General features: G+C 40.1%; 2 protein-coding genes across 6 annotated transcripts; one reads left to right on the top strand and one right to left on the bottom strand.

Annotated features, from left to right (window-relative positions):
- Positions 1–41,565: 41,565 nt before the first annotated feature.
- On the top strand, positions 41,566–42,843 carry GPR151 (G protein-coupled receptor 151). Its single transcript, XM_037508217.1, has one exon. The coding sequence runs from the start codon at positions 41,566–41,568 to the stop codon at positions 42,832–42,834; it is 1,269 nt and encodes a 422-aa protein (XP_037364114.1). The 3' UTR covers positions 42,835–42,843.
- A 2,913-nt stretch (positions 42,844–45,756) lies between these two features.
- TCERG1 (transcription elongation regulator 1) lies at positions 45,757–107,918 on the bottom strand. Of its 5 annotated transcripts, XR_008551416.1 has the most exons (24): positions 107,835–107,918; positions 101,671–101,896; positions 99,528–99,680; positions 97,489–97,870; positions 93,113–93,355; positions 89,013–89,075; positions 87,715–87,915; positions 86,869–86,981; positions 85,932–86,020; positions 73,239–73,399; positions 72,086–72,142; positions 71,870–71,936; positions 70,797–70,847; positions 69,269–69,404; positions 68,374–68,463; positions 62,389–62,507; positions 57,949–58,099; positions 53,618–53,782; positions 52,731–52,913; positions 50,686–50,865; positions 49,922–50,005; positions 47,971–48,071; positions 47,093–47,186; positions 46,781–46,816 (listed from the first exon to the last, which is right to left on the bottom strand). XR_008551416.1 is itself a non-coding variant. In XM_037509003.1 (23 exons), exons 1-23 carry the CDS (start codon positions 107,891–107,893, stop codon positions 46,615–46,617), a joined length of 3,276 nt encoding a protein of 1,091 aa, XP_037364900.1. In that variant the 5' UTR covers positions 107,894–107,918; the 3' UTR covers positions 45,757–46,614. The 5 variants fall into 5 exon arrangements, 4 of the variants coding, with proteins under 4 accessions (XP_037364900.1, XP_037364902.1, XP_037364901.1 ...); XM_037509003.1 differs by lacking the exon at positions 47,093–47,186 and having other exon boundaries at positions 45,757–46,816; XM_037509005.1 differs by lacking the exons at positions 47,093–47,186; positions 89,013–89,075 and having other exon boundaries at positions 45,757–46,816.
- Positions 107,919–144,179: the final 36,261 nt, after the last annotated feature.

Genomic DNA, 144,179 nt, shown 5'->3' on the forward strand with positions numbered 1-144,179 from the left:
CATTTATGAGACTTGCAGACAATGACTATGCCCCAGAAGCTAACTAGAGTGAGGCAGCCCTACCTGCATGGACTGTGTCCAGCAGCTAGACAACAAGGGGGAATGAAAATAGTTGTAGTGATGTTTGTGCTTTAAATAAATAAATAATCTCACATGTTGTGTAAACAGAGAATACCCTGGAAGGGCATTAAAAAAAAAATCCTACATCTAGGAAAGAAAACTGGGATCCTGGGGGCCCCCCAAAATTTACTTTTTCTAAATATCAGTTTGTAAATTTACTAAATATTTTTTTACATTTTAACTTGGATTAATTTTTCCAAATTTTTGAAGGTAATTAACTCTAGCTCTTGAGTCAGGCCCTCATCCTGGAGGAAGCAGCCTCAGTCTACCCCAACCCCTGGTGGTCTCCCCTTCTCCAAGCTTTCAGGCCTCTTTTGCACCCCGTTCTCCCCCCACCCCACCCAATGCTCTGACCAACTGCCTGTGGATTACACAGCCAGCCACACCAGATGACAAATCATAAATGCAAAACCCAAAATGGCAGTGCCTTGTGGGAAATTGCTACACAGAGGCCCACACATTTTGAAGTGGGGTTTCTGGAAAGCTGAAAAGTCTTTGGATTAATTACCCCTGATTAAAACTGGTGAGTCCCACCCTTCCCCCAAGTTTACTATTTGACAGATGCTCTGAGACTTTATGATGCACAAAATAAATGGGGCTTCTACAGTTCCTCCACCCCCTTCCTGGGCTGCCAGCTGCCAGGGCACGGGGGTGCCCCTCTCCCCTGCTCCACCTATTGACTCAGAACATAACCCTGGGGTAAAGAGTGTTACTGAGCTTGGGAAAAGTAGAAGCAGAGGAGTTCAAGCTTGAAATCTGAAAAGGAAAGATCTTTCTGCTGTGGCCATGGTAGGGTAATGAGAGTAATGAGTCTGGGAGCACCGACCTCATTCCTGCTGCCACCGTGTGATGGACAAACCTCCAAAGGAGGTTGTCCTGGCCTGGGAGGAAATGACACCCAACCGGCCAGGTCATCTTTACCTGAAAAGCTTGTCCCTTTAGCTTTCAAACTCTTCTGTGAGTTGTCTTCATATTTAAAGAAGGGAATGCCCTAATTTATCCCATTTCCATAACCTTTTGTCTTAGTTTTCAACTCTGCCCAAACAGTCTCCTTCCTCCCTGGGGAAACCGAGTACTCTCTGCTGAGTCAGAAGACAGAGCCCTCCAGGCCTGAGTGAGGGGTGCAGGGTGGGTGCAGGGTGAAGTCCTGTTCATCTAGGGCCTCTTGACAAGCATCCACCAATTAAGCCACAGGGACAAATGGGGCCACCTCATGTGTAACATCCCTGGAACCCCAAGGGATTCTTTTTCCTCAAATAGCCCTGCTCTTCAGAGCTCAATGAAAATCATCATGTCCCAGCCAAGTGGAGGCATAAAGTCAGGAGGATCCCGGTCAGGGGGAAGGAAATGAGCAGAAAATACAACCTTCAACTGCTCGCTAATCGCCTCTTGCCTCCAGCGCTTAGTCAGCAGAGGCTGCAGGTTGGGGCCGTCTCTGTTCCAATCTCCATTTCAAATGTGGCTTCCTTTAGCTAAATGAGGCATCCAAGAGTACACACTCTACAGGATGTTGGTAAGGTCTGTGGACAAGCCAGCGGGAGCTGCCTGATGACCAGGGCCCGCAGCTTCAGGGCCTGTGCACTTCCTCACTGCAGGACCAGGCCCACCCGCACTGTGCAGACAGCACAGGAATCCACATGAAGGGGTCTGAGATGCAGGGCTTCTTGGCTATTAGACCAAAGTCTTGCTTTGAGCAAATCCTTTCATGGCTAGTGTACCTCAAAACAGTCTCTGAGAAATGTGCAGCCCCAAGAAATCCCTCTAAGGTTCTCAAACATTTCTGTGCTGTTGCAGTCAAGTATTGGGGGACATGTTCTCTTAAGTGCTCCCTACCTGCCTGATTTGCTCTCCAACTGAAGGTGGCAAAACACCATTTGGTGTTTTCTTTTAAACTGGTGCAATTATTCAAGTCAATAAAAACAATAAGAAGAATAGTGCCCTAGGAAGTAGGTTTCCCATTTTACAGATCTGGTCTGGACACTGGGCCTTCCATATGCTAAGCAGCTTGCTCCAGCTCACACAACAATGGAAGCAGAAGCAAGACCCTGAGCCTAGAGCCGCCAAGGGGCCCCTCCCACAGAACTGGCCCATATGCCATGAAACAGCCCCTGAGAAGTCCAGCGGGGGAGGAAGCGGGGTACGGAGCAATGGAGTTGCTCTTCCTAGGAGCATCACAATGGACATTGGCATAAGCATGGCTTCGAGAAGTCTTTTCACATCCCCAGTTGAAACTGGCCCAGGTCTGGACAGGCCATAGGATCTCAACAAAAAGACTGGATCAGGAAGATGTGGCATATATACACAATGAAATATTGTTCCACAATCAAAAAAGATAAACTCACGCCATTTCACAGCAACATGGATGGAGCTAGAAAGAATTATGCTCAGTGAAATAAGCCAGAAGAAAAAAAGAAAAATACTGGATGGTTTCACCTATAGCAGGAATATAAGGGAATAAAATAAGACATCAGTGTAAAAAAAAATAATAATAATACAAAAACAGGCAATTATAAATCACAGACATCCTGCAGGGGAGGAGGAGGGAGAGGGATCAGAGGGAGGGAGGGAGGAGCACAGGACTGAGGTGATGGTGCACGGGTGCATTGGGGAAGGAAACTCTATGGGGACTACACCTGAAGCAGTGGGGGAAGCAAATATTGTTTACAAATGAACAATGATGTAAAAAATTTAAAAAAATTTAAAAAAAGATTTCAACAAAAAAACTTTAAATCAGGACACCCTCTGCTCAAAAGGATTCAGCCCTTAGAACAGAGCACACACAGAGGGGAGAAAGCAAGGACAACCATGGTAGTTACACAAGCAGCAAAACATCATCTAGTTTATACTGCTGGTGTTCTTATTATTGTTTCTATTTTTTAAGTTTTTTTTTTTTAAAGATTTATTCATGCGTATAAGAACTGAGTTACAGGCCAGATGTGCAGGAGGGTGAGAGGATTCACTAGAGACAGAGCGGGAAACAGAACAGGCAGATTGATGAAATACACTACTGAGGAGAGGAGCGGGCGCGACAGGAGAGGTCTGCTGCGCCATGTGGGACCCTCACTGGCTGGCCGGGATCGAACCAGCGCTGCAGAGGCTGCGGACAGCTTCACAGTGCGACACTCAACCACCTGCACCACCAGAGGAGGCCCTTATAATTGTTTTCATTAACTTGAATAAAGAAAACTTGTACCAGTTAAAATGAAACACAAAATGGCATCATTGCCACATTCACCTGGAGAGGGAATCAGACGGATGGGGACAGAGGGGGCATATGGGAGAAAGGCTAGGTCCCACAGAGACACAATCTGTGAGAAAACCCCCAACACGGGAAAAAGCTGATATGTTTCATGAGGCAAAACTATCATTTCCCCCCTAGATTTTGGTAAATCCCAAAACTAAAACCTAGTAGGGGGCAGGGGGAGGAGAAGAGGGATTAGGGTCAGGAAAAGGGGGTGGGAATTGAATGGGGAATATAACCAAATGAAAATGCATACATTATGCAAACATGAAAAATGATGTAAGAATTATATAAAATAATTCATAAAAAAATATTTAACATGCCCAATGGGCAATGTTGGAGCAAAATTATATTTAAAAATACTTAAAATAAAATTTAAAAAAAACTAAAACCTGCAGGGCACCTGGGGAGCCACCCTCTCGTTCTCCCACCCACATTCACCCCACCAGCAGATCCTCTCAGTACACAGAGGAGCTGTACCCAGCAATTCCCAGAGCTTCCACAAGAGACCCTGACCCAACCGTCTCAGCAACGTCTCCCCACTGCTCTCACCCTGGCCCAAACCTCCTTCACCTCTCGCCTTAACACCACTCCCATCCTCCCCACAACCTACAGCACACACAGCACGGGAGCGACCTCCCACCACCTGGGAGAATCAAAACACCCACTTATCTCCTTGAAGTCCTGAAAAGGCAACGGTGTGCCTCAAGATGGCCTTCAAGTTCTTGGCCTGCCAGCCTCTCTGGTCTTCTCACACTTTCCTGTCAGGCTTTCCTGTCAGGCTGTCCTTTCTGTTTCTAAAGTGACAGCATCTCCCTCCCATATTTGCTGCTTCCCTTGCCCAGAACACCTCACAGAACCAGTTCCTTCCTTGACGCCAGAACTTCTTATCACCCTAAGGTGCTCCTTGACCGTATGCCCACTCCACCCCTGCCCACCTCCCTGCTTTCTCTCCTTCAAGCTCCCACGAAATCTGGAATGTCCTCAAGCCATTGTTGCCTCATCTTCTGTGTTCCAAAGGGGTGTGGACCTTTCATCCCTCCCTCCACTGCCCCCAGCCATGCTGGGTGCTCAGCTGCATCTCCCAAGGAAAAGAGGGATAGGCAGCCCCTGTGGTGGTGTTTCTTTGAGAGAATGAAACAAGGAGGTGGCGTTTAGCAGTTAGGGGGAGGTGAGGGATGGGGAGCAGACCCCTTCCCAGACCAGGACTCCAAGAAAAGCCACCTGTGGCACAGAACCCTCCAGAAACACTGAAGCTTCATCCTGGGAGCCCTCAAAAACTCTGGAGAATGGTTTGGTGGGCCTCTCACAAAGCGTGGCCTACAGAAACAGCTGCTCCATGAAGGTGAGGGACTCAGTCATAGAGTCAGGTTATCCCATGTAATCTTCAAAAGCACCAATTGAAATTGGCATGGCCCCAAACTCACAAAACAAGGAGGCAGAGGTTTGGGAAGGATGAGGTCCCACCTGGTGACAGAGTCCCTGTACCCCCACATTCTCTGTCAAGCGCTTTGTGTCTGCAGGTTTGAGCTCTATTTACCTTGGGGCATCTGCTGCCTTTTTAGACACCCATTTTTGGCATCATCTAGGGCTGGAGAAATGCTTCATTCAGGAGACAACAGAGAGGAAAATGCACTTTTCCGACCTGTCAAACTCTTGGTGATGTCAGAATTCAGGAGCACTGTGTAGAGATGACTAGGAGCACTGAGCTTATTCAGCCCTTCTCTGCCTCCAGGAGCTAGGGTCTCTGCCCAGTGGGGCCAGGCTGGAGAGAAGACTTTCTAAAAGAAGGTCTGTGTCTGTGCATCCCGACAGAGAGGACTCACTTAATTCCAGAGCTTCAGTGACTGTGTCAGGGTTGGAATTTATAACCTTTAGTTTTCCTGGCTTCTCTTAATGTGATTCCCCCCTGCAATGATATCTCTGAGTGATGAATAATTGACATAATATTCAACACGTATGAAGATCGATGTGATCGCGGGGCTATCAATCTCTCCATTTTAATGCTTCCTTTGCCCACATCCCTGACGGGCCCAGAGATGGATGGGGGAGGGGAGGTCCTGCAGAGCCTGGGGGTGAAGGTGATAGAACAGCCTCAAATTACAGCGTTCCCAGGATTGTTTGGGGGTAGGGAAAAGAAGTTGGACCCAGCAACACCTTGTTAAGACTCCCTGGGGAGCCACTAGTCAGGCCAAGAAGCAGACCCCAGTGATAAATGGGCTTCCCGAGCCTTTATTTCTCAGTGTCTCTTCTCACTCAGAGATGACTGGGAAAGAATGCAAATGTAGAAACACACAGATACACATACACAGAGAGAGACACACATATACATGCATGCACACACGGATACAGAGACAGAGATGCATGTACATATGGGTGCACACACAGAAAGCTAGACCCTCACCAATGCAGATATACACATATACAAACACACACACACACACACACAACACCTGAACTTGGCAAAAGTCTGCTTAGTTTTCAGAAGTCTTGCTAGGCTACTTGCTCTCTGTTTAATTTTTTTTTAAGATTTATTTATTTATGCATACAAAAGCTAGGGTACAGGCCAAAAGGGGGGGGGGTGAGAGGGCTCACCAGAGACAGAGTGGGGAACAGAACAGGCAGACTGACTGAAATACACTGCTGAGGGGCGCAGCGGGTGAGACAGGAGAGGTCTGATGTGCCATGTGGGTAGCTCCCTGGTCAGGGATCCAACTCATGCTGTAGTGGCTGCTGACAGCTTCATAGTGCTGAGACTTAACCCCTTGCGCCACCAGGGAGGCCCTGCTCTCTAATTTTTTTTAATAAATAAATAAATAAATGACAACACAGTGGTTTTGTGTGTAAGAATGATAGGGAAAATCTTCCAAACACTGGGAATATTCCACAGGAAAATGTAATTTTTCTAATGAATCTTTTGTGAACATGAATAAATCCTTCAAAACCCTCAAAACTAGGATTTAAGGGACATTCCTAACACTCCTTTTTATTCTCACATACCATAATGCCAACCCAGGGACAAGCAACAATATAATTTTAGGACTTTCCCAACTTGCTTTTATGAAAGGGATCCAATTAATTATTTAACAGTGATGATGCCAAAGCTTCTTAGCAGTGAAAAGAACAGGGTGTGTGGATATAAGATGTTATGATTACTACAATAATCATCCTGTTCTATAAACTTGATTTGACATTTCTAATAGCCCCCAAAAAGTTATTTTTCCAAAGGGCCAACAGCACTCCAAATACACATTTCTAACTACACAGTTTTACCACTTGGCAATTCATGGTCATGAACTTCTCATAGTTTCCAGGTGATTAGATCATTATCTTTTAAAATAATGATGAATGCAATGTAGTCACCTGATGTAATTCCAAAATATTAAGCACCTTAGTCATTAGGGCAGAACTGACATAAAACATATACAACATATTATATCTACATATACATAATTATATGATATATATACAGCAAATTTGCTTAGTTTTGTATAGAACATCCCCTAAAGTTCACATAAGAAACTGTAACACTGGGGGCCTCCCTGGTGGCTCAAGGGGTTAAGCACCGCACTATGAAGCAAATTGCAGCCTCTGCAGCATGAGTTCGATCCCCGGCTGGCCAGGGAACAACCCACATGGCTCAGAAGACCTCTCCTGTCCCGCCCGCTGCTCCCCTCAGCACTGTGTTTCAGGCCTTCTGCCTGTTCTGCTCCCCACTCTGGTTCTGGCAAATCCTCTCACCCTCCCGCATCTCTGGCCTGTATCCCAGTTCTTGTATGCATAAATAAATAAAATCTTAAAAAAATATTAAAAAAAAGAAACTACAACACTGATTGCTTGCAGAGAAGACATCAGAATAAGAGGAGACACTTCACTGTTAATTTTTAAAACACTTGAATTTGAAACCAAATAACTGTATAATTTTCAAAATATTTTCAAGGCAAATTAAACTCATCATTTTAATTTTTTGTAGCTGAACTATATGCCATGGCATATAGCTTCTTTCTAAAGTCAATCAGAAAAAGTTCCTGTTTATGGAATATTATACCAGTCTCTTAGATCTTACTCCAACACATTTAGAAAATTCTACTGCCTTTAGTTGCAACGTGTGGCAATTTGTATATATAATTTTGTCTCAGAGTTGTGTGGTAATATGATCTTTTTGAAGACATTTTAACCAACAATAAGATATCATCATTTAATTTAAATTTACCTTAAATAGAGCTACTAAACAAATTTCTCAGGTAAGGTGACAGAAAACAAATTCCTTCTATAAACTCAAAGTCTGAATTTGAACAAACTTCACACTGTCACCACACACTCCTCTGGCATATTTCTTTTGCTATTAACTCTAAAAGACATTTCAACTTCAGAAATGTTAAAGATAGAAGGGAAAAAAACACAAACAACCACACAAATGGCTCAGTTTTAACAGACAATACCAAATGTGAACAAGCACACAGAGCAAATGGAATCCTCATATACTGCTAGCAGGGATGTAAAATGTACAACCATTTTCAGAGTTTGACTGTGTCCAACAAAGTGAAATAGCACCTACCCGATGGCCCAGAAATGTCACTCCTAAGAGAAGTGAGTGCATTATATCCACAAAAAGATATGTGCATGACTGTCCACAGTATCATTAGTCATAATAGCCAAAGACACATGATCCAGGAGAATGGATGAACTGTGGAAAATCCAGACGAGAGAATACTATGCAACAATTAAAAAAACTATTACAATTTGTATGATTATCAAAGACATCATATTGAATGAAGAAGTCAGTCACCAAGGGCTGTATACCATACAATTCCATTTATGAAATTCATAGCTAGGCAAAATAATCTCCAAAGAAATCATAATATCTATGAATGCCAGAGTGGCTACCTCTGGTGGTAAGGAGGGGTTAATTGCAAAGTGGGAAAGGGGAAGATTCTGAGATGATGGGAAAGTTCTGCATCTTAATCTGGGTGGTGATTACATAGGGGTGTGTGTCTATATATATGTATGTGTGTGTGTGTGTGTGTGTGAGAAGTTCATCAATTGCTTATTTAGGATTTGCGCATTTTACTGTATGTAAGTTATTCCTCAATAAAGTACTGTCAACAAATTAACAATATGAAAAATTCCATTTACAACTGAGAGTGTTTTGTATAGTCTTGATCATAAATAACTAATATCCCAAAAATGATTGCAAGAGACAGATCTACAAAGTGAATAAGCAGTAAAGCAATGAAACAAGGGCTCGATGTATGCAAATTCCATCTCCAAATTTACTACTTTGACTCAGGTAATTTACTTTCTTTTTGTTTCAAGAAGCAGCTTGGCCTAGATTGGTGAGTTCGCTGGGCAATCAAAGATTAAAATCTGATTCAAATGATGGACCCAAACTCAGAAAAAAGAATATACATGTCCCATTTTGCATAGGATACCTGATGACATGGGACGGCACAAGTCATTTGAAAATCCAAGTAGGTAGCTCTGAAGAAACAGTTTCTCAAACTCTTTGAAGTTCCAAGATTCCTTGTTAAATTATAAAATCTTCTAAACCAAGCCAATGGCCTAAAATCCAAACAGTTCAGTGAAGTATGAAATATTATTTTAATCAAAAAAATTCACATTTAGGGCCTCCCTGGTGGCACAGGGGTAAAAATCTCACCATTATCAAGCTATCTCCAGCCCTGCAGCAGGAATTCAATCCCCGACCACGGAGCTGACCCAAATGGCCCAGCAGACATCTCCTTTCTCACCCGCTGCTCCCCTCAGCAGTGTATTTCAGGGGATCTGATGCCTGTTCTGCTCCCCACTCTGTCTCTGGTGAATCCTCTCACCCCCTGCATCTCTGGCCTACACCCCAGTTCTTGTATGCATAAATAAATAAAATCTTAAAAAAAATAGCTTTTATGCTTAACTCATATTTAACTGATGTGGAATCAGTAACAGATATATAATATTACATCTATATATACATATACAATTATATATAAATATAAATATATATATAAGCTAGGTTTTCCTGCTTAAATATTTTATATAGAAAGAGATCTATGACCTTGAAATGTAGAGTGCATTCTCCTATTTTAGGCTTTTGAATCTTTAGACCTTTGAATTTCAAGAAATTCACCCAACTCACCCAAAACTGGAAACCTGCATGCTTCAGGGAGGGGTTTTTGTTGATTTGTTGGTTTTTTGCCCTTTGTCTGTAGGAAAAAAAAAAAAAGAATGATACCCTAACTTATTATTATAACTTTATGAAGGAGGAAAGATAACAAAGTAAGAAGAAGATAATCTCAGGATTTTCTTTTAAAAAATCTTTTAAAACAATAAATTCAACTTAGGCCTCCCTGGTGGCGCAACGGATTAAGCACCCCACTATGAAGCAATCTGCAGCCTCTGCAGCACAATTTCGATCCCCGGCCAGCCAGGGAGAGACCCACATGGCGAGGCAGACCTCTGCTGTTTCACCCGCTGCTCCCCTCAGCAGTGTATTTCAGTCAGTCTGCCTGTTCTGTTCCCTACTCTGTCTCTGGTGAATTCTCTCACCCCCTTGTCTCTGACCTGTACCCCAGCTCTTGTATGCATAAATAAATAAATCTTTAAAAAATAAAATAAAATAAATTCAACTTAATGAATAACTCAAGCCTTTATCTTGACTTTTCAAACTGCTGAGAAAGGAAAACACACAGCAAAGCAGCTTTAGTGCAGACTCTCAATGTCGGTCTCCTTGAAATCTCAACCCCATTTTATTTTGCCTCCGCCAACCTCACATATGTAGAAGACAAAGAGCTCAAGAAATTTTTTGTTATTTATTCCACAAAATAATAAGATCTTTTCTTGAGCTCCAGTTAGAGTCTGAGTAGATCAAGGGGTTCCTGCTTCTTCCCGCCTCCTGCAGCTGTTCAGAAGACCCACTGGAGAGCACAAAAGTGCTTGCTGAATGATTAAGGAGCCCTCCAGGACTTAACAAAGGAAAGAGAATTAACAAGTGTGTCCATCATAATGATCTGGAGATAGAGGTGAGCTACTCAGAGGGACGTGGGACTGGGTATCCAACCCCCACGCTGGGGCTGGTGCCCCTCACCAAGCGCTTTCCATGGCACATAGGAGATCAATAAATGTGCTCGGGGGAGGAAATAACAGCGCTGCGAATCAAATTCTTGTTTGTAACCAGTAAGTCCAGAGTTGACTGTTCCAGCGTGCTGCTTATTTCTGTACCGCCTGCGAAGGTAGACTGACTCTTAGGTTTTTCATTAGTGAAGAGGAACCAAAAAACAATCCCTAAACACATGAGAAATATCTGAAATTCAAATCTGAGGTCATAAATAAAGTTTCACTGGGACACAGCCACACTTGTTTATGAACTGTCTGTGCTGCTTCATGCTACAGCGGCAGCATCAGAGTGACCACACGGCCCAAAAACCTCCAACATGGGGGCCTCCCTGGTGGTGCAAAGGGTTAAGTGTCAGCACTATGAAGTTATCCACAGCCACTGCAGCCCAAGTTCAATCCCCAGCCAGGAAGCTGACCCACATGGCGCAGCAGACCTCTCCTGTCGTACCCGCTGCTCCCCTCAGCAGTGTATTCCAGTCAATCTGCCTGTTCTGCTCCCCACTCTGTCTCTGGTGAATCCTCTTTACATCTCTGGACTGTACCCCAGTTCTTGTATGCATAAATAAATCTTAAAAAAAAAAAAAAAAAAAACCTCCAACATTTACCATCAGGTCCTTTCTAGAAAAGGCTTCTGATCCCTGCTTTTGACTGTAAGCAGCTGAAGGACAGAGACCATGCTCTTATGTCAACATTTTATTGATTTTGCTGCCTTGCATCTACTACCTTCCTTTCAAGGCCACCCCAACTCCTTTGGGAGTGCCCCTATCACTCTCAATCTGTTCTCTGGGGAAGTGAGGGGTAGCTCTGGAAGGCCAGTCAACAAACCAGCTGATCCAAAGAATAATCTCCAATGCCCTGGACCACCTGACACTGGGGTGTGGGCTCTTAGGCAGTCCCAAGCAAACCCAGGGGCTTTTAACTGGGGCTCTCACTTTTCCCAGGATGTGACCCTTAGGACACATAAAATTGAAATCACTGCTATCTTGCCATCCTGAGAGAGAGCCCATCTTCAAATGTGGCTAAACAGAGCAAAGGAAACAGAGACAGATAGGAATGGAGAGGGGTTGCCGGAAGAGAGATACCAGGCGTTGGCTCTATGATTTGGGCCAAACCCACTCTTCATGTCTAGAAAACATAGGTTTTGGGGTTTTTTTTAAGTCTTAACCAATACAGTCCCATCCACACTTACATCCCCAGCAGCACCAGCTCCACAGCATGAATGCCAAGGGCTCTATAAATGCCTGTGAATTAGAACGACAGTTTGAAGAAATTGGAGCTAGGAATCGGAAGCCCTGTAGTACTTCAAATGCACAGAGAGGAGTAAACACAAAGACTAGATAAGCCTCAAAGGCAAAACAATTTGAAAAATAAATAAACAGCAATATCAAGGACCACTGCCAACTTGTGTTCTAAGCTATCACATATTGTTGAAAATTTGTATCTTGAGACAACTTATTTAAAACTCCGTGAAACAAACCAAAATGGGTGCACAGGATGTCATCTGTCAAATGTCATCTAGGTGGTAAGTGGAAGAGATTTGAAAGTAGGTCCATCCAACTTCAAAGCGCTTACCGATGAATCCTTTGGCTATTGAAGATATTCTATCTCAGAAACAGGTTCCGTGTGATAAAACAAATAGGGTTCAAGTCCCAGTTATTCCTCCCTAGTGACCATCAGGAACTGACTTCTCTGAATCCCAATTTACTCTCCTATAAAATGGGGTTAATACTGCCTGCATCCAACAGCTTCCATGAGGACCCCCTCCTCTTGGTAGGAACATGAATTGGTACAGCCATTGTGGAAAGTGGTATGGAGATTTTCCTCAAAAAATTTAAATAGAAACTTTCCATTGTAACAGGGTGGTCCCCAGGAAAGGGGGAGGTTCCCTGCCCCACCCAAGGGAGGGTGGAGCTGAGCAGGAAGAAGAGAAGCAGCAGAAGAGACTGAGGAAGGAAGCAGGATGGAGCCAGGAGACCTGGAGGAGGCGCGTGGAGCCTAGAGACACGTGAAGAAACTGCGCTTGTCTTTTGGTCGTGGACTGGGTGACACAGATGTGGGTGAGACCCGTGGGGAGGTGACAATGGCAGCTTTTATCTTGATGTTGATTTTGCTCTTTTCCTTCTGGGCTTGTCTGGTTGTTTCTGACCCTTTTCTGTGGGTCCCCACAGAAAGATGCTTTAGACTTGTAGCAGGCTTTGGGGCCTTGCTCTGGGCCATTCCCATATGGATGGACTTTTACCCACGAGGGGATGGGTAACTTTGGGTGCTTCATTTAGAAACTAGACTCTTTGCCTTACCTGTATTGTTTCCTAGTTTTATTAAAGTTCCTTCCCATTAAAGTCTCATATGTTTTGTGTTAATGCGGCGGATGGCAGAACCCATTTAGAATAGGCAGGTTTGCAGGGCTTGGGCTGCCCCTCTCCCTGTTCTATAACACTATGACCCCCACTTCTGAATATTTACCCAAAAAATATACTATGTTCATTGCAGCACTATTTACAGTAGCCAAGAATAGAAACAACCAAAATGCCCATCAACAGTTGAGTGGAATAGAAAGAAGTGGTCTGTGTACACAATGAACTACTACTCAGCCATAAAAAAGATAAACTCCCATCATTTTTAATATGGATGGAACTAAAGGGTATTTTACTTAGTGAAATAAATCAGATAAATATCTTATGATTCCATGCATATGTAGCTTAGAGAGAAATCAAACTTGTGAACTAAATAAGACAAAATAAACTTTTAGACTATAAGACCAAACTATTGGTTATACTCTATTTATCCATTTCAATGAACAATTCTCTTTCTCTGAAAGATCAGAGTAACTTCAGGTCCATGGTTTCTGAGGTGCTACTTCACCCATAATTTTAGCTCTAAGCCACTGACGAATGTGACTTACACCTATGGGTAAAACAATTGTAGCGTAGAGGCTAGAATTGGACTTTTAGTGGTGAACATAATGTATTCTGTATGTTGATTTTTAATGTTGCACACCTGAAGCATATGTGATAGTGCAATGTTATTTCAATATAAAAAATTTTTTAAAAGTTGCTCTGAGGATTAAATGACCAAATCACATAAAGCTTCTAGAACAGTGACTAACATATCCCAGGAGCAGGCAAGTGCTGGTCTGAGGCTCCTGCGCCTTGGCTGGGTGAGCGTGGTGCTGTTTTCTGGAAGGCTCTGCTCCATCTCAGCCCCTCATGACCACAATTTGGCAAAACTCCCTCCAAAGGTAAATGCACGCGCCCCGCTGCCCTGTGGGAGCCACAGCAGGCACCAGACTTCCCTGGCTCCTGGTAATGAACTGTGCTCTCAAACAGCCTGCCTTGCCAGGCGCCCGGGCTGAAGCCCATTAGCATACACAGCCCCATTTACTGATAAATGTATGTCATTTGTTTCCTGGTCTCACTGCTTTGTGGCTGCTTCCTGTCTTGGGGCTCAAGTGATGAAGTTTTATGCAGTGCTGGTCTTTTCTTTTGATTGGGACTTCAGATTTCAAAGAAAAAAAAGAGTTTAATCTCAATAATTTTCTCATGGGTTGGAATCTTTGGGGGCACTGAAAAGGGGTTAGAGAGAGGAGGAAATCAAGTATTGAGCTGGGTAAGGGAGAAAGGAAGATAGTTCTTATTAAATGAGGAAACAGTCATGTGTCTTTTCTGAAGAAAAAGCCATTTATTTTCTTGTCTTTCTCAGACACTATAACTGCATCTGAAAGATCAGGCAAGCAGAGTGAAAAGTCCTTTACTGGACAAATGGACACAGCCAGAGGCAGGAGTAGAGGTCAGGATCCGAAGTCTGTGACAGTGAGCCCAGCCCTGCAACACACCTGGATGTGACCTGGGTCAAGTTACTTAGTTTATAGGAATTTCAGGCTCCTGTCGATAATAGCACCCACTTAGCAGATGTGACAGGATACTTGGTTGCAATTGCAATCAAGAGTTCAAATATAAGAATTTACTGGAGTCAACAGAGTGTAGGTGTGCGGGATGGACAATGAGCAGGAGCCCGGGAGCCTGGCCAGGCACCACTTTCTCGCCTTGTCTCTGCCCTTGAGGCTCCTGACAGGTCATGTTCGCAGGACCCACCAAGAGCATCTGAGTGGCTGACGTGTCTTCTGGAGGCAAGGAGAGGGGAGGGGGCACTGTCTGGATGCACCCCGCCCCCCAGACAAGGGCATACTAGGGCAACTCTCCGCCAAAAGAGAAATGCTACAAAATGAGGTTTCTGTGAATAAATGAGATGACACACAGAAAACCCTTAGCAGCCTACTAGAACGTAGCAGATGGTCAATAAATGGCAGCTATTATTATTGCTATAATTAGCGTTGTTTTTAGCAACTATTGCTCTGGCCACCAGGAGAGGCAACCAGATGATAAAAATAGACTCATGAGGGTTGTGGGGAGAGGGTGTAAACACCCAGCATTCCGGTTGCAGGTGTCTAAGGCACCTGAGCTAGCAAGCTGGACACAAGCTGGACACACTGCCGCCCTGGGGTGACGGGGTGCTGTTAAGCCAGGCCCTCCCATCAGAAGGTTCATCAACTGTGCACAAGAAGGGGGTCCTCTCATTTTAAGGACTTGCCCCCATCCCTATGTGGAGGAGAGACAGATCCGAGGCCCTCCTGAGCAGACGTACAATTTAAAAGGGACACGGTATGTTTCACAATGTTTGCCTCAAAAATATGGCTGAAGTCTAAATATTAGCCCAGTGTAGCTATGCAGAAAATGAAGTCTGACATGGCAATCAATTCTTTGCCTCTCTCTGCTGTGCATGATGGAATTTAAAATAACAACAGAATTCTCACTACGGGTTCAAGTCATGTTAGTGGCTTAGAGTTAAAATTAAAAGTGAAGTAGTACCTTGGAAACCATGGCCCTGAAGTTATTCTGACCTCAAGAATTGTTCTTTTTAAAATGTGTGATTAGAGTGGCTTCTGGCAGCCCTGCACTGACCATGTGTTGCTTGCTCCTTCCACACAGCCAAGGTACATGGTGGTGTGCAAATGATGAACCTGAGACTGGGAAGGCTCAGAAGGCCAGCAACAAGCGTGCACAATGTGCATGCACACACACGCACACACACACATGTACGTACAAAGCCAATTCTCTATTGGGTAAAATTAAAAAAAAAAAAAAACTATTGGGTTTAACGTTACCGCAATCTAGAATATATAATTATTTCCAGAGACCCCACCCCATCTCCCAACATGCCAAACATTTCACCATTCCTAACATAGTCAAGCTGCAATCCCACCTATGGTAGTGATGATGCTAAATTAACTAATTTAATTAAAAGCTGATATACTGGGTAGTCACTCATTGCTCCAAATGATATTTATTCAAAGCCTGATATATACTAACTGTACAGAGCTCCAGGGATGCAATGAAGAGCAGAGGCAGTAAATGAATGATAACCTTCAGTTAAAATAATGGACTACAGGGATTATTATGTGTCAGTATATGTTCTTCCAGCTGTGTGGAGATTTCTGGACCTACTAAACATAGAGCTTCCATATGATCCAGCAATTCCACTCCTAGGTATTTACCCAAAGGACACAAACATCCATTCCAAAGAGCACCTGCACCCCTATGTTTATAGCAGCACTGTTTACAATAGCTAAGCTTTGGAAACAGCCCAAATGCCCAAAAATAGATGACTGGATCAAGAAGATGTGGTCCATATACACCATGGAATATTACTCAGCATTCAAAAAAGATAAACACATGCAATTTGCAGCAACATGGATGGCGCTGGAAGGGATCATGCTCAGCGAAATAAGCCAAAAAGAAAAAGAAAAATACCGGATGGTCTCACTCATAGCAGGAATCTAGAAAACTTAAATAAGGGACCAGGAAAATGAATAACTATAAGAAAGTGAAAATCAAAATCAACAAAAAACTATGAATCAGAGACACTTTTTGGGGATGGGGGGTGGGAGGGGAGGGATTGGGGTCAGAATGGGGGGTTGCAATTGTATAGGGAATATAAAAATAAAATTTATTATTTAAAAAAATATATATGTTCTTCCTTGGCTAAAAACAATTGATATTACACACACACACACCCCACTCTGGAAGTAATGATGATAATGGTTCAGGGACTATGGGAAATCTCTCTCCTCTCAATATTATAAAACTAAAACTGCTCTTTAAAAAATTGCCTTTTATGTATATGAAATATTTTTATTTTGATATTCATTTTCTCACATCATTGTTAATTTTTGGACTGTATTTGCTTTCTTTCCTCTGGTGTAGTCCCTGTATTTCTCCCACCACGTTATTGCCTACGATCCACCACCATAGTCCCTTGTGCCCCTCCCTGTTTTGACTCCTCATCTTCTCCCTCCCCTGCTGTTTGCTTCAGATCTATGGTCAGCTTGCAAGTTATATATTTTTCCTACTACTTTGTTTGGTTTCTCTATATTGTGCATGTAAGTGAGACCAGACCATTTCCTTCTGATTTATTTCACTTAGCATCATCCCTTCCAGTTCCACCCATGTTGCCACAAATAGCATGAGTTTATCCTTTTTGATAGCTCAGTAGTATTCCATTGTGTATCTATACCACAGTCTCTTGATCCATTCATCTGTTTTGGGACATTTAGATGTTTCCATATCTTAGATACTGTAAACAGTGCTGCAACAAACATAGGAGTGCAGGCTTCCTTTCAAATTAGTGTTTTTGTGTCCTCTGGGTAGATTCCTAGGAGTGGAATCACTGAGTCATATGGCAGACCCATTCTTAGTGTTTTGAGGATCCTCCACTCAGCTTTCCATAGTGGCTGAAGTAGTTTGCACCCCCACCAGAGTGTAAGAGGGTTCCTTCTTCTCCACATACTCACCAGCACTTGTTGTTTCTGGTTTTTTTGAATTTGTGCCACTTTCATTGTGGTTTTGATTTACATTTCCCTCATAATAAGTGATGCTGAACATTTTTCCTATACCTATTGGCCATTTGGATTTCTTCTTTGGAAAAGTGTCTTTTTAGTCCACAAAAAAAAAAAAAAAAAAAAAAAACCCGAAATCTCAAAAGGGGAAAGAGAGGGATCTCACTGACTCTTCAGGGGGAGTAGAAACTGGGTTGGTGGAAAAGTCAGAAATAGGGAAGAGAGCTGAGATTTGAGGGAAATGAGAAAAAGTTCGTTTAGTATGTTAGTAAGGATATGTCTAAGAGCAATTTAATAAAATTCAGCAAGGCTTACTAACCTGGGGATCAGCCTCAGGTCGGTGTTACTAGGTCAACCTTCTTTTTTTTTGAGTTTTCTTTGCTTAAAAGCAAAAAAAAAAAAAAACACACACACACACACAAGCCTAGGCTACTATGGATGGATCTGAAAATCCTCTTCACTGGAGAGATTACAGAATCATGGCAAGCAGACAGCAAGTTCAGTAAGTCTGCAAATGGACCTGATTGAGGTTTTTCAAACTTTAGTCATTCATAAACTCCTGTTAATGAGTATAAAAGAGACTGTGATAGACTTTTCAGCAATTAACCAAGGTTTTGTCCCTGGAAGATTAAGAGAGAATTGAAAGGGAGTAACCCTGTGTTAGCTAAATGCCGCCTATGTTGGGTCTGTGAGCCATCAAAAAAAAAAAAAGAATCTACTGGACTGTGTGTGTCTCCTGCCTCGGGAAACAACACATACCTGCTTACAGGAGTCAAGCACAAAAAAGTCACTACGCTAAAGCTTTATGCTCAAAACAACTCTATTAGATAGAAATTAGCATCTCTAGTGTAGACCATCTCCAGACAAGCAAAATGACACACAGAGAAGTTAAGACCTTTCTCTTGGCTGGGCTGGGTTTCAAATCCAGTCGACCAAACTCCAGAGGCCATCCTATGATGGTAATGGAAACAGAATGATCAGCATTCTCCATGCCTCCCCCGGGCCCTCTGCGTCAGGACAACCGAGGGACCCTCCTGGCAGACGTCAAGCATTCACTCTGCAAACATTGTGCCAGACTGTTCCAGGCACTTTGACAAGGGCCCTGGTAATCCTTAGACACACTGAAGTCTGAGCACCTCTGGACTGTGGCAAAGGGGATCTGCCTACAAAGAAGAGAAAAGACCCCAAAGCAAAATGGATCCTACATGAAAATCAATTTTCTATTTTCACGCCCCTTAAAAGTGCTGTGTTACTTGCATAGTTTCAAGTCACACTAAAGTTTTGGATCATGAAAGCAACCTCTAAACCTCACAAAAAATAAAACCCAACTCTTTCACCTGAAAAGTAAGGAAAAGTGAAGCACAGGATGGTTAAGAATTTTACTTAAGGTGAAATAGTTTCAATAAGAAAATTTCATGAACCAAAAGAAATAATTGAAAACCAAACTAATCAGCTTTGACCTCAGAAAACAAGTCTACTCACCAGCCATGAGTATTACCCACAGAGAAAACACACCCTAAGAAACCTTTAACCCTGAAGGTACAATTGATAGCCCTAAAGCTACAGATATGGTTTTATTTTATTATATACTATATAGTCTTTTATTATTGTCTATATACATACATGTACACACACGATATATTCTTTTAACATTTGAGTTCACTAGAATTTAGGAGATTTCACATGAAAATTCATATATTTGTTTTCTCCTTAAAAATTAGAAGAGCTAACTGTTTGGAGTCCATATTCCCAGCTGAGAACTGGCTCCTCTGAGAAGCAGTTGCCAAGCCCCTGGCCCTGCCCTACCTCCCACGGTAGGCTCTGCAGTTTACTACAATCCCCACCACTCCTTATTGTCTCCTAGAATTTCAGACTCACAGTCAATGATGATTTATCACCATACTTGAAATAGTCTTTCTTACTCGAAAGAAAGATTTCTCATAACTACATGTCAATCAAAAGTAAAGAAACAAATATAGTCCAATGAAGCTATGTGAGTTCTCAGACCTTCCCATTTCATTCATTTTTATTGCCTGCCTGGCCCCTGGGAACATTCTGCCACTCTCACCTTAAGAGGAGGATCCAGCAGCATTTCAGTCCTAACAGGCTTGCAGCACATGGCCTGTCTCCAGTTGAAGGGCGCCCCCACCTGGTCACCTGCACAACAGCACCCTGGAGTGCTCGCTATTTGTACAGCCTGGCAAGCACTGCCGGTTCCAGGGCTTCTCTGTACAGGATACCACGGCGCTGTGTGTTTGAGGTAATTAGTTTGGCTCTAAAATTAGCAGTTAAATAAATGCTAATGAACAGCTGTTCCCAATAAACAGGATAAATTGAAATTAATAATTGCCATATTCATTTAACAAATGAATTACCCACTTTTTAAATACACTGACATAACACATGTGTGATCTCCTGCCAAGGCGGGCCAGCCTAAGAAAATTTATTTAGTGACAAAATAGGGCAAGCTGGGAGCTGGGCAGGGCAGATGCTGAGCCACCCACTCAGATGATACCAGAAATCGTGTAATTGCTTCCCTCGCTTCCACTTTAAAGGATAAAAATAGCTGATTGGCTACGCCCCAAACCCCAGGGAAAAGGGAGTGCAGAAATTTCATTTTATTGAGGGTGGGGTAAAGTTGGGCCAAGTGTTTCCTAAAAGGATTTGGCCTGATGACACCCTCACCGACCCCACCCCATTCTCTTCATATAGGTACCTGCCATGCATTCCTGGATTTAAAGTTTGAAACTGTGTGGCATCCAAGGGGGGAGGAAACTGCTGCAGAAGTTGAGTTCTAGGACCATGGAAAGGGCATGAACTTTGGAGGGACAGACCCAAGTCCTGACTATGCCAATGACCTCGGTTTCCCCATCTGTACAAAGGAACAGTTCTGCATGGGATTATGGCAAGATGGTAGGTCAAGTTCACAATCTTTGCCACATTAACAGCTGCCTATTACATAATACATGATCATTCACAAGTCAAAAAGGAAAAAGCAGGTCCCAAGGAAGCAGCTTAGAAGTAAACAAGCCGTGAGGCCTCCCTGGTGGCACAAGGGGTTAAGCACAGCACTGTGAAGCTGTCTGCAACCACTGAAACATGAGTTTGATCTCCGACCAGGGAGCTACCCACATGGCACAGCAGACCACTCCTGTCTCGCGTGCTGCTCCCAACAGCAGTGTATTTCAGTCAGTCTGCCTGTTCTGCTCCCCACTCTGTCTCTGGTGAGTCTTCTCACCTCCCTCTGGCCTGTACCCCAGTTCTTGTATGCGTAAACAAATAAATCTTTAAAAAAAAAAAGGAAACAAGTCTGGACCCACCAGAGTCCCCTCCTCCATCATTCATTCTGCAAACACTGTGCCAGACTGTTCCAGGCAACATGGACAGACAAGGGGTCTGCTTGGTGGAGCCCACGCTCGGTGTCCTTGTGGGGAAGACATAACAGATACATTTGTGATGTGAGAACTTCCAGGTGACTGCAAGGGAGACTGCAGGACAACAGGGGATTGGCCGGGAAACCAGAAGGGGAACATTGAGGGACACCTCCCTGAGGACTTGGAGCCGCCACCAAGAGTACATGAAACCTGCCATGAGCACAGCATTCTCGAGAAAGAGTGAATGTGAACACATAAAGGGAGAACAGGTTCTGGTATGTTCCAACAAGAAAATCAGTATACTCAGAGGATAGTACTTTATCTGATTCTCATTTTTAAAAGATCATCCTGTGTCCTGAGCGGGACAAAGGTAGGAGGAGGGGGATAAGGTAGGAGGCACTTGCAGATGGCAGCTTCAGCTAGAGTTCTCCATAAATCACCCCAACCCACCTCTCCCCCCAGAGGGGTCCCCTACTGCACACTGTTCATTACGAAACACACAGCATCCTTGCCAGGGGTATTGTGGCGGGTACCAGGGCCACACATACTCTCTCTCCAGCTCAGAGTTGGGCCTTGAAAACAATGACTGGGTTGTACATGAGATCTTCTTAGCCTCTGTGTTTGCTCTTCTATTCCTCTCTCTACACCCACAGCTAATATACATCTCACTATACAAGTCTCTGTCTTTGTAAAGGGTCTCAGTAATGCTTTGTGTCTATAACATTAACTACCACTAGCACATGCTGTACTGCATCATGAACAGAGACTTCAATCAGCCTGATCCCAGTCCCAGCTCTACCAATTCCTGTGTGTGCAACCCTGGCCGAGTTAACTGCCATCAGTCTCCCCACCTGTGGAAGTGGGGTGGCTCACACCTAGCTATTGAGGTCAACGCTAGTAATGGGAAGATCTTTGGACATAGTGTGTCCAGCATGAAATAGGTGCTCAGAAATGATCAATGCTTAGTAGCTGACATGAGCTACAGGTCCTCGGTTTCCAAAGATCTCTGACACAGACCCTGCTCTGCTCATGACCACAATGTGGCGCTAGAGCAGTAGACATCTAAAGTAGATGCACTGAAAGTAGACATCTAAAGTGGAAAATTACTGGGCCTCCCCGGTGAGCACTGGGTTGCGAAGCTGCCCACAGCCTCTGCAGTGCAGGTTTGCAGCACCAGTTTGATCCCCGGCTGCCGCATAAGGATCCCACACAGCGCGCATACCTCTCTGCCGCCCGCTGCTCCCCTCAGCAGTGTACTTCAGTCCTTCTGCCTGCTCTGCTCCCTGCTCTGGCTCTGGTGAATTCTCTCACCCTCCCGCACTTCTGACTGTACCCAGTGCATGTGTAAACAAACAAAACAAAAACAAACAAACAAACAAATAAATAAATAATACATGCCTCTTAAAAAAAAAAAAAAACTAACTTCTGGCAGCAAGCTCTTGAGTCTCAGCAAGCATTTCTTTGGAGCCATAAGGTGTTGGGAACTTCACAGGAGCATAACATGAAGTTCAGGCAAAGTTAGGTGAGACAGAACTCTCTTGTACACTGATGATGGGGGCTAAAACAGCATCACCAGATTTGAGTCAAATTTGGACAGATATGATACATTTGAATATGAATAAGCTTCAATTACCAATTTCACTTCTTAGTACCTGTTCTGGATGTGATACCTCTATGGACTGAATGCGTGTGTCCCCCCAAATTCACACCACGGAATCCTAATGCCTGCTGTGATGGTGTCAGGTGGTGGAGCCTTAGGGAAGTAATAAAGTCACCAGGGTGGAGCCCATTAGGATCAGTGCTCTTGTAAGAGATCCCATAGCACTCCCCAGCCCCTTCTTCTGGGAGGAGACAGTAGGAAGTCAGCAGCCTACAAGCTGGGACAGAGCCCTCTTCAATCAGAACCTGAATGCGCTGGTACCCTGATCAGACTTTCAGTTTCCAGAACTGTAAGAAAACAATGTCTGTTGTTTATAAGCCACCCAGTCTATGATACTTTGCTATAACAGCCCAAATAGAGTAAGTCAACACCCAAGTGTGCCCAAGGATTTGCTGTGCAAGGGTGTTTGTTACAATACCATTTGTAATAGTAAAAAGGTAGAAGTAACCTAAATGACTACTCATGGAGAAATAGCTAAACAAATTACAATATTTGCACAGTGTGAAATACTATGCAACCATGAGTGAAATGTGGCAGAATTATATATACTAGCCCACTAAAATGGAAAAATAACATTGCAAAATTACATGTGTGGTGTAATACATAAAAACAATGCTATGTAATTTTATACAGAGAATGGTAGGTTCCTTCTCTCCTGCTATTTAATAATGGAACCATGATTTTATTTGTTTCAACAATGAATTCAGCTGAAAGACTACAGCTCCCAGCATCTCTTGCAGCTAGCCATAGCATTCTGACTACATCCTGGGCAATGATACATAATAATAAGTGAATGCAAACAATACCTTCCTTTCTTCTATGACTGGCCTGAAGTGATAACACATGGCAGAATTTTGGCCACCATACTGGATCAGGAGGTGACCTGGAAGATAAAAACAATGACAAAGAAAGGCAGGCTAGTACCTGGATCCCTGACAACATCAAAGGGCCACCAAGCCAGCCCTAGACCTCTGCGTCCAGACTTTCCTATGTGGAAAGAAACTTCTGACTTACTTAAATTATTTTCACTTGAGGTTTGACTATCACATGCATGCAAGTCTAATCCCAAGTGATAGACTGAATAGCCAACAGTCTGCAAAGACACAAAACTAATTTCAGTTTGTGTCTCTGGGGAAATGAAGTGAGGTGTGCCATTACAGAGAGCAGGCCAAGGAAAACACCAGCTCTCACTTTCGTATTTAATTTTTAGAAGAATCCATGCATATATTTGTACATCTAAAAATTGACATTCAAATTAAGGAGAGATTTTCAATTATCTCCTTGTAGATATTTTCATTGGAATAGTAATAACTGAATGTAAGGGTTTTAAAGAAAGCATTATACTTATAACAATTATTACGAATGATGTTCATGAAGTTGTAACTTAAGGTTTAGACAAAAAGTCCAAAATTCCAAATATGTTTCATGAGGTAGTGACTTTATGACGCAGGGCTAAGAATGTGTCATTCTTTACTTAGCTTAAAATTTTTATCTGGAAAAAAAAGGGGGGCATTGCATACTTTCTACAAAAATCACAAGATGAAGAGGAGAAGAGCCATGTTAGAGAGTGTCATGCAGCTGTGGGCAGGGATCTGGCCTCAGCCACCTCAAAACTGCTCTTGACTATGTTGGCTGCTGCAACCACATGACAGCTGGCCCTTTCATGGGCCACACCCACAGGAAACTGTCCCCTGGACTGTCACTGGGTGCTGCCATTAGAGAGGCTAAGCCCTGGACTTCCTGGCCAGGACACGGCCGCAGGCAGTAAGCAAGGTGCCTCCAGACAAAAAGATCCCCAGCTGAGATATTTACAGGACTTTGTAGTCATTGAGTCATTAGTTCGCAAAGGTGAAAGGAACTATTACTTTCCCTGTCAGAGAACTCTTTTCTCTTTTGACCATCACTGTTTCTACATCAGGAGGGAGGCGTGCAGACATGACTGAGATGACGCTGCATCATATTCTCTTGTGTGGTGAGTGACGTCATAGAGTTCCACTCAGCGTCCACCCAGGGCACAGACGAAAGCCTGGCTCTCGCTGATGCTGGTCTTCGGGAATCTTCCCAGACAACAGAGGCATGGGAAGCTCGTTAGCCAGTTGGAGGAAGATATGGAGTGTTGTAATTAAGATTTGAAGCCCACATTCCACTCATTCACCAGCTTCAGATTAGCAAGACCAGCAAGAAGCCCCAGATGTATTGACATTGGGGCCAAAATGGAGGGCAGCCTTTCCTGATTTCATGATGCCTGCTCCCAGATTTGGCAAAACCCCAACTCTGAATAGCCCCATCATCAACTTCCTCTATGCTGCACCTGTAACATCTGGCCTGGGCAGGATGACATCATTATAAATCAACACCCTCAACCCCAAATAAGCATCCAGCCAGACCCAGTATTTCTGCTGCATCAGAAGAACATCTTCCTTTGTGCTCTCTCCTCAAACCTTCCACCCTCGACCCCCTGCTACATGATGGCTTCACTCAGTTAACAGGAGCCAGACAGGAGCTCCCACATCTTGTACCTCCAAAAGGGGAACAAATGGGTGTCTGCACCTGCCTGCCCTTTCTGCCCTCTTACCACAGCCAATCTCCCATCCGGGATCACACCCTGAGACTCCTCACCTGTTAAAGTGCTTGCCACCCCTTGGGCGACCACTTCATCTCTGGCAGAATCAAGCTTTCCTTTGCCTCTGACCACCCTCCAACACACGGCTGCTCTTAGGAAGATGGACATGCCTATTAATAGGACATTTGATCTCCTCACGAATACCAGGGAAGGTTTCCCAGGGCAACAGTGCCTGAACAAGTAGTACCTGAGAAATGTGTTAGCTTGGGAAAGAATAACATTCCATGGAGTGGGCCGGGACCCTCTGCGTTCATGGGTCATATGGAAAACCAGTGGTACCTAGAAAGTCTGTCTGTTAGGCTCACTCATGTATTTTTACTTGCAAAAACAAATTCCATAGGAGGAAAATCTTTCAAATACTTTTTTTTTTTAAGATTTATTTTATTTATTTATACAAGCACTGGGTACAGTCAGAAGCACAGGAGGGTGAGAGAATTCACCAGAGCAGAGCAGGGAGCAGAGCAGGCAGAAGGACCGAAGCACACTGCTGAGGGGAGCAGCGGGCGGCAGGAGAGGTCTGCGCGCCATGTGGGACCCTCCTCCGGTGGCCGGGGAGCAACCGGGGATCGAACCGGTGCCGCAGAGGCTGCGGGCAGCTTCGCAACCCAGCTCTCAACCGCTGCGCCACTGGGGAGGCCCCAGATACTTTCTTAACCAAGAAATCCACATCTGGTTGTTGCTTAGTCCATTCAGAATGCTATGGCAAAACACTGCAGATGGGAAGCTTTTAACAATAGAAATGGATTTCTCAAAGGTGTGGAAGTCTGAGAGCAGGGTACAAGCAAGGCCAGGCAAAGGTCCTTCTTCAGGGTGACAAACTTCTTGTTCTTTCTTCACATGTTAAAGGGGCGAGGGAGCTCTGTGTGGTCTCCTTTATTTGGGCACTAATTATAAGGGCACTAATTCCACTCATGAGGGCCTAGCCCTCCCCAAAAGTTCCACTTCCTAATACCATCACCTTGGGGGTTAGAATTTCAATACATAAATGTGGAGGTGACACAAACATTTGGATCATAGCAGTAGCCAAGAGCCACATGTGGCTATTTTAATTAAAATTAAATAAAATGAACTATTCAGTTCATCAAATGCACTAGCCACATTGCATATCTGACAGCCCAAATACAGAACATTTCCATTCTCATAAAAAGTGCTATTGGATATTACCGAGCTAAATCACTGGGAGCAGGAGGGTGGATGAGATTCACAATAATTTGGTGCTTGATTTTATTTTGAAATATTTTGTTGGATTAATTACAAATCAATCTGTAAGCTAATGATCTTGGGGTTAATCTCTCAAATTTGGTGATCAATGTCCTTCAACAGCATGTTAAATTCTATTTTCTGTACAAATAGCTCCACAATCTTGAAAGGTAACTCCTTAAATGTGACCACTGAATATTACTGGAAAGATCTTTGCTCTTATGAAATGAACACTTAGCAATTCAGCTTTATATTGATAAGTGGTTCCAATGTAACTCAAATTTTAGTTTCTAGTTTGTCAACAGTCTATCATTTTCCCTTATATTTCTAAGTAAAGGATAAAGAATAAGTTTAGCTCAAAAATCTGTGTCAACATCACTTTTACTCAACATTTCCCATCACATGTTGCCTGTGGTTTCTACTGTCACTTTAACCAAGGCTCTGGGGGTTTTAAACTGTTTTATTTCAAAGCTCTGAGATAAAGAAACCAGAGTAAATACATGGCCATGCAGCTGGAGTAAAGGCGGGGGGGGGGGGGGAGGGAGATAGTTAAAGTAAATCAAATGAGACAGGCATAAGCCGAGCTATAGAGAGTTCTAGCTTTAACCTAATGAGCAAGAAGCAGCCATGGAAGGATTTTAACAGAAAAGAGCAAAGAAGACATATAGATGGCCAAGAAGCACATGAAAATATGCTCACATAACTAATCATCAGGGAAGTGAAGCCAAAGCCACAGTGAGATACTACCTTATACCTATTAAGATGGTTACTATCAAAAAGATGAGAAATAACAAGTGTTGGAGAAGATAGAAAAAGACACTGTTGGGGCCTCCCTGGTGGCGCAGGCAGTTGAGCACCATGCTGTGAAGCTGTCCACAGCCTCTGCAGTGCCGGTTCCATCCCCGCCGGCCTTGGAGCAACCCACATGGCGCAGCAGACCTCTCCTGTCTCGCCTGCAGCTCCCCTCAGTAGCGCATTTCGTCAGTCTGCCTGTTCTGTTCCCCGCACTGTCTCTGGTGAATCCTCTCACCCTCCCATGCATCTGGCCTGTACCCCAGTTCTTGTATAAATAAAATAAATCTTAAAAAAAAAAGAAAGAAAGAAAAAGACACTGTTGTTGGGTATGTAAATTGGTGCAGCCACTATGAAAAAACAGTATGGATTTTCCTCATCAAATCAAAAGTAGAAGAAAACAAAACAGTAGAAGAAAACAAAATATTTTCCTGAAGAAAACAAAAACAGTAACTCAAAAAAGTATCTGCACCCTGTATTCATTGCAGTATCACTTACAATAGGCAGGATATGGAAACAACCTAAGTGTCCACTGATGGTTAAAAAAAAAAATGTGTCCTATGTATATATAATGGGATATTATTCAGCCATTAAAAAAGAAAAAGTGAAATCCTGCCATTTGCAATATCATGGATGGAACTCCGGGGCATTTGCTAAATGAAATAAGTCAGACAGAAAGACAAAAACCACATGTCTATATGAAATCTTAAACAAAAGACAGAAAAACCCTCAAAGATGTAGAGAAGAGGGCCTCCCCAGTGGCACAGTGGTTGAACCCTGGGCTGCGAAGCTGCCCGCAGCCTCTGCAGAGCCGGTTCAATCCCCGGCCACCGGTGAGGGTCCCACATGGCGCGCAGACCTCTCCTGCCGCCCGCTGCTCCCCTCAGCAGTGTACTTCTGTCCTTCTGCCTGTTCTGCTCCCCGCTCTGGCTCTGGTGAATTCGCTCACCCTCCCGCATTCCTGACTGTAACCAGTGCTTGTATAAATAAATAAATCTTTAAAAAAAAAAAAAAAAAAAAGATGTAGAGAAGATATTTGGTGGTTGCCAGAGGTGGTTGCATGGGGGTAGGAAAAATGGGTCAAAGAGGTCAAAAGGTATAAAATAATTTATAGAGTGATAATTTATATACTCCCACATGTAAAATACATAACTCCCAGTTACAAAATAAATAAGTCCTGTATTGTATATTTGAAAGTTGCAAAGAGTAGATTTTAAAAGTACTTATCACAAGAAAAAAACTTATAACTATACATTGATAAGTGTTAACTATACTTACCATAATCATTTCACTATACAAATAGCAAATCATTATGCAGCAGACCTGAAACTAATATGTTATGTGGATTATACCCAAATATTTTTTAATGGAAAAATGAGTAAATGGCAGCTGGGAAAAGTTGATTAAATTTGAGTTTGGAAAGGACTCTGCTGTGCAGGAAAATAAAAACAAAGAACAGTCTGAAAAGAAGCCAGAGGCCAGAGGGAAGGCAGACAGAACTCTTCTGAGGCTGCTTCTGTACGCGAGGGCAGCTCAGGGTCACCACCAGAGGTCGCTACATTTCCCAAATCAAAGTCAATAAACCCTACCGACTGACCAGCACGGAAGTAGTTACAAGGAATGTATGACATTCCGAAGTCAAACAATCTCACAAAACCAGGAGTATGTGGTCATTCCCATAACAGTAGGCACAGGGACGGACTTTTAATAAATACTCAAAAAGTAACTTGTTGGGGCCTCCCCGGTGGTGCAAGGGGGTAAGTCTTCAGCACTATGAAGCTATCCACAGCTTCTGCAAGATGAGTTCGATCCCTGGCCAGGGAGCTACACACATGGTGTAACAGACCTTTCCTGTCTGGCCCGCTGCTCCCCTCAGCAGTGTATTTCAGTAGATCTGCCTGTTCTGTGCCCCAATCTGTCTCTGGTGAATCCTCTCACCCCTCACACCTCTGGCCTACACCCCAGCTCTTGTATGCATAAATAAATCTTTAAAAAAAAAAAGTAACTTCTCAAAATCACAATGAGATACCACCTTACACACATGAGAACAGCCCGCATCAAAAAAGCCAGAAAAACAAATATTAGTGAAGGTGTGAGGAGAAAGCAGCCCTTGTGCACTGTTGATGGGAAGGCAGGCCAGCCCAGCCTCTGTGGAAAGCAATATCGAGGCTCCTTTTAAAATATTAAAAGTAAAATACAAAACACAACAAAACAAAAACAGACAATTATAAATCAGAGACATCCTGCAGGGGAGGAGGAGGGAGAGGGATCAGTGGGAGGGAGAGAGGAGCACAGGGGCCTGAGGTGATGGTGCACGGGTGCATTGGGGAAGGAAACTCTATGGGGACTACACCTGAGCGGGGAGGGGGGAAACAAACGTTGTTTAAAAGTGAACAATGACCTGGAGAGACTGGTTTGCTTTCCAATGGGACCCTGAGAAAAATTTTCATCTGAGAATGTACCCCAACATCCACACATTTGATCTTCATCACCATGGAAATGGTGGCAAAAAGTGAAAGGGGGGAATTGTTAGGGGAAAAGGATGTCCTGAGCTAATTCCATACAGGCTTTGTGGATGCCACCCCCACTCCATCAAGACACCGGGAACTACAAATCCCAGGATCCCCAAAGGCGGAGTTAAGCAGCTATTTTCTCTGTTTGTAAATAAAAACCGGCCATGTTAGTGGGGTCGGGCAAAAAAAAAATAAAAATAAAAATGAACAATGATGTAAAAAAAAAATAAATAAAACAAGAAGCAAACATTTAGGAAAGCAAACATTTAGGAAGGAATAAAAAATATATTAAAAGTAGATGTATAATTCCAAAATTCGACTCCTGGGTATTTATCCAAAGAATGCAATAAATCTCATTCAAAAATAAATGCACTCCTATGTTCAGTGCAGTACCATCACAGCCAAGTTCTAGAAACAACCCAAGTGCCCAACAACAGCTGCATGGATAAAGAAGATGTAGATATACACCATGGAATACAACTGAGCTGTAAAAAGAAATGAATTCTTTCCATTTGCAACAACATGCAGGAACTGGAGGGGGTTATGCTAAGTAAAATGTCAGGAGAAAGGAAATACCAGATGATTTTACTCACCTGTTATGGAATATAGAGAAACAAAGTAATAGACAAAAACCCTAGAATTACAACAGCAGAACTGAGGAGACTAGAGGGGCCGGGTAGCAGTGGGAACAAAAGGTCAAGGGACCCAGTGCTTTATGGTAAAGGATTACAGGTAATTTGTTGGTGGGCGTGGTGTGGTAACTTAGATCTGAAGAGGTAGGAGCCTATTCCCCTAAATCACATTCAGGCTTGTAAACCAGTAATATCTGAATAATTAAAGTTATGTGTTTCTTGAAGGAAAGTTCTTTACAGGCAGGTCAACTCCTACTTCAGGATTCCAAAGCAACATGTATAATTATCTTGAAATTTCAATCTCAACAGAGACTGCCTGACTTTCCTCTGAAATGTGAAAGCATCTCTATCTTTGTTTCTACTCTCCTTTCTTTAAAAAAGAATACTACGGAAATATCCTATTGTATTAAGGACAAGTCTCATTATGTAATAAGCCATTCATAATTTATAATTCTAGGATTCTATAGGTCTTACCAGATCACAGGTCAAATTTAACTCACTAATGAGGCTCCTATTATTTTGATCTGAATGATGCTTTAAAACAAATTAAACAATATCTTAGAAAATTGCTTAAATTCACAGAGAGGAGTTTACAGAGAAATCTAAAAGGGTCTCTTGAAAAATCAGAAGACCTGGCAATATTGGGGCTTTCCTCCCATAATGCTACCATCAGCCAGAGCCAAGCGCAAGAGGGCCTTTCAGATCTGGAAGCCACCTCCAATTCCAGAAGTTCACACCCTCAGGCATCTGAATTCACCCAGGTTACCCAAGCCTGGGTGTTTTCTTCAGCGAGATGCTGTACTCTCTCGCCCTCTGCTGGCAAATCTAAGCAACTGCAGAATACTACCAAGTTATTTCCTCCTGTTGATCATTACCTATAAATTGGTCAGTCTCTCAAAAACCAAATTTGCTTTACCTATATTCCTGACCTATTAACATTATCAGACAATACGTATTCAAGAAACGCAAACTGATGATGACTTTAACAGACCACCATTTGAAAATGAACAGGAAATCCACACTGAACACAAATTTCTCCTATTGTAACTTTATTTTTGATTTATTTGAAAATAGAATTCAGAATTTCTTGATTTACATAAAAAACTCTTAACTTTCCTCCAAAATATAATTTCCCACCTATACTACTAAACATGATGAAAACATGTCATGCCTTAATTATTAAAGTAATTCAACCCTGAGCATAATCATCCCAAAGATTGTGAGTCAGAAATTTTTGTCGCAACAGCGCCAACAGCAGCCACCACAGGGACCAAAACAAGAGGTTTTCTATCACCAAGCTAAGAAAATGGCAGTCCTCCAAGCAGGGGGAACCCACAACCTTACAGGGCATTCCAATCTGCATGCAAAGATTTTATATCCCACTCCCACTTAACACAGTTTGACAGCTGTATTTTGAAAGCTATATATTCAATTAGAGAGATTTCTGCTCTGCTTTTCACCACCATTCTCCTCTCTCCAGAAGATAAAATATGACATGAAAGCCAAACAGTGTTCTGATCGCAGCCTGCAAGTTAATCACCACATTCCCAAGAAGCAGCAGGAATGGCCACAGAGAGCAAAATGCCAAATTTTTTCCACTGAGCTGGAATTCTAAAGGTTAATTGCTAGGTATGCCTCATCAAAGCCTCCTATGGAAGTAAAATAGAATCCAGTCCAAATCCACAAAAACTGAGAAATTGTTTCATTCATTTCAACAACTTGGGTTCCCAGCGAGCACTGCGCCATTCAGCAATTAATGTAAAGCAATAATGTGTCTTTTACTATATTTTTTTTCTCACAATGAATGAGCTTTCACCTTTTAAACCAGATTTCTGGGATCCCCGAGATCCTTTCAGGGGGTTTACAGAATCAAAACTGCTTTCTACTAGTATTAAGTTGTTATTTGCCTTTTGCATTCTCATGCTCTTAAAAGTGAACCGTGGAATTTTCTAGATACTACATGACAAGCTCTAGTTCAAAGATTGAATGCAGAAACAGAATAATCCTACACTGTCTGTGGAGCCAGGCATGAAAGTGACTTCAAAAACATAAAACCACACACCACTCTTCTCACAAAATTTTTGTTTTAGAAAATGTTTGTTTAGAAAATATTTGTTTTAGAAAATGTTTTAGAAAATTTCTCATAAGCATATTAATCATGTTAATGATAATGGGTTGATTGCTGTTATTTTTTAATAAATTAGTATTTTAAATCTCAGTTTTAGATTCTAACAAGGTGAATTATAACCCATGCAAACAAATGCTCTTTGGTAGCCTCAAAAATTTTCAGAGTGTAAATGGGTCCAAAGACCAAAAAGTTAGAGAACCACCATTTTAAGCAGTTTTCCTGCTGTTTAGTAGGGTAAGCAAGCTCTCTGAAAGTGAGTTTTAGTTTAAATAACCTTGTTTGCATTACAAGTGAATAGAGCAGATCAAGGTTCAGAACACAGCCCTCAAGGATCCCAGCAGGCCTCAAATACCCCACCTCCACCTGCCAAGCCTCAGGCTTCCTTCTCCAGGGAGGCACCCACTCCATCCTATTTGCCATGCTGAACAGGGATCATAATAACCACAGGCATCATTTTTACCATTGATATGCATTTGCCAGTTGCCAGCATGATGTTTCATTGCCCCATTCATCAATTAATAAAGTGCTTGGGACAGTGCCTGGAATGTGGGATGTGTTCATTAAATATTAGTGGTGAATGAGAATTAGTATTCATTAAATACTAGAGGTGATGATTATCCTGTGTTTTTAGTGATATACTGGTATTATTGTTTGCAAATGAGGAAACTGAGGCACAGAGGTGCTACTTGCTCCAATCACACAGCCAGTAAGTGGCAGAGCCAGGAGCCCAACCCAATCCCAAGTCTCCAGTCCTGAGCCCCAGACTCTCCCCTACTCTACACCACGAGTCTCACACTCTGCTGACATATGAACCACGTGAAGTTCTTGTTAAATGCAGATTCTGATTCCGGGGTCTGGGGTGGGGCCTGGGTTCTGCATTTCTAGCCAGTTCCCAAGTCAGGCTGATGCTTTCTGTCTTCAATCCATATTGAAAATTGTACACCTGCCCTCGCGAACATTTTAAACTATTTTCAATCCTTGCATTCATTTTCCTCTGTCTATACTCAAACATCCTAACCTTAAAGTATTTTTTGTCCCTGTCCCACCCAAAGCTTGTCCCCAACGTCCACTCACTCTGGTGGTTACATGTCAGGGACTGACCCTCACACTCCCTGTGACCACCACATCCCTTCTCCCGCGTCATCTGAACCGGCGTCTTGAACAGTCACACGGGGGCGCTGCCTGCTCAGCAACGGTTTAGGCCCAGACACCGGGTCCTCTTAGCAGAGCAGTGCAATTGGCTATTGCTTTGAACAGTGTTAAAGTGGGTGAGACTGGAAAATAAAATGACTGGCGGTGACAGGGGTATAGGCCTCAGCACATCACACTTGAAATGACAACAGACGTGACTCAGCTGTCCCCACTGAAAATCATTTGTCCTTAGTGGAGGCTTTATGGCAGGGAGCTGGGTTTATGAATGACAAAAAATAGATTCCAGGAAATAGATGAAATATTCAGTCTACAAACAAGTGATTATTGGGTATTTTAGGATTTTTTTTAAAGATTTATTACAATCATTTGTCCTTAGTGGAGGCTTTCTGGCAGGGAGCTGGGTTTATGAATGACAAAAAATAGATTCCAAGAAATAGATCAAATATTCAGTCTACAAACAAGTGATTACTGGGTATTTTAGGATTTTTTTTTAAAGATTTATTTATTTATACATACAAGAGCTGGGGTACAGGCCAGAGGCACAGAGCAGGGAGTACAACAGGCAGACTGATCGGAAACACTGCTGAGGGGAGCAGAGGGCGAGACAGGAGAGGTCCGTCACTCCTGTGGGTCTCTCCCTGACCAGCTGGGAATCAAACCCGCACTGTAGAGTCTGTGGACAGCTTCACAGCGCTGCACTCAACCTGCTACGCCACCAGGGAGGCCCGTTTTTAGGATGGTTTCTAATTGTACTTTGAAAGGATTCTCCCTCATCTTCCGTACAGGTCACTGTGTTACATACACTGCAACAACAGGAAAGTTGAGTTAAAAGTTAAAAGTTGAGGGGGCCTCCCCTGGTGGCACAAGCGGTTGAGCACCGCGCTTTGAAGCTGTCCGCAGCCTCTGAAGCTCTGGTTCAATCCCGGCCAGCAGCGAGGGTCCCACATGGCGCAGCAGACCTCTCCTGTCTCGCCCGCTGCTCCCCTCAGCAGTGTATTCCATCAGTCTGCCTGTTCTGTTCCCCACTCTGTCTCTGGTGAGTCCTCTCACCACCACCCCCGCCACACACACCTCTGGCCTGTACCCCAGTTCTTGTCTGCATAAATAAATCTTTAAAAAAAAAAAAAAGAATACAGCCAAGGTTGACAGGCAGGCATTATTAATGTGCAAAAATGAAATAAAAAGTTAAGTGACATGAGAGAACCCAGAGTCCCCAACCCAGACCCTGCCCCACAGAACGTAAAAAAAAAAAAATTCAACTGCCATTTTAAAGCTGTAGATCTAACGACAAGTTACTTGTGTCATAATATGAAGAAATAAATCTACAGTGGTATCTGGCAGGATCCTTTCAGCTGATACAACACAACTACCTCCTTAAGTTCTCACCCTCCTGTTACTTTTCAAAGGGTCATCACACCTAGGGCCAAAATTTACCCTCCATGAAGTCAAAATAGAAGCAGTTAACTCAGGGGAAACTCCGGTTTTCCAGGTGCACTGGAGGAAACAGCAAGACAGGGCGAAGAGCAAAAAGCCACCAACCTGGCAACAGATTCCCGGATCCCGGCTCATGACCTGCCCCCAAGGAGCCCGTGACCAGGCGGAAGTCCCACTTTCTGCGCCTGTCTTCACATCTGGAAAATGAAGGTTTGACCCAGGTGATCCAAAAGGGCCCTTTTGAGATCTAACAGACTCCTTCTCAAGGGGCAGGGTTTAGTGCTGCCCACTCCCGGTCTTGGGGGGGTGAAAATCTACAGGCTGCCTGTGAAGTCTGGAGACAGATGCAAATACAGAACCAGAGGCCTGACATTATTAGCTACCAGGACAAAAATGATGAGCTGTGGCAGCAGACTTGCTGACCACCTTCTAAGGATGGGCTTCCTCTATGACTTCCCTAGGGGGGCGGGGTGGGCGGCTTAGGAACCACCTAACCAACAGCAGAAGCAGGGTAGGGGTGACTGGTGGGGTGGGTAATGGGGGTGGGGGAGAGGCTTCCTGGCACGGGTGCCCACTAAATGAGGAAGCTTGGAAACGGGTACCGGTAGTCGGTGAGGCACAGGGTGCCCAAAGCCCATTTATCAATTTAAGCAATGAGTGGGAACCAGGAGGGCACCCCCCCACTCAGTTGAAAATGGAATGTTCAGAACACCCACACAATAGCACACTAGCAATGGGCCAATGATGGTTCCAGAAGGCAGGCCGGTAACTTGGGAGGAGTCGATGGACCTCTGGAGACCCCCTGGGTTCTAGCCGGTCAGCAGAGACACCAAACGGCCAAACCCCCACTCCTTGTCCACTGTACCCATAAAGCACCTACTTCTTCCCCCTCAGTGGCTACCCACTGGGGACCCCACTCCACTCAGAAAGCTTTTCTGTCCTTCCCCTTACAATAAACCTCTTGCTTTTCTATAAGGTTGGTCTCAAGGTTGAATGCTTTCCTTTCTGAAGACAAGAACAGAGAAAGAGCCTGCCTGGGGTCCTCAGACTCCCGGCTACCTCCCCAAAACCCCAACTCACCACCTGCCCAACACTTACGGAAGAGATGGCGTGTCACTCAGCTGACACTGCAGCCTGGAGCCACCCTCCAAGATGCCAGACGCTCAGCAATGGCGCACGCCACTCAGGAGAGCCCCCTGCCGAACACGGCACAGAAAACAAGGGGGCTGTTCCAGGCGGGGGCTGGAAACAAGGCGTGAGCAAAGGAAGCACCAGCCCTACTTCTAGCTTCTCCATCAACAGCGGGGTGGGAGCAGGGTAAAGACGTGAGGACACCACACCCCCAGGCTGGCTCCTGCGGTGGCCACGCGCAGGGCGCATGCTCAACAGGCTGAACACCTGCAGCTGGTTCGAGTCCTCCAGGGGCTTCACCTGCAAAGCCCAAAGCCTGATGCCCTGTAGGCTGGGGCGCTTGATTCTCAAGAGGCCTTGCTAACTACTCTGATAAAAAGCAGCTGTTGCTGGTGCATTTAATTCAGGGGACTGAATGAGCTCCAGTGGTAGGTGAGTGCATAACAGAGGGTCTAGCTGAGATTCCTCTTCTGCAGGAAAAGCCTCCCTTTCCCCCACCAACTCATGGTTTGCCCCAGGTGCACCTTCTCCAGGCATCCACGTGGCGTGGTCAGAACTTGTGACTCTGTTGTTGAAATCCCCAGTCTGTCCATGTCTGCATGCAGCTTGTAGCTCCTCAAGACAAGGGATGCTTCTGCCAAGCTGGCTTCCAGGGATTAAATCTCTAGCTTCGTGCTTAGCACAGAGGAGAAAGTGGTTGGTGCATTTTCACTGCAAGTTCTATATTCCCATGGTGTAGTGGCAGGAATGGGCACAGAGCAGGATCTCTATGATCCGAGCAGACAGGGGTAAAAGAGGAGAGAGTCCTAGAGCCCTCCGTGGCTTTTCAGGCTTTTATTGGGACTTACCAGGTACGTGGCTGGCAAGGGGAGCCGGGGGGCCGGGAAGCTGGCAGGCCCCTCAGCCCCCAGCAAGTCTTCACTCTTTCTGGGCTCTCCCACGTTCTCTGGTGGTCTCTGCTGCTCTGCTCTCTGCTCCTCGTGGTTCTGCTGGCGTCCCCATGACGCCACCCTTATAAGCCCAGTCTCAGCCCAGGTGAATCCCATCTACCTATGCCCACACCCTATTCCAGGTGCCCCCCAGGACTGGAGGGTTCCGTCATCTATCCTAATGGCGGGAGGACAGAAAAGCCTGATACTTTTTACCTACCCTACACATGGCCAAAGCGTTCACTAATAGCTGCTGAACTGAACGAAGCCAATTTCACAGTTGCGTTGGTTAAGCACTGTAAGTATTCCACGATACTTTTGTGGGGCAAGAGAGCTTATTGCTACAAACACCCACCTGGGAACCCCAGCTCTGGGGCAGACCCGAGGTACTCCTTACCCTAACTCTATCAGCCATGTGGACCCTCTCTGCCTCAGCTCCATCACCTGCTGTGAGCACAGGGGTTTCCACTTAGGGATCATTCAGTAAGTGACCATTCATTGTTAGTCCTTCTGGAACTGAGCAAGAGGATAAACATTGCCCAGTCCTGGTAAGAATCACATTTAGCTGCGCTTTTATCAGAAGCCACTTAAAATTTGGCCACCCATTTGCTTTATCTGGGTTCTTTTGAAATTTAAACCAACTGAGATCTCTCACAGCTTAGCTATCAAGCAAAACTTAAAAAAAATATCTACTGCTTGGCTTTTCCTGTTGTGTGGCTGCTTCCGAATGTCCAGGGCATATCACTATGGCAGTGTCCCTACCATGAGAAGCAACGCAGGGCCCCGCTGAGGCATCTGGGGGTGCACCATTGCTGGGGTCTGAGCATGGGTAGAGGGAGAAGGCTATGCTGGAGGGCTTCCCTGGTGGCGCAAGGGGGTAAGCACTGCTCTGTGAAGCTCTCTGCAGCCTCTACAGCACGAGTTCGATCCCTGGCCGGCCAGGGAGCTACCCACATGGCACAGCAGACCTCTCTTGACTCACCCGCTGCTCCCCTCAGCAATGCACTTCGGTCAATCTGCCTGTTCTGTTCCCCACTCTATCTCTAGTGAATCCTCTCACTGCCCCCCACACCTATGGCCTGTGTACCCCAGTTCTTATATGCACCCCAGTTCTTATATGCACCAATAAATAAATCTTAAAAAAGAAAAGGTGATGCTGGAGGCCCACTTCCGATGGGGGCAACCAGGCATCAGAGGCAGCAAATTCAGAGTCCTGCTTTCTGGGTGTCCCTTCCTCCCACTCCCCCATATCCTGATTTCCCACCCACGGCTGTTCTTTGGCTTGATCCTTCCAGGCCACAATCTCTCCCTTGCTCCATTAAAAACTTTTTTTTTTTTTTAAATCATAGTCTCAGAACAGACTCTCCCCTCTACCAGAAGCGACTCAGCTTTCAAAAAGCAGGGAAATCCACCTTTCCTCCACCCCAAATAACTCTTTTTTTAAATAGCTTTATTGGGGTACAGTTCACATAACCTGAAATTCACTCATTTTAACTGTACAATTCAAGGTTTTTGGTGCAGTTACAGAGTTGTCTAACCACCCCCACAACCCAAGTTCAGAACATTTCTATCACCCCAAAGCATTCTTGGTGCCCAGCTCAGTTGCTCTCCTTTCCCTCCCCCAGGGCTATTCTACCTCCCACCTCTATAGAGAAGTCTTTTCTGATCATTTTATTAAAAAGGAGTCTTACAATATGAGGTCTTTGTGTGTGCTTGCTTTCATTTAGCAGAGTATTTTTAAGGTTCAATTATGTTGTAGCATTTATCACCCCTTGACATTGCTGAATAACATCCACAGTCAATAGAGTCACTTGTTCATCCATTTACCAATGAATGGACATTTAGAACTTGAGGGAAGTTTTCAGTTTTCATCCCAAGTAGCTCTCAATCATGTTTCTGTACAGGTCTCTTCCACCTCACCCCATCACTTCTCCGCAGAGTCCCTTGTGTCAAGCAGGAAAGGGGATCAAATACTAAGCGACTCCCCCAAAATAAATAAAAGCAAGAAAACCTGACAAATGTCCACTGTGCAGTTTCATCTACATTTTAAATGAATATGCTAGACACAAAAATCAAAATAACAACTTATAACATAAATTTTAAAAATGCATATGATCTTATTCCTACAGATTTATCAGCTTTTATTTATTCTTTTTTTTTCTTTCTTTCTTTCCTTTCTTTCCTCTCCAAAGATTTATCTATCTGTGCACACAAGAACTGGGGCACAGGCTAGATATACAGGGGGTGAGAGGATCCACCAGAGACAGAGTGGGGAACAGAACAGGCAGACTGACCGAAACACACTGCTGAGGGGAGCAGCGGGCAAGTCAGGAGATGTCTGTTGCGCCATGTGGGTTGCTCCCTGGCCGGCTTGGAACCAAACTCGTGCTGCAGAGGCCTCGGACTGCTCCACAGCACGAAGCTCAACCCCCTGTGCCACCTGGGAGGCCCTCGTTTATTCTTTAAATCAAAATGTTTGATTGAATCAAAAGTGGGTAAAAGCTACATGTTATAGTTGTCAAATACCTAGAGGTACATGTGCAAATACCTAGATGTACAAAAGGCAAACTGAAATGCGATTTGCGTGATGAGGCTTGTCAAAGGAGAAAGTTCCTTTGGGAACATGTACATAATAATCCTTTTGATTATTATAGCTAATGATGACCCAGGAAGAAAACTCAAACTCATTTGCACTTCTCAAGTGGTTCCATAAATAATGCATGTATGTGTAAATGTGTGTGTGTGTGTGTGTGTGTGTGTGTGTGTGAGAACACAAATATGGCCGATGTTAATAACTGGTGAATCGGCATGAAGTGCTAAAGCGCGTAGGTAACTCTCTACTATAATTGCAAGTTTTCCATAAGTTTGCAATTCTTTCCAAATAAAGTTAAAATAAATTTCCTTTAAGAGTACAGAAAATTCCGTCTTCCAGTCCTTCAGGTCAAACACTCTTGCTAGGGCAAGAGTGGAGCGCCAGGCACTCCTGCTCACATATCAGTCAGTGTGGGGGGAACCACACAAAAGTCTTTCATTTCCCCCAATCGCTCCTTACGAGTCAGACTTCCAGACTGTTAAAGCTTTCTTGACCTCATGTAGCCATCTGTCTTAGTACCTTCAAAAGGCCTGAGCGTCATAAGCTTATAAGCCACGACATAAGGTGTCATTGTTTTCTGGTCCTTGACTGATCTCTTCCATAGACATCAGGTAGAACTTTCTGCAAAACCTTCATTTGCTCTAAGTAGCATGCAAGGGATTTCTCTACACACACACACACACACACACACACACACAGTCCTCCCCAGAGGACACTCTTCACCCCCAAATGTGGCACTCTTCACCCCCAAATGTGGTGCTGGCAAGGCTTACAGGTAAGTCACCGTCCGCAGCGCCAGTGGGGGGGCTGCCGTGCACTGCCGGGACAAGTTTCTGTTTCATAGACTCAGCTCTTCTCTCGGGGGAAGCAAACAGAACCTACAAAAACAACTATCCCAATATTCAGTACCTGCTGGTTGAGTTGGTTGTTAGTGCCCCTTAGTTTCCAGAGAAAACCTGGTGAAAGCATAGTTAGCACCAGCAGCCACGGGTTAGACTCCAGACCAGCACACCCTCCACAGTGCGAATATTCCAGATTCAAGACTACTCAGAGGACACACCCTCGTGACAAACTTACAATTCAGTTTCTCTCATCTCCAGAACACCAAGACCCGTTCTAGTCATTTTATCCAAGCATTTTTTCTTTCCCAACTTTAAAAGGTCATCTTTACAATCTCTTTAATGCTTTCCACATAGAAAGTGTTTTATTTCCCTAGTCTCCGTAAATCCTAGTGAAAGAAACCTGATTCATCATCTGGCTGCCTGAGCCACCCTCACCGGCTGGAAAGTCCTTTTAGTACTAAGCCCGTTCTAATTCAGAGCTCTAAAATCATCTCTGAAAAATTCACGGTAGTTACACTAAGCCTAGTTATCTGGAATTACATGTTTTATTAAACAGGACTTCTTTGCATCCTGCTCTCATTTTCCAGCTCTGTGATCTCAGCCAGCTGCGGATGGGGCTGAAGTGCAGACGAAGAAGGGGGGAAGGAAGAGGGAAAGGCAGCATTGCTTTTGTTTTAAAAACGTAGTTCCCCAAAGTGTGGTAGCAGCTTTCCCTGAGAACTCTTGGGTTTACTCCAGACCTACCGGATCAAGCCAACCAAGTGATTCTGGCGCACACGACTCGGATGTCGTGTTCATGGAATTACTGGTCGAAAGTCAAGATTTCAGAACCAGCTTGGTTGAAAATAATTGTCATCACTGGCTTCAGAGACCCCCCAGGAATAGGGTCCACTTACATGTGTGTCCTCATTCATCATTTATGGGCATACTGGCTTTTTTACTCCACAGGCTGCCATCTGAGATTATACTTGCTAATGAGCAGCGACCTTGTGCTCTTCCTGCGGTTCTGCGCCATCACGGTCCATCGCGTGCAGCAGAGAAGCGCTTAGCCGCGAACCTCCTTCCACAGTCTGCTCTCAGGAAATAAGCAAGGGGAGGGTCCAGGGGTGTCACTTGGCACTGACGACAGCCTACTCATCTGCGCAAGAGAGCTGGGAGAGACAAAAAGCAGCTAGCTTCTGGCGGGGATGGAAGAGGTGATGCCGACGGCCACCTTTGCAGACTCCAACTCCAGCACCATGAACGAGTCCCTCGCTCACCTCCACTTCGCCGGAGGGTACCTGCCCTCTGATTCCAAGGACTGGAGGACCTTAGTGCCAGCTCTCTTGGTGGTGGTCTGCCTGGTGGGCTTCGTGGGCAACCTGTGTGTGATTGGTATCCTCCTCCACGGTACCCGGAAAGGAAAGCCATCCATGATCCACTCCCTGATTCTGAACGTCAGCCTGACCGACCTCTCTCTCCTCCTGTTCTCTGCACCCATCCGGGCCACGGCGTACTCGAGAGGTGCTTGGGACCTAGGCTGGTTTGTCTGCAAGTCCTCCGACTGGTTCGTCCATACGTGCATGGCAGCCAAGAGTCTGACAATCGTGGCAGTGGCCAAAGTGTGCTTCATGTATGCAAGTGACCCTGCGAAGCCTGTAAGTATCCACGACTGCACTGCCTGGTTAGTGCTGGGGGGCATCTGGGCTCTGGCGAGCCTGCTCCCCCTCCCGGAATGGTTCTTCAGTACCACCAGGCACCACGCCGGTGTGGAAATGTGCCTCATGGATGTACCAGTTGTGGCTAAAGAGTTCATGTCGATGTTTGGGAAGCTCTACCCTCTCCTGGTGTTCTGCCTTCCGTTACTCTTGGCCGGCTTTTACTTGTGGAGAGCTTATGGCCAGTGTAAAAAACAAGGGACTAAAACTCAGCACCTTAGAAACCAGAGGCGCTCAAAGCAACTCACAGTGATGCTGCTGAGCATGGCCATGACCTCTGCTGCTCTGGGGCTCCCCGAATGGATAGCATGGCTGTGGATGTGGCATCTGAAGGCTGGGGGCCCGGCCCCACCACAGGGTTTCATTGCCCTGTCTCAAGTCCTCATGTTTTCCGCCTCTTCAGCAAACGCTCTCATTTTCCTAGTGATGTCAGAGGAGTTCAAGGCAGGTGTGAAAGGCGTATGGAAATGGATGATCATCAAAAGACATCCGACTGCCTCGGAATCTCTGGAAACACCAGCTGGCAACTCAGTGGTCCTTCCAGACAATGTCCCATCTCCAGGATCCCCAACATCCATACCAGAGAGAGAGGAAACTGGCTCGCCCTCCTCCGGCAAAGAGAAAGCTGACAAGGCAGAGATCCCCATCCTTCCCATCCTCCCTGACGTAGAGCAGTTCTGGCACGAGAGGGACACGGTTCCTTGCGTACAAGACAATGACCCTACCCCCTGGGAACGTGAGGATCAAGAGACAGGAGACTGTGCTAAGTAGGTTAAGTTTCAAAGCAAAACTAATTAAGATTGTTGCCTTTACTTGTACCACTGCTTATCAGTATTGCTGACTTTACCATATAAATCTAAAATTGCTACCATTAGAAATTACAAAACTGCTTCGGTCTGCATTGTCTGAATGTGCATTTTGGTAAGTAAAACACCAAGCTAGGATTAATAATTGTTTCAGAATTATCACTTGGCTGTTCAAAGAACTGTGTTGTATGAAGATGTCCTAAGTGGTTAGAAAACACAGATGATTGTTATTTGTTCACAGTGGCTGTGTTGGTGGAGAATCCTTAGGGCCAGCCCTGTGCAAATTGATGCCAAAGGCTGAACTTGTCTCCCTTTAGTTCCTTCCTGCTAGCTCTCAGTGAACCTATCAAGCTTTATTTCACATAACCAGAGCTCAAAATCAGCTTCCACCTGAGATTTCTAACACATTTTAACGCACTATCTTCCTGGCTTAAGTTAAACTACTTGATGAAAACCCATAAGGAATTTTCATGAGGGAAGGCTGCAGTGAGGAACATGACCTGCTTCCCCTGCAACTGGACTGATTTTAAACCATGGCTATGTGGGAGCTAAATCGAAGAAAATTCACACTACATCTTATAACCGGCATTGATGTTTTTAAAACCACCTCAGTGAGCTGGTTTCTAAGTCTGAGGATTTTATCAGCTTATCATGACATTGTATATTCTGAAAACAAAGAACGTCACAACTACCCTTCCTTTTCATGTACTCATGCAAAATGCAGAGGACAGTTCTCTTCCGTAAAGCCAAAATCAATGTTTTCCCTTATATCTCCTTTCTAGCAACATAAACTATAGGTTTTAACTCACTACAGAAGGCAACCCTCCAACATGAAAGGGGAATAGAGACGTAATCTTTCTTATTAAATAGTATTAAACTTGAACTCTGGCCACCTTTTAAAAAACCTCAGGGTTTTTAAAAGTTAAAAAGATGATCAAGAGTAACAAGAGAAAGAAAAGATTAGTAACCAAAGAGGAAATTCAATAGACACAAGACAAAGAATTTGGCTGATAATATAAAGCAAAAAGCACAAAGGCAAAGCAAAAGGAAAACCACGATTTTGTTTCCTAAGTGTCACTTGACGAGGCACTAACTGTCCCCTTTACAGCAAGGTAAAGCATACCCAATAAAACAGAACAATGATGTGACATTTCTTCTCTAATAATAAGGACATTTACCCATGATCCGATTACTCTGCAGTGGAACTCAGGGATATTTTCACTGAGGGGTTAGGTTGCTTCAGAACAAAATGCATTTAGGGCAAGTAATGGAGAATTTCAAACATGTAAAAAAAAAAAAAGTGCTCTGGAAAGATTTTGTTTTTTAAATAATGTTCAGTCTGTGGGTTTTTTGCTTTTCTGTTTTTACCAGTGATCATGGTTTGCTTTTTTGCCACAGAAGTTAAAATGTTTTCACTTGATTTATTACAAATTTTATTTTAAAGCTCACAAGATCACATAGTACAACTTAATCCAAGTATCCAAAATACTGTTTTGTGAAATGACTGGTATACAAAGTAATTACCTTTAAAATTGTCTCTGTGAACTATTTGAATTAAAGTTTTCATGTTCATTATATAATAAATGTAAGCTGTAAATCTCCAGTGTTTGACATTTTAACTTGTAAGCAAATAAAAACAATTATGTTTACTTCAGATAGGTTGGAAACTTAATGCTTTGTCTTGAATGCTCCTTTCAAAATCATCACTTGGATGCTGAGGGCTTGCTTTATGAGAAAGTCAGCCCTTCATACCAGCACAGACTTCAGGGCAAGAGAACTCTATTTTTAAGAATTTGCTGACAATCACTAAATCGAGACCCTTTCTTAAGTACCCAACACACAAAGTCCTGATATGATCTCTTGAAGAAATCTGCATAGGGAAGCTTGATTTGCCCTCATATGAAAAACCTTAAATAATTTACGACGCAAGTCAGAAATGAGAACTATCACCAAACCATTGTCTTCATACTTTTCCACCGTGAGGAACAAAAATAAACAAACAATGCTATGCGGAATTCAGTTTAATAAAATAAAGCATTCTAGAAATTTCAACTAAGTAGCACAGTCATATTTCTGTAATAGTTGTATTTCTTTTGGTAAACACTTCAGTTTCATTCCTCATGGGCCTTAAACATCACTCAATGAATGTATAAAAATAAACTTCAACAAGACAAAAAAAGGGAGAGGAAAGAAGAAAAATCCTGCTGCTAGTTATCAATTTTACAGGTTAAGACCTTAGTCAAGTCCAGGTTTCTACAGAGTTCACACAGCCTGGCACTCGATGTGTTTCAGCTGAGTTCTAAGTGCCACAGGTAAAGAAGTTGGACTGTGTGACTGTGTGCACCACACAAACACAGCTCTGTTAGCATTCCCTCTTTTTAGGGCTTGCTGCAATCACAGTAGGTGTGAATAATAGGGAAAATAAATTATCCTATTAACACAAAGTAGCTTAAATATTTTTTTATGTGGTAGTCTGAAACTACATCTATGAAGGAACGAAACAGAGAGGCCTCCTTCAACTGGAGAGGTAAAGAGCAATGGGAATCAAGGATAAGTTTCCTGTGTCTTGCACATTGAAGGGCTCCCAAAAGGGAGTGAACCATCAATATGTTAGTATAAGACAAAACAAGGAAACAAAAAATAAGCATCTTCTGCTATGAAGCAATAAGATATTGCTAAGAGACTGAGCACCAAAATGGTTCTTTATAAATTCCCTCCCTTTTATACTGCAAGTTATTGTAATATTCAAGCCTTTAAAAACTATGTAATATTCAAGATCTAAAGTCAACTTTCTTTGAGCCAAATTACATAGGCTGCTGCTTTTAAGAACAGGCTTAAAAGAAGCTTTTATAAATTATGTAACAATAATCATATACAATCCACATATATAAAAAGGGTTGGTTTATTGTAGTTCAAATACATAAACTGAACATTCAAACATCTTAAAATTAAACTTTAGAAACAAATGTTTCCCATTCAAACAGCAATATAGTTTACAGAGAATACCCAGAAAGGTAATTTGTTGTCTAATCCAGAATATTGATAAAGATCATTTGATGGAGGATAATCGTGTTTTTACCAGCCGTCCTATTTGAGCCAACATGTTAGTTATGACCGTGGTTCCATACCTGAGAAGAAATTACTAAATAAATCTTCTCTTAGGCTAAACAAGACTTGGCCTGTAATTCAGAGGGGATAATCAAAGCACGTAAGTGAACAAATAAAACTAAAGTGTTCTTTAGAGACAAAGGTAAAAGTATGTCCATTATAATAATCTCAGCCTCTGGAAGATATGAATTCAATTTTCAGTGTTTTCTCTTTTACCCGCTTTAAAAAACAAAATCAAAACAAAACAAACCCCAATTTAGGTTTTCTTGGAGTCTGTGGTATGTGCATCTTGCAAGTTCAAACCACAAATGCTCTTACGTCTTGCATGTGTAACACTGCTAGAAAAACTTCACCAAAGTCACTGACTTCCACACCTCATAAAAGGATGATTTTTAGCTTCAAGATTTTAGATTTACTAGACAGCCTATATTTGAGTATGTATGTCAGTCATGCCACACAAAGAAAAGCATAAATATTTCCAAAATGTTCTCTGTTCAAAAACTGTTCACAAATGTGTCTCCTTCTGCTCGTCAGATGGTTTTGCAATAGTTTGACTAATGCACGTACATGTAAAAACCTGAAAATTGGCTCATGCAAGCGTTTTGAATTAAGATACCCCATGGAAGAGTATTCAGAATTATTTTGTCGATCGTCTTGTGGGCTCTGAAGCTGTGGGGGGTGGGGGTGGACCCCGGCGATCCAGGTCATCCACATATGCCACGATCAATTTACGCCTCTCCTCTGGCACACAGTCTAGTACTAAATACCGTTTGTCGTTCTGCAAGATTTTTTCTACGTCTTTGAGGTGCTGATCAGATTCCTGGATTAGCTTTTTGGATCTGAAATAAGAAAAGAAGTCCAAGAATTACTGACTGCTGTTCATAGGTCTTTCAGAAATGAGCTGGAAATGTCCATCTAGTTCCTAATTGTGTTTCCATTTTTATTATTTTTTTTTTTAAGAAAAATTTCCCTGCAGTGGTCACCTTTGTAAGTCGCCTCAGCAAAGACTCCAAGGAGTGAAAGGGCCTCAGAAGCTGAATTACCCTCCCACCCCTACTGGTGGTCCCTCCAGATCAGGGCTGAGGGTGGGTGGGTAAATCTTGCCCGTGCTGTACCTGTTCTGTGGATGAACAGAGGACTTCAGTCTGCGGGGCTGCCAATCCCAGCATCTTTCACAAGCTTTCACTTTCACATCTTTCACTAAATTAACTATAAAAATGTAGAAAGAAGTCTTACTTCACATCTAATTTAAAAGCCCAAGCTGATGCAAAACATTACGGATCCTGACCAAAAATCCAATGACAAAATACCTAAAAACCACACCCTCAGCACTATCTATCCTCCCGTGCACATACCCTTCATTAATTGTTTCAAATTTCTCTCTTAAAGGAAGAAAAGCTGGAGCATGAAACAAAAATGGTTTCCTGCATACTGATTTGCTAAGCAATGTAAAATTATTTTCCTGATGATAAACTGTTGGTGGGTATGTTACATAGCAATCTTTTGCTATTGATCATTTAAAAATTAAAAGTATCTGGCAAACTGCTCTCCCCTGGGGGAAAAAATGTTTTTGCTGAGCTTAAGATGATTTCAAACTTTAGACTGGTGCAACAAGATACAGTCATCAGAGGAGGCAAAAATATTCGATAGCAAGGGATTATTTTTAGTAGTCTCTTCATGAAACACAATTCTTATATAATTGGGAATAAGCCTAAAAAAAGCAGTGAAGTAAAAACAAAAGTATGTTTAAAAATCTGGATGGGTGGGTAACACAAAATAAGAATTGACATCTGGGCCCTTTCTTTAAAAAAAAAAAAAAAAAAAAAAAAGGTAGATATGGGATATGGGCTGTATTGGCCTTTGATAAGTTGGCTCTTCTTATTCCTAAAAATTAATAATGTCAACATGTGTGTGAATGGAAGTATGCTTTGGCCATTAGAGTAAGGACTAGTAGGACAATGACTGTCAATATAAAACATTTCATTGCACGTACCTATATGTTATAAATTTGGTCTCTTTCAAAAGCGTCCTGAAGTCAGCTTTGGCTGTGATGTATTTATCTCTGATGTATTCTTCAAACTCTCTTTGTTTTTTCTGCAAAAAGACAGTAGGATCAGAAAAATAAAACCACTAATCCCCAAATTACTATCAATTATTAAGTAAGCCAATAATTTGTAAGTCACAATATAAAAACTTCAAATGAAAAAGGCAATGATAGGGTATCATTTTAGGGTATCATAAAATTCATTGAAACAAAATCTGCAATGCACATTTTCAAGATGAAAAGAAAAAATGAGAAACCATGTAACGATAGCTAAAAGTTTTGACTTCCTATGTGCCACACTATGTTAAGGTTTTCATGAGGCTATCTTCCTTAATCTTAACAATCTCAAGCCAGGACACGCTCTTAAAAATAAGGAAATTAAAGGGCCTCCCCTGGTGGCGCAGGCGGTTGAGCGCAGTGCTGTGAAGCTGTCTGCAGCCTCTGCAGTGCCAGTTCGATCCCGGCCGGCCAGTAAGGGTCCCACATGGCGTGGCAGACTTCTCCTGTCCCACCTGCTGCTCCCCTCAGCAGTGTATTTCGGTTGTCTGCCTGTTCTGCTCCCTGCTCCGTCTCTGGTGAATCCTCTCACCCTCCCGCACATCTGGCCTATACCCCGGTTCTTGTATAAATAAATAAATAAAATCTTCAGAAAAAAAATAATGAAATTAAGACTTAATTGTGCATTTCCTGTGACTGTATTTATGCACAAAGACACAAAATGTGGTATAATAATTAAGGATACACCAACCATAAGATAACACTTAAAACTTAAGTAAGTCATACTCAGCATGTAGCTTTTCTAGTAAATGAATAGTAATGACAGGTATATACGCTTTGGGCTTAAAAAAAAAAAAAAAAAAACCTTATCAATGCTGTACAATCAGAAAAATCAGAAACTGAGACTGGATTTCTTAGCTATAAGTCTTCCATCCCTTCACAGTCAAGTATAGTTCGCAGTCCACATGTCCTGAACTCCAACTTAACAGAACAGAGGAAGAATATTAGATCTATGGGTTTTTGAACTTGAGAGCTACAAAAACCAACCAGGAAACGAGACTGATTGGAAGAGACAACAAATGAAAGTTTACAGGATAAATGGACTTTCCTTGACATCATTCACTTTTCAAAACCTATAGGAGTGTTTCCTACAATGGAGTCAGAGTGCACCAGACGAGTAGTTTGCCTACTCCAAAGTGCCTGGAGCATATAAGAACGAGAGCAGGGCCTCCCCGGTGGTACAAGGGGTTAAGAACCACACTATGAAGCAATCCACAGCCCCTGCAATACGAGTTCGATCCCCGGCCGGCCAGGGAGCAACCCACATGGCAGAGCAGACCTCTCCTGTCTCACCCGCTGCTCCCCTCAACAGTGTATTTCGGTCAGTCTGCCTGGTCTGTTCCCCGCTCTGTCTCTGGTGAGTCCTCTCACCCCCTACTTCTCTGGCCTATACCCCAGCTCTTATATGCGTAAATACATAAATTTTTATTAAAAAAAAAAGAAGAAGAAAAAAGAACAAGAGCAAACATGGCCTAACTGCCAGGCGCTTTCACAGCCTGGTACTGAATCTAACTGCCAGCCTGAATATATCTATCTAGTGGAATCTGATTACACAATAAATTAAAAACTATAGCACCATTAAATTTCTAGGATCCCAAACCACAGGCTTACCCCCAAGGATTATATTTTTAATATTTCTATTGTGCTGTCTTAATATGTCATGCAAAAAAGAAACTGTGAACTTAAAAAGTTTAAAATTCAGATTTAATTACTCACATCCTTAAAAAAAAGGGTCCTTCACTAAAACCGTCCTCTTCATTTTGGTTAAGGTACTAGTGCTACTGATTACACACCCAATTAAAATTTATGAACTGACAGTAAGTCTCAGAAAAAATCCTCTTACCCTGTCACTGGAGGAGAACTTAATGCACCGAGGATCTTCCTTAATGATTTTTTTTACTTCTTTCCACGTGGATGTTAAGGTAATCTTTGAAAAGACCAGTGAATAAAAATCATAAATACAAATCACTTTTATCACAAGGGTCAAACTGCAGCACACACAATATATAATTTCAGTATTTACACATTGACCTTCAATCTCTTGTAATGCCCGAGAACAACTGGACTAGGTGAGCACAGGGATGCAGCTTTAATGCAATTTTTGGTGGCCTGCCTCAAGTTATTTTCATGGCCATGCTTTCAAGGTGGCTCATGATAATCACCTGCAAATGCTGTACTTTCCACAGGTAACATTATAAATGCTGAAGAAGCCACCACTGAAACCAAAGCAGATAAGCAGGAGCAAAACCTGAACAGCACAGTGTACAAACTGCCAAACACAGGGATCATGGCACCAAATTGAAAATGGAGCAAATGAAAGACTATTAAGTCTATCCTCAGCAGGGATCAATGACGCACAGCCAAGGATATTTTGAAATGCCAAAGAAGCAGATTTAAATTGGGTAACTGCAAAAGAAAGTAATTTCTAAACAGTAAGAATACCATCATGTTTAACTTAAAAAAAAAAAAAAAATTTAGAAGTGTCATAAAACTCATGATTCTAGCAAGCTATCTGGAAACCAGGACACTGAAAATCCTACTGATGGTTTACCTTTTGGAATTAATGAAGATTTATCTAGCTTAATATAGGAAATATACAAGACTTACTGCAGAAGTTTCATCCAAAAGCTGCCTAAAGTGCTCCCTCTTCTTTTTGGTAAGTGCTTCAATGTGTTCATTAAAAAGCTTCTCTTTCTCCTCTCTTTCCAACAAGGATCCAGATTCCCAACGGTGGTCTTTCCGGAGAGTCCTCCGAGTATCAGACCATGACACATCTGAAGACCGCACCTAGAAGCAGAGCGCCATATCACCAAATAGGCATTTCTTTTCATATCTCAAAAAGGGCTTACACAGTTTTCGAAAGATACATTTAACAAAAGACATTTCTCCTGACTCTACTTTAGTTAAGCAGTCTCTGAAAATCTGTTTCTTGAAGCCAGAAACCTTACCTTCCAGAGTTCACTTAAGCTATCAGGTATGAGTGGAAAGGTGGAGAAGGACGAAGAGACATTTTACCACAATTAATATTTAAAAACTTAAATAGTACTTAAGCACTCTAACATTTTAACCAACTTCTAGCAGGAGAAATGGGTATGGACAAAAAAGGAAATTATATGTATAATGCACACTAAAAAGCTCCCATTTGCACTTATCTACTACATACAAGAAGTGACACTTCCAAGATAAGCAAGAATTAACAGAGCTAAGCAGACAAGGTAAGAGAAGACATGACACATATGCTGGTTCACCAACCAGCAGAAAAGTATGCCTCACTGCTGGTAATGGCATCACAAGTTAAGTCACACTGCATCAATGGTAGGAAATAAGGAATGCTGAAAAGACAGGTAAGAAATAAGAAAAACATAAAAACACTTATTTAAGCAAGCACTTAGGTACATGTCAGGGAAACAATGCATGGCACGGGGAATACAAAGTTCTTCCTTCAAAGAACTCACTTTTTTAAGTGGAGATAGGTGTGTAAGCAAGTAACTATGGACCATGAAGCAAGCGCTGCAGAGTGTGTGCTCAGCACAGGGCGAGGAAAGGAACAGCGAGATGCAATCTGCCTAGATGGGCCGGGCTCCGCCTCACAGAAGAGACATTTAAGTGTGCTGGTAAAGAATGACCAAGTATGCTGCTGCAACAGGCAGTTTAAAAGCAATCTAGGTGGAGGGGCTGGAATGAGTGATCAAAGGATTCATTAAATTTAAGTATGCTTCATTATAGTTAAATTCAGCAAGGCTAGAGAAATCAAAGGGAGATTAAGGTAATAGGAAAGTGGGGGAGTGAAGGAATGAACCATCTCTCTTTCATGCTTAGGAAACTGAATTTGAAATGTGAGGAGAACCTTCACTGTGCTCTGTAAACAACAGGAAGAGTGACAAATTCACATTTCCTTTTATAAAGATTTCTGTGATTGCAGGAAGAAGGATAAATTTGGGGAAGTAGAGACAAGGAGGAAAATAAGAAAACAACCATAATTGTCTACAGGACAAAAAGAAGAAATCAAAAACAGGGCAACAGAAGGAAGAAACCAGAAGCAGTGACAGGAGTAATGAGGAGAGCATTACTGAAAGAACAGAAATGGCAGGAAAGATGGTGAGAAAGAGAAGGGATAAAGACAGTGCGACAAAACCGTTTGTAGGGACACAAACCCTACATATTTTAACAACCCTGGGTAATGCAAAACGCTTTTCAAGAAAGTTCCAGGGTTTCTCCTGGGGTAAATGCATCTCCAGTACAACATCTCTTACCACCTACATGTACAATGAGTGACCACCACAATGATCACCCTAAATCATCAAGAAAAGGTTAAATAGTGTTCTGCACTTTATTACTATGGCATGTAAATGTGTAATTACATGATTTCCATCAAGAACACTAAAAAAGTTTTTGAGACGAAAAGATCATATATTCTCATATACATAAAACATCAAACTTCTTGAAACGTTTTTAAAAACTAGGAGTTTTTCCTATTTGGACAGTTCCAATATCAAGGCAATTTTAAAATGCTTTATAAACAACTTACCAAATTATCTATCTCAGAGTCAATTTAAATATTAAAATGTTGACTACTAAATGAGGAGGCAGTATAATGGATTTCTACTATTCTGTACCTCAGAGGAAAATCGCAAAAGAGTAATAATGTATACCATGTCAGACAGAAGAGCCTTGAAATTCTGGATAGCTTCTTCTCGTTTATGTTGTTCTCTCTCTCGATCTATTTCTTTTGTTTGTTCTGAACGAGCCTTTTGAACCTCTCTTTCTCGTTCTCGAAGACTTGCCTCAATGCGGGCTTGCCTTTCAAGCTCCTTTTCTTTCTCTGAATCTAAATTCTATAAAAGTAAACATACATTATTCTTCCACAAAATACCTAGCCTGCCAAATACAGAATTTCAAAGCTAGTTTTTACCAAGAACATACCTACACACCATTTCCAAATCAACTACTAGAGATTCTTATATTAAAAGTATCAATAAGAGGGCCTCCCTGGTGGCACAAGGATTAAAGTCTCAGTGCTATCAAACTACAATAAGAAAAAATACATTAATTCTAAGTGACTTATTATATGAAGATTATCTACAGCAAATCTCATTTTAAAACTTTAGTTGACAGTATTACACAGGAATACAGCCCTCGGGCCTCCTGGGTGGCACAGGGATTAAAGACACAGCACTATCAAGCTATCACCAGCCACTGCAGCATGAATTCTATCCCCAGCTGGCCAGGGAACAACTCACAAGGCGCAGCAGACTCCTTTCTGTCTCTCCCGCTGTTCCCCTCGCCAGTGTATTTCAGTAGGTCTGCCTGTTCTGCTCTCCACTCTGTCTCTGGTGAATCCTCTCACTTCCCACACCTCTGGCCTACACCCCAGTTCTTATATACATAAATCAATAAAAATAAATCTTAAAAAAAAAAAAAAAAAAAACACAACTCAATAAGAAAAATTACAAACCCCAAACAGCAACAAACTGCTTTAGAATGCAATGAAGGATTTTATTATTCCACTGTTACAAGTATGAGCAAACATGATAATTACCTTGGCTATTTTTTCAATGTACTGTTTGAAGAGATCTTCTCTCATGGAAGAACTATCCACTGCTTTATAGCGAGGATCACTTTCTACTTTGTCTTTTACTTTGCTCCATCGAGACTGACTGTCCAAGTGATGATTAGATAATAGTTCAAAGAAATCCGATTTAATCTGTATTTCAAAAAAGGTAGTGAGACAGGGAAAAACAATGTGCCATCAGAAATTCTTCTTATCTAAATGCTTAAAACTAGAAAAGAATATATTCACTTGTGTTAAAAATGAGAAAAATTTTTAATTAATAAAAGAGACTATCAGAATTGTTCTTGTATGGAAAACATAAAAATTAAAACACATACAGGTCCTCATCTAAAACCGACCAAAAAACAAATCATATTCCCCAAAGAAATTACTCAAATTTAGAGAAAACATGTTTAGGTTTCTTGTAAATTTGGATCTCCGAATTGTCATGTTTTCATAAGGAATATGTATTTGCACTAAGTTGCATCTATTTTCTATGCTTATGAACTGACAGTAAAATAAACTTCAGGATGGTAAGAATGATTTTACAAAGCAGCTGGATAAAAATGTTTAAATAGAGGGATTTAGAAAAAGTTGAGCACAAACAACGTATCTTGTTTCCCTACAAACCTGAAAGTATATTGGCAAAAGTCTATAAAACAGGTAAATCTGTGGATCTTCATTTAAAAAAAGAGCATATATAAGGGTATAAACACTGTTCTTTTTTTAAAGGGTGTATATATAATTATAGCCTTGAATATATATATATATATATCTAAGAAGATCTAAGAAAATTACAAAATTTCGATATCGGTAATAATTATTACCCCCCCCAAAAAAATTTGCATAGGTTTTCTGTGCTTTTTAGCCACTAAGCACATTGGCCTTTACTGTTCTATAACTTGAATAGATTATTGTAATAACATACTTAGCAACCAAAGCACCTAGTGACATTACACCAAAGGCATTTAATACCACTAATTTAATACCACTAATTAATACCACTAATTAATACCACTAATTTAATACCACTAATTTAATACCACTAATCATTTCAAGTCAACATACACAAAGTTTTGTGATCGTACTAAGTCAAACTGAAAGAATTCATAATTTCCAGCCTTAAATTACCCCATTTCCCAGACCGTTTCACTTTCTTAATGGGGGACGGAAGGAGTAACCGAGGCATTTATTTTTATGCACATGTGCAAACCTAATTTCAAATTTCGTATTATTTAAATTATGTAGTACTCCTATCCGGGAAGACACTCAAGGTAACCAAAGTCATTTCAACAGAGGATTCAGATCATGTCAAGAACCTCTCCCCGCTACAGGGATTAAAACATGCTGCCCTCCCACATGCCCACATGCCCAGCAGAAATTACGAGTGGAATCATAATTTTCAATGTGTGAACACAAAAGCAATGAATCATGCCTTCTACCTAGTCGATGCCTCTTATTTCCCCCTATAACCTCATTTCTCCTACTAGAGAATTAAAAGGGAGGTTGATACCCTTATAATTTTAAGAAAGTTCCCACATTTGAAAAAATTTTTAGAAAAGAAAATTTAAAAACTGTTAGAACTGTGGATTTTCCCTCTATTGAACTTGGCCCTTGCCTCTGTCTGCAATATGAGAAATTCCCATAACCCCGCAATTCCCAGAGAGTGATAAAGAAACTACTTGATGTATTGATGACAAAATTTTTCTGTTCATCATCTACTTTGTAGCTGACATGTACGCCAAATTCCTAGATGCATGTAATAGCTAGAAGGCAAAATTTACAAATTTTGTGCTAATTAAAACACATAAGCTCTCTCAAGTAGGGATCTTTCCAAGACACAGGAATTCCTACTAACTTCAAACAAAGTTCAATGTTAGACACAAAGCCCACAAATTATTATCAGAGGGTTTTTTAGTGCATGATATATAAACAAATTGAATTCTAATACAATTTAATCTCCTTTCACTGTTGATACTACCATGACTACCAGGCCATCAAGGGCTTACTGAAACTGCTATTCGTATGAATTATTTACCAACTACATACATGTCAAAAAATGTCAGTTTCCCTTAGCAGGCTCTGTTTTCCATATTTTCTTCGATCCAAAAAAGTACCTACCAGCTACATCATTTAATTATTTAATAGGGGAAAAACAGCTTCCTCAGCCTAGCATACTGTAACAAAACTACTTAAGCTATAGGATATTCAGAGAGTGAAACTTGAAAAGGGCTTATTTCATATGAGGATCTCCATTACGTATAAGTTCATATGTTATCCCAAAGAGTAAATTTGAAACACAATTTCATACAAATAAATTACAATACACAAAAGCTTCAGATTAGCTATTCTAGCAAACAAAACAGTCTAGTAAAAATAAGCAGAGTTTTAAAGGTAAATTTTTATAAAATGGAAAATTAATTGTGAAAACTATGTGAAAATGATGTAAGGACATCCTTTAGCTTTACAATGCCTACCGAAGGGTTTTTTAAAAAGGATTTCGCCAAAAGTCAACAACCTTCACAGGTTTTTGATTAAGCATTTAATTACCTTTAAACCTTCACTGTTCGGTTATTGATCAATTATGTCATGCTACAAAGAACAGAGAATCATAAAAACAAGCAAAGAAACTCCAACAGACCAGTATGCTACTAATCTAACTATTCAGTTATACACAGTTAAGATGCTGCGATTTAAAAAACAGTACAGACAATATATTTTGTAAGAATACACACAGTGAAAGTCATACTTCTCAGATTGTGAATAGAAAATATACTATACTTAAACCCTCTTCTGCTTGCATGACCTACTTAGTAATTGATTTTGCATTTTCAAATTGTCTGAGAAAGTTTAATTTCCTGCCCTCTTTTAATTTTGTAATGGCACAAAGTCAAATTTAGAGAATTAATACTTTACAGATATAAAATTTAACAATGAAAGGAAAATAAAGCTGACTATATTTGGCTTATTTAGATGTAATATCTATTTCGTATTTTAATTAAGACATTCTGAATACAGTCGTTATCACTTCGTAAGAAAAAAAGACTAAAAAATGTGAAGTACTGGAACTGGCTAAAGTCACCACAAAAAGACACACCAATTCTTTTCTCATCAGCGAATCTCACAATACTTTGTGGATCATGACTGACAGCTGTCAGACTGAACTGCATTGACAGGCCACACAGCACAAAACTGTCAAGTCTATCCACTTGTTGTAATACAAAACACATAAAGTAATTAACCAAAGTGTTTAGAAAAAGAATATTAGTCACAAAATGCAAACAAAGAAACATTCAATTTGTAGAAAAGCAAACCTACATTATCCCTTATTTACTTAGCTTTCTTTCATTAAACAGGTTATTATTAAAAGTTCAATTTATCAAACAATTCACTACCACGATCCTCATTTAACATATAAAACATTTGTGCAGAGCTCAATTTTGCACATTTCCACTGAGAAGCATAAATCAGTTACCAAAAATAAATAATAAAATAATTCTGGACCTCTACTTTGACATCCAATACATCAGATAATCAGGAAATTTCAAGTATTTCTGTCATTATTTTACTTAATATTGTTTACTTAATCCTTCAAAGAAGGTTCTTCTCAACAGGAGTTATTATTTCCCCAACATTTCTTAATAAAATTTGTAATATTTTAACTCTCTGGAATAAGATGCACTTTAAATGTCAAGAACGACTGGGCTTCACAGGTTCTTTTTCAGTATTCACAAAGCACACGCGACACTAGAAGAGGGCTGCATGTTTTGATGGTTCATGCACCACTGGTGCCATCTCCCTTCCGGTTTGCCTCCCCAGTGGTGAGGGCCTCTCCATTTCTGACACTGCTATCAAATGACATTTGGAACTCATTAATCTTTAACAACTGACCTTTAATTCTGATAAGCAATAATTCATATGTAAGAAATGTTCACAAAAAGATTAGAAAGTCACTAAAAAGCTATCTTTTAGATGGCAAAAAAGATAAAGCTTTTTGAAATTTAAATGCTACCATCTATAAATATTCTTAAAATCATGAACAGACATCTCTAGTGACCAGGACTGGATCAACCAGGCATCTTACTATTAATAAAATTTAAAGCAAACCTATGCAGCTTAGTAACAGCACTAAAATAAACATTACAGAAGTAAAGCATCAGGATATCCCCACATAAACAACTGTAAGACTTAACATAACAGTTAAAAAGTACACATGGGTCCTGAAATTATGCCCATTAAGGAGATTAGAAAGAGCATCAGCTTGACCCACCCTATTCACACTCCCCTCACAATCACCAGGAGAACTAAAATCATCTTACCTTCTCACCTCTGGTCTTCGAATCTTCTTTCTCTTTTTTCCTTGCAGCTGCCACAAATTCATTAAACAAGGCTTCTCGATCTTTCATCTTCTCAATTGCTTTGAATCTTGAATCTTTAGCATGCTTGGCTGCAAATTCACTAAAAGTAGCTCTGTAACAAAAGAGCATACGAGCTAACTTTGGTAGAGTTATTTCTGCTTGTACAAAGGAATAGCAGATACCATTTTTCCAGCAGTTGTATGTGCCAAAGTTGTATGTGCCACCATACTATTATCAGTATGGTGTTAGGGGATACACATCACAAAAAGGTAAGAGAAATTAGAGAGCAAAGGACTTGTGAGCTTTAAAAGACAGGGATGACTCCGTCTACCCTAAGATGAGGCTGAGACTCTGCTTCCAGGATGGTGAATAACTTACTGAATTAGCTCTCCTTTTATAAACAACTATAAAACAGGATAAAATACATGAGGCAACTGACTTCAAGTAGTGGACACCAGGTAGAGTAAGGCTTAGGTATGCCCACTACCTTCTGCCCCAGGGCAGTTTCCCAACATGCAGAGAGTCCAGCAAAGTGCAATGGTCCCAATGAGCTGTGGCAGCAAAGTTCAAAAGTACAGAAATAGCAGAAGGAGCGGCTACAGAGAGAGGTAACTCTGAAACTATCACATAAAGATTAACCGTATGTTGATGGCAAAGGCCGGAGGTGCACAAGAGCAGGGGTACTTGCTTGGTACTCTTGGTACCAAGATGCTACATGATTACCAACAAAAGAGATACCAGCAACTGAATAATGCTGGAAAAAAACTGTACAAGGACAACAAATGTCCACAAAAGAAAGGAAGTGGAGAGGAATACATTCCAGTTTCTGAGATCCACACTAATAAAGCATAAAATCAAACCTAAAATTAAGGTGATCACAAAGGACCTGAACTGCCTGCTAAAACAAAGAACCCACATAATTCAAAGGAAGATAAGAAACTCCAGAGCATCTACCTATTACCTGTGATCTCCAATATTCACTTAAAATTCGCTGACCATGCAAAGAAACAAGTGAACAGTAGCAAAAAAAAATTTAAAGTCAACAGAAATTGAACCCACAATGCCCAGGTTGTATCTAGGTAGACAAACACATGGTCTTAATGAATAAACCAGTAAGAGTTTTCAGCAGAGTAATGAGATATATCAAAAAAAAAAAAAAAAAAAAAAACTAAAACTCAAAGGAAAAATTCACTGGCTGCACTTAACATGAGTAGAGAGAGAGGAAGTCAATGATGAAAAATAAAATGAGTAACAATTATGTAAGAGAAACAGGACACAGAAAAACAGCTGGGGGCAAGGAGAGAATAATCTCAGGGCCACGTGAAATAATACCAAACATTTTAATGTTCATGTAATTAGGATCTAAGAGTAAATTTTAGCAGAAAAATAGGCCACAAACTTTCCAATTTTGATGAAAAACATCAATGTTGAGATACAAAATGCCCAGCAAACACCATGCCCGCAAAATAAAAAGATGACATTAGGAGGGCTAGTAAGGACAAGTATAAAAAAATAAGTTTCTCCACAAATAGAAGGCACTTATAAAGTCTTTTATCTACTCATATATATTTTGATATTTGAAGGTTTCATTTTACCTAGGAATTTACTCTTAAGCTCTTTATTTAGCATGTTTTTAGCTAAAGCTTATTTTCTCTTTAAACTATTTAGTAATTTTTCAGTGCAAAAAGAAAATAAATTCCCTTGTGTTAAAAAAAAATTATACTACAGCTTAAATTCTTAAATTATAAAGAAAAAACTGGTAGATTAGCTCCAGAATTTAGAATTTAAGACATTAACTGAAGATTAGCTAATCTTTGTTATTTTTAAGCTTTGCTAATCAAACCCAGATTCTAATATCTTATATGCAACTGAAATTGCTCACAGTATCTAATTTCATTAAATCAACATTTTGAACATGATGTACTGCAAACCTAGTGTGAATGGATATGGATATAGAACCATATGGATTGGAACTATAATAAAACTTTAAAGTAAAATACAAATATCTATCTCAAAAATTACATATAGTCAAACGTTTCTTTTCACGATAAATGAAGCAGTTTTAAACTTTAAGACAGAAAAAGCAGTTGTTACTATGATTAATGAATAACCTTTTCATAAATGTAAAATCAATGTACAAAAGTGAGACTATTTATAGTTTACGTAGAATAAAAGTTAATTTATCCATACTTCTTACCTGAAATGACTAAAATGAAGTGTTAGCATTAGATTCCATAGATATTTTTATGTAACTCATCTCTAAATTCCAAAAAGCACTACTTTATAACTGCCATGGTATAAGAACTTTTTATTTGGGGTCGGGCGGGGGTGTGGGATAATGGGTGGTGCTGGGGGGAAAGGGAAGATTATAGGGACCAGGAATTGATCGAGAGGTATGCCTAATTTCCATTTAAAAAAAAAAAAAAAGACAAAGAATAGGTGCTAAAGTTATTTTCCCCATCATTCTTTTCCCTTTCCTTCCAACTGCTTTATTACAAAGTCTATTAAAAAGTTTTGTGTTAATCAAGTTTTTCCAATCCAAATAAAAATTTATGTTAATAGTATTTTCTCAACGTTAAGATTTTTCCTTGTTTTCGGTTTCTTACTAAAATTGGTTCTAATCGCTAGGCTAGCACTAAATATTGCTATCGCTGTATAGCAATGCAGCATAATGCCCAGGACCTAGACTTCCAGTTAGGTGTCTGATGGCTTTCTTTATTCCCTAAAGTCAGCTGGCACAGCACAGATCATTCCCACAAGTCTATGTGCCTCAAAAGAACATTAGTTTTAAAAAATATTGCTGTATCATTTGAAAGTAAGCTGCAGACATCACAAGACTTCATCTATCAACATTTCAACATGAACTTCCTAAGAGTAAAATACTTTTCACTACACAATAACCAAGAAAATTACTAATTCTCAAATATCATGTGATACCAATCTATGTTAAAATTTCCTTAACTGCCTCCCAAAATGTCTTATAATACAATTTACCCTGACCCATGAACTCATCCTTTACATTAAGAAAAAGCCCAAGAACCCGTTAAGTCTGAAACTCTATTACATCCTGAAGAGCAATATATATTCTTCATAGCCACAAATACTCTATTAGCTTTACTTTCTGATATTTATATTAATGTCACAGTGGGTTTCTCTTCATATTTCAAATTATAACATCAAATATACTTTCTCACACACCACTCTATGTCCACTGACAAAAAAATGTTTAAAGACAAATTTTTTCAAAAAGTGCCATGCAACTGTGATTCCAAGAGTCTTTCCTAGTTTTAAAAATTCTCCATTTTCTGAGGTGCTCACAATAGCCTGATACCACTACTGCCACAATTACGCCTTAAGAAAATCATTCTCCCTGCCAGAACTATTCAGCATAACACCAGAATCTACTCACTCACTCAGACAAGTTATCTAATTTATTTATACCTTACTTTCCTTATCTGCAAAACAGGTATGAATACCTAAATCATACTGGCTGTTTTGAAGATTGAATGAGATGTGTGTGTACACACACTCACACACTTTAAGAACATACTCTAATACATGTTCCTAAATATATATATATATATTTAAATATAAAATACCTAGTAATTCATGATACTATAGTTATAATGCTAGGCACCTAGTTTAAAATGTCATTTTATCATATATATGCATTATATATTAGCAATCAATTGAAAGGTCACACAAAACCATAATCTGGGGCTTCCCCGGTGGCGCAGCGGTTGAGCGCTGGGTTGCGAAGCTGCCCGGCCTCTGCGGCGCCGGTTCGATCCCCGGCTGCTCCCCGGCCACTGGAGGAGGGTCCCACATGGCGCACAGACCTCTCCTGCCGCCCGCTGCTCCCCTCAGCAGTGTACTTCGGTCCTTCTGCCTGCTCTGCTCCCCGCTCTGGCTCTGGTGAATTCTCTCACCCTCCCATGCCTCTGACTGTACCCAGTGCATGTATAAACAAAACAAACAAACAAACAAACAAATAAATAAAACATGCCTCTATTTAAAAAAAAAAACAAACATAATCTGGACCCTTGGAAATTTTTGCATCGAAAGTTCCTTCACAACTTTAATTCAATCAAAATAATATTCTAACTTGTTACGTATAGAAGTTGAAGAACACAGGAACCCATTTTCTATCATTTCTCAGTTTCTAGAAACAAAAACTGATCCCACAGGGAAGCCCTTAAACCAAGGTACCCTTCTTGAAAGCCAATGCATCTCACAAAGCACCAGAGTTTCCTCTAACAAAAATATTAGGAATAAAGATTAGAAACGTGGAAATCTACCAAGTAAGCTTTTGATGTCCAATACTCAAAAGATAGTTATAGTAACTGATCTTAGGAGAAAATATATATGCATTTTGATATTTTAAAGTAACAAAGTACACACCTTGGGTTAAATTTTGCTTCTTCCATCATTTTTTTGAAATCTTCCTTGGCTTGCATTATTTTGTTTTTCTTTTCTCTACGTTCTTCTTCTGCCCTGGTCTTTACATACTGATCAAACACCTAAAACAAGAATAAACCAATTTGACAAGTGAGTCTTTCATACAGGTAATTTAATTACCAAATTATAGTAATCTAGCAAATTATGAAATCTATTTAAAAAAAACAGTAAGCCCATTATCTTTGTCCAAATTACAAGGAAAAATATATCAATTCTAAGAAACTTATTATATGAAAATTATCTACAGCAAATCTCATTTTAAAACTTTAGTTGACAGTATTACACAGGAATATGGCCCTCGGGCCTCCCAGGTGGCACAGGGATTAAAGAGAGCGCTATCAAGCCATTGCCAGCCACTGCAGTACAAGTTCTATCCCCTTCTGGCCAGCAAGCAACCCACATGGCACAGCAGACCTCACCCGTCTCTCCCACTGCTCCCCTCAGCAGTATTTCAGAAGATCTGCCCATTCTGCTCCCCACTCTTTCTGGTGAATCCTCTCACCCACCATACCTCTGGTCTATACCCCAGTTCTTTTATGCATAATAAATTCTTTTTTAAAAAAAGATTATAGTCCTCCACTTAGGAGTCCAGAAGCCAAAAATAGTTAAAAGCCCTTTCCCTGATTACAAATTTAATTGTTTCAAACAATTTAGAAATGTACAAGAGATCCTACAGTCCTTCCAATTCCCCTCTAGCAAAAACCATTAACAGTAAGGACTATAGTATTTCTGTGCTTCTCTGTAATTCTTTTCACCATAAACTAATCATGCTTTATATCTATTCTGCATTTTTCCACTTAATAATGTAGTCAAGTTGATGAACTGAACACGTGTATCTATTTCCTGCCTTCTTCAAAGAGCAATAAAATGAGAAGAATTTTAAGTCATGAACCAATAAGAACAGGAAACAAAGAGAAACAGAAACTATGAAAGTTAAAAAAGCAGGTGGACAACTGGCAAAGGATTTGACAGACATGAGGAAGGTGATCCTCAATCAGCAGCAGTCAAAAGAACAAAGGAACCAATTTTTTTGATCAAGAATTGTTAGCACCAGATACCCATAGACGTTAGAGTAGGATACAGCTATGATAGGGCTGTTTCAAGAAGTAGCTGGATCACTCTATCTGCCTGAGGTAACAAACCCTCCTGAAGACCAGTAAAATACGAGCCAGCATTCTTTGGAACAAAGCTTGGCAAATGATGCTCTACTGGCCAATTCCAGCCTGCTGTCTGTTTTTATAAAACACAAGAATAGTTTTGACATTTTTAAACTGCTGGGGGAAGAGGGACGGGGACATGACACATGAAAATTAAATAAATCCAAATTCCACATCCATGAATATAGTTCTATTTGAACAATCATGTTCATTCATTCACATATATCGCTGGGTGTTTTCACACAAGAGCAGAGCTATACAACTATAACTGAGGACATATGGCCCCCAGAGCCTAAAATATTTATTATCTGACTCTTCAAGCTTAAAATTTGCTGGCCCCTGCTTTAGAAGGTATAACAGTTGTCTCTGGACTAGGGGAAGATAAATGAGGAATGAGGCATACCAGACTGAGAACACAGAGAATTAAGCAAACATTTACATACCAAATATCAAGACAGCCCTCTCAGAATCAAAGCAGCAAGAATTGTGCTTCCAGCCAGAAAACTAAAGGTCTTTATTAGAATCCAACCAGTCTAAAAATGACTTGTAGGAACCTCCCTGGTGGCGCAAGGGGTTAAACACTGTACTACAAAGCAGTCCGCAGCCTCTGCAGCACGAGTTCGATCCCAAGCCAGTCAGGGAACAACCCGCAGCAGACCTCTCCTGACTCGCCCGCTGCTCCCCTTAGCAGTGTACTTCAGTCAATCTGCCTGTTCTGTTCCCCTCTCTGTCTCTGGTGGATCCCCTCAACCCCCGCATCTCTGGCCTGTACTCCAGCTCTTGTATGCATAAATAAATCTTTAAAATAAAATAAAATAAAAATGACTTGATCCAGGGGATCCTGAACAAACCAGCCTACCTCACGCTAACAGCAAAATCTTTCAACCTTAGCATTTTTGACATTTTGGATGGGATAATGTATAGTAGATGCCAGCAGCACCCCCTCATTGTAACCACCAAAACTGCCCCTGCTTGAGAACCACTGCCCTACAGTACAGTCCACAACCTGAGCATTCACCCAGATGCTAAGGGATCCCAAATAGTGTTTTAGTGCCTCTTTCCTAATCCTGAGCAATTAGCATCTACAAGACATCTATGGCAACTCTCCCAACATGAATAAGACCAAATCAGAAAAAACTTAGTGGAAACAAAGACTATGATGGCAGATAAAGAACATCCTCAAAAGTCTCACAGGACTGGGAAAAGATACCACAACCATAAAACAAGAAAAACTCAAAGTACCAAAACAGAACACTTAGAAATTTAAAAAGATGACAGAAGCATTGAAAGATCTAACTGAGGGGTTAGACAATAAAGGTGAGAAACTCATCCAGAAAGCTAAAAAGAAAGACCGGTAGGAAACAGAAAAGATATGAAACTGAAGACCAGCACAGAAGGGCAAAGTCCCTATCACAAAAAGAAAAAAAAAAAGAAGGGAGAGAGGGGGGAGGGAGGGAGAGAGAAAGGGAGGGAGGGAGGAACTTTCTTTCCATACCCCCCTACCCCAAAGAACTCCCCAGTGTGAAAGCATCAGTGTTCCACACTGAAAGGGCAACCAAACATCCAGCATGATGGGTGCTTCTATTGGAGTTACATAAAAGCACCAAAAATTTCAAAATGCCAAAGATGTTCCTACACACTTACAGAGAAGTAAAATTAAGCAGACCCACATACAAAGAACAGGAAAACAGAATGGCTTCGAAAACAACACTGAAAACTAGAAATAGAATCCCTCAAAATCCTGAAGGAAAGACTTCTAATTTCAAATTCCTTAGCTAGTCAAAAAATTCCAATTAAGGGCATTATCAAATATTTAGTCTCAAAATTTCAATTCCTATGTGCTGCAGACTTATGGTGGGTGGGACAGATGAACTTCCCCTCCCAATAAAAGAGATGAAGGAAATTTCCAAGATGATGGAAAGAGCGGAGCCAGTCCAGACTGAAGTAAGTCAGAAGGCTCTGGAAGAAGCCTTCAGATAAAATAGGGGAGCACTCTAAAATTTTTCTTGCCACATCATGTAGAACTACTTGACTCTTTAAATATGTTCGTCCATATCCCTGGAAAAAAAAGTTAAAGCTTTCTTTAAAATAGCTTAGACATCTTTCCAGATCATTCATAAATAAATACCAATCTTTAAAAACTATATAGAAATTTCTAAAATTATCACATCACTGCCCTACTAATCATGTAACACATGTTTAATACCCTTTATATAACTGCATGTTATATTTATTTGTCATTGCATTCAAGTAGCTGCATGCTCATGGAAGGGGAAGAGATGTTTCCAACCTCTTTCTCATCTTAGTATATACTTTCTTACTTATGATGGTATTAAATTATAAGTAAGATCCAAGTGAATTTATATTAATTTACACTTGTGTGTTTATATTCTTTATTCTAAGCAGCTATTTTCTTAAAACATCAACAAAATGCTGTAATAAATACTGCGAAAGTCAGTGTTTTGAAAACAATTCCTAGTTAAGTTCACTTATATACGCATGATCAAAAAATGTATTTAAATACTATACTTTCTGAGCCTTCAAGGTGGTTTCTAGGGTGTTGTTGACAGTGCTATTTTTTCTCCCTTTTGTACACCACTTATTTGAGGTATAACTGACATACAAAAAGCTGTACATACTTAATGTGTACAATTTGATGAATCTGGAAATTTACATATGTGAAACCTTCACCACAATTTGTGCCATAAACATATCCACTGCCTCCAAAAGATTCCTCTAGTCCTCTTATTATTACTACTTTGTATGCAATGAAAACTAACTTTGACCTACCCTCTTAGGAATTTTTTAGTACACAACATACTACAGGCATGACCTGCCCAGATCTCTAGGATTTAATCATCGCATATAATTGTTGCCATTCCTTGATTTGGGCAATTATATGGTATAACTGTGCGGGTGTGATACCTTCATATGAAAAATATGTGTATTTGGTCTTTGTCAGGCTCTTGGTCAGAGCTCATAAAACCTCTTAATTTCCTAAGGCTAAAAGTCCTAGGAGCATCTTTGATTCTTGCTGTTTTTTATTCTATTCCTAAACCCAAGGGGAAAAGACCAGCCTTCTGTTATTCATAGCAAAGCCCCTTCCAACCACATCTAAGGTTTCTGTCAAGGAGGTGATTTTTGGATTTTTGGTTCTTCTGGCTGCCAGAAGAACCAACTATATAATCAGAGGGAGTGTTGAGCTTTCAGTTCAACTTCCCTACTCCCTGCTGCAACACACAGGGAGGGAGAGGGATGAGAGATGGTTCTCAATCACCAATTTAATCAATTGTGCCAATGTGACACTGCCTCCAGGGTAGCTAGAATGAATTCATGTGAGAAGAGAGCTCCAAGAAGTATGCAGGCATGAGGTATGCAGAATCTTAGCAGGACATGATAAAGAGTTTCAATTTTATCCTAAATGAAATGGGAAACACCTCACAGTTTTGTCACAAGGGAACACTGCCTCAATATGCCACTTAAATTCTTAAAATTAGTCTGGCTACTGCATGGAAAAAGAACTTGACTGAAGAGTACCAAGAACAGAAGGAAGCAAGAGCAACTAAGCGCTACAAAAATGATGAAAATGATCGTGGTGACTTGAACTAGGGTGTTAGTGGGGGAAATGGTGAATAAGAGAAGGGATTCAGATAAGTTACAAAAGCAGCCTTTGCTGACAGACTGAAATGTGCACTGGAAAAGTAAAGACGGAAGACTGACTTACAGGTTTTGATAGGGCCATCAAAGGAGGTGAGAATGAGACCATCACACACACAAACTGAAGAAAGACTTCTGAAATGGAAATGACTTTCGCAAAGTCATGGCTTTCTATTTCAAGTACTAAAATACATGCCTACTGCAGTGTCATTTCTGCTCTTCAGAAAAAGTCTATTATTACACCTACATGTAAAATGACACAAGGTATACAGAGAATCAATCCAATCATTAAATTATGAAAATGGAAGATGGACACTACTGTTACCAAGAGTTCTTGTAGTTCCACGGCACTATAGCAAGTGGTTCAACTACTCACCATTTTACAAATATCAGTGTCAGGGTGGGTCCGTTTAACTCAGAAATTACATAAGTTGTACAACGCTTTGGAAGAAGTAATCACCATGAGATGCCATGTGTCACTGATTCATCATGGCAATAAATGGCAGCTCAGTAACAGGGCAACTTTACTTCAGTAACTGGTCCGGCAGAGACCTGAAGTGTCTATCACTTCTCTAAGTTTATGATGAAAAGGTATTTTAACAGATGCCACTTAGATGACTCTGTACGAGACATAAACACGTATTCGAGTGTTGACTACAAGATATACACACACACACCAACGTGTATATACAGGCGCATAATCATCAGGAAGGCTACAAGGAAAAATTTTCAATGGCTGTCCTACCTGTTGGATAAGATCTGTAGGTGTGTTCCCCCCCCTTTTTATTCATCAGCATTTTCTTATTTTTCTATTCTAAATTTGCATTATTTGTTCAATAAAAATCAAATAGTAAATGTACCTGAAATGAACTTTAAAACCTTCTTAGCTATAACCTCAGTATGTGTGAAGCATAAGGACAAAATGTTCATGAGACCACAAAAATATCCAAGTACTTGAAGTAGAAATATCCTCACGGGATGACTGTGTTCTAAAGATACAAGATTATGTTTTAAAAGTACCACTAGTGGGGAAAAAAATACGGCACTTTAATCCATGTCAAAATTATGCTAGCAAGGGATATATTTATATTAGATAATGTTCTTTTTCTCTTACCTGTTTTCTCTCTTTAGGATTGAGAAGTAAGTACCGAGGATCAAAAACTATCTTGTGTAACTCCTTCTCCCATGTTGAAAAAGCAGACACCTTTAAAATAAAAAATATACTGCCTTATAATTAGTTTGCTGCAAAAACATAAAGGTCATATAACTTTGCTTGAAATCTACAGGACATCTGTTTAAAAGACAGATATTATAAAAACCATACTGAAGTTTCCATCATTAATAAATGACAAGCAGTGGGAGACTAGCAACAGCAAATTTCCACACTAATTGGCTCTGAACATTTCTATATTATATTGAAATAACACACACTTAATTACTCATTAAAATAACTACTACTGTGTGACATTTAAAAAATCAGTACATCAGAAAAAGCCTTGAAGATTTGCATTTTGATTTCCCATGCTTACTCCAATCTTGTGAACAATGCTGTGATTTAAAATTGAACAATTTTATTCATTCAAATGAATATGTGAATAACCAAAAGGTTTAAATCCCTTCTCCATTAAGCCTCATTAATAGTAATATCATCAAGTACCAGTTTTCCTTTAATCAAAAGTCATTCTGAAGATATTAAAGAAGAATTGTATATACCTTACCTATCCCGAGTAGTCCGCCATTCTGTAATGTTAATATTCGTCTTATATTACTCACCAAAATTTAATGACCCAATAAATGTTAAATGTTATTTGTACTTAAAAGGATAGTAAAATAGCATTTAGTTAAACATGATTAGCTGAGAAAAAGGCTGAAAGACTACAGTAGTTTGACAGGCTTCCCTTATCCCCCCCCACAACATGAGCACTAACCTTAGATTTGACCTTTTAGCAAGACATATTTATATTACTTATACAAAACAGAAATATCTCCCCCAAAGATTGTTTTCTGACCCCTCTCTCTAGCAGCATGTCCTTGAACTGCTTCATTCGGGCCTCCAGAGGGACAATGGCCCTTTCGCGGGCAGCTTTAATTTCAGCTTCCATGGCAGCTTCTTTCTCTGAATCAATGTCTTTATTATCGTCTCTCCTATAAAAAATAAAATAGCAGGCATCAACTGACAAAATAACAAGGAATATTACTAAAATCTTAAAATCAATGGAATATTCAAGACTCACTACTGAGCAGCATATTTTTGCAAAAACAAATTATACTGAGGGTTTTAATTGAATTCTAAGGGATAAGCGAATTTCATTATAATAATGACAATGATAGTAATAATAATAATAAAGTTACAATGAGCTTCAAATGTTACAATGGCTACATTGTTAGGAGAAAGTATACCTTTAATGTGCTCTCCCTGGCACTAGTTAATACAGAAAATGAACTACCTAGGTCTAAAAAAAACTTATCTAACATTGCAGTGAAAACTCTATGTGTTAGAATCAAACAGCACAGAACTTAATTTTTAGTTCTTCAAATGATAGCGGAAAATCAGCATTTCCAAAATGTTTTTACATTATAAATGCGTAAGATAGTTTCAAAACTCTAATAAAAATTGGTATAAGTCTTATTAATCTCAAATAGTTATTTTGAAAACAAAATTAAAATATCTGCAAACTAGGCCAAGTGGATATGTGAGATATATACCTTACCTACCTGACATTTTTTTTACTCACTTTCTGGGTGATAAGTTGAGATTTAAGTTGAAGGACAGGTCCCAGAGAGCAACATAGGCCCAGGAGTGGTTAGGTGGAATTTTAACTGTTCATCAGTGACTAAGCTATTTCTTGTTCCTCCAAAAAATGCACCTCAGGGCTAAGGGCAACCCTGCTGCTTGCTGTATGGTACTTAAGTGAGACTGTAAACATGAAATCGAGTCATCTCTCAAACATAATGCGTTATGAAGAAGGCTCGTTCACGTGAAAAATAAAACAGTAAGCAATGCAATCGTATTTGAGCAGATCTTTGTTCTTAAATATGATCTGCTAAGTGTGAAAATGAAAATAAATTAATTGATATTCCCTACATAAACTTCAGGGAATTAGCAAACAGAGTATCAGAAAATTCAAAAGCATGCCATTAAAGGGAAATGAAGGTAGCCCAGGAATTTAAATGGAATTAAGGCTAACCCATAAGTATGGTATGAGAGAGGCAATTAGCAACTTAGGGATGAAACAAAAAAAAAACAGAAGACATAGTCGGTGACCTGCAGGAACTTAGCGAGATAGTCTGTGACCTAAGATATGCACAAAACAAACAGGTAAAAAGCAAATTGCCAAACAATATACCCTCTTAAAATAATTTATAAGAACTATTTAAATAGTTAAAGAAACATCCAAGAAATACAACTAATGAAAACAAATAACCTTTATAGAATTATACTAAATGAAAATGTCACAATACAAACTATCACTATCTATCTCAATAAAAGAAATAAAGAAAAACTAAGCCAGAAAAAATAGGCTTTTAGCTTTGTACCTAAATAGAGAAGCTCGGGCAATCCACATAAAGGACTTCTTTGACATTCTCCTGATAAAAGCAGTTAAAAACCTTACAGAGTTGTCTATAAGAACAAACAATTAAAAACAACCTAAAAGTTTAACATTGTAGGAACATCCAAAATTATGGTACATAAACAGAATGAATACAGTCATTTATAATTACAAAAACAAATGTCTAGTTTCATATTTTTAAAGAACACAAAATCAGTTGATTATAATAAAAATACATTTCATCAAGAACTAAAAAGTCAACTGCAAAAATGAGAATAGCTATTGTTACTGTGGTCGATTATGAATGACTCTCTTTAATATCTTAATTTCTTTAATGTTGGCACCAATAAAAAATTAAAAAAAAAAAACAAAAAAAAACCACCCTGGCTCGGGGTGGTATTACTGGCTTCTCTGCCATAATTTGGCTGCATTCAATCTGTCCTTTTCAGATAAGGGCCATGATCAACCAGGCCCTAATAATTTCTTCAAACTTTCCTTTTTGCTGCTAAATAATGGTCCCATTCCTCCCCCACCCACACACAAACACCTTCTATCCCACCCTTTCACCCCCATCATTAGCAACATTTTAATTTTATCCAACTCTACTTCCACTTACAGCAGCCTCTTTCTCTCAGATCATCAGTTCCCTAGTTAATAACTACAGACTCCAGGACTAGCCAAGTTACACATATGTAAAATATAAGTGTGCATGAAATTTCTAGAATGAGTTCTGCAGGGGTCTGTATTAAGGAGATCTATTTTTCATAAAATTCAGGTCTAATGAATGTCTAAAAATAATTTATCAACTAATTCATAAAATGTCATTTGGCTTCATAATACATATATAAATAACCAAATCTCCTGCAAATCCAGCAACTTATAAGGGATATCATTTCCACATTCTCAAAGTTTTCTAGTATTGGGTCTAAGAGAGTAATCATGAGTTCTGCCTTCTAACAACATACACATTACCTGTCTTATTCACGAACTGAACGAGACCTAACCAATTTTTAAAAAGTAAAGTCTACCTGAACCACATAAACTATCAGTATCACTTACTTCCGTTTTTTGGCTTTAACAGGTTCATCTTCATTAAGGTCTTCCATTAAATCGTGTTCTTCTTTAACTGTAAGATAAAACCTAATTAAATTTTGTCAGAATAAAAATAAGCAAGCAGTAATTGAAATATATAGGCATGAATCCTTCTGCTAATCACTACCACAATATTTGCTTTTATTGTATTAAAAAGAAATTGCAATTTAGTTAGTGACTCACTTGCATTCATAGAGAATTGCCACTTTTGGATGGACAGCATTGTCGGGGTTGGGTGCCCTGGCAAAAACATTTAAAATATTATTACTGATAGTTATATGCATACATTATACAACATTTTCTTTTAAAAAATTACTGGCTATATAAAATATCTCATAACAGTCCTTTTAAAACACTAAGGAGAGGAGGATAATTCCAAACCTCCTCTATTAATCCAGCATTTACATTAAATTTTCAAATCATTTTGAAATATTTATAATACATTTGCAGTTGTGAAATCATGTAATTTCTTCGTATAATTCAAAACTATGGTGATAAAATACTACCAATATTATCACTATAAATCAGCTATTGCTGATCTTTAGCACTAGGATAGGAAAAGTTTCACTGATTTGGAAATTATTTATAAGTAGAAAATGTTAGCACATGATATATGCAATCTACAGAGATATCTCAATTATTTTAAAAGAAGTATTAGGACCTGCTTCATTTTAAATGTTAAATGATTCATTTCGCATGCTTCTATGGAGAGATTTTATAAAAACACAATCATATCAACACGAAGACAGATTACCAATAACATGCAATAAAAATTGTGCACAAACATTTGTGCTTATTATATATATACTGTAAAACTGTATAAACATGAGGTAGACTAAAAGTTAATCTTTAAGTGTCTCTATAGTCTCAGGATTAAGGCTTATCTTCTTTAATTTCATCTTATTTTTCATTCTTAGAAAATTTTGCTTTTTTTGTATTTAATAAAACTTTCATAAGCCATAAAAATATTAAGATAGTCTGTACAGTTTTGATTAGTTCAAAAACTGTATTACTGGTTACAAAGGTGTCACAGTGTTCACCGAGGAGTGTCTTATTATTAATAATCATGGAGCAAGCATCCAACATGTCTTATACTAGAAATCTTGATAGAGACAAGAATCTTCATATATATAATTTAGGAAAAAAAAGTTTTACCCAAATTCTCTATTTCCTATATTCTATTACTTAACTTAAACTAGCATAACAGTCTATTTTCCACTTCTCAAATTTCTTACGTTCCTTGAAAATAAAAAGGTTTTCTAGGCAACTTCACATTTTCTATTAAAAAATTAAAAGAATATTAAAATTAGAGGATAACTGCTAATTTAAAACTTACTTAGTTTCTTCACTTCTTCCATTCCTTTTTTATGAGGGGGCTCCTGAATAATTTTGTCAACATCTGCCCTTCCAATCAGATCATCAGGTCGGTCCCACATAGAGAGACGAGTGGTAGGATTATAAAAGAAGACCCGCTCATCACCAGTCCAAACAACACACCTAAGAATAGATTCCATTATCATTTTCTTATGTTATGGAACATAAATTAGTCAGTTCTTTCCCTGTCACAGTGAAGATGATGGTAGGGAAGGACACTTTATATTAGTAAAAGCTATTTATAGAGAAGTAAACATGGTTTTTAGCATGGAAAAGACCAGCGAAGGTTAAACAGCAATTCAACATATTACGGGAGAAAACCAGGAAAAATAAAACAATTTGTGATCAGTTTAGAATATTGAAGTATCTGATCTGGCATACTCAATTTGAGAGTGTTATATTTTAACCTTTTTTTTTTTGTTTTAAAGATTTACTTATTTATACAAGCACTGGGTGCAGTTAGAAGCACGGGAGGGTGAGAGGATTCACCAGAGCCAGAGCGGAGAGCAGAACAGGCAGACTGACGAAATACACTGCTGAGGGGAGCAGCGAGCAGCAGGAGAGGTCTGAGCGCCATGTGGGATCCTCGCCCAGCGGCCGGGGATCGAACCTACGCTGCAGAGGCTGCGGGCAGCTTCGCAACCCTTAACCTCTTACAAATGAGTTTAATGGCAACAAAAATGCTGTTAAACAGATTTAAAGCTAAATATCAAACCACAGCATCATACCTCTACTACATAGTATTAAACAAACCAAAATTACACACTCAACTGCAAACTTGTATGAAGTCTTTAATATCTGATTGTATCCAATATAAAACAAAGATAGAAGTACCAATTGTGCTATGGCAATGTAGTCCACCACAGCCCACTGTTCCTGGTAATTACAACCAGTTCAGAAAAATAGAAAAAAGAAGTATATGAGGACTCTGTAAAGTTCTTAAAAAATAAACAGAAATATGGAAAAGTGCCAAAATTTAGAGAAACTGTAAGAGTACAAATTTCCCATTTTCCTCCCTTAAACCTCTGCCTTAACGGTGGCCGACAGCCATTGAATGGCATGGTGGCGGCAGCAGGGCAGTTAAAACTCCAATACAAGTCAGGTCTTTGTGGCCAGATAATCAAAAGTCAACCACCAACTGCCAAGTCCAAGGTAACCTAGATGTTGAAATTATCAAAGACATCACAGCAGCAATTATAACTTAAATTAAAAAATAAAACTTGAAGTGAATGAAAAGACAGGAGTTCTCCAGTAGAAAAATAGCAAATGTAAAACACTGAAATTTTAAAAAGACAAGTTTTAGAAATGAAAAATACAGTTAAATTAAATTTCATGAATTGGCCTGAGAGCAGAATGTACATGACAGAGGAAACAATGAACCAGAAGAGAGAACAACAGAGATCCCAGCTGAAAAAGAGAGGGGGGAATAAAGAATGAATAGTCTCAGGAACTTATGAAATTAAAGTGCACTGAACCCCAAACAGGATAAACTTCAAGGAAATTAATTATGCTTAGATAGAACATAATCAAGAAAAAAAATCAAAAATAAAGAAAATTTCTTGATAGCAGCTAAGAAAAAAAAATGGCACAAACAGGACAACAAAGTCTAATGCTCAGATATCTTACCAGAAACCACGGAGGAAAGGGTATAGTAGAACAACATTAAAGTTCTGGAAAAAAGAATTGCAAATCCATACCTCTACAGCTAGCAAAAATATCTTTCAGGAATCAGGGTAAGAAAATAGTCTCATATGAAGGAAAACTAAAGGGTTTTTGTTATCTCCAACAGACTTACACTATAAGAAAAATTTTCAGGCTGAAAGGAAACGATACTAAAGGAAAATAAGTGCCTTAAGGAATGAAGGGAAAACAACAAAAATGCAAAATGCAAGATTTTTTTCCTCTTTAAGTTTTTTAAAATGTATATGAAAATACAATATTGCCTAATATGTGTATATATACATCAGTACATATGACAGCTATAATGTAAACATCACTGGGCTGGGGTCTGAAAAGCACATATTTGGTAGCACAGGTTCCACATTTTATGTGAAGTGTACAATGACTCTACATAGTCTATGACAGTAGGTGTGTCTACTATGATCTCTAGACCAACAACTCTAAAGAATGAAAAGAGGTATCACCAAAAAAGCTAACAGATTAATTAAAAGGAATAGCAAAAACATTTTAAAAATTCAACTAAAGATAGTAAAGGAGAAACAGGTAAGACACATAAAACAAATAATACTCTAAATTCAACCACATGAAAAATTTCACTAGAGTTACTAGTCTAGACTTAAACTGAAAAACAAAAATTGACAGAGTGAATTAAAATGTAAGACTACTATAAGCTTTATAAGACACAACATTTACACCTGAAGCCATAGAAAGTTTGATTAAAGTAAATGGGCAGAAAATGGTAAACCATGAAAACATAAAGCTTAAAGGTAGGAATGGTTTTTTAATAACAGATGAAGCGAACTTTCAAGATAAAGAATATTGTAAGAGATAAAGAGGGCCACTTCACAATGATAACAAAGGCAGGAGCACAGAACAATGGCAAAATGTGTATAAGCCTATCAATAGACCCTCAAATCAGATGAGTGTACCAAATTACAGAAATTGGCAATTGCACAATTACAGCATATCACCACCACGCTAAGCAATCGAGAGACCAACCAGAACCCCCAAAACACAATACTAAGATGGACCATATTGCTGAACAATAAAACAAATCTAATGAAGCTGAAAGTATTAAGATCATAGAAAGTATTCTATGACCACATAGCAATTTGGCAATTAAATTAGTAATGGTATATCTAGAAAAAACCCCAAATCTGGACATGAAACAACAGACTCCTAAACATTTGTTAATCATAGACACAATCAAAAAGTAAATAATATGAGCTGAGTGACAAGGGAAACAAAACAACAAAATTTGTAGGATGCTACCTACTAACAGTTCTTAAAAAAGACTAGCGCTTTAAAAGCTTTTATTAGAAAAGAACTAATATTAATGGGCTAAGTGAATTATAAGAAACTAGAAAAAGCAGCATAAAATAATAAACCCAAAGTAAGTGACAGAAAATAACAAAAGGGAAAGCAGACGGGAGACAACCAGGCAAATGTTGGTTTTTTGAGAAGACCAACAAAATAGGTGAAATTCCAGTTACAATGATGAAGAGAGACCAGCACCACCATTCTCTGGAGAGAAAAATGGGTTATCATCGCATATACAGAAATTAAAGGACATTAGAGAATACTATGAACAAAGTAAAAAACTCAGACTATAAAGTAGGCAATGTTCTTGAAAAATACAACTTACCAAAACTGACAGAAGAAAATCTGAAAACTCCTTTTGTTACTAAAAACCTCTCCCTTCCCAAGAAAATCCTGGTCACAGATGGTATTGTTAATCCCACAAGATCTTATGGAAAAAGTGATACTGTCTTACAAACTTTTCCAGTAAAACCAGAGGAGCAGAAATCACCAGTCACCACAGTGCTGTAAGCAACATTACAGCAATTAAAAAGATATCTCAGTGTATAAGAAAAACACAATCACTGTCCATGTCATTTTATGAAACTAGCAGAACCTTTACATAAAACATTACAAAGAAATTAGATGTCAACAGCCAGCATAAATATGGATGCAGGAAATCCTTAATAAAGTATTAGCAAATCAAATCAAATATATAAAAAAGTTAATCTACCTATCACAAAGTTAATCACAGAAATGCAAAGCTTGATGGCATGCAAAAAAAAAATCAATGTAATTCACCATATTAAAAAAATGAAGGAGAAAAACTTTTCACAAATGCAGATTTTATGCTAAAAAAATTAGCAAACATGAATAGTAGGGAATTTCTTCAAATAAATGGAGGCTATCTATGAAAAGCCTACAGCTAATATTGTACCTGATAATAAACAATCAAACCGTCTCCATCTGCTATCAGGAACAAGGAAAGGATGCTCCCTTTCAACTCTTCTATTTAGCACTGCACTGATAATACCAGCAATAAGGAGAGAAAAAGTAATAAAAGGCATTAAAAACCAAAGTATCAGAAATAAAAGCACTCTAACTGCAGAATATTTACAAAGACCCAAATGCCCAAAAATAGATGATTGGATCAAGAAGATGTGGTATATATACACAACGGAATATTATTCAGCAATCAAAAAAGATAAACTCATGCCATTTACAGCAACGTGGATGGAGCTAGAAGGAATTACGCTCAGTGAAATAAGCCAGAAGGAAAAAGAAAAATACTGGATGGGGCCTCCCCGGTGGCGCAGCGGTTGAGCACTGGGTTGTGAAGCTTCCCCCAGCCCCCTAGGAGCCGGTTCGATCCCAGGCTGCTCCGGGGCCACCGGAGGAGGGTCCCACATGGAGTGCAGACCTCTCCTGCCGCCTGCTGCTCCCCTCAGCAGTGTACTTCGGTCCTTCTGCCTGCTCTGCTCCCCGCTCTGGCTCTGGTGAATTCTCTCACCCTCCCGTGCTTCTGACTGTACCCAGTGCTTGTATAAATAAATAAATAAATCTTTAAAAAAAAAAAAAAGAAAAGAAAAATATTGGATGGTTTCACTTATAGCAGGAATATAGGGGAACCAAATAAGACATCAGTGTAAAAAACAGTAAGAGTACAAAACACAACAAAGCAAAAACGCACAATTATAAATCAGAGACATCCTGCAGGGGAGGAGGAGGGAGAGGGATCAGAGGAAGGGAGGGAGGAGCACAGAGGACTAAGGTGATGGCGCACGGGTGAAGGTAACTCTATGGGGACTGCACCTGGGGGGTTGGGGGAAGCAAATATTGTTTAAAAATGAAAAATGATGTAAAAAATTAAAAAAAAAAAAGAAAAAGAAAATCCCAGAGAATCTACAAAATTACAATACATTTAGCAAGGTTCTAGGATATAAAGTTAATACACAAAAATAATTCTATTTTCCTAAAAAGCAACCAACTAGAAAATACAATTTAAAAATAAATCTGCTTTAGCACAAAAAAAAAAATAATATCTAGGACTAAATCTAGCAATACATGGCCATTGATGAGATATTTAAGACCTAAATAAATGGAAAGATAAAGCATGTTAATAAATTGAAAGACACTTGTTAAGATGTGAAATTTCCTTAATTATCTACAGATTCAATGTAATGTCAATCAAATTTCCAGGCCTTTTTTTTTTTTTAAGTGACAGAATGATTCCAAAATTTACATGTAAATACACACACTGTAAATTAATCATGTTAATTTTTTAATAATTAACCTTACCTGATTTCAAATCTTATTAAATTTCAGTAATCAAGACAATGTGGGATTGGCAAACAGACAAATAAATCAAGAGGAAAAAAATAGGGTCCAGAAAAAGACTCGCACAAGGGATTTTTGCAAAAAGTACTAATGGAATTACTGGAAAAAGGAAAGTCTTCTCAAAACAACCCACATGGGGAACACATGAACGTGGATCTTATTTCATACCATCTACAAAAATCAACTCAAAATTGATCATCGACCTACCTGCAAGAAAGTCAATAAAACTGGAAGAAAACATGAAAGAAAACCTTTACAGCCTTTACTTGGGAAGTTTCTTTAAACGCAAAAAAATTACAAAATATGCGTCATCCATAAAATTGAACTCAACAAATGTTAATGTGAGTTGTGAACAAAACTTTTTTTAAGGTTTTTAAGCTGATCACTTTATTGTATAAGATTATTCTGTATTAGAATAAAACTGCTATTTATAAAATGCAAAAGAATTTAGAAAAGGAAAAAATTGACAAATTGAACCTAAATTAAAAATTTTTGCTCTTTGAAAGAATGTTAAACATGAGAAAGCAAGTCACAGACCAATGGAAAAATATTCACAGAAATAAATGAGAAAAAGGACTTCTGCATTCAGAATATTTAAAAGAACTCTTATACCTCAATACATGAAAAACAACCCAACATAATGTAGGCAAAATATATGAACACAGACTTTTACAATGTATGAACAACAACTATACATCAGAGAAACAAAGTAAAACATCCACTAGAATGGCTAAAATTCTCCAAAACTGAGCATACCAAATGTTAGTAAGAATGGTGAGCAACTGGGATTCTCATACACTGCAAATGGGGATTTCAAAATGCTAGGACTGCTTTGGAAAACTTTTGAGCATATATACTAAATAATTAATCCATTCAGCTTCCAGTTATTTACCCAAGGTAAACAAAAACATATGCCCACACAAAGAACTGGACAAAGATGTTCATAGCAGTTGTACTTACAAAAACAGAAACAAAAAAAAGGGACCAAAATATCAATATATTGGTATACATTAAATATATTAGTATACTGATATATTGATATGAATTTATCAGTATATTCAACCAGTGTCACTAAGTGAAAGAAATTACCAAGTCAATTACAAAAGGCCATATTATTATACAACTCCATCTATATTGACTATCTAAAACAAATAAATATAGACAGAAAGTAGACCAGCAGTTGACTAAGACCAAGGGAGTTGATGGGAAATGACTGCAAGTATGGGGTTTCTTTGGGAGATAACGAAAATGTTCTAAAAATGACTATAGTGAGGGCCTTCCTGGTGGCGCAAGGGGTTAAGACGCAACCTATGAAGCTGTCTGCAGCCACTGCAGCACAAATTAGATCCCTGGCCAGGGAGCTACCCACATGGCACAACAGACCTCTCCCCACTCGCCCCCTGCTGCTCTCAGCAGTGTGTTTCCAGTCAAGCTGCCTATTCTGTTCCCCACTCTATCTATGGTGAATCCTCTCACCCCCTACACTTCTGGCCTGTACCCCAGTTCTTGTATGCATAAATAAATAAATCTTTATATAGCGAATGTTGCACAACTCTGTGACTATATAAAAATCATTACATTGTATACGTCAAATGAATGAACTACAGTATGTGTTTTATCTCAATAAAGTTATATTTTTAAAAAGCAGCTCAACCAAAAAAAGCACATAATTCATGATTCTTAATATAAAATTCTATGAAATGCTAAGTAATCTATAAAAACAGAAAGCAGGGAGATCATTGTAGAAGGGGACAGAGGGAGACAGACTACAAAGAGATTCAAAGTTGGGGGGTACTAAATATGCTTATTTGAATGTGGTAATAAACTTCTAATATATGCAGCTGTATGGCAAATGTACCTCAAAAACAATAAAAAATGAGAGACTATATTATATAGTGTTAAACCAAAATCTTTTGAGGAAATGAACCAAACACCTTTTCTTATGGAATAAGAGAACTAAGGCTTAACGATCCTAGAGAACACAAAATGCTTCTGTTTTGACGTCTCTTTACATTAATTTTAAAAGCAGAAGTTGGAGGAGGGAAGTATTACACATTTTCATTCAACTATACAGTGCACAATTCTCTTCAAGAATTTCCATTAGAACCATCCTAAGACACGTATGCCATCTTGTTAGATGTTTACAGGGCAAAAAACTAAGCCTATATCTAAAAGATTGTATGAGTTATAGTAAACAATAGCAACCATTTTAAAATGGAGGTGCTATTATTCTGGCTTCAAAATACAAGTTTGCTTATATAATGCTAACAGTACTAGTGGTAAATGCAGAGTTAGAAGTTGTCAAGACACTTAAGAATTAACTAAAACAACTTTGAACAAAGGGCCTCCCGGTGGCGCAGCGGTTGAGCGCTGGGTTGTGAAGCTGCCCACAGCCTCTGCAGCGCCAGTTCGATACCCGGCTCCCGGGCGAGGGTCCCACATGGCGCACAGACCTCTCCTGCCGCCCGCTGCTCCCCTCAGCAGTGTACTTTGATCCTTCTGCCTGTTCTGTTCCCCGCTTTGGCTCTGGTGAATTCTCTCACCCTCCCGCGCTTCTGACTGTACTCAGTGCTTGTATAAATAAATAAATCTTTAAAAAAAAAAAAAAAAAAAACTTTGGACAAAGAAATTTTTGTCACAAAACTACCCTATGCTAATAACATGTATGGTAGAGTAACTTAAGGGAGAGGCATAGTGATACCTGCAACTTTCAATGCATCAAAAAGACTGACTGACAGATGCATTTAGGGATGGGCAGATAAGTGAAATAACAAACATGATAAAATAACTACAGATGGTCAATCTAGGTGTTTCTATAAAGAATTTTTCAAGGTTTCCATTTTTACATAAAATATTCAGAGTAAAAAAAATATGAAAAAATAAAGAACTATAAAAACATAGGGCTAAATAAGTAAATAAAAACAAAGACCCTGTGCCAGCCCAATAAACCATAAGCGACTAAATGTTCATAGATAAATTGTCCTAAGTTAAAACCCAACAAAGACTATAAACATGACATGGCAAATACAGGCAACTCTCACACTGCACTTTGTACAAAACTAAAAATAACTGCTAGCTAAAACTATATGATGCAATCTTAGTAAGCAATGGAAAAAATTACAATTGATCGGTAGCCTTTTAAAATCTGTCAAAACAATAAAAATTCTCTTAGACCCACAAACAAAACTTTACCTATCTTAGAGATGTGCAATGAACACAAAAATGCTTCTAACTCTGGCTTCTTTTTACGAATTTTTTAAAAACAATCAAACTAGTGCCATGAAAAATCAGGAAATAAGAGTCCCAACATAGGAGAAAAAGCAACCGTATGCTTTATATTCACTTAAATCTAGTGAATACAGCAAACTTGGGCTTACTTGGGGTCCCAACAAAGAGAACAGGTGCAGGGTTTCTCTCTGGGCCGGGGGAGCAACAACAAAGCAACAGACCCAGGAAGAGAAAAGTACGCAACAATGTGTGTGCACCTAATCTCAGCTGCTCTGCAGAAGCACCAGCCCTGGTACCCCCTCACAATTACCTCTCCGCTCCAACAAGATGAAAGAATCCATCTCCAACCAGGAGAAACTTGCTAAACTGCAGGCCAAGCACGCCTTGATGGAAAAGGTACTGTTCACAGAAAGAAAGTAGCTCACAGAACAATTACAGCATATATGATAAAAAACTTCAGTTCTCCTTAAAGAAGTTAGGGGTAGGGCCTCCCCGGTGGCGCAGCGGTTGAGCGCTGGGTTGCAAAGCTGCCCGCGGCCTCTGCAGCGCCAGTTCGATCCCCGGCTGCTCCCAGGCCACTGGAGGAGGGTCCCACATGGCGCGCAGACCTCTCCTGCCGCCCGCTGCTCCCCTCAGCAGTGTACTTCGGTCCTTCTGCCTGCTCTGCTCCCCGCTCTGGCTCTGGTGAATTCTCTCGCCCTCCTGCGCTTCTGACTGTACCCAGTGCATGTATAAACAAAAACGAACGAACAAATAAATAAATAAATAAAGCATGCCTCTATTAAAAAAAAAAAAAAAGAAGTTAGGGGTAAACAGTATCTCCGGAGTTGAGGAGGTGAATGTATTCACCCATCAAGGAACAGTGATATACTTTAACAACCCGAAAGCTCAGGCATCTCTGGCAGCAAACACTTTCAAGTAGCATGTTGGTCATGCTGAAACAAAGCAGCTGCCAGAGTACTGTCCAGCATCTTAAGTCAGCTCGGTGCAGTCTTTAAAGAGACTGGCTGAAGTTCTGCCCAAACAATCTGTGGGTAGAAAAGCACCACTTGCTACCGGAGAGGGGAGAGGGTGGTGATGATGCCATCATCTTGTTAGATGTTTATAGGGGGAAAAAAACTAAGCCTATATCTAAAAGATTGTATGAGTTGCAGACCTTGTGGAGAATTCTGATGAGGCTTCCAAGAATAAAGCAAACTAAATTGAGTCGACTTCTGAAGAAGTTACTGGGAGCTGCTATTTATAGTATCACCATGTTTTATAAAATTTTGTTCATGGATCTGGTAATAGATCTCTAACAATTTTAAGCTTGAGTCCCTTTGGACACTGTAGCTCTTTACAGTTTTTGCTCACACACAAGTCATTCTTTGCAAGCTGAAGCAGCCTGGGAATACTGTTTGAAAGTTAATAAAATTCTTTGCCTAGTGAAAGAAAAGAACAGAAAAGTCAAGGATACATGGCTGTTTTGAAGGAAAGACACAATGACCCTTCACGGGAGCATCAAGACTACAGCTGGATGGACACAGAAAAGCTTCATAAAGATACTATGCCAGTAAAGTGGCAAACTAAGTTCACAAAACCAGAATCCAGTCCCAACGAGGCAACCGAGGAAAATAAGAGGGGGCTCAACAGCCAGAGAAGGGAATTAGGTAGAACTTGAAAGCATGATTTTTCAAACTAACGTTCTGAAGAGAACCGAGCACATGATAACTTCTACCAGTTTTAACTAAACAGTTTGAAGATCAATTAGAAAATGAGTCACAAAAGTATACAATACTGTGGATACAAATTCTAAAAGTTAAAGGTTTGGAGAATAATAAACCCAAGAGATCTGACCTGTAAATTAAAGTATTCCAGAAAATGAAAAATTAGATGAAGAGAATTAAGCAAATTCCAAAAGAAAATTTCAATAATTCGAGGACAGACCCAAGTCTGAAAATGAATGAGGTCCACAAAGCTCAGACTGGGGGAGTTCAGAGCTGGTGATGGATTTTCATGTACAATATTCAATCAGAGAAAACCACAATCTAAATGCAGTCTCTTCATACAGATGCGATTACATAAAGTTCTTAGAACTTTGACTCTGTAATCAATATTTTACACAATTGCTTTTTTAAATGAGCTTATGCATCAAGTCAGTGGAGTAACTATAGAAAACAGCTATTTCAAAGGCCAATAATTTGAATACATCCCTAGTACAATATAGCCTAAACATGAAAGTTAACTGGGAAAAAAAGTTTAAGCTATTTTTAGTAACCACACTTTAGAGACAGCATTGATATTATTACTCTACAACTTATATGTGAGAAAAGTAGTAACTGTTGCTTCTACCAGGAAACAAGATTTTCAACAGGAAAGGACATAATGAATTTAGACAGATGAAGTTCGGTAAAAATCTTACAGACCTGAAATGCAAGTGAAATCATGACATATCTTTAAATGCATATATCTTCCATCTGTGTCTACCAAAGCGGTCTAAAATCATGACTAATTCACAGTAGTAACAACTAAACCTAGATCCCACGCAGTGGCCTAAAAATGCCACTTCCTACAAGAAGAAATTAGGGCTGTTGGAGAAATGCCTGAATCTAGGTCTGAGATCCAAAATATACAAGATAAACTAGAACATCGTCATAGAAAAAAGTGAAAACTGAACATCAATAAGGATAGTAAGTGAAAGAAACAAAAAAATTTAAATCTGTGAATCTGTAATACTCAAGCCAACTCATTCTAAAAATAGTAAATTCTTCTTTTCATATATAATAATCAATATTGGAAGGCAAAAAATCTCTATTCCAGTTAATACATGAAAAATGATAGGAATACATTTTCACCACTTTCAACCTTTAATAATTTATGAATCAGCACCAGGTTTTAGAACCTCAGCACTATTGACATTTTGGTCCAGAAAATTAATTCTTGTAGGGAGCTGACCTGTGAATGGTAGGACACTGTGAGCATTCCTGGCCGCTTCCAATAGATGCTATTAACATCTCTCAAGTTAACCAAAAACATCTCTAGATATTGCCAAACATCTTCTGCGGGTGGAGGAGTGAGGGCAAAACAACTGCTGGTTGAAAACCACTGATCTGGGCCATAATAATCAGCAAAGAATGCTAATGTCACGAAAACAGACAACTGCACGCATCCTAAGAGAAAGGCATGTCATCACTTATGAACTCATCTTGCCAAAAAGGTCAAATCTGAATTTGATCATATCTATCTACATGCTAATTTATAGGAAATTTAGGAATGGAGGACACTATTTAACGTACCTCAATGATGTAGTAATAAAATCTAGACCGTGGGGCCTCCCTGGTGGCGCAGGCAGTTGAGCACAGCACGGTGAAGCTGTTGGCAGCCTCTGCAGTGCAGGTTTGATCCTGGCCAGCCCCAGGAGATACCCACATGGCGTGGCAGACCTCTCTTGTATCATCTGCTGCTCCCCTCAGCAGTGTATTTCAGTCTGCCTGTTCTGTTCCCCGTTTTGTCTCTGGTGAATCCTCTCACCCTCCTGCACATCTGGGCCTGTACCCCAGTTCTTGCATAAATAAATCTTAAGAGCAAGGAAAACAATCTGGAGGGGAATCTACAGATTATAAGACTTAAAAAACAAGCCAACTCATTGCAACGTGTAGCGTGCACATATTTTTCTTTGAATGAGTCGAAACTGCTACAGGAGAGGAAGCACTGATGTGAGGAAAGGAAAGGGAAACCCCCCAAAAAAACAAAAGAGAAAAAGTGGGCTATTCAACACTTAGATGAACAAGCATGATCTTACAGAGTTCTATAAACATAACCACTTATGTGGATATAGGCACATCTAGATACAAAAGTAAGTCTTAAAAATATTACAAAATAAAAAGTAGATTCAGGATCTCACATAATTATGAGCAACAAACATTAATGAAGAGTCCCAAGAAGGGAGGAAGAAACTGTAACAACTGAGTTTTGGGTCTGAATGCTCCCATTACAATGAGTAAGAACCAAAGTATTCAGTAAAAAAGACATGTATTTGATGTATACTTCTTTAAATCTAAAAATAAATCCTGAAATAATCAGGTATGGCTAAATCAGTCAATCAAGAAACCCAGTAAGGCCAAGTACATACCATGGAGTACCAGGAATAGGTGTAGTGGCTACTGGCTTTGCCTTCTGGGCAGCCTTTTCTTCTTCAGTCATCTCCTCTTCTTTGGGTTCCTATGGGAAATATTACTACTGTTTTAATTAATATCACAAACTATACCTGAATATTCCAAAAACTCAAATACCTCAAAGTACGACTGAAACAAGGTCCAGCCCTAGCACAGGAGGAAGATATTCCTGAATAGGAATTTCAAAGAAAGTTTTAAATCCTTGCCCCTTGCCAGAGCCAAATTCTCCCATAACAGAAGCCAGTAGCAGCAGATGGTATCAGACTCACTAACCATCTGGTTAGGAAAAGAAATGGGGAACTACTACAACACAGAAAATTTGAGACCTCTCCATTTAAGGTTTTTTTGGGGTTTTTTGCTTTCTTAATAATACAAAAATGAATACCATCAGCCCTCAGTGAATAAAGTAGGCTGCCAAAAAGCAAGGTTCTTTTAATGTTTTACAAAAATCAATCCACGCCAGGACACAACAGGAGAGGACAGATTACATATAATGAACATTGCCCAAATACGAAGTTGTACTTATAATTTTAACATATACCACTATGCAAGTCAAGAGGATGGAGATCAGGTCTAAGCTCTGGTGTAAGGCCCTCTCTTTCAAGGGCTTCTCCTGGTGGCGCAGCAGTTGAGCGCTGGGCTGTGAGGCTGCCCACAGCCTCTGCAGCGCCGGTTCATGCCCTGGCCACCGGCAAGGGTCCCACCAAAAAAAAAAAAAAAAAAGGAATCTAATGACACTGCCAAAGAAAAAACATAATTGGAAACTTCAAAGGCTCCTAAAATCTCAGATTCGTAGCACTTAACTAAAATCTTATCAAATGTATGTTCCATTACAAGTAACCTATACCCAACAATCAATACTGGTTTCCAGGTAAGCGGGATGTAGCCTTTTACCTCCTTTATTTCCTTTATTGGTTCTTCTTTAGGATCCTCCTCTTCTGTCTCCATTGGCAGAGGCTCTTCAGAAGGTTCTTTAATTGGCTCTTTAATCTTCTCCTCTAATTTTTCTATTAAAAAGTTAAAATACTATCACTTAATGATTTTGATGCCATTTTCCAAGAACTTTCAGAGACTGTGAGTTAAGGGTATTCCATTTCTGATTATTAAACACAAAGATAAAATGTTCTCCTCTGTAATATCATTACTCTGAATATAATGAATACTTCAAATACCTTGCTATATCAATTGGGAAACTGTCACTAAAGAATTCCTGACTTGAGAGGAACATCAAGTCTCTCAGTTTATTCATACATCATTTGTAATAATCATTCACTTTTGCTGAAATATACAGATGCCGAGATACTTAATAACAGAAAAGACCTTATATTACAGAAAAATTAAGAGTCTGCTTTATCCAAGACACCAAGGGCCTAATTTTTTTCTCCAGAAGACAGACAACATAAACATTCCTTGCTGATCAGCACCAGATGCAAGGATAACAATAATCAGATAAAGAATAATAATACAATTCCTGACAATATTTGTAATAAATATTTAAATATACATGTATAATTTAATTTCTCCAGATGAAAAAAATGAACATGTAAGAACTGACTTTTAAAACAAATAATTTTAACATTTTCAATTTATTAATACAGTAGAAATAAATAATCCAATAACTGTGTAATTAGAAAATCCCTCAAACATGTTAAAAGGGCATTAACTCTAAATTTCAAATAGCATTCCATGTATAATATCATAGTTCATCCATGTCCCACCAAGTCATTAAAATAACTATACCTTTTTCCTTTAGCTCTTGGGGTTTTTCCCAGGTTGATTCTAATGTTCTGTTATTATAGTAATAAGTCTTCCCATCTGCTGTTTTATATTCAGTCCACTCAGAAACTGCTGTTGCTCCAGCTAAGGTAGCAGGTGAAGCTGTAATAGCAACCTGGGGATGTATCATAGGTACGATAGGAGGGGCCATTCCTGGCAATACACCTAAAAGAAGAATAATAAAAAGTCAGAGCAAAGTATCAAATTGTTATACAAATAAAACTTTAAAATATTAGCTAAATCTTTCTGTTAAATATTAATAAATGAGTCAGTTGGAATAAAAAAAATTCATAAAATGTGATTTAATTACTTAAATCTATTTCCCTGTTTTAGATCTAGTGACTAAATTCAATCAGATTCAAAAATTCAACCCAAGAAGTACCTTAAGAATAATTAGAAATTTGGGCCATTCCTAAATGGAACCTTAACATAAAAATTATTTAAAATATTATGTTCTCTACTTAAATATTTTCATTTAAGATAATTTCTCAAATCTAATGAAATCTGGTAAGCGTATTTCTTGAGGAAAAAATTATTTTCTAGTTCTAAAAGAATATGAATACAACTCTCAGTTTTTAAGTAATAACTGAGTTTATCAAATCTACTAACATTAAGTGACTAAAAATCCCTGTATCCCCTCCTTCTCAGTTGAATCTTTTCCTAAAAGAAAGCAAAGTTTCTATTTTTTTAAAAGACAATCCAGTATTTCTATTTTATGCAAGATAGATAAGCTGATATTATGTAATTAGGGATACATAAATCAAAATTGGGAGGAAAAAAAAGGATCCTCGAATTCTGTACTACAATTTAAGTGTGGGGTAATTATCTACCAAAACTTTAAAAAGTAAATTTATACTATACACACAAATATTCACACACATATATTCACTAGCATGCAAGCATAATCACATCACTTTACACATGGAAATGATTTTTTTATATTTAACTTAAAAACACATCAAAAAATAAAATTAAATGTTATGAATATGAGAATGAAGTTGTTTACACTTATTACAAAAATTAAGATATAAAGTGATCTGACCTTATTTGCTTTTGTGAACCAAAGAAGCTAATACTACAGGCAATTGGGAAAATTAAGTGTTGGCCAAATATGACAACTGCATTTATATTGCTCATTGAAAAGAAAAATATAAAAAAATCCACTCACTTGGGCAAAAATAAATAAATAAAAGGATAAACAACAACATTCACTACCATGCCAACTTACAGACAAAACAAACTAAGATGGTTTTAAAAATTACCGGTCTTGGTGGTAGCGACTGTCTTTACATACGGGCAGCTGACTATTTGCATCATTGCTACACCTGTAAAATGGATAAGCAAGCATACGTTGGAAAGCTGCCATTGTATGTCAGCTACCACTGGGATTCAGGGGAGTAATTTACCACTACAATATAGAGTGCTATTTCCAATGAAAAAGACCAAGAATGGAGTAAAATTTCTCTTCGACATTTTGTGGGAAGTAATGCCAATCCAAACATAACTAATTCTAAATTACAGCATCAATTACCTTTTTATCAATCCAGTTCTGACAATAGATGAAGGAGTCTCAAGAGTTTAAATTCAACAAAGGCAAGCCCCTTCATTACATATACATAAGTTCTCATGTGGGACATTTTCCCACAGGACAGCAAACCCATGCTGCTGTTGCCTGGATACCACTGAAAGGCAGATGCAGCATGCCACTGACAAGACACTTTCTGTCTGCTGCTGCTAAGAGGGAAAGACATACAGGAGCTGAAGCATGGAGCAGAACAACACTAAAGTAGAAAAAGAGTAAGATAGGACAAAAAAGATTGGAAAGAAAGAAAATAAAGTATACCATAGATTCAAATCTTCCCTGCAAGTAGTTATTTTTATTAAAAGAAAGGGCAAAGATGAAGAGGAGGTTAGCATTCAAATAATTACAAAATATCCATATTTAGTGTGGTCTAGAGAATTCCCTGGGCTTCCAACGTTAGAGGAAAATAGCTCCTTGAATATCGTGAATAACCACAGGGGCTGATCATTTCAGAAACCTCTTTCTCTTAAGCCAGCTAAAGGAACAGCACTTTTTATTAAAGAATGAAAATTACATACATTCCGCAGAAGAATGAAGACTCATCTTGATGCATTATAGTGATGACAAAAAAGAGATGAAAAGAAAAGCTGGGAAATGAAGGCTGAATGAGGAGACCAAAATTAATTAAGAGAAATTTAAATCTGTTTTAAAGGAGAAGGCTGAAGGCCGAAGAAAAGGGTAGGAGAATTAAATTTTATTTTCTGATTCCTGTTAAAAAGACAAAAACTAGTTCGGTGCCAATGAAAATGTTGAATTATGAAACTATTTTTCCCAGTAAAATTAGGAAAAGAAACTTCTATCAGGCATAAAAATTAAAATTAAACTCCTGGGTTTGTAAATAACGTACCTATATGTTCACACGCACACACACAAAAATACTCCAATTTTTAAAAAAGCACTGGGTCATAAAACTATATCAAATAGTTACATGTACAGTTTTATTTTCTCTAGTGTTTAAATTAAGTCATAGAAAAATGCATTTGGTTAAGAAAGTTGCAGGATGCATTAGGTTTAAATTAGTATAAACACTGCCATCTGCAGGACCACTGAATTAAGTCTGCACCAGAAATTCAATGCTCAAGACTATATGAACTTTATTCTCAAAGACTGCTCTCCACAACCATTATCCAATAAGTAATTTAAGTATACAACTTAAACAGAAGAAAATAAAACTTATATTTAGGCTTAAACGCCATTGTTAAATATCAACTGGACCAACTAACAGAGAATTCTTACATTGGACTGTCAATGTATAGACCATACTGAAAGACTGTGTTTCTTTCTGTACTAAAAAGATAAAACTCTTAAGATATTCTGAGGGTGATAACATGTTTATTATGAAGACTCAAATCATCACACATCAAAAATTTTAAACTTGTTAAAGAGCAATGTTCAATTTTCCTACAACGCTATCCTCAAAATATATCCTATTAGGAAAATAGAAAATTCCATTTTGCATTTTGGATAAATCTGATGTCACCGACAATGGGTTTCTTAGAATTCCAAATATGATTATATACTCTTAGAAGTAGACATGCCATTATCCTAACCTAATTTACTATCCTCAATTCTACCTCTTACTCTTATCTTTTGCCTAATTATTCCACTCCTTTCCTTCATCTTGCTTGACCATACCCCTTCCTAAATCATCCTCACTAGAGAACCATACATAACTTAAGACTCCAAGAAAAATTACATCTTCCTTTGTGTTCCCCTTACCACCAAGTTGAAATAAAGGAGAAAGAGAGAGAGAGAGGGAGGGGGGGAGAGAGAGAGAGAGAGAGAGAGAGAGAGAAAACTCCTTGTACATAAACCAAAGATTGTGGGGGAAAGTAAAGAGTCATCTTTTTCTTTCTTTTTCACTGAAGTACTTTGGAGGACTGAATTAAAAGGAGAAATGAGTGAACACAAATATAAAAGATGCCCTACTACATAAACAAATGTTGCCATTCATTACTTTCTATAAAACCAGTTCCCACTCCAAAGAATCTTGTTATCAAGGACAAAATTTTAGAGATTATGTAATTCAAGTTCTCTTTTGATTTACCTATAAAATGTCATTAGCAGCTGCCATTTATTAAGTGCCTTTTATTGTCAAGCTTTGGAAGTCCCACCTCATATAGTAACTGAAATGGTAACTATCATCTGTTCTAAAATTTTTAATGATGGGGTCTGAATCAGAGGAGACCATGACATCAAAATATAGCTGTAACTGAAGGGATTTTATTGCACAGAATTCCACTTTCTATAGAAATGCATTTTGCTACTCAGTACCTTTTACTCCATGGTCTAATTAAGAACTTTTAGAGCAAAACAAAAGTTCCTTTAGATGATAGCTTTTCAAATATCAATACTATAATATTATCATGCTCTCTCAATCGTCTCTCTACAGAATTAACTCCAACTCCTCTGGAACACTCAGAAACCAAGATGGCAAGAAAGTCAACTATTCTCCATTTATCACTTTGTTACCTAAAAAAGTATATCCAAAGAGAAAAGTACCCAGCTGCCTGCCTTAAGAAAAAGAGTAACCTTAGATGAGAGAAAACAGTTTGGATTTTCTTACTTTTAATTGATTTGAGTTTTTTAAACATCATATCATGGGCATTTAATTAGCCAACACATATCAACAACATGTAAAAGGTATTTCTAACCAATTCTTGAAATTTTTTATTTCTTTCTTGCTAAGGTGTAATATTTGAAAGTGTTCTTTTCAAAGTAGCATGAGGAAAAAGACAATGAAAGCGATAGTGATAATTATAAGGTATGCAAATCTAAGAAACAGCTGCATTATGATCCTATTCTTACAGAAAAACTAGTAAAGTGGCAATAACAGCACAAGGGATGTGAAATGGAGATACGAGGCCTGCAATCTAGTCATCTCTGCTATAAACCGACCCTGTGAACATGACCACAATACTAGAACAGACCATGGTAAGAATTAAATGTGTTATCACAGCAGCAAGTCATTCCAATTAGGATGCCCAACACTATCGTGATTAATCCCTACATTAAATAATAAATTACTTCGTAATTATTTAAGAATCCTGTTCCACAATCTTTTACTTCTTTCGCTAGTTGTAATGGCTCCCCCCCATGAACAGAACACATGAATCCACCATAATATTCAAGCTTTTAAATGGTGCACATTATACTTATTTCCCAGTTGTTACAGGGAAACCTCTGGTTTGTGGTGTAGGCGAATTTTTTACAGTTAAGTGACTCAAATTTTCGTCCCAGTATAACAGGGTTATTGAAAGTATGGTACTTGAATCGGGAGGCTCAAATTCCCATACTATGCTTAGCTATGTGACCATGGCAAGTCATTTAACCTGTCTATGTACCTACCTCATAAGATGATTGTGAAAATTAAATGAGTTATTACATGTAGAGTGCTTAGAACAGTGTATCGTATATAAATCATTCAACTTGTATTAAGTAATACGGCCTGTGATTCTTGATTTCATACTCAATCCCTTAAAAATACTGCATTTAGAACATATTCATGAAAAGATCATCATTTTTAATTCATTGAGGCCGTTATCCAAAATGAGTGTAACTTTAAATGTGGGGCTAATTTTAAGACATGTAAACAACAACAACAAAAAGGACATTTACCAAAACTGAAGAGAAAATACTGCAGTTAGCCATGAATCTTTCAAAAAACACTCCAAACAGGTGAGATTCAAGGCAAATTTCAAATGCAACAGACACATGAAAACAAACTAACTGACAATATGAAAACATAGCTGGAAAGAGTATTTTAATTTATTGATTTACCTGGAAGTGGAATTGGCATGCCAGGAAGGGGAACACGAAACGGAGGTACCATTACTGGTGGAAAAGCAGGTATAGCTGCTGCAGGCTGAGGTACTGAATGAGGAACAGCAGGAGGTAACGTCTGGGGGTGCGGCTGGGGACCAGTCTGCACAGGCGTAGCTGTGGGAGCAGGAGCTGAAACACTAACTGTAGGCGTGGCAACTGAAACAGCAGAACTTGGGGTCTGATCTTGTGTTGTGGGTGCTGAGAAAAGATAAAACAAAAACATGTATCACTCCTTCATAAAACGGTTTAATCATTCATCATTCACTCACAAGAATTTAGGGGCCCCTTCCATGCACTGCAAGAAATTTGTAAAAATCTTGAAAATAAAGTCAGTTGTTGAATGATATATAAAAAAATAACAAAACTACAAAGTGAAATGGGATAAAAGTACAGGAGTATAAATCAAGACCCAAGACCATTTCTAACCATGAATGGATACAGAAAATTTTATGGTAGAGACCTGTGATGACAGACCTTGAAAGATCAGAATTTCAACAAGTACAAGTGAGAAAATGGGTGATAAACAGGTGGTAGGAAAAGTGAGTATAAGCAAAGAGTAGTGAACAAGGAATTGTTTAGATAACAGAAGGCAAGCAATCAACTAATAAAACATCAGGCATATCAACAGTGAGTTGTGGCTGGAAAGACAACAAGCATAGGATAGAAGCTAAGGAGTCTGTACTTTTCTAGGTGGGGAAAGGGTGAAACTTATGTAAATGCAAAGAAATGGTCTGGAAAATGAAAATGGACTGGAAACTTGTTATATTTTGTGTATACCTTTGACTTTTTACTATATATGCTTCACTAGAGTTTGAATTTTCTGTAAGACTGCATTCACGTATTTATTTGCAGGCCTTTGTGAATGAAAAAAAAGAGTATGGAGGAGGCAAATGATGGATTCTGTATGGATGAGTAATAATCAGTGCTAAATTCATTAATTTACCTGGCAGATGCATAAAAAAAGAACAGAGGTAGGAAAATCAGTATCAACATATCTGGAATTGCCCAAGCAAAGAATAGAGAGAAAAAAACGCAAATAACTAATGACTGACTGGATATGAACAAATGGGAGTCAAAAACAACCTGAATGTCTCCACTTTAAAATTAAAAAGTCAGAAGAGGATACTCAGGTATCCAGTGTGAGAGACCAGGAGAATGTGAAATTTGGTTTCTGCTAATACATTAATTTTAAGTATTGAAAATAAAACATTTCAACTCTATTAATCACATTTAAAATCAAATTGTGACCTAAAAACTGAGTAAAATTCAGATTTCATACTTTTGCAAAAGCTTCATTTCTCAAACATAAAACATTTTTGTTACATATTCATCATCTCTAGTTTCATAACAAAACTGATTTTGGTAATTCATTGGCAACAAATACTTCATCTCTTTTTCGATGTAAAGAAAAAAGTTAAAACTCTAGCTATACTGGACTTCAGAATGAATTTAATAATTAAAATGAAATTGCTTTCCCAGTCTTTATTCATATTTTATCATATGGAAAGCACACCCTTTACTACAAACCATCCAAAAATCCAGCTGACAATAAAAATTGCCAGTTATCTTCTTTCAGCTCCTAACAATAAAACTCCCTTAGGCTGGGAAGATGTGAGCAATTTCATACTTGTTAATGAGGGACTCACCTTGGCTAAATAGACAGCAGGGCCAAACAAGAATCTTCAGGGGCCCAGGAATGAATTGTTGGTCTAGCATAGACCTAGCCTTAGGGTACAGTATCACATTAATATAATTTTATAACAGTGTGAAAAATACAAATTACATGCAACATTTGCCCAGTCCCATACACATACCATTTAGCATTTGTAATCTACTATGAAGGCCATAAATATACCTAGCTATTCTTCCCAACTTCCCTGAGAAGTAGGAGTTCATCATTTTTCATAAACTTGCACAGGATAAAATGAGCTTATGCTCAACTGGGATTAAAATATGACTTTCTTAAATTCTGGTCCCATATACCCACAAGTCTATACTGTAGTTCAGCTGCATTTTTAAAAATATTATGGTAACAGTATTTAGATATTAATTACTAAACTTAAGATACAAAGTACTATAATCAAGAGATAAAAGTTACAAAGGCATCCCATTTCAAGCAGAAAAGATGGCAAAAACTATTCACTCATTTCATTCCTCTAAACGCTGACAGGAATCTGACCAGGGTGCATGAGTCATGAGGGGGAAGGGATAAAGACAATGAAAGAATTAAATGGCTAACTAGGAGAATGACAGCTAGGACTTTAAAGTGAGTAGACTCCTACTAACCTCACTTACTAAAATAACTAATGAAACACTAGGCCTCAACATACACTAATCCAGTCTCAGACCCTAAGCACAAAAGAAAGATTCTAACGGAGAGATAATACAACTATAGTATGACAACACTTCATGACAATGAATCCAGTGAAATAAAAACAGATTAGGAATATTCATAAAAAACATCAAAACTGATGCTTAAAGGCAGTAAGACTATGATTTTGTTATTCTGTTGATAGAATAAAGGCTTCTCAAGAACTAAAGGACAGGCTTCTCAAAAACTGACAAGATTTCTAAATGCAGTAGTTGATAATCACAAGACCATTACGGGCCTACTAACAGACTAATATAACCAGAAATAAAATACATATAAAATAAAGTATTTAGCTACCCCACTTTCTTTAAAACAAAACAAAGCACTACTCTTTTTCTCTCTTAAACAAGCATGGAATAAAAATAGCATGAGAGAGCCTCCACACAGAACTGCACTGCTGTCATTAACCCCCTTCTCCCATTACTATCAAAGGTAGCCCATAAAAATTGGCATTTTCTGCCTAAGAAGCACTAACCTATAAAAAGGCAAAGGAACCCCTCCCCCAACCAAGTAGCTAATAACACTGTCAGACTTCCATATCAGAATTCACCTTTTAACTACAAAAGAAAACAGACTTATAAGCATCATTTCCATCTTCCTATTAAGTACATCTTCCCAAAGATGTCTAAAAAATAACAAGCAGGGCCTTTAAAAAACTGATTCCATTACATGCCTTACTTCAGTTATTTCTTTTATCAATAAAATAAAATTTGAATCTACTACAATTCCTCATTCCTCACAGGGTAGTACAGTAATATACAAAAATACTCCCAAGTCCCTGAAGCTCAGGCAGAAGCCGCCATTTTTCCTTACTCTCATCTATTATATAGATAAATAAAATAGTCCAAAGTATAATCACCCTGTAGGAGTAACTATGAATCTTTATACTAGTATCATAACAAATAATCAAGAAAATCATTATCCAAATGTTTAGGGGCTCAATCTCAGACTGCAGAATAAGTAGCAACATACACTTATCAAAAAAATAAAAAAAAAGAGCATTATAAATATTAATAACTATTTTTAAAGTGCATTAATAGATTCTACTCTCCTCATCCCTGAAATCTATTACTAATCACCTCACCGTTTTAGAAAAGATCTAATCTTTGGGACTGTGTGGCTTTATAACTGAAAATTCTTACTTTTCTAACTGCTTCTATCTCAATTCAGTTTATCTGCCTGAATCTCATTCTAGAACCTACCCACCTCTAAACAAGGTTAACTGAAATGAAAAGTTCCGAATAAGTTTCCCCAATTTCAATACTATCCAAAAAATTAGCACCAGAAAATCTTCCATAATACTGCATTTATATAGTTGTCAAGAGTCTACCCCATCCATCTGCATGCTTCTAAAGCTCCTCATACCTGGTCAGGTTCTTATTCAATCTATGAACCAATATAAACTCTCTCTCCTCAGGTTGCTAACAATCCTATATACTACATTTATTATCATTTCTGAACATGCTGTTTCCCCTACCTGAAAGGCCTATCCTTACTATTCAAACCCTACCTCAGATGGGCTGACAACCTCAATACCACAACCCCCCACCTATCTGTTTCTTGAATTCTTTTATCTTCTATTTTCACAATATAATTTTGCATTCTATGCTGTTATTGTTTCACACACATTATTCTTTCTTCCTAAATCAGAAAAACTGGAAGCTCTGTAAGTAGGGGCCAAGACTTACATTTATTTTGCAAAACCCTAGCACGCGCAGCATCACTGATGGCCAAGATGAATAGCTGACTCTGCACTTCCCCAGTTTAGCTTCATTTATTTCAAGTGGGCAAGCAATTTCTCTACTAATGTAAATTTCTGTTCTTCTCTAACTTGAAAGTCTTAATGACAAAAAAGTATTTTAAATGACATCTAGGGTAATGCCAGAAACAGCAGAAGTGTAGTCCCTACTTGTCCATTTCCATAGCCCCTAAATGGAAATATATGCTGGCTAGTACTCACTTGATACTGTCTGTGCAACCGAAGAAGCAGTTGTTGTGGTAGAAGTGGTAGAAGATGGGGTGGATGACGATGTCGAAGTGGATACTGCAGGTGCTGGGCTACTGGTCGTCGGGGTGGAAGCTCCTACTCCTTGTGCTTGCACCTGCGCTTGTGCCTGGGCCTGGGCCTGCGCCTGTGCTTGCGCCTGGGCCTGGGCCTGGGCTTGAGCCTGGGCCTGGGCTTGAGCCTGGGCCTGGGCCTGCGCTTGTGCTTGTGCCTGCGCCTGAGCCTGAACCTGCGCCTGGGCTGCAAGCATAGGTGTCAGTTCTGACTGCTGAATAACCTTAACTCCATCTGGCTTGGTCCATGCAGATTCACGTGTTCGAGCATTATAATAATAAACCTGCAGAGCAAGCAAAATCGTCAGTATCACAGAATCTTTCAACTATCATTAAAAATGCTAATGCAACTATAGTTTGTCTTAAATGGTACCTAAAAAAAAATTTAGAAAAAGTACATCAAAATTAGTTGTTCATACATTAAATCAAAAGGACACCTGCATCTATATGTTTATTGCAGCACTATTTACAATAGCTAAGCTATGGAAACAACACAAACGCCAAAAAAATAGATAACTGGATCAAGATGTGGTATACATAATACACAATGGAATATTACTCAGCAATCAAAAAAAGATAAACTTATGCCTTTTGCAGCAACATGGATGGAGCTGGAAGGGATCATGCTCAGTGAAATAAAGCAGAAAGAAAAAATATCAGATGGTCTCACTTATAGCAGGAATGTAGAGGATCCAAATAAGGGATCAGGGAAAAAAACTAATAATAAAGTAAAAATCAAAATCAACAGGCAACTATAAACCAGAGACATACTGCAGCGGGGGAGAAGGGACTAGGGTCAAAACAAGGGTGGGAAGAGCACAAGGGACCATGGTGATAGTTCACAGGTGAATGGGTGGTGGGAATTTTACGGGAACTATAAACAAGATGAAAATACATACACTGTACATAAAATGAAAAATGATGTGTGAATGAGTGGTGGGAATTTTGCGGGAACTATAAACAAGAGGAAAATACATACACTGTACATAAAATGAAAAATGATGTAAAAAATATATAAAATAAAAAAAAATTTTGAAGTTACATAGCAAAAAAAAAATTAGTTGTTCATATATTATAGGACAATAGGTAATTTCCTCGCTCCTGCAGCCCACCCCCCACCAATTTTCTATGAAAAGCACACTATTATTTCTTACACACACACAGGAATACCGAGGTTACATTTTGTGCAGACAGTTAACAGAGCAGGCCTAAGACTACTATGTTATGCTACACCTTAGTAATTCCTACTTCCATGTACACCCCTGGCCCAGGTCTGAGAACTTGGATTTCGAGAGGGTTATCATCATTCCCTAACTGCAAATAATGCAGTTTATGCTGAACAGCTACTTTCCTCTTGGCAGCCTGGAATTTTGGCAATGTTATGAAGAAGGTGCCAAGTATGTGCTAGTTCCCTCAACTACCAGGTTCAGGTGAGTTTCCTGGTAGACAACACTTCACATGTGTTGTCACAATTTCATGCTGAAGGAGTTAAACAAGTTCTATGAATCTCCATAGAGAGGACACTTGGAAGTTTGTGGGTGGTTTCCTCCAGACTTTGCCCCAGGTGTTTTTTTCCCTCTGCTGGTTTTGCTGTACATCCCTTCAGAGTTATTAGTCTTATACATGAATACAACTACATACTGAGTTCAGTGAGTCCTTCCAGCAAACGCTAAACCTGGGAGTGCTTTGGGGAACCTGGAACACAACTGTCTAAAATACAAGCTTCTAGAATCACCCTTCAACGTAAGCAAACACTCCCAGGAACCTTGTATCCATGCAGAGTTCAATCCAATGAGCCTTTCCTGGAGGCCTACCCAGCCTGCTTACCCAACACTCATTCTTTTTGGCCAGGATGCTCTCATGATCTCAATCTGCCAGAACTCTTCGTTTTACTCTTGTGTCATCAGGAAAACGACAACCTAAATATAGCTTATCATTTACCTTTCCATCTGGAGTTTTATTTTCCACCCAGATCTCCTCAGTAGGAGGCAGTGCTGGAGTACCAGGAGCAGTCACAGGAGGCATTCCAGGGGGAAACATCATACCCGGTGGAGGAGGCATGGTTCCCATGGGTGGAGGCATAAAAGGTGGTCTCTGTTAATTCAAAAGCACAGTAAAGGTCTCTTGTATTTATCAGTTTCCCTTCAGATGACTACTACATTCCTAAAACCAAGAGAAACTAATTTTATAATCCACTCAAAGTCATCTAGGTTGCATAAGCAAAATTTCTCTGTAACAAAATGTTTAGAAATACTTCATAATACTAACAGTGGTCATGTTTGGGTTACAGGATTATGGTGAATTTTGCTTCATTCTTTATACTTTACATTTTCATACATTAAACACTGCATTACTTTTAAAAGAAAGTAATTTTTATATTTTATTCAACAGCAAACACCAAGGTCTCCCACCACTCTCCTGCAATAGGAAACAACAGTAAGATAAACAGTATTTTATAAATACTGTTTTTGTGAAAAGAAACAAACTGAATATACCTAACCCTTCATTCTGTACCTAGGAGAAAAAAAATGTTAACTAGGAAAACATTCATTTCCTAGTTTACAAATAATAACATAGCTTATCCAAGAAGTGATTATCACTAAGTAAATGATACAAGTAAAATAATTACCTACTTTAAGTTCAACAAGCATATGTTGCAATTTTTTAAATATTTTCCTGGAGTCATTATGGATTCACTCCTATCTCTGATGTGTCCTTCACTGTCATTCTTAAATGACTGCAAACACAACACCAGATCCCCAACCAAACAATTCAACTCTTATATCTTATTTACTAAAGCAAAAAGTGATCTGACATTTCTAAAACAGATTTTGAACAGGATTTATAAAAATTCTTCTGTAATCTACAAGTCATTAGAATTCAATTATCCAAAACACCTTAATCTAGATAATAGGAATATGGAACTATTTTATATTCCTAAAACTGCTCTTTTCCATGCCCCCTTTTTTTAGATTTGGTGGTAGACACCATCAAATCAACAGACCCACATTCTATAAAATATCTACCCCAATAGGTCTTATGCACCATTAGCTGGAACTCACTTGAACTTAATGTAAAACCACACAATTATCCATCAGGACCAAGAAAAGTATCACAACATTAGAAAGCATCCCATTACAACATCTGATATATTTCCATTAGTGGGTTACATTAGTCCATTACAGTGTATGATATTATGCAAGTAGGTTTAACTCTTAAAGGCACAAATTAGAGTAAGTTAACAAGCCTCTTCTATAAACGCAACCATCTATAAAGAGAATTAGCATCATTTAAATAGTTCATCATTATCTTTTTCTATTTTTACTAAGTTCTTTCTTGATTATCTATGCTAATGGAAGGCAGATAACATTATCTTCATTTGATTTCAGAACATATAAGCAGGATAAACTAAGAAAACAGATACAGACTCAAACAAAAAGAATACAATTCCAAAGGGAGACATTAAGAGTTGACATCTTCATGATTTCATTTCAGACAGTAAAATCTGTACCTACTAGGGAAATACCAGAAAAGTTTTTACTTAAAGTAATTCCACTTAAAGTAATGATTCTATAGCTAAAATTGCAAGCTAACTCTTTTTTCGTCATGGGGAGAGAACATGCAAATATTAAGCTTACAAAATGTGTTTGTTGTCACTTTCTAGATTCTATCCTACAAGTATTTTTGCAAATTACTCAGGAATGTGTGTGTATTTATTTTTATCACCAACATGTATCACCAAAAATAAATTTCCCCTACTCATGTATTAAGATTTCAAACTTTGTTTCCCATAAAGAAGATGGACTGCTAAAGACAATTCTCAGAAATAAAGACAAGTAAGAACCAGGCTGCTCAACCCTAGTTTTATATGTACACTTTTCTATCACCATTTAAATCTGCTTTCCGAATTTCCATACTAATTACTGCTCCCACTGCTTTTGGAGCAATACATTAATATATGGATGTTCTCTTCATTTCCATTTTTCTACAAAATGAAACTAAGAACACAAATTTTTAAAACAAAAATCACACATAATACTGAAAATGATGCCAACAAAGAAACGGCAGCCTCTGCATTCCTCACCTGAAGATGTGGTGGGCCCATTGGTGGTGGAATTCCTCCCGGAGGAGGCATTGGCGGCATATTAGGGTCAAAAGGAGGACGTCCAAACGGGGGCCGAGGTGGTGGCGGAGGGCCTCGCATCATACCAAAAGGTGGGGGAGGTCGCATGAGAGGTGGTGGGCCTCGCATCACCGCATTGGGTGGGGGAGCCGGGCCTCGGAACCTCAAGGCCTGCTGCTGAGCCATCCTGTGTGGGAAAGCAATGAATACATTTTTCTTTCTCAAAATTACAAAAACGTAGCTACAGAAATGTAGATCTCGAATTACATCCAATTTAAGAACAAATAGAGCTGGGAAGTGATCACAGTAAAAACTGCAACAGGAAGAATGGTCAACGCCCACTAAGTGCAGGAGGGAATGTGGATAAGGGGGTATCTGCATGGTCTTAATGAGGTGCCCCACGTGCTGACAGTTGCAAGGAAGGATGAGAAAATACACTACCTATATAACAGGGTAACTAGGCAATACCTTGACTAGGTGTTAGTACCATCTACACATCACATGACTGAGGGACACAGTATCATCTATTCCAGGTAAGAATGAGTAACCTCGATGTAATAAGGACATATGAGACAAACACAAAATAAGGGAAGTTCTATAGAAGGGGAGTGCTGGAGCTGCATTCTTCAGAAATGTCCATGTTACACATAAATGACAAAGGAAGGCTGTGAAATATTCTAGATTACAGAAGACTAAGACATAACAAAATACAACAGGGCCCCCTCATCTGTGGTTTTGCTTTCCAGTCTCAGTTACCCATAGTTAGATGCTGTCCAAACATATTTCGCACAATAAATATTTTGAGAACACATTCACATTAACTTTTATTATAACATTGTCATAATTGCTCTACTTTATTATTATCTATTACTGTTAATCTCCTACTGTGACTCATTTATGAAAGAGACATTATCATAGATATGCATACAAAAAAACATAGCATGCATATACACATATGTAGGGGTTGGTACTAACCACGGCATCTACTGGGGGTCTTGGACCATATTCCCTACAGATAAGGGGGGATATTACTGTACTAACTCTAGTTTAGATCCTGTAGTAGAGGGAAGAAATGCTTTAAAAGACAGGTTGGATTGATTGACAACACTGGAAATATGGGTAATAAATTAAAGTCTCATTGCATTGTAAATTTCTGAAGTTGATAATTGTGCTCTCGTTAAACAAGAGAGTATCTCTATTCTTAGAAAACACACACCTAAATGTCTAGTGATGGTGTCTGTATCTTACCTCAGATGGTTCAGAGTAACAGGCACTAAGTGGTACACAAGTGGACTATCATTATTTTTGCATTTTTTCCCCAAGTTTGGAATTACCTGCAAAGTTTTTACAGCTTAAGAGATCACCTAAAGAAAAAGTCCTTCTCTACATTGCACCCTACCTCATCCTTCACTCTCTAGGAAACACCCTCGTTTATTTTCTCCATGGCATCAAGCAGGTAAATAATATCATGTAAGATGGTACTATTAATCTCCTCGCACAAGGGCTTAAAAAAAAAAGGTATTCCTTATGTGCCAGGCAGTGCTCTAAGCCCTTTTAAAATGATTTAACCATCATACCAACCCTGAGTCAGATATTGTTACCAACCTCATTTTACAGATGGGGACTCTAAGGCACATAGAGTGAAATAACTTGCCTGACCTCACACATCTAGTTCAGTGGTAAAGCCAGGTTTTAAACAGGCAAATGGCTCTTAAACACCATACTCTGCTGTCCCTTAAGCCCTTCTAAAGTAGTTCTGTTTGTGCTATTCGCCCTTTATATTCCTAGCAGACAGTTAGGTCTGCACACAGCAGGGCTAACAAATAACTGTTGAATGTACCAGTGAATACATAGGTGACACTGGATCTAAGTTGACTTACAAGCAGGGCATAGAGAATCCTTTATTTTTATTAAAATGTGCCACAGTCAATTTACTGAGCACCTAACAGTTTCCAGTAACTACCATAAATCTCACCATTACTCATGCAATTTACATTTCTGTGCTGAGAAGAATAATTATATCCTTATGTTATTTGAAGATAATCATTATTTTATTCTCTCCTCACCAAGCTCTTCCCACTTTGCTTCATGTTCAACCCTCTACTTAGGATTACCCTTCAAACTTTCTCTAATTTTCTACATCATAGTTCAATTCTAACACAAAAAGAAATTCTAATATAAAAAACCAATTTGCCTTCTAAAACACTAAGACTATAAACTCCAGAAATACTATATCAAACGTAGTAGTTTTGCAAATGATCCTACACACAAGATTAGAAAGTATGAGTTAAAAATAGTATTATAAAAAGGACTACTAGTTTTATCAGAATACTCTTTTTTCAAATTATATGCACCCCCAGAACACACATGGCCACCGATACTTAAAGAACGTCTTAACCTTTAGTACAAAAAAAAAAAAGCTAACTGCCCAGGAAAGCTACTATTTCACTCTTGAGTTAATTAGGTACCTTTACGTTAGATTACCTTTGAATCTGCCTCCTCTTTCTCAAAAAATCTACAGTATTTCTTTCTTTAGATTTTCATACTAAGCACAGCTTGAAGTTAAGCAATTACGCTCCAGAATCACAAAAAAGTCAAATCAGGGCTCTGCCTTTTGTTGTCAGACAAGTTACATAATTTCTAAGCCTGCCTTTCCTCTGATGTAAATGAATAGGAGAACAGAAATAAAACCTTTCTCATCTCTCTGTTCACTATAATACAAAAAAAATTAGTATATAGTATCAGCTATATAGCAAATGACTTTAATTATAATTACTTCCATTCCCCCACAAAACCTAGCACAGTGCTCTACCTATAAAAGGAACTTCCCTGTCAATGACTAGATGGCTTTCAAAAACATGCCACTAAATTAGTGACGAAATCCACGTAATTTCCTCCCACAACAGCCTAAAAGTTGCCATTTATTGAATCAGCTAGGTGGAGCACAGGTGCAGAATTCTTTATACTGCTTCATCTCAACAACCGACCAACACCTGCACCGAGGATCGGGTAAGCTAATAAAGCACTCGGAAAAGCTCTAAGTATAAAAATGCTATACATTAGCTATTACTGTTGTTGCTGTGCTAGCACAGTATTAGCATGTGTTAAATGGCAAATGAGTAATAGTGTTGCTACTATTATTATTGCTGTAATTACTATCAGAGTATAACCTGACTCTTGGTAATCTCTCCAGCCTCTAGTTTTCCTTTTGATCACAAGTTCGTTACCTTGGAGCCTCTGCATCTGTTGTCACCTCTGCCAATCATGCTCTTGCCCCATCTTTAAATGATTGGCTCCTTCTCATTATTCACTCTCAGCTCAAATGTAACCACAAACTCCTTCCCTACCCCCAGCTTCTACAGGCCCCTCTCTGGCTCATTACCCAATCTGAGTTTTCAATTATGGTAAATGCTGTGACGAAATCTCTCATTTTGCTCCTTCTGTTTTATCTCTACCCACTAACACGAAGTTTCCCCTTAGTATACTGCAGTATCCCAGTACCCAGGATGCTAAGAATTCAAATATTATAGTTTTAATACTGATAATGAACACCAGGTACTTCCTACATACAGTTATGCAGACATCATTTGCACTATCTCTTTTAGTCCTCACAAACCAGTGAACTTTGACACCATAGGAAACTATGGCACAGAAAAATAACTTATTTAAGGCAGTTAGTCAGTTGTAACACCAGCAAGATCTTATTCCAATTTAAAGTTGAAGAAATTTAGACTGCAAATACCTTGCCATAAATCATAAAGCACTAATCAGTGAAAAAAAGGCCCTGGGTAAAGAATCTATGCAAACACGACTCTTAAATGTTATGGCTGATGTCCCTGAACTATAAAAGGACTGACTGATGGCATGTAGATCTCCAGATAAATTCTCTCCATTGAAGATTATTTGTATTCTTATCACTTAAAACCTTTTGTAACAACAAAAGCCTACTTGCATGAACAGAAACACAAATTTTCTTTTACAAGAGCAAATATATTCCATTGCATTCAGATATGCAATCTCCCCAATGGTACAGGTTGCAAATACTTCCACAGGAGGGGCAGAGATGGAAAGATGCCATTGACTTATGGCAGACAAATAACTGACGTAGTGAACCACAAGTGAAGAAGACATGGGTTTTAACCCATACTCTGCCACATACCCCAGTAGCTAAGTCACTTTACACTCACAGACATCCTCATTTGATGCAATTTGATGCAGTTAGTTTAGAAACTAGATCAATCCTAACTAGCATAGAAATTTCTCAAGGACAATGCTTTTGTGGCTCTACTGCCAACACCTAAGCCAATGACTGTACACGCTTAACAAATGAGGATCCAAGAAGTAAACGAACCATCCCTAAATCTCCTACATTCATTTACTTACTGTTTTATCTACAAACACCATTTCCTAGGGGCTATGACAGACATACCATGAAAATCTCCTCAGGATACAAATACAAAAAAAAAAAAAAAAAAAAGCTCAGCTTTCAACCTTTAAAGAGGTCACATAAACAGCCAATTTCTCATTAACCACAAGAGAAATGGTAAAATAAAGTGCCGTACAACATGCTCTGGAAGCAACTTCGAACCCAAGAGGCCAAGTATAGAATATTTACAACTAAACACCTAATTCAAAGCCTTATTCAAATCAGTTCTGTAAAATGTCTAAACTACTATTAATACAAAGATACTCTCTAAAATACAAAGCAGTGTTCCCCCAAAAATCCATAAGACAAGTAAATAACCCCCCCTTGAGATTAGAATCAGTAATAAATCCTCCATCACTAATACTGAACAACCCTGACAATGCACTTTGATTCCTCATTACTGAAGTGTACAAGTTTAAATAAGACTTCATTTCTGCCAAACCAAGGATTTTTGTGTGACAATTCAGACTCTTAACACCTTTTTTCCAACAAGCGTGAAAAGCAATAATACCATTTCCTTATACAACTGCATCTTGACCTGTAGACTACACCACAGTCCTCATAACCTAAACTGCTCCTTTTCATTTTCAAATGCTGACAATGGCACAATTCAGAATGGGGGAACTCAACATCTGAAATGACATTTTCCTCTCCCTCACACACACACACACAAAACCTGCATCAAATATGCATAAAGCTCTTTTTCCTCAAAAAAACACTGACTACAGAGTTTTCCAGGACACTTTTATTTTATCAAATCTTCATTCCAATTCCACAGGCAATGAGATACCAGAGGCAGCAAGAAAGGTCACTGCACTCTACAGAGCAAGCGCGAGGATGGACGAAGAACGCTGGAGACCGCAGGCTCCGGAGCCTGCCCCAGGGGTTCACGGCACTTCCTGGAGCCACAATTTCACCCCTGCGACCTTGGTCCACCTCGACCTCAGCGAGGCTCAGTTTCCTCACCTCTAAGATGGGCGAGCGACTTAAAGGAAGATGGCTCTGGCCTGTGGCCTGCAAAAGGAGAACAGCAACTACTCCGAAGGGTGGCTGCGAGCCCTAAACGAGCTAAATCTCCGCGCAGGGCTTCCTGGCACCTGTGAGTAACAGGCGGCGGCGGCGGCGGCTGCTGCTCACAAATGCGGGTTAAGGAATAAAAGCAGAGAAAGAAAGAAAACGCACCCGAAGTTAAGAAAAGCGAGTGAGATGAGGAAGCAGCTACAGGGCCAACGCGGAGCCCCCAAACGACCACGGAGGGCCCGGAGAAGGCCGAGCCGGGGGAGGCGAGGGCTCCGGGGCGCCGCCGCGGCGTGGAGGGGGGTGGAAGGGAGAACCGGGCCCGCCGAGGCGCGCCGCCGGGAGGAGAGCTGGGGCGGCCCTGGCGGAGGCGGCACGCGGCCCAGGCGGGGTCCCAGGGCGGGAACGCCGGGCGCGGCCCCAGGGCTCAGGCCGCGAGGGGCGCCGAGGCCCCGTGGGAACAGCAGGGAGCGCCCCCTGAACGCGCAGGAGGCCGAGGCCCGGCCCCGGCCCGGCTCTCATTCAAGCCACCTTCCCCTTCCCCCTTCCCCAGCCCCATGCGGTCCTGGCCCCGAGAAGCCGCGGCTCCTCGGCCCATCCTCCACCCCGGGCCGCTGCGCGGCAAGCCGACGCGCCCGGGACCCCGGCGCGCCGAGATGTAAGGCCGGGCTGCGCCCCTTACCTGAGCTCCCCCGGGTTGAATCGCTCACCGTCCCCCCCGTCCCCGCCACGCTCCGCCATTACAGAGGGCCGCGTTCATCTACCCGCCGACTCGGCGTCCCCTATTGGTCAGACGTATCGTCAATTCCGTGCGAGGAAGGCGGAGATAGCCGAGATCTAAGATATTATTGGCGAGAGTTTCCATCAATCTTTGGGCTGGGGGAGGTACCTGCCTTACTATTGGTCAAAGGACCCGCCGACTTTGAAAGCGGTATGGAGACAGCCAGTTGATTGGTCTCTCGGAGGCTTTATGGGAAATGAGGCTGTGGCTACGAGGAACCACCGGCGCCCTCTCGCGGTGGGCAAAGCTAGGTCCTCCCACCTCCTGCCCCGCCCGCGGTAGCCACGTGTCTGCCGGCTTCCAGGAAAGCCAATTGTGCAGCCATATTGGCCACGTACTGGCCATATTGGCTCAGCCCGAGACCATTTCCACTGCACGAGCCAATCAAAACTCGACCATGGCTGCCCCTAAGCCAATCACAGAATTGCTATGGAAAAGAGCTATTTCCAGCTTTTCGGTAACAGGAGCCTGACGTCATCACCCAGTTCTAGCCATGTGATTAAATATATTATTAACTACTAGAATACCTCGTAAAGTGTATGAAGTAATCTGTTGAAGGATAATGAGTGTTATAAGTTGCTGTGATAAAACAAATAAATTGGGGAAGGAACTACTGGCAGAACTATCTGAATTGCAGATGTAGTTTGAAACATTTCAAGAAATCTCAGAAATGGAGAGCATCTGCCCAGCTCGACTCAGTGGCTACCTCGCTGACGGTATGGATAGCAGTTGCTAACAGGTTTTGGAATAAAGGAGATGAGGATTCTAGTCCTGGTTCTGCTAACTGCTGGCTGCGTCATTTCGGGCAAGCTACTTGATTTTTCATAACTACAGCTTCTTTATTTGGAAAATAAAGAGTTGCTATGAGATTTTATAAGTAATGACTTGCAAGGGCCAAGGCAACAATGAACAAGCTTCAATAAATAATATGGGGCATTTTGCTACTAAGTTTCCAGCTTTTTGCACACAAATATATGAAGACAATGAGCTGTCAGCCAAGAAGCTAAAATTAGATAAACAATATTACTCTGTAAATAATAAAGGTTAGTCTAAGTCAATGTACATGATCAGAGAAGAAAGTAATAGTAGCTTATGTTTGTTTAGTCCCTAGTTGCCAAGTGTGTTATGTAACTCTCTCACTTAATAACTAACATTTATTGATCATTTTCTATGAGCTAGGCACTGATTTAGGTACTTAAAATGAATGAACCATTGGACCTTTATCAGAAAAAACACTATGAAGTAAACATTAGTATTTCTAGTTTACAGATCACAGAGATGCAGAGTGATTAAGTCGAGTACAGAGTCACACAGCAGCTAGTGAGTGGCAAAACTGAAATGCAAACGGAGGCAGTCAGGCTACAGAATTCATATTTCTATGCTCTACTCCCAATCAGCAATTTGAGCACAAAGTCTCCCCAGGCTACGGTCATCCTTTACAAACACATCAGGGCAGCAGTCAACACTTTGCCACATGGCATCTCAATTGCATCTGCCTTCTAACTGTCATTGTATCATCCTGAGTTGTCATTATGAAATTTAGAACAAAAGTTTCTCACCTCTCATTCCCTAATATCCATTCAATCTCTAGGTATGAGAGGCTCAGAAACCATTGTACATTCCCCCATTATGTCTAGTATGAGCCTTTGGTCTGCCTGAAAGGGCCTGAGAGTGGCTGGACTGAAATAAAGGCATTCTTATGAATATACTGAGTCCAAAGTTATGTCCTCAGCAAATGCTGAGAATAGCAGAAGACGGAGCATTTGCATTCTATCTCCTCACATACATTTTTCTTAATTTATAGATACCAAATAACCTATTCAGTCCTAATAAAAAACTCAATTCTAGTCAGGACATTTTGGGGGTATAAGGAAAAGAATCCTACTAATCTACAGATGAGCAGGCCAGCTGCCCTAACCTTTACCAAGAGAGGGAAGCTTCACAGACCTGGGGAGTTCCCTCCCTTCTCAGAGGCTGCATGGCTTCTCCTCTCTAATTTTCTTTGCCCGTTTGCTTTAGTCTGTTCTTAATGCACACCCCTGCCTCCTCTCTAATTCTATTTAACATGGCTATAAAGTCAACACCCTAGCTCAACTCACTGCTTACTGCCCCAACATCACTGCCAAATCTCTGGCTATCTATCGGTTCAATTTCTTCAAAGACAAAATATGATTAGTCACTGGCTGGCCAGCATATTAGCTGGTATGAATTCATATGCCCATCCCTGGGCCAGTTTTGGGTGACTAGAGGAAGGTCACAGAGTACTGCTGACCTTTGCAGAACTGAGCTGAGAAAAGCAATGGCCTCTTTTCTGTAACCACACCTGGATGATTCAGCTCTTCCCCCAGATGAGCATCTGTCTTTGCCCTCTCAATTCTGTTCTCTGAAGCATCCAACTAAAACTTATAAAATGTCCTTCTCTCAAAATTCTTTCAGTGGCTTCTCATCACCCTCGGGATAAAGAACTGACATTTGACATAGCCTTTATAGCCCTCAGAATCAACATCATGCCCTTCTCTATGCTCCATCTTTCCCCTTTGCTCACTAAATTCCAATTATACTAGTTTCTTTCAGTCACTCTTCTCACCTCAGGTCATTACTTCAGCGCTTTCTCTCTGCCCAAACCCTCAGTTTGCCTCTTTCATCCAAATAACTCTTTCCTATATGTGTTAGTTATCTATGGCTATAAAACGTACTACCCCAAAACTTAGCAACTTAAGGCAACAAAAGGTATTATTTCACAATTTTCCTGGGTCAGCACCTCAGGCTAACTGGCATCTCAGGCTTGAGGTCTCTCATGAGATGACGAGCAGACTGTCAGCCCGGATTGAAGACTCATCTGAGCTTGAAAGGTCTGCTTCCAAGTTCACTTACCTGGTTGTTGGCATGTATCACTTCCTTGTGGTCTGGTGGACCGAGGACACATCACATGGGGCTCTTCATGGGGTTAGCTTCTCCCAACATGAGCAATGACAGATGGTGGGGGGGGGGGTGAATGAGCACAAAATGGAAGGCACAGACTTTTTGTGACCTATTACTGGCAGTGAGTTTCCATGACTCCTGGCCACCTTCTGCTCATTAGAAGCACCTCAGTGGCCTAGGTCACACACAAGAACTGAATAGCTGACAGTAGGCATCACTGCAGGCACCTTACCTATGCACTGTCAGGCCTCAATTTAAATATTATGTTTTTCAGGAAGTATTGTTCAGAGAACATCTGACCCCAGTCACCCCCTTCTAGGCAATTTCTCCTATTGTGTTCCTTTCCACTACTACCCCAGACGTCCTTGTAATATTCTGATCCCTTATTGCTACCTATTGTAAGATTGAACTTTCTGTGTTTTTATATGTTTTCTTTTCTTTGCTCATCAACTCACTTTGTTTTTAATGCTAAAGTGCTTTGAATTATAAACATTATAACATCCCAACCCTAAGTACTTCAGTTTGTCTCTCCTTAAAAAAGAAAACACTGGGCCTCCCCTGGTGGCGCAGCGGTTGAGCGCTGGGTTGCAAAGCTGCCCGCAGCCTCTGCAGTGCTGGTTCGATCCCTGGCCACCAGCGAGGGTCCCACATGGCACGCAGACCTCTCCTGCCGCGGCCACTGCTCCCCTCAGCAGTGTATTTCGTCAAGTCTGCCTGTTCTGTTCCCCGCTGTGGCTCTGGTGAATTCTCTCACGTCCCTGGTTTCTGACTGTACCCAGTGCTTGCATAAATAAATAAATAAATAAATAAATAAATAAATAAATAAATAAATAAATAAATAAATAAATAAATCTTAAAAAAAAAAAGAAAAGAAAACACTAGTTTTCTGCTTATCAGAAATAACATTTTTTACCTAACAAAATGAACAGTAATACCAAGTTCACATTTAAATTCTCCCAAGTTGGGCCTCCCTGGTGGCGCAAGGGTGTAAGACGCAACCTATGAAGCTATCCGCAGCCACTGTAGCATGGGTTCGATCCCCCGCCAGGAAGCTACCCACATGGCGCAGCAGACCTCTCCTGACTCGCCCACTGCTCCCCTCAGCAGTGTATTTCTGTCAATCCGCCTGTTCTGTTCTCCACTCTGTCTCTGGTGAATCCTCTCATGCCCTCACACCTCTGGCCTGTACCCCAGCTCTTGTATGCATAAATAAATCTTTAAAAATGAATAAATAGGGCCTCCCTGGTGGCACAAGGGGTTAAGACACAACCTATGAAGCTGTCCGCAGCCACTGCAACATGAGTTTGATCCCCAGCCGGCCAGGGAGCATCCCACATGGCACAGCAGACCTCTACTGGCTTGCCCGCTCCTCCCTCAGCAGTGTATTTCAGTCGATCTGCCTGTTCTGTTCCCCACTCTGTCTCTGCTGGATTCTCTCACCCCCCACACCTCGGGCCTGTACCCCAGTTCTTGTATGCATAAATAAATCAAAAATAAATAAATAATAATAAATAAATAAATTCTCCCAAGGGCCTCCCTGGTGGCACAGGGTTTAAGTCTCAGCACTATCAAGCTATTGGCAGCCACTGCAGCACGAGTTCAATCCCCCAGACAGAGAGCTAACCCACATGGCACAGCAGACCTCCTGTCTTGCCTGCTGCTCCCTCAGCAGTGTATTTCAGTCCATCTGCCTGTTCTCCTCCCCACTAAGTCTCTGGTGAATCCTCCACCCCCGCATCTCTGACTTACACCCCAGTTCTTGTATGCATAAATAAATAAATCTTTAAAAAAATAAAAATAAATAAATTCTCCCAACTGTGCTAAGATGTGCAAACCACAGAGTTGGCCAAATAAAGATCCATTTAAGAACTGTGCAATGCCTGTGGTTGCCATGTCACTTGTCACTTGTGACCTAGAAAAGTCCCTTTTATCATAATAGGGATGTGCTGAAGACACCAGCACCAGTCTACCTTCTGGCTCTGTCTGATAGCTTTCTCTAAGCCATGACTTTCCTATGAGCCAGAAGTAAGACCTGAAGACTTGATCAAGTTTAAATTGAGCATTTGGGTCAAGGGAACTTCACAGTTAGTGGTATGTATTTTATCATATCCAGAGACACGTGAATACCTGCTGTTTTACCTTAGTGATGCTAAGGTTGCCACTGGATTAAGGTGATGACAGCTCAGCTGTTCTACTGTAACCAGAATATTTTCTGCACTGTTGGGCAACAGTCATAAACCTGGACCATCTCCGCCAGACTGGGATGGATGATCACCCTACCTATTAGCTGTTAACCTAATGGTGTAATGCTTTTATCCTTTTCTAAGTCAATACTTTCCTTAGGGGTGGCACATCAATGATTTTCTCATTATATGTTACCTTAAGCATTTACCTATTGACCTTCTCCTGTAAATTAGAGATTTCCTTAACAACACATTGTTTAATTACACTAAAATATGTTTCTTTTATATTTCTATCTTGAGTGGATAAATTCTTGACCTTTATTAACTTTCAAAAGTAAAAAGATGGTTTCATTGCCATCTGAACTGGGGACAAATTAGTTTTTCTGGCTCCCTCTTTAAGTATTATTAGGGACACAAGGGTTTCCATTATAATTAATTTATTCCAATTAGTTACAATTAATTATTGTTTTTTGATGCCCACATTTCCAAAAGTTATGCAGTTACTCTTCACAACAGTCATGGAAGTAAGGTGTCATTCTTATCCCCTTTCACACATCAAGAAACTGGGACAAAAAGAAGGAAGAAGTAGCTTCTTAGTGTAGTAACCAGAGTGAATCAGATAGTGACATCAACATCCACTTACGTATATACATCCATGCAGTAGTGTATTTATGTTTTTTATGCTTTTCTGTTTGTTTGTTTTTTTAAAGATTTATTTATTTATACAAGCACTGGGTACAGTCAGAAGCGCGGGAGGGTGAGAGAATTCACCAGAGCCAGAGCGGGGAACAGAACCGGCAGACCGATGAAATACACTGCTGAGGAGAGCAGCGGGAGTGGCAGGAGAGGTCTGCGCGCCATGTGGGACCCTCGCCGGCAGCCGGGGAACGAACCAGCGCTGCAGAGGCTGCGGGCAGCTTCACAGCCCAGCGCTCAACCGCTGCGCCACCAGGGGAGGCCCTGTTTTTTTATGTTTTTTAATCAGTTTTTCCTGAATATGACTCAGTGCTGACCAATAAATAAGTGAGCAAATTAATAAATGAATTCTTTCCATTTGATGCCAAAAAAACAGTCTGATACCTACAAAAGACTTTAAGATAAAATAATGTAATAGCTTGGATTCACTTCAAATAAACAAGGGGGTATTGAGAGAGGAAACAAAATTGACTACACCTTGATAACTTGAAGCTGGGTGATATTTGGTGGATGCCAGGGGCGGGGATTGGGGTCTCGGCAAAATGGGTGAAGGAGGTCAAAAGGTACAAACTTCCAGTGACAAGATAAATAAGTTCTGGGAGGATAATAAACTGCATGGCAACCTGTAGTGAACAATCCTGTATTGTATATTTTTAAAGTTTTTTCTAATAGATCTTAAAAGATTTCATCAAAGGAAAACAATTTAAGTATGTGGTGATGGATGTTAACTTTATTGTAGTAATCATTTTACTACAAATACACAGCTCAAATCATTTTGTTATCCACCTAAAATGAATCCAATGTTATATATCAATTTTATCTCAATAAAAGTAAAGAAAATATTCTCAACCCTTGAAACATTAAAATGTAGGGAGTTGCATAAAAATATTTAAACTGATATACAGCAAAATGTATCTACTTCTATTATTAGCCTGTATTCTTACAGCAGACAAGAAAGCAAAGGTGATCTCATGATAACAGTTTTCCCAACACAAGCTAAAGCAGATACATAAAGAATAAGCGCATCCTCATACAGAGAACCAAGAGAAATCTCATGTTGGACTTTGCGTTGGAGAGACTAATGATGATAATATATGTGATTTTTTTAAGATTTATTTATTTATGCATATAAGAACTGGGGTGTAAGCCAGAGGTGTGGAGGGGGGGATTAACCAGAGAGAGTGGGGAGCAGAACTGGCAGATATACTGAAATACACTGCTGAGGGTGTCAGTGGGTGAGACAGGAGAGATCTGCTGCACCATGTGGGTTGCTCCCTGGCTTGCCGGGGATAGACCTCGTGCTGTAGTGGCCAGTGACAGCCTGACAGTGCTCTCTTTAACCCCTGTGCCACCAGGGAGGCCCTATATGTGATTTTTGTAATGCCAAAACTTATCAAAAATCTGATGATTTTCAAGGAGGATAAGAAAATCTATAAATCTGTTTTTCAAAAGAAAAGATGATCTCAAGAGTAGGACTTACCCAAGTTGAAGAGCCCAAAGAAAAGAAACCAAGTCACAAAGCACACTGGGATAAAACTAGGTATCCATTAAAAATACTGTTTCAGGCTGACAACAGAATGGCAGTTACCTAAGAGAAGGGAAAAGGGAGTAAATGTGGGGAGGGAGTCCATTGGGGGGAGTAGATGGTGGCTGGGCTTTTGGTGGTGGGCGTAGTAAGATCTATACAATTGCTGAGATGAGAAAATGTAATCTTGGACCCTATACAGTGTGGTCTATACTTATACATATATACATATGCATTCCCAAATTTACAGTGCCCCCCAAGAGATATTATTGGCAAAATAAAACTGCAACTGTGTGTATATGTTTATGTATGTATATATAATATATAATATATAACATATATAATAGAAAGTTTCTAAGAAATATAGAAGGAATAAGGAAAGCAGAAAACCACCATTACTATACCACAGTAATAACTGCTGCAGGCACACTCCACTTCGCATGCGAACATGAGTGGGTGCAGCTTTAAGGAGAAACTGGATTTTGCAGAGGCTCAACATATCTCCACCCAAAATTTATAAAACATTGCTTTGGTTATAACGCATGTCCATAAATTCCTTGATCACCCTCCCTGCAGAAGGTGGAGCTTAATCCCCATTTCCTTGAGCGTGGGGTGGACTTAGTGACTGCCCACTAGAGAGTGCCCATTGTGAGGAGCCTGGCAAATGCTGTCCTACCCAAGTGGTCCAGGTCACAGTCCCCAGGACTGCATGCTCCCTGATGGAAGGGCTCCTCGCCTCTGCGGCCAGCTTCAGTCTAAACTCAAGGATGCGTTAACCCCAAATTAAAGGACAGTCTGCAAATTACCTCAATAGACTTCAAAATAAAAGTTTTAAGTGTCTATTGTGACCGACAGGGAAAGACTGAGAAACTGTCACAGGTTGAAGACAACAAAGGAAACGTGACAGCCAAACGAGGTGCAGCTGCTTGGACGGCAGCCTGGAACAGAGAAAGGACACTCGTGGGAAGAAACACGCACATCCCCAGGAGTTTGTAGTATGGTTAGCATTGTTCCTCCTAGTTCTGATAAATGCAGCATGGTTTTGTAATATGTTAATATTAAGGAGGCTTGGTGCCGAGTATCTCTGTGCTAACTTGGCAAGTCTTCTGTGAACCCAAATTATTTTTTAAAAAAAAAAAAAGTGTTAAGCTTCCTGGGCCTCCCTGGTGGCACAAGGGGTTAAGCATAGCACTATGAAGCAATCCACAGCCTCTGCAGCACGAGTTCGATCCCTGGTCGTCCAGGGAGCTACCCACATGGTGCAGCAGACCTCTTCTGACTTGCCCGCTGCTCCCCTAAGCAGTGTATTTCGGTCAATCTGCCTGTTCTGGTGAATCTTCTCACCCCACCGCCACCCCCCACACCCCCACCCCGCATCTCTGGCCTATACCCCAGCTCTGTATGCATAAATAAATAAATCTTAAAAAAAAAAAAGTGTTATGCTTCCAGATAGGTAGGTCTCAGTGATGCTATTGCAGAGGGTGGAAATCACAGCCATATTGTGATGTATGCCTCAGTCTGTCCACTTACAAAATGAGAGGATATGTGATGCCCACCCAGTGATAAGGGCAATAGTACAGAGGTGCCACCAGAAAAGTTTCAGCTGCATGACAGCCAAGAAAGCTGCCAGGGTACTCTTGACCTTAGGAAAAACCTGTAGTTAAGAATTGCATTCCCAGGGCCTCCCTGGTGGTACAGGGGTTAAAGTCTCAGTGTTATCAAGCTATCACCAGCCACTGCACTACAACCGGAGTTCGATCCAGGCCAGGGAGCTAACCCACATGGCGCAGCAGACCTCTCTCTCACCCACTGCTCCCCTCAGCAGTGTATTTCAGTTGCCTGTTCTGTTCACCACTCTGTCTCTGATGAATCCTCTCCCCCCACACATACCTCTGGCCTACACCCCAGTTCTTGTATGCATAAATAAATCAATCTTAAAAAAATTGCATTCCTAAATTTAGAGCCCCCCCCACCCCAGTAGATTTCTTTGGCAAAATAAAACTGGAAACAAAGCCGAGAAAATTCACTTTATTTATTTATTTATTTATTTATTTATGGGTTCTCCACAATTTGTTTATTCGTTTATCGGTTGATGGTTATTTGGACAATTTCCACATTTGGGCTCTTATGAATAAAACTGCTACAAACATTTACATAGAAAACATTTCAAAGACGTGTATTTTCATTTCCCTTTAGTAAAACCTAAGACTGGAAAGTCTGGGTTTTATAGGGAGTATATGAAGGTGTAAGAAAAATTCACTTTAAACTGAGCACTTAAAGACCCAACTCCATGAACCAGAATACCAAGTCATTAATTTATAGAAAGCCTTAACTTGTGATGGACCAGACATTGCTATCTTCTCTACGGGCAAACTGATAGAACAAACGATATTACCAGAAAGTAGCTCCATGAGACTGGAGGCAGAGCCAGGGCTATAAGCTATTTCATTTGAATTTTTAATAGCCTTGCTAGCCTGATAATCCACTGCTGCAAATAGAGATGTACCTTCCATTTAAACCATCTTGCCTGCCCTTGCTTGGGGAAAATTTATATGCTCAAAAAAACAAAACCGGGCCTCGCTGGTGGAGCAAAGTCTTAGCACAATGAAGCAATCCGCAGCCACTGCAGCACAAATTCAATCCCTGGCCAGGGAACTAACCCACATGGCACAGCAGACCTCTTCCTGTCTCTCGCCCACTGCTCCCCTCAGCAGCTTATTTCAATGTGCCTGTTCTGCTCCCCACTCTGTCTCTGGTGAATCCTCTCACCCACCCACCCCCCACCCCCCACATCTTTGGCCTACACCCCAGGTCGTGTTTGCATAAATAAATAAATCTTTTTTAAAAAATAATAAAATAAATTAAATTAAAACCTCCTCCAGTATACATAGCTTAGCCTACCTCTCTACTTAAAAGGGAATGAAGGGCCTCCCCTGGTGGCGCAGCGGTTGAACGCTGGCTGCGAAGCTGCCCACAGCCTCTGCAGCGCCGGTTCTATCCCCGGCCACCAGACGAGGGTCCCACATGGCGCGCAGACCTGTCCTGCCGCCCGCTGCTCCCCTCAGCAGTGTACTTCGGTTCTTCTGCCTGTTCTGCTCTCCGCTCTGGCTCTGGTGAATTCTCTCACCCTCCTGTGCTTCTGACTTTACCCAGTGCTTGTATAAATAAATAAATAAATCTTTAAAAAAAAAAAAAAGATGGAATGAAAAGAGAGACGTGTTTTCTTGTATTCTACTCTATAGAAAGCAAAGAGAAATGTAGTCATATTTATCATTGACACCATTCAGACAGTGAATGGCTGGTGAACTCTCAATTTACTCAACCTTACAGATCAAGTATCAACACATAGTTGTGATTACAGACATATTCAAAAAAGACTTGTTCTGGTTTTGGACTTTGGTTTACTCTGTGTCATATCCAAATTCCCTTGCTACTGAACTCTTATCACCAGATACCGTAGGATTTTACAGAACAAGTAAGAAAGGACTGTAGAAATTATGTAACTTACCCACATCCCACTCCTTGTATCAGAACATCAAAACTTTATGAGCTCTGATTTAGGAAGTTTCTAGAACTTCCATGAAAGGTCACAAATTCCTTTATACAGACTTGTTAGACCAGAGTTGTCATACTAAAAAGTAAATAATAAAGCAAATGACTACAAGACGAATTCACTATTAGCAAGAATGTTCTTAGTCTTTCTAACTGGCCCCAGTCCTACCCTAGGAAATAGAAGCAGCATAACACCCAACTCCTGCCCATAAAGAGCTTATGACCTAAAGAGGAAGACTAGGAACCAAAAATGCACAATCGCTGATAAGATTTCCAACAGGGAAGTGCTAGGAAGACCAGCAGATGGCAGGAGACCCAGCCTCCAGGTCGGGGACAGTGGGTCAGGCCTCCAGGTCAGGGAACATTCCTCCAGTTTTCTTCTTTTCCTCAAGATTGCTTTGGCTATTCAGGTTCTTCAGTGGTTCCATATAAATTTTTAGCATTTTTGGTTCTATTTTTTGAAAAATATCTTTGCCATTTAAATGGGGATAGTGTAATTAATTCTGGTAATTAATTCTCCCCATCCACAAATGTGGGCTACCTTTCCATCTCTACTTGTTGTATATCATTTAACAGTGTCTGATATTTGGGGCCTCTGTGGTGGCATAAGGGGTTAAGATGCAGCATTATGAATCTATCCACAGCCACTGCAACACGAGTTCAATCCCTGGCCAGAGAGGTGACCCACATGGCACAGCAGACCTCTCCTATCTCGCCCTCTGCTCCCCTCAGCAGTGTATTTCAGTCAATCTGCCTGTTCTGCTCCCCACTCTGTCTCTGGTGAATCTTCTCACCCTCCAGACCTCTGGCTTGTATCCCAGTTTTTGAATGCATAAATAAATAAATCTTTTTAAAAAGTGTCTGATAGTTTTCATGGCATAAATCCTTCACCTCTTTTATTATGTTTATTCTTAGGTATTTAATCTTTTCGATACCAATGTAAATGGAATTGCTTTTTCAATTTCTTTTTCTTCTCATTATTTTCCAATGAGAAAGCAAGATTTGCTGTATTAATTTTATAGCCTGCCATTATACTGTACTCATTTGCTGTTTATAATAGTTTTTTATTAGAGTCTGCAGGGTTTCCTATATATAGTATATTCATTTCTTCTTTTCCCATCTTTATTTATTTATCCCAATCTATATTCTTTTAATTTCTTGTTGTCTGATGGTTGTAGTTAAAACCTCTAAAATGGAAATTAAACAGAATTGGTGAAAGTATATTTTGTTGTCTTGCTCTTAATCTCAAAAGGACAAGCTCTAGTTTTTCACCATTAAGTATGATATACATGTAGGAAAATGTAGTATACTATATCAATATACATTCCTTCTATTTCATTCTGTTAACAGTTTTTATCATAAAGGCATATTTTCTCTGCATCTCATGATATACTATGATTTTTACTCTCCCCTACGTTGATATGCTGTATTACATTAACTGTTTTGCATAAATCATTCTTGCGTCCCTGGAATAAATCCTCTTAGTTGTACTATGTGATCCTTTTACTATATAATTGAATTCAATTTGCTAGTATTTTATTGAGAATTTTTGCATCAATTCATCAAAGATATTGACCTGTAGTTTTCTTTTTCCATAATGTCTTTGCACACACAGAACTGTATCGTTAATTAGGGAAAAGAAAAAACTTGAAGGTTATACAGAATATCCCCATGCTATAAGGAAATTCTTGTTATCTAACTGATGGACACAGGCAGCTTCGTGGTGAAAAAGGGATTCCCCCACTCATTAGCTACATCACCCTACAAATCACCACTTCCCTGAGCCTCAGCTTCCTCATCTGAAAAGGAGAATGGCAAAAGTACTAGCCTCAAGAGGTTATCATGAGGACCACCTGAGACAATGGCCCTGTTTAGGTGCCCAGCATGCAGCCAGCCCTCAATGTAGATGTTATCCACCATTATTGCTTATTTTCCTACTTTTTCCATGTGCATGTGCTTCCTGAAGCTACTCACCCAGCTGGCAGCCAGCTAGATGAGTAACTTCTTGAGTCTTCATATCATATTTCTTGGCCACTTCATCCAGTTTCCAGAACCCCAGCACAATGCCTCGCCTATCCTATGCTCCCCGTGATGTTCAGCTGTATGGTGAAGCCCTATGAAAGAGAGAGAAATAAAAGGGGAGAAGAAAGGGAGTTGGGGGTCACGGCTGTTAGACATATGGGGTGCATCAAAGGATTACCAGACAGATGGTGGGCAGGGGAGCACACCTGGATGCTATGTACTAATTAGCTGACAGGTGGGTCAAGGATTCCACAAGGTGGGAAACAGTATGTTGCTTGTTCCCCAGAATCAGAGGTGCCTGAGGTGAGGCGCCCTATCACCCCAACTCCTCCTGGATGAGCAGTACGAGTTCATGTGTTCACCGTGAAGAAGCACTGGGCCAGGTGAAGGGAAGCTGAGCTGACAGCTTTGACAACTGGGCTTTCAAGAAAGACTCGGAGCCTCGTTGGCCTCAAGGGAGCACTCCATTTCCTCTGGTCCTATCTTCCCCGAAACCGAAACACAGCCTGGAAAGACACGGTGCCCTCGCAGGCGCTGTGGCTTCCTCAGGCCGTGACATGCTCTCTCTTTTATGAGCCTGTGGGGCTGTAATTCTCATCACCTGACATTTATGGGAGGATTCGTATTAGCAAAAGCCTTACAGCCATCTTTATGAGGGATGCTTCCCCGGGAGCTGTCAACTGTAATCACCCAGACTGAGCAGAAGGAAAGAGCAGAGGCGCCCGGACTGGACCTCGCCGGGGCCCCAGAATTAGCCAGGGGTGCGCTGGCTCGTGCCACTCGCCCCCAGCCGCATGTCAGAACTGATTTTCTTGCCTTTGCTGCCTTGGCAGCTGCCTCTCTATCACCTCGCTTGTCCTATGCTCCCAGAGAGTTTTAGCTGGATGTGAGTGCATATTAAAGAGACAGAAATAAGAGGGGAGAAGCCCATGCAACTCCCTCAGACCCAAGTCCCTCCATCTTGTCCACCCTGCGGCCTGGCTCTGGCTCTACCTGCCTCCCTCCCAGGCCACCTGGTTCTGTCTCCTCGTCTAGTCCCCACTTTCCCTTCCATCATCCACACAGACCACCTCTAGACGTTTACTTCTTTAACATATGAACATTTTAATCTTCCTGATCGTTCTGGGCCATTTTTTATTAATATCCTATAGTAAATGCACCTCACTGAAAAGAAGACAAAAACCAAAATAAACCTTTGAGTAGCTTCCTGCTTTCAAGAAGATTTATCCAGAAATGAAATAAATGAAATAAATAAAATAATAAATAAATAAATAAAATAAATAAAATCCGAGCTCCTTCCTGGACTGAGGTCCCTGTACCCCTCCCTGAGCCTCTGTCCCCACACTAGGTTCAGGAACCTAGCGAGCTCTTTCCTGCCTCCAGTTTCACTTGATCGGCTTGGGAAGCGCTTGGCCCTGCTCTCAACACAGCATCTCACCCTCCTGGTCTCAGCCTGCCTGTCGCGTCCGGGCACCCCCAACCTTAAATTGCCCCGTCTGCCTCATTACCTGATTCATGACTTCCAACAGCCTTAGGATGGGCCTAATTTGTTGACCTTTACAAAGTCTGTCTCATTGGTTAGAATGTATGTCCCCAAAATCCAGACCTCATCCGTATCTTCCACCCATGTATTTAATGCCTAGCACCGAGCCAGCACACAATATAAGCTCCCTATATAAGTGTTGAAAAATGAAAGGAAGAGAAGAAGCAGACTCCTGAGAACTCCCTCTCCTGCCTCAAACCACCTGCTAGTCTTCACTGTAACCAGTAGAGGGCAGAAAAGACCCTGTATTATCTAACTTTGGGATTTATGCCAGAAAACTTTCTAAAATTTATTCCACATTGCCAAATGGCAGAATCAGGTTTATCAGGAATTTAAGGAAAATAGCTTGCTTTACAATTTCATTCTTTCCTGGTTCCTGAAGGCTTTTCTACTCTGAACTCTCTGAACTAGTTACAGATTTCCTTTTCTTTCTTTCTTTTCTTTCTTTTTTAACGCTTGCAGGCTGACAGTGTTCCTTAGAAAGTGAAAGCAGATGTTGTATTGACTAAGCCTAAGAGAAACCCAACGGCCTGGAGCCTGTACTTTCCTGCCTGACAAGTTAGTGTGGATGGGGAAAAAAATATGCTCCCACCACACAGCTCAGACAGCTGTTTGGTAGTGAAGGATTTACAGCTCTCCCTTATGGTGTGGGGAGGAGCAGGTAGCAGCCAGGCAGCTGCTGTTTCTGTTTTGAGCATTTGCAAGAACAAGTTGTGTGTGTGTATGTGTTTATAATTCTGTCTTCTGCTTGAGTGTTCCGCTTGTTCTATTTCTCTTTCTATTTAAGAATCCCCCCACCCAGAGCAAGACCCAGAAGGTCTCCTGCCTGGCTTTCACCATAGCTTCACCAAGATTACACTGAATCTAGGTAATCAGCAGTGGGATCAGCACTTACACAATCTTAGAACAGTGTTTTCAAGCAAGCCCACCTCGCAAATTTTTGCCAAGCCTCCGACAACCAAGCCCGGGCCTGCACTTTGTGGGTACAGACACACCATTTGATTGAAAGAACAGTTATGGGAACAGAAGGGAGATGGGTGTCTCAGCCTCAACACTACTGATATGTCCAACTGGATAGTTCCATGTGGTGGGAGCACCCCACATGGTGGGGTGTTTGGCAACATCCCTGGCATCTATACAAGTAGCACTCCCCCCGCTAAGTTGTGATAAACCAAAAATGTTTTCAAACATTGCTAAATGTTGCCAGGTTGGGATTCCATCCTTAATCTTGAAGACCACTCTTTTAAAGATCATGCCAGATACCTTTTGGAGTATTTTTCCAACCTCAAGTTGATGGCCCTTTTCTCCTAGCCCTGCTCCTCTCTATGCCATTCTGTCTGTCTGGCCTCGGTGTTTGGTAGAATGGACATCTAGCCCAACTCAGGACTCTCAGTTCCTCTCCTTTGGGAATTTGAAACTAGGACAGAGGAACTATCATCTGAGGCTTTTGGGTGGGGGGGTCAAGACTCTCCTGCAAATTTAGCAGGTGGGGGCATATGTATAGTAACATAGTAACAAGGGGACTGGGCTATCCTACTGCTCTGATAACAATGAAATAGAATAGAGGGATAGAGGAATAGGCAGAGTTGTAGCACCTTCCAGTTTTCTACTTCTTAAGGACAGATTAAATTTCCTGCCTGGGTAATTTAAGACATGCCTGTGCATTTATAACTAATTCTTCTTTTGTACTAAGGCAGTTTTTCTTTCTTTTCCTTTTTGGTTACTGGCAAGTAAGTCCTAACTAGTACATTCCATTCTTTGTGATAGGAACTGAAATCACAACCAGAAAACAGAGCACTAGACAGTGAGGGAAACATTTCTAATTCTCAAGGCAGCTTCAGCCTTGAAGCTGGAACATGTGTTCCATTCCCCTTCCTTTACCAAATGGCTTCCTCACCCTCTCTATAGTTTTTTTCTGTCTTAGCCTTGGCTTGTGAGTGGCCTGGTATGCCATGGCCTCAACTCAACTTCTTGTTGTCCAAGACTTGTTGTCCTGCTCACAGCAAACTCAGGCTGGGTTTCTTGGCTCAGATTCCTGAGCAAGTTAACCTGACTGGTTCATGTAGCAAACACTGATGGCTGACCACCCAACAACATCCCTCCCATTCCTGTTCAGGTGAACAATCCTGGTTGTGATTGGAAATTGGTTTGGAATGGTAATGAGATATAAGAAGAACTTTCTGGGGTGCGGGGTTATGAGAAAATTTTTTATCCTTGACACAAGAGGACAAAGCCTGAAGGAGGCACAGCACTACCCTTGCTGTCCATTTCAGATATGTCATGTGAGGACATGATACATGAAGCCGTGGCAGCCATTTTGCAACCATAAAGTAGAGCCAAGAGAACTACAGAGGAACTGACAGAAGAGGGCTATAGCATTCTTGAAATAACAATTAACCAACCCTCGAGTCATTTACCCTTAGACGTCTTGTTACCTGAGATAATTAGGTGTCCTTACGGTTTAAGCTACTTTGACTTGGGTATCCTGTTACTTGAAGCCAAAAGTATCCTGACTGATATAGAATAGCTCATCTTTTCAGGCCAGGTCACTCGGGTCCTTGGTCACGAGCTGGTTACCCCGCAGAGTGAATGCCTTAGACTCACACACTTACCTCCTTTGCTCATTCCCCTTTATCCTTTAGTTGGGAAGGTTTGTAAGCCTGCGGAGAAGTTGCGAAAATAATGCAATGAACAATATATACACAATATACTTCACCTAGATTCACCAATTGTTAACATTTAGCTACATTTATTCATTATACACATTTCCGTATGTCACTAATGCATTTTTTGACTGAATCATTGAAAGTTAGAGACTTTATGAAGTTTTTTTTTTTTTTTTAAGAGTTATTTATTTATTTGTGCAAGTACTGGGTACAGTCAGAAGCGTGGGAGGGTGAGAGAATTCACTAGAGCCAGAGTGGGGAGCAGAGCAGGCAGAAGGACCGAAGTACACTGCTGAGGGGAGCAGCGGGCGACAGGAGAGGTCTGCAGGCCATGTGGGACCCTCCTCCTGTGGCCGGGGAGCAGCCAGGGATCAAACTGGTGCCGCAGAGGCTGTGGGCAGCTTCTCAACCCAGCGCTCAACCGCTGCGCCACCGGGGAGGCCCGACTTTATGAAGTTTTCACCCTATAGCACTTCGGCATTTTTTCCTAAGAAATCCAAATTGTCATTCTAAAAGACTGAATACTGTTTATATTCCCTCTAACAAAGAATCATATGAAATGTCTTCAACTTTCCAGTAAGGTCCTTTGGATATATGGTGGGGGGAGGGGTCTTATTTTTTCTGATCTTTATTATTTGTTTTCATTCTTATCCAGGATTCACCAAGAAGCTATTTTAACGGTCACATCTCTACCATCTCTTTTATTGTTTTTTTTTAAAAGATTTATTTATTTATTCATACAAGAACTGGGGTACAGGCCAGAGGTGTCAGGGGTGAGAGGATTCACCAGAGACAGAGCAGTGTGCAGAACAGGCAGATTGAGTGAAATACACTGCTGAGGGGAGCAGCGGGCGAGTCAGGGAAGGTCTGCTGCACCATGTGTGTTTCTCCCCGACCGGGGATGGAACTTGTGCTGCAGTGGCTGCGGATAGCTTCATAGGTTGAGTCCCAATCCCATGCGCCACCAGGGAGGCCCATCTCCTTTATTCTAAAACAATTTTTTTGGTATTTCCTATCAGTAATTTTCAGTTCTTTTATAGAGTGGCTCACAATTTGGATTGTCTGTTTTTTTCTTCAGAATTAGTTTTAAAGATTTTTAGCAAATACTTCATTGAGGTGATATCGAATTCACCTCAACACATCATACCACAATAGGCACCTCATGCCACTGTATCCATTACTGATCAAACCAATTTTATTCAGTTGATAAAACTCAGTTGTCTGCTAGAATTCTCATTATAACAGCATCTTTTTAAACTCTTTTAATTTAATAAGTAATCTTTGGGATGCTACTTTGTGAATGTGAAACTATCTTGTTCCCAGACAACTTTTACCCAATATTTTAGCACCTATTAATAAACCTTGAATCAACTTATTTTTTTTAAGATTTATTTATTTATTTATTTATTTATTTATTTATTTATTTATTTATTTATTTATACAAGCACTGGGGTACAGTCAGAAGCGGGGGAGGGTGAGAGAATTCACCAGAGCCAGAGCAGGGAACAAAACAGGCAGACTGACGAAGAACACTGCTGAGGGGAGCTGAGGGGAGCTGAGGGAAGCTGAGGGGAGCTGAGGGGAGCAGAGGGCGGCAGGAGAGATCTGCGTGCCTTGTGGGTCCCTCGGCGCTGCAGAGGCTGCGGGCAGCTTCGCAACCCAGTGCTCAACCGCTGCACCACTGGGAGGCCCTACCTTGAATCAATTTTATATTAGTGAGTATAAAATTCACATTTTTTGTATCATTTCTTCTTTGACTAGCTGACATTCTACTGCTTAAGAAAAAGAGCTTTCTCTTCTCTCCCATTCCATTTTAATTTTCTTGAGTGTCTTTATGAACTCAGATTTCTCATTACCACCAATTCCCTTTTTGATTTGCAGTTTGTTCCAAATTAGACACCTTCAAGGAGGGAGCCCCTTTCTGCTGGTCTCTGTATCCTTCTGACATATCCCCATCCAATTCTGAGTACTTCTTTGCTCTATGGCAGAAGTTCCAAGCTTAACTGGTCCTTCCTCAATCCAGACCTGGGATCAGCCATTTCTACAAGGACATCCAGTTTCTTTTAGTGGGAACTAGTTTCTAGACACCAAGAACTGGAAGGTGAGAGTTCTTGTTGCCATCAGAGTATCATTGCTTCTAGGCCCTTTTAATGGACAGAGATAAATATACTGAAGGACAGTATATTTATTATATTATTTATTTTAAATCATGAATTGATATTGATCCACCAGCTCCAACCCAACTTCTCAGGATTCTCCCCCCACTTCCCCAACCTGAAGTGCCTATTTTTATCTTCCTTCTGCCACAGTAAGATCCCTGGTTTTCACCAACATCAGTATCTTTCCACCACTCTAAAAAGATCCCTTCTGCTACTCTAGGTCAAAACTGTCCTGTCACCCTGGCAACCATTTACTTGATTTCTGGTCCTATAATGTTCTCTTTTCGTGAATGTCATATAAGTAGAATCCTATACTTTGAAACTTCTTTCACTGAGCATGATGCTCTATAATTCAATCATGTCACTTTTTTTTTTTTTACTGAGGTGTGCCCCATTGTATGGATGTGCCTCAAATTGTTTATTCACTCACCCACTGATGAATGCATGAATGATTTCCAGTTTTTAGTGATTATGAATAAAGTCATTGCACACACATTTGTGTGTAAATCTCTTTGTTGGGAATATGCCTTTGTTTTTCTTGAATAAATATCCAAAAATGATGATTGCTGGAATATATGGTAAGTCTAGACTTAATTTGAGGACAACTTCCAAACTGTTTTCAAAAGTGGCTGTATCATTTGGTATTCCCACCAGCAATGTAGAATGTTATTTTCCATTAATTTTTTACTTTGACAGGTGCTACATGAGCCCATTCTCATTTAAATAAGTCAGCCAATATAGAAATGTAAAAAACTCTATGTCTCTTCTCCTCAACACCTTCTACTCCTTAAAGGCAACCACTGTGACCAGTTTGGCATGTAGAAAAATTATTATATTGAAAAGAACTAGATGCTTTTTAAGGCATCACCAGCACCAAATTCTAATACCTCCTAGAATGCATGGCATGCTGACAAGATTACTAGCACTGGTGCCAAACTTGGATTTTGATCCTGGATGTGGCCATTTTCTTGCTCGAAACATAGCTTGGAAGTGGCAGCATGCATATACATATATAATTAGTATATAAGGAGAAAATATTTAAATGTGTATTAGATATGAATTTGTATGTATATACATGTACATACATTAGATATGTATTTTTAGTATCTACTTGAGTTTACATTTGTCATTCATATAGATTATTAATTTTTCTACCACATAAATATATCAGACTGCCTTGGAACCCAGACAAGGCACATTAGTGTAAAATATTCATCTGGATCTTTGTTGTCCAGAAAAATGTTCAGTAAAGCCTTTAGAAGATGAAAAATAGGAGCAGGGACTAAGTGAGCATATAAGAAATATGTATAGCTGTCTAGGGTTTTTGGACCTGATTCTAACTTGAGAGTGTGTGGCAGCTTCTCCACACAGACAGGCATTTCTTAGATGCCAGTGGGGGGTCCCGGAATTCAACTCCATTCAGCTCAACCCAGACACTATCTACCCAGAGACAGCATCAGATTCCACAGGTAAAGAGCTCAGTTGCCTGTTCTTCTAGCTTACTAGCTATGAATTAAAGGTGCCCAGGGCCTTTCCCCAGCTTCAGTTAATTTACTAGAGAAATCCAAAGAGCTCAGGAAACTGCTTCCTCACTCGATCACTCACTTATCACAAAGGAGACAACTCAACCCCCCAGATGGAAGAGGTACACAGAGCAAGGTATAGGAAAACAACGAGGTGTTTACAGGTCTTCTCAGGAGCAACATCCTCCCCAAATCTCCAGGTGTTCACCAACCCAGAAGCTCCTCAAGGCCCCTCCCTTTGAGGAGTTTCACGGAGATGACTTTACATAGGCATGATTGACTAACCCACTGGCCATTGGCATCTGAACTCAATGTTAGTTCCTCTCCCCAGGAAATCAGGTGCAGAAAGAAACTGAAAGTCCCACCTTCTATGCATGTTGGTTTCCCTGGCAACAAGTCCCACCCCCAGGTGCCTCTAAAAGTTACCTTCATTAACATAATAATGGACACCTTTTATATGCCTCAAATGTAGCAAATGCCAGTGCTTTTGGGAGCTGTGAGCAAGGAACTGTGGCTGAACACCAAATATGCATGAGAAATATATTTTTGTCATCTGATGACAAGATATTTGTATCTTATAAATCTTATAACCTTACTAGCCCATTTCTAACATCTATGTATTAGTTGAAATGGACCAAATGCAGCCATAAATTTAAAGGTAATAAAAAACTAGAAAGGTGGGTGCCTGGAGAGCAAGGAAAAGGGGGGGAGTTGCTGCTTAAAGAGTTGAAAGTGGAGGGGGCGGAGCAACATGGCGGCAAGGAGACGCTGCGAGTAAGATCTCCCATTAAAAAAAGTTAATAGGGAGGAAAAGTGGCAGGTCCCAGTGAGAAGTGGGACACGAAAGATAAACGGGTGACGCCAGCAAACTACCCGAAGAAGAAAGTGGCCATAAAAGAGGACTAGAAGGGAGGAAATCGCAGAACCCTGCTCCCCTCCCCCGCCCACAGAGTCGGCACTCTCCGACCAGCAGAGAGGAGGAAAACAACACACTAAAACGACCAACAAGAACAAATGATGCAGCAAGTGGGACTGTGAGTGGAAAGGAACTATTGCAGCCACCACACCCCGTGAACGGGAGCTGAGGCGAACCCTGCAGGATTCGCCGCGGCGGTGAGCGAACGGCTCCGGGCGCCATTAGAGAAGAACAAAGACCCCGGGAGACGCGCACACAGCCCGGGCTGCCAGTAAGCTTGCGTGGGAAAGCGGCGCGCTTGGCGCGCTTGAAAAGCAAACGCGGATCGGGATCGCGGCTGCCCAGGTCCCCGCGCCTGCGACCTAGGCTTGCGGGGAGACTCGCGGAGGCCCTCCTCACTGAGGTAAAAGTCCCTCACTGAGTGAGCAGGAACCAGGCGCCCAGGCACGGGAGCGGGGTGCAAAAGGCGCCATTCCCGCGCCACTGAACTGGGCTACAGCCCGCGTCCTGGACCTGAGGGCTTTGGAACTGAGACCCGGGGCACGAAATTCGGGGCGTGGGTTCTCCACGACGGTGGAGCACAAGGCAGACACAGCACCCCAAAGCCGTTGAGGTGTACCCTACCATTCTCGCTCTGCTCCCTGTCCCACGGGGGGGGGGTGTCGAAAAACAGCCCCCCAAGGACAATAGGAGAGATCTCTGGCGCCACCTAGCGACCAGAAAAAAAAAGTCACTAACACCCCATAGAACAGGGAAACTTCTTAAGAAAAGACTTCTTGAAAAGGGCAGAAGGCTTCTGGAGGACCCAGTGGCCAGCTGGGAAGTTAGCCCATGCCAGGCCCCTTCCGACCAGCAGTCTGAGCCCACAGAGGGAGCAGGCACCCATGTCCGGGGCAGACCGGGCGCGCAGAAGAGTGTGCCTGAGACCGGAGGCGCAGGGACTGCATCCCGCTTTGCCATTTTAGAACAGGGACATTTCTTCAGTAAAGACTGCCTAAAACCAGCAAAAAGCTCCCCCAGAAGCCAGAGATGGCTCCTGGAGGAGCCAGAGGGGAGCGGAGAAGTTCACCCAAGATGCCAGCCAGTCCAAGCAACACAGTGTCCCAATGCATATGACAAATTAGAAAACAGACAGTAGGGAGTAGAAGAACCACACGCAACCTAACAACTCCTCAGGAAAGAAGCACACCACAAAAAGAAAACCACTCCCCAGATTGCAACGACAGCAACTTGGAAGAAATTCTGAGCCTTCCAGAAAGAGAATTTAAAATTGCCATGATTAAAAAAGTGATAGAAGTGGGCCTCCCCGGTGGCACGGCGGTTGAGCACTGGGTTGCAAAGCTGCCCGCAGTCTCTGCGGTGCCGGTTCGATCCCCGGCTGCTCCCTGGCCACCAGAGGAGGGTCCCACATGGCGCGCAGACCTCTCCTGCCGCCCGCTGCTCCCCTCAGCAGTGTACTTCGGTCCTTCTGCCTGCTCTGCTCCCTGCTCTGGCTCTGGTGAATTCTCTCACCCTCCCATGCTTCTGACTGTACCCAACGCATGTATGAACAAAAAACAAAAACAAACAAATAAATAAATAAATAAAACATGCCTCTATAAAAAAAAAAAAAAGTGATAGAAGTCATAAAGGAAAACAATGATCAGAAGAAGGAAATTGAGTCCCTAAAGAGGGAAAACAATGGTCAGAAGAATGAAATTGAGTCCCTAAAGAGGGAAGTAAAAGAAATGCAGGAGATCAAAGAATTAATGGAGGAACTAAAGAACTCTGGGAAAAGCAATGAAAGCAGAATATATGAAATGGAAGAACGAATAAGTACTCTTGAAGACACAGAAATAAAAGAACCAAAACAGAAAAGGAAAGAGAAGTACGAAGGAAAAAGAATGAAGAAAGACTTCGGGAACTATCTGACTCCATGAGGAAAGGAAATATAAGAGTTATAGGAATTCCAGAAGGAGAGGAGAGAGATGTAGGAACAGAGAAAATATTCCAGGAGATAATTGAAGAGAACGTCCCAAATGCGAAGAAGGAGCTGAAAATTGATATACAAGAAGCAAGAAGAACACCAAACTTCCACGACGAAAGGAAAAATACAGCAAGACACATAATAGTAAAGCTCCCAAGAATCCAGGACAAGGAAAAAATAATGAAGCTGACAAGCGGGAAGAAACAGATAACATTCAAAGGAAAACCAATCAGGCTGACATCGGACTTCTCTGAAGAAACACTACGGGCAAGGAGAGAGTGGAGGGACATAGTCAACAGACTCCAAGAAAACAGATGCCAACCAAGAATACTCTATCCCGCAAAGCTCTCCTTCCTCTATGAAGAAAGAATAAGGATCTTCCCAGACAAACAGAAACTCCGGAATTTCATTACGACTAAACCCCCACTCCAAAAAATACTACAAGGAATCCTAAAGCCAGAACCTCAGAGGGACGAATAACAACGAAAGAAGACCAAAAAAAAAAAAAAGTTATTAAAAGAATAAATAAATAAAATCAAAGGAAAGACAAACACAATGGCAAATACAGATGCTAACATATCAATATTAACTCTAAATGTAAATGGACTAAACTCTTCCATAAAAAGACACAGAGTTGCAGCCTGGATTAAGAAACAAAACCCAACCTTTTGCTGTCTCCAGGAAACACATTTAGCTACAAAAGATAAGAATAGGCTCAAAGTTAAAGGATGGAAAACAATCCTACAAGCAAATGGACCAAAAAAGAAAGCAGGAATAGCTATAATTATATCAGATAAAACAGACTTCAAACTCAAAAAAATAAAAAGAGACCCAAATGGTCACTACATTATGATCAAGGGGACAATACTTCAAGAAGAAATAACACTCATTAACATATACTCACCAAACGAAGGAGCACCAAAATATATCAGACAACTGTTGTCCTCTCTGAAAACAGACATCAGAGAAAACACATACGTAGTGGGAGACTTCAACACACCACTATCAACAATGGATAGATCGACAAGACAAAAAATAAGTAAAGAAACTAAAGCTCTAAATAAGGACCTAGAGCATTTGGGCTTAACAGACATCTATAGAACACTAAACCCAAAAAAAACGGAGTACACATTTTTCTCAAGCGCACACGGATCATTCTCCAGGATCGATCACATACTGGGGCACAAGACAAACATCAACAGATACACCAAGATTGAAATCATACCAACCATCTTTTCTGACCACGAAGGCATCAAACTAGAAATAAACCATAAAAAGAAGGCAAGGAACTATCCTACCTCATGGAGATTAAAAACCACACTACTGGAAGACCACTGGACTAACGAGGAGATCAAAGAAGAAATTAAAAAATTCTTTGAATTGAATGACAAGGAGGACACCAATATCCTAAATGTATGGGATGCAGCAAAAGCAGTAATAAGAGGAAAATATATAGCAATAGAAGCTCACATCAAAAAACAAGAAAGAACTCAAAGAAACAACCTAATCTTGAAGCTCAAAGATCTAGAAAAAGAACAACAAAAAAACCTCAAAACCAGTAGAAGAAAATAAATAATAAAAACCAAAGCAGAAATAAATGAAATTGAAACTAAAAAAACAATCCAAAAGATCAATGAAACCAAGAGCTGGATCTTTGAAAAAATAAATAAAATAGACAAACCCCTAGCCAGGCTCACAAAGGAAAAAAGGGAGAAAGCACAAATAAACAGGATCATAAATGAAAGAGGAGAAATCACAACGGACATAGCAGACATCAAAAGAATAATCAGTAACTACTATGAACAGTTATATGGAAACAAGTTCAACAATCTAGAGGAGATGGACAAATTCCTACAACTCTACAATCACCCAAAGCTAGATAAAGAAGAAATAGAACACCTAAACAGACCAATTACAAGCAGCGAAATTGAAATGGTAATCAAAAACCTCCCCAAAAACAAAAGCCCAGGACCTGATGGATTTACAAATGAATTCTACCAAACATTCAGAGACGAATTAGTGCCTATCCTTCACAAACTCTTCCAAAAAATTGAGAAGGAAGGGACAATACCAAACACGTTCTATGAAGCCAATATTACACTAATACCAAAACCGAATAAGGACAACACAAAAAAGGAAAACTACAGGCCAATCTCCCTAGTGAACACTGATGCAAAAATCCTCAATAAAATTTTAGCTATCAGAATCCAACAATGTATCCATAAGATAATTCACCACGACCAGGTTGGATTCATTCCAGGGACACAAGGATGGTTTAACATCCGAAAATCAATCAACGTTATCCAACACATCAACAAAAAGAAATATAAAAACCATATGATAATATCAATAGATGCTGAGAAAGCTTTCGACAAAGTGCAACACCCATTCATGATAAAAGCCCTTGAAATTCTTGGGATACAAGGAACATACCTCAACATCATAAAGGCCATCTATGACAAGCCAACACTCAGTATCATTCTCAATGGTGAAAAGCTGAAAGCAATTCCATTAAGATCTGGAACAAGACAAGGATGTCCACTCTCACCACTGCTTTTCAATATAATACTGGAAGTCCTAGCCAGAGCAATAAGACAAGAGAAAGACATACAAGGAATCCAAATAGGAAAAGAAGAAGTCAAACTATCACTATTTGCAGATGATATGATAATATACATAGAGAACCCCAAAAACTCCACAGAAAAACTAATTCAACTCATCAATCAATTCAGTAAAGTGGCAGGATACAAAATCAACACGCAAAAGTCAGTAGCCTTCCTATACACAAACAATAAATCTGAAGAAGAAGAAATCAAAAAAAACCATCCCTTTTATTATCGAAACAAAAAAAAAATCAAATATTTGGGAATAAATCTAACAAAAGAGGTAAAGGACCTATACAAAGAAAACTATAAAACACTGTTAAAAGAAATAGAAGAAGACACAAAGAAATGGAAAGACATCCCCTGCTCATGGATTGGAAGAATAAACATTATTAAAATGGCCATCCTACCAAAAGCAATATACAGATTCAATGCTATTCCAATCAAAATTTCAATGTCATTCTTCAAAGAAATAGAACAATTATTGATGAAATTCATATGGAATCACAAAAAACCCCGAATAGCCAAAGCTCTACTGAAAAAAAAAGAAGGAAATGGAGGCATCACACGCCCAGACTTCAAACTATACTACAAAGCCATAATCATCAAAACTGCATGGTATTGGAACAAGAACAGACATACAGACCAATGGAATCGAATAGAAAATCCAGAAATAAACCCACAGATTTATGGTCAACTAATCTTTGACAAAGGAGCAAAGAATATGCATTGGAGCAAAGAAAGTTTGTTCAATAAATGGTGCTGGGAAAACTGGGTCGCTACATGCAAAAGAATGAAGCTTGACCACTACCTCACACCATACACAAAAATCAACTCAAAATGGATTAAAGAACTAGACATAAGACCTGAAACCATAAAATACATAGAAGGAAATATAGGCGATACACTACGGGATTTGCACATCAAAGACATCTTTACAGACACATCACCCAAAGCAGTGACAGTGAAGGCAAAGATCAACAGCTGGGACTACATCAAATTAAAGAGCTTCTGCACAGCAAAAGAGACAATAACAAAAACAAAGAGAAACCCCACCAACTGGGAGAACATTTTTGCACCCAACACTAATGATAAAGGACTGATCACAAAAATCTGCAAAGAGCTGATGAGACTCAGCAACAACAAAGAAAATAATCCAGTCAAAAAATGGGCAGAAGAGCTAAAAAGAAACTTCTCTGAAGAGGAAATGAAAATGGCCACAGACATATGAAAAAATGTTCAACATCACTTGTAATCAGGGAAATGCAAATCAAAACTACCATGAGATACCATCTCACACCAGTGAGAATGGCACATATTAAAAAAACTAGCAACAACAAATGTTGGCGAGGGTGTGGAGAAAAAGGAACTCTTCTGCACTGTTGGTGGGAGTGCAAACTGGTCCAACCACTATGGAGAGCTGTGTGTAGATATCTGGACCTACTAAACATAGAGCTTCCATATGATCCAGCAATTCCACTCCTAGGTATTTACCCAAAGGACACAGAAACATCAATTCCAAAGAACACCTGCACCCCTATGTTTATAGCAGCACTATTTACAATAGCTAAGCTTTGGAAACAACCCAAATGCCCAAAAATAGATGAATGGATCAAGAAGATATGGTACATATATACCATGGAATATTACTCAGCATTCAAAAAAGATAAACACATGCAATTTGCAGCAACATGGATGGCGTTGGAAGGGATCATGCTAGTGAAATAAGCCAGAAAGAAAAAGAAAAATACCGGATGGTCTCACTCATAGCAGGAATCTAGAAAATTTAAATAAGGGACCAGGAAAATGAATATAAGAAATTGAAAATCAAAATCAACAAAAAACTATGAACCAGAGACACTTTTTGGGGGGTGGGGGGTGGGAGGGGAGGGATTGGGATCAGAATGGGGGGTTAAAAAAAAACAAAACAGATGGGTCTTGCATTTGTAACCATCTATCAGTTGTGTAGCTATGGGCATTGAACAGTGTAAAGGGGGCTAGGAGAGAGCTGCTATTTTGCCTCTCTCAGTATCAGAGTCTCTCTTGCTCTTTCTGTCTGCCTGTGTATGGTCCCCCGTCTCAGCATTAAAGGACTTCAAAATCTACCAAAAAAAAAAAAAAAAGAGTTGAAAGTGTCAGTTACGGTGGATAATGTTCTAGACAATTGTTGTACAACATTGTGTTTATAGTTAACACTAATGAACACTTAAGAAGTTTTCTTAAGAGGGTAGATCTCATGTTATATGTTCTTACTGTGGACCAAAAAAAGAAAATTCTACTTTTTGGCCTAGTAGAAAAAGTCTACCTCAGCCCAGAGGGCCTCCTCAAAAGGTCAGAGTCAGTATGTCACAAGGAGGGGGGCGGTGGGGCACCCCGGGACTCCCAAGCCTGTCCACTCTAAATGGGTTCTGCCATCTGCCGTATCAAGACAAAACATACCCTAGACATTCTATGGAAAATAACTTTTAATACAATTAGTGTGCAATAAAGTGAAGGGAAGGGAAAGAATAGTTTCCACATGAAACACCTAAAGTTACCCATCCCCTCGTTAACAATGAATTTTGTATAAAAACAAGGAAAGTAGTGCATAATGAAGTGTTAAGTAGAAAAGGCTTACCAGAGTTTTATGTTTATATATAATATATATCTAATGATATATTTGTGATTTCTTAGTATAAAGGATGTCTAGAAAACTCTAAACTATTTGCACGGTAATTTATTCTGGTATGGGTAGGGAGAAGCTATTTCCGTTTTATACATATGTGTTATACATATAAGTGAAACAATAACAGGGCAGTCCCCAGGAAAAGGAGAAGTTCTAGGTTCCCTGCCCCACCCAAGGGAGGGTAGAGCAGAGCAGGGAAGAGGAAAAACTGGAGAGGAGACTGAAGAAGAAAGTAAGGAGGCAGATGGAGCCAGAAGGAGACCTAGAGGAGGCACATGGAGCAGAGAGACAAGTGAAGAAGCTGCACTTTCTTCTTGATTCTGGACTGGTTGAAATAGATGTGGGTGGGACTCATGGGAGGTTAACAATGGCAGTTTTTATCTTGATTTTGATGTAGCTCCTTCTGTCCCAGAAGTACAAGGCCCCTTCTGTCCCTTTCCTATGGGTCCCCACCAGAAGGTGCCTTAGAATTGTGGCAGGGTTTTGGGCCTCAGTGGTCCTGCTTGGGACCAACCCTGTTTGGCTGGGCATTTACCCAAGAGGGAATGGGGAACTTTGTGTATCTGGTTTAGTAACTAGTTTATCTATTCTTTCCCTTCCCCTTCTCTTTACTGCACACTCACAGTATTAAAGTTTCTTTCCATTAAAAGTCTTATGCACTAGAGTATGTTTTGTCTTGATGTGGCGGATGGTAGAACCTAATTAGAATGGGCAGATGTGGGGGTCCTGGGGTGTCCTTCTTGCCCGGTGACAAAACAGCGGCTGATTCATGATCAGCAGGAACATTTGGGTTTGGTTAAGTATCTTTTGAGCTTAAAATAGATGACTGGATCAAGAAGATGTGGTACATATATACCATGGAATATTACTCAGCATTCAAAAAAGATAAACACATGCAATTTGCAGCAACATGGATGGCGCTGGAAGGGATCATGCTCAGCGAAATAAGCCAAAAAGAAAAAGAAAAATACCGGATGGTCTCACTCATAGCAGGAATCTAGAAAACTTAAATAAGGGACCAGGAAAATGAATATAAGAAAGTGAAAATCAAAATCAACAAAAAACTGAACCAGAGACACTTTTTGGGGGGTGGGGGGCGGGAGGGGAAGGATTGGGGTCAGAATGGGGCGTTTGCAATTGTATGGGGGAATATAAAAATAAAATTTAATATTTAAAAAAAAAAAAAAAGTATCTTTTGAGCTTGTTGTCACAGAAGCAATGGAGTAGGACACTTGCCAATGGGTCATACAGTCCACTCAGGAATTAACTGACCCTAAACTAAACTCCCTGAACCAGAGAGACTGGAAAAAGGAGCCATCTAGATCACATTCAGAAGCTAAGGGTCTATCCACCAGGAAGGCCCCAAGGATCTTTGAAAAAGACCTCTCCCCATATGGGACCAGCATCCAATGGCCTTCAGCCATGGCCATGTTTTTTTCTCATTTGCCCACTCCTTAGTCAATAAAATTTAACTCCTTTGTTCTTGACTCTGGCCCCCAAAACTCAATATAAATCCTTTCTCTTTCTGGGGTGGGGAGACATTTGAGTTTGGGTTCTGCCTCCTTGCCAGTCAACTAGAAGTAAACCCTTTTCTTCTCAAAATGCCAGGCTCATGATATTAGCTCTTATGCAACTTGAGACGCAAGTGCCTTGATTCAGTATCACGAGAAGTGCTGGATTTTTTTTTTTACTGATCTCAGGGTAGTCCTTAGACCTAGTTAAGAGAGTCTCCTTCCTTGGACGTCATTCATTAGAGAGTTTGAACATCACAAACACACAAAGAAAAGGTAAATCTATTAAAGGACGAAAGGGATCTGGTGCCCATTGGTAACCCAGGACAGGTCTAACCGAGAACACACAGGAAAGTCTTCTTTACTTCCCCGGCCCTCTTTCCTGGAAACAGAAGGGGACTTTATCCAAATGTCATTAAGAATAAAGGGTTACTCTGTTGCCAACTTCATGGAAGGACATTGCTTAGAACAGTGAGGAGAATTGAGCTGTGGAAGTATTTAGGTAAGGAAAAAGACAAATTAATTAACTTGTCAAATCTTCCTCTCAGATGTCATGAACGCTATAGATTCATGCATAATAAAGTATCATTTCCCAGGAGTGCTGAGCATTTATTTTCTTGCTTTCTTTAAATTTCAGTTTGTGGACCTCTAAGTACTCACAAATTACTACAGTATTAACAATAGTTACATGAGGCTGCCCAAGCACATTTTGCTATACTAAACAATTTTATTTTTAAGTCTTTTTTACACATAGTTGAAATAGAGAAATCTTGGAGTATGAAGTATAATACCAGTATTTTGCATTAGCAATTGAACACAAGAATTGCAAATAATTTTATGCTTATAAAGTATTTTAGATGATATAATTAAAATTTAAAACCAAAAAACTAAACTTTGTTGAAATTTTAATTTTTTTTATTTTACCATTTTAATAGATAATTTTGGAAATTTAGGTGAACTATATCCTTCTGAAGCCACATGTGAAAAATTATTTTAATTTTTCAATATATTAATATTTACTGTAATTACATTTTTGATAGAGTATATTCAAATTTGGAACCTCTTGAAAATGATTACATTTTACCTTTTAATTCTATACATCACTGAGAAAGAAAACAAACCGAGGTTGGAATAGAACAACAAAATATGAAAGTGGAGTTCAACAAAGTAAAGGTTAATAAGAAAAATGCAGAACATATTCAAAAAGGTCATTTGGTTCAATTTTTAAATTGCAGACAATGGGGGAAAAAACAGATTTGTCCCAAGCATGAGCCACATAAAATACACAGACAGAATTATAATTCTTTATTTAATGAATATTTAGTTACTGAGCAAAACAATGAAAATAAGCAAGGAAAATATTCCTAGAAAATCCACAACTTGAATAGTTCAAATGAAACAACTCTAACTTCATGTTTGTTACCAATGAAATTTTTTCCTCATCAAATTAAGACCAAACAAGATAAATTTTTATCTAAAATTCAGAATTCAGAAGAAATAAATGTAATGCTGTTCTGTCCATTAGAAGACAAAGAAATTGCAAGAAAATGGGCAAATTGGATGAGAAAGGCAAAAACACTGAATCTTTATGGGTGCTGGAAAAATGATCCTGAAAGATGAGTGTCATGTCTGAAATCATGAGACTATTTCCAGATAAGCAGAAGTCTACTCAAATTATTGGCTATGAATTTATGGATAAACATGACAGGAATTTAATATTTCATATTACAGCAAAAAACTTTTTCAAATGGAAAATCTATAAAAAAAATTTATATTCTAAGTTGAAAGACAAAGTATTCTGCTTCTGTTACTATATATTTCACAGTCAACTTTTTTTTTTATTTTTTTAATTTTAATTTTATTTTTATATTCCCCATACAATTGCAACCCCCTTATTTTGACCCCAATCCCTCCTTTCCCCTCCCCCCACCCCCCATAGAGTGTCTCTGGTTCATGGTTGTTTGTTGATTTTTACTTTCTTATAGTTATTCTTTTTCCTGGTCTCTTATTTAAGTTTTCTAGATTCCTGCTATGAGTGAGACCATCCGGTATTTTTCTTTTTCTTTCTGGCTTATTTCGCTGAGCATGATCCCTTCCAGCGCCATCCATGTTGCTGCAAATTGCATGTGTTTATCTTTTTTGAATGCTGAGTAATATTCCATGGTGTATATGTATCACATCTTCTTGATCCAGTCATCTATTTTTGGGCATTTGGGTTGTTTCCAAAGCTTAGCTATTGTAAACAGTGCTGCTATAAACATAGGGGTGCAGGTGCTCTTTGGAATTGATGTTTCTGTGTCCTTTGGGTAAATACCTAGGAGTGGAATTGCTGGATCATATGGAAGCTCTATCTTTAGTAGGTTAAGGAATCTCCACACAGCTCTCCATAGTGGTTGGACCAGTTTGCACTCCCACCAACAGTGCAGGAGAGTTCTTTTTTTCTCCACAACCTCACCAACATTTGTTGTTGTAGTTTTTTTAATATGTGCCATTCTCACTCACAGTCAGCTTTTGACAAAAGAAACTGCTAGGAATACTCAGGTCTCAATAAAAGGATACAAAATGTTGCTTGCACCAAAAACAAAAGAAAAGAAAAAACACACCAGTATATGCAAATACTTGAACTAAAAAGATTGCCACAACAGCAAATGATCATATTAATCAACAAAGCCAGAAAACAAGTATATATTGATATAAAATATTGCTGTGATTTTCCTAAGAGAATAGTAATAGATGTTCTCTATTTAGCCAGTGCCTTATATACCCTCTCATACTATCTGAACGTTGTATATAAAATCCATTGTCAATTTCTGAATGCAAATGTTACCATAGTCCCTTTATTAACAATTTCAGTTACTACAAACAGCAAGATTTTTCCATTTTAAAATTAATTTTAAAATATGAGCACAATGACAATAAAGGTGGCTAAGACAGCATTACTATCATTAGGTGACAAATTATGTAAAAATCCAGATTACAAAACATAATTAGCAATTTTGCTAAAACGAAGAAAAACAAATTTTGCATACTAAATGTAATTATGAATTTTGTATGCTTTAGTTATTAACTTATCCAAATATCAATCAAACAACAGAGCTCCAAGCTGTATGGAAAAAATTAATCAGACAACTTTAACATTTGCTGATAGGCAGCCATATAAAAATTTGTTTTCTAGCACTCACATTGTGTTCCTACCACAATAAAACAAAACAAAACAAATTCAGGCACAACAACAGACCTGTGTTTAATTTTGTTTTGAAGGTAGAAGGAACAACATTTTTTGTTGTTGTTTATTATTTATTTCATAATCATAAACTTAAGTCTGCAATCCAGCCAGACTTGGAAGGGAATAAGGAAAACATGGAGCCCAAAGAACTGTAGAGAGCATGAAGATTATAGGGTATTTGAGCAGAGTGGGGTGAAGGGGTGCATCCTGAGGTATGGAAGTAATGGTTTGGTGGTTAAGATAAAACACGAGTCAAATCTACTAGATTTGTCCACAGTCAGCAATGGTGACTGTTGTTGATCTTGCCACTCCCAGATCCAAAGTGATTCAAGCTTCCACAGCATTCATGCCCTCCCACCACCTCGCCAAAGACCCCATGCTTGCCATCCAATCATCAGTTTGGCAGTGCAGATGAGAACCAGGGAATCATTTGTTGGGTCAAGCTTTTGCCTGTGGACAAGAAACCAAAACCTGTATGTTTTAGGATGCAATTCTCATCATCGGGTTTCTCTCCATAGGTGGACTTGCCGCCAGGGCAAATCCAGTGTGTAAAGTCACAGCCCTGGCACAGAAATCCTGGAATAATCCTGTGGAGGCAGGAAACTTGCTAACCAGATCCTGTCTCCCCAGTGCTCAGTGCTCCCCAGTGCTCACAAACATTTTTTATTTGTTTGTTTGCTTGTTTTTTAGAAAGCTTGCTCTGTACCATTGACTTTTTTTTTTTATTTATTTTTTATGCGTACAAGAACTGGGGAACAGGCCAGAGGTGTGGGGGAAGGGGCGGTGGGAGGTTTCACCAGAGACAGAGGGGAGCAGAACAGGGGGATCTATTGAAATACACTGCTGAAAGGAGCAGTAGGCAAGTCAGGAGAGGTCTGTTGCACCATGTGGGTAGCTCCCGGGCCAGGGATCCAAATCGTGCTGCAGTGGCTGTGGATAGCTTCATAGTTCTGTGTCTTAACCCCTTGCACCACCAGGAAGGTCCCAGAGCACAAATATTTTCTGCTGTCTTTGGAACTTTGTCTACCAGCAGCTCCAAGGAGATATGGCCCATGGGCTCCCAGTGGGCAGTGATGCAGACACCATGGGCTTCACTGTGGCTGCGCGGCACAGCGTGGTGGAGGGGGGGAGGGGTCTGGCAGCATTGGCCACAGCAAGACCTCCATTTATATTTTTGCACCAGTCACAAGTTTAGAAGTGGGTCTGGTTGAGTATATGCTGATGTTATGATGAATGCCAACAAAAACTACCATTTATTAAATGTTTATTATGTGTTTGGCACTGAGCTAGGTACTTTACATACTCAAAAGCCCTCTACGAGGTAAATATTCTCATTTCACTTTCCAGTTAGAGAAACTGAGCTTAGGTGGTTTAGTTTAGAAACTGCAAACTGAACGAAATGGACATTTCCTATTTCCTGTAACTGCACGGAGACTAGCTGCAAAGGGCTGAGAGAATTCAAAGGAATGGGCTTGATAAATGCAGGGCCTCTTCTGGGAATTAACTGTCCCTCTACTCCAATTCAGGCTGCCTGAAATTCCACCATAATGCATTATGGCTTTTGGTTGTAAAGCCTTTCAGTCTCTAAAAGAAACCAAGAGAAATGACAGTCCCACAAGGGGGTATAAGATGATAGCACCGAAAACGAGTAGGGTTTCTCACTCTTAAAGCAACTCATCAGAACAAGAGTGAATTCTTGGAGTCAGAGGGCTCTCTCAGCCCAGAAGATTCTGATCAAATCTCTTTCCAGTTTTGTGCTGTCTTTTAGAAATCAAGCATCTGGGGCCTCCCTGGTGGCGCAAGGGGTTAAGATGCAACCTATGAAGCTATCCACAGCCACTGTAGCACGAGTTCAATCCCTGGCCAAGGAGCTACCCACATGGTGTAGCAGACCTCTCCTGACTCGCCTGCTGCTCCCCTCAGCAGTGTATTTCAGTCAGTCTGCCTGTTCTGCTCCCCACTCTGTCTCTGGTGAATCCTCTCACCCCGGACATCTCTGGCCTGTACCCCAGCTCTTGTATGCATAAATAAATAAATCTTAAATCTTAAAAAAAAAAAAAAGCAATCACACATCTATCTTTCTCCTATGCTGTACATATATTTATAGCAATACTACATGTAAGTGTATATATTCACTATTTTACCATAAATATATATTTTAATATGAAAATGTTTTTCCCTAAAATCTTCAAGTAAAAATGATGTTTCAAAGAGATTCCACGCTCCTCTTGGAGGGCTGTCTGGTCCTTTGCTTTGAACTGCTTTTAAACTGCTCTCAGCAGCTACCACAGTGGGGTTTACAGGCCTCTCAGCTGAAAGTAAGGCCCTACAGAAAAAAAGGGAAGAGCGTAAGGCCCTCAAGATACAGGAAACAATGAGAAGAATAAGGAACTACAAGTGACAAGGCTCCTGGATTAATTTCTCTATTTAGTTCAGACTCACCCTATTGATCTTTTTGCTCTTTCTTAGTCATCCCAAATCCTCCCTCTGTTAAAAGCACTGCCAGAACAAGCGTGCAAGCCACCAGGCAACGGCTTGCTTGGAAAGATACAGCTCATTGAGCTGTGA

The sequence above is a fragment of the Talpa occidentalis genome, unplaced genomic scaffold (assembly GCF_014898055.3).
Source record: "Talpa occidentalis isolate TD23 unplaced genomic scaffold, MPIMG_talOcc4v2.1 talOcc4.13, whole genome shotgun sequence".
Taxonomy (NCBI): domain Eukaryota; kingdom Metazoa; phylum Chordata; class Mammalia; order Eulipotyphla; family Talpidae; genus Talpa; species Talpa occidentalis.

Excerpts from the sequence above, each read along its gene's own strand:
- GPR151 (XM_037508217.1), top strand. The coding sequence starts at position 41,566 with ATGCCGACGGCCACCTTTGCAGACTCCAACTCCAGCACCATGAACGAG.
- TCERG1 (XM_037509003.1), bottom strand. The coding sequence starts at position 107,893 with ATGGCGGAGCGTGGCGGGGACGGGGGGGACGGTGAGCGATTCAACCCG. Across the intron at positions 97,871-99,527 it reads ATAAAACTCCAGATGGAAAG|GTTTATTATTATAATGCTCG; the intron begins GTAAATGATAAG and ends CTTGCTCTGCAG. Across the intron at positions 86,021-86,868 it reads CAATAAAGGAAATAAAGGAG|GAACCCAAAGAAGAGGAGAT; the intron begins GTAAAAGGCTAC and ends TATTTCCCATAG.